Source organism: Varanus komodoensis, unplaced genomic scaffold (genome assembly GCF_004798865.1).
Source record: "Varanus komodoensis strain SLA01 unplaced genomic scaffold, ASM479886v1 scaffold18_1, whole genome shotgun sequence".
Taxonomy (NCBI): domain Eukaryota; kingdom Metazoa; phylum Chordata; class Lepidosauria; order Squamata; family Varanidae; genus Varanus; species Varanus komodoensis.
This window is the reverse complement of record NW_025335548.1, coordinates 3,904,753-4,034,800: the sequence shown is the minus strand read 5'-3', so window position 1 is coordinate 4,034,800 and position 130,048 is coordinate 3,904,753. Positions and strand designations below refer to the sequence as shown.

General features: G+C 44.7%; 2 protein-coding genes across 7 annotated transcripts in view; both read right to left on the bottom strand.

The window, feature by feature from the left end:
- The window catches only part of PPP1R1C (protein phosphatase 1 regulatory inhibitor subunit 1C), a 41,583-nt gene extending 33,544 nt beyond the window's left edge, over window positions 1–8,039 (bottom strand). Inside the window, exons 1-2 of the mRNA XM_044427134.1 lie at window positions 7,959–8,039; window positions 5,139–5,196 (exon numbers count right to left, since the gene is read on the bottom strand). Of these exons, the coding sequence (XP_044283069.1) occupies window positions 5,139–5,196; window positions 7,959–8,039 (139 nt within the window). The remainder of the gene's footprint in view (window positions 1–5,138; window positions 5,197–7,958) is intronic.
- A 10,532-nt stretch (window positions 8,040–18,571) lies between these two features.
- ITPRID2 (ITPR interacting domain containing 2) lies at window positions 18,572–85,822 on the bottom strand. 6 transcript variants are annotated; one of them, XM_044426948.1, is made up of 19 exons: window positions 85,709–85,822; window positions 84,423–84,725; window positions 83,653–83,698; window positions 66,254–66,303; window positions 65,264–65,320; window positions 62,948–62,987; window positions 62,171–62,269; window positions 60,590–60,798; window positions 58,697–59,388; window positions 46,642–46,714; window positions 37,887–37,978; window positions 34,560–35,726; window positions 32,059–32,136; window positions 31,083–31,210; window positions 29,399–29,549; window positions 27,585–27,650; window positions 25,613–26,029; window positions 20,762–20,885; window positions 18,572–19,747 (listed from the first exon to the last, which is right to left on the bottom strand). In XM_044426948.1, the coding sequence occupies exons 2-18, from the start codon at window positions 84,628–84,630 to the stop codon at window positions 20,775–20,777; spliced, it is 3,684 nt and encodes a 1,227-aa protein (XP_044282883.1). In that variant the 5' UTR covers window positions 84,631–84,725; window positions 85,709–85,822; the 3' UTR covers window positions 18,572–19,747; window positions 20,762–20,774. The 6 variants fall into 6 exon arrangements, with proteins under 6 accessions (XP_044282883.1, XP_044282886.1, XP_044282885.1 ...); XM_044426951.1 differs by having other exon boundaries at window positions 85,792–85,810; XM_044426950.1 differs by lacking the exon at window positions 85,709–85,822 and adding an exon at window positions 85,368–85,492.
- Between the last annotated feature and the right edge of the window lie 44,226 nt (window positions 85,823–130,048).

Genomic DNA, 130,048 nt, shown 5'->3' with positions numbered 1-130,048 from the left:
TCCAGCAGTATGTGGACTGAGAACTACCAGAAGTACAGGCAGGATTTTGAAGAGAGAGAGGAACTAGAGATCAAATTGCCAACATACGCTGGATCATGGAGAAAGCTAGGGAGTTCCAGAAAAACATCTCCTTCTGCTTCATTGACTACGCTAAAGCCTTTGATTGTGTGGATCACAACCAATTGCGGCAAGTTCTTAAAGAGATGGGAGTACCAGACCATCTTATTTGCCTCTTGAGAAACCTATATGCGGGTCAAGAAGCAACACTGAGAACTGGACATGGAACCACTGATTGGTTCAAAATTGGGAAAGGAGTTCGGCAAGGCTGTATACTGTCGCCCTGCCTATTTAACTTATATGCCGAGCACATCATAAGAAAGGCGGGGCTGGATGAATCACCAGTTGGAATTAAGATTGCTGGGAGAAATATCAACAACCTCATATATGCAAATGATACCACTCTAATGGCAGAAAGTGAAGAGGAACTAAAGAGCCTCTTGATGCAGGTGAAGGAGGAGAGCACAAAAGTTAGCTTGAAACTTGACAGATGACAGATTTTATTTTCCTGGGCTCCAAGATCACCACAGATGGTGACTACAGCCAAGAAAGGAAGACCATAAGGAAGGCTGAGCGCCGAAGAATTGAGGCCTTTGAATTGTGGTGCTGGAGGAGACTCCTGCAAGTCCCTTGGACTGCAAGGCGATCCAACTGGTCAGTCCTAGAGGAGATCAACCCTGACTGCTCTTTAGAAGACCAAATACGGGAGATGAAACTCAAATACTTTGGCCACATAATGAGAAGGAAGGACTCCCTGGAGAAGAGCCTATTGCTGGGAACAATTGACAGCAAAAGAAGAAGGGGAAGGCAGAGAATGAGGTGGCTAGAGGGAGTCACTGGGGCAGTCGGTGTGAGCTTAAGTGGACTCCGGGGGATGATGGAGGACAGGAAGGCCAGGAGGAATGTTGTCCATGGGGTCGCAATGGGTCAGACACAACTTCGCGACTAACAACAACAACATTTCCCCTGCTCAGCCCTACCTGGAGTTGCCACGGACTGACCTTTTGCATGCTCATGTGAACACAAGTTTATGCACGCGTGTGTGGAAATGGGTATGGATTGCATTTCTGGTGGAATGAGGGCCATTTCTGTGCAAGAGCAGGCAATTTTTATGTCTGGTTGGATTTCGCCTGATATATAAGGCATATAATGAAGAACAATTCAGGAGAGAAAAAGTAGCCTAACTTTGCTTAATGGATATGAAATTCTGTACAGCTTTTATAGAAAGTGGGGAAGGAACATCCGGGATAATGAAGGGACGGGGCTTTTCAAATGGCTTTTAAGTGGACAGTGGTGGAAATGGATTGGGAGCTTGTCGATGGCATTACTTTGAGGGCGCATTAGCCGAACCCAGAACTAACCCTGGCTTGCCCACAAGTTGCTGCACGGCACCGATGGAAAGCTTCATGCAAGGACACATTAAAAGCTGCCCTTCTTGCAGCTTCAAGCAGAGCTATCAAACGTTACACGTTAACGTTAAGTAGGAGTCCCAGAGTCCACAGTATCAGGAGCTTGTTTGCATAGCCTTTGTTTACTGATAATTCGAATGCTATTCCCATGATTAATCTTTCACCATGTGAGGCTTTAGCTCAATGTACACTCTAGCGACATTTTAGGACTTCCTGCGAAGTCTATAGATAGCCATTTTTAAATGAGCCATTGTATCTCACCATTCTCTCGATTGCCGCATGATGCAGCGCCATCCCCTTTGTAGCCATTTGGTTGTGTATAAAAGGAGGGGGGATGGAAGAGCGTATCCTGGGAAAGGGCATGAGCCTCTGGCTCAAACTCCAAACAAGAGCAACACAGTATTGCAGCTCCCACTTGTACAGCAGCAAAACCTCATGTTTGCAAAGCCCCTTTCAGTATTTAAAGCATTTTGCCTGCATGATCTTGTTGCGATCCCTACAACTATCATACAAGGGAAATCAATATTGCTGATAGCAGCGGCCCCAAATAGCATAAAAATGAACATTGCCAGCATACTGCTGCAGAACACATTTTCTCTGCTGTCTCTTCAGACAGCAGGGAGTGCAGGCTTCAAACAGGCGGGCGACATAAATTGCTTGTGGTTATATTAGTTCTAGAAGTATTAGCTCCCCTTGTTCTGACTAAGGGAGTCAATGTAAGTAAGCGAAAGCGAAAGCCCAACCAGTAACTGTTTCCCCCCAGTTATGTCTCCCTCCATGCAATGGCTTTGAACTGGTGGCTGCTGCTTCCTTCCAGCAAGGCATGCAGGCAGCAACGGGGGCCGCGTTGGAAAAGTCACCACTTTTGCCTGAACAATCCACCTTTGCTGGACAGATGCAGGACAGAAAATGCAGTGGTGCCAGCGAAAAGAAAGAGCACAGTAAAATTAACAAGGACAGTCTTCCAAGCCCCAACCCCTCGGGGTCACATTAGCTCAAGGAGAGGCTCCTTCCCTTCCTACAACCCAGGCCCTGGCCCTGGCCCCCTCTGCTGAGGCCCTTCTCTGCCTGTCCCCACTGGAGGAGGAGAGGCAGGGGGCTAGCAGGCCCTTAGGGTGCTAGTGGGCCTTTTCAGGCGCCCCCTTTATAGGACGCCTTCCCCAGAGAGGCCGGACTGGTGCTATATTGTGGTCTTCAGAGTGAGAGGTGGAAACCTTTCCTTTTTCCTTGGTTTTGCAGTCTTTCAGATATATATTAAAAATTGTGTTGGTACTTTTCAGATCCTTGCATTGCTGTTGTCCTCTGCTGTTGGGTTTCATGTTGGTGTTACTGCAGCTGCTATTTTATAACTGTTCTAATCTCTCTCAGATTTTTACCTGGTTTTGTTATATGTATGCATTTCCTGACTTTGGCCTTGAGGTATGTCCACTCTGTGATCGCAGTCGACTCGTGCAAGAAGAGTGCACACATGGTGGCCACAGGGCTTCCCTTAACGACATTCCCAGTGCACAGATGTTGGGGTGGGAAGTGCCTGGAGTTGGGATGGGGCGCATATGCACGGCCCCAGCCGTGGGCTGCATGGCTATCAGAAAGAGCCAAATTCCACGCCAGAGAAGCTCTTGCGAGCTGCCTTCCAGCGGGGGCTGGGGTCAGAGGAGAAAGGGGTGGGTCTGAAGGTGTAAGAGGAGGAGATGAACGTTTGGAAGTGCCAGCCTGTTGTAGCTTACAGGTCTTATTGCCAGTAACCAAGCCTTAGGGGAGACATTTCGATCTTTTAGAGTAGGGAGACCCACAGGAAACCGCCAAATGATTGGATCTCCAATCCCACCTTGGCCTGAGGTTCTGCACCTCTGCTACCGAAGATCCTCCTAACTTTTACCCAGCATGGCCCTCACAGGCACAAAGTCTCCTTGCTACACTTTGCTCATGGAATGGGGCAACCATGCCAGGTTACTGATGGATTTGTCTGCTTGTCATAGGCTAGCATAGAAAGCTGCCTTTCTCCAAAGCTGGGTATTCATTTATTCACTTATGTTGCTATACTGCTCGGAATGTAAGGAGAGCTTTCAGGCTGGAACAGACCAAGGCCCATCCAAACTCGGCATCCTGCCACCTCAGTGGCCACCCAGATACCCATGAGGAGCTCACAGGACTCAAGGGCGACAACCCCATCCCACGATTGCCCCCAGTAACGAGGTGTGGTGCCTCTCATCTTGGAAGGCGTATACAGCCTGGAGGTAGTGTATGCCTCTTCTGCCAGGAGCTCAAAGATCGAAAGAGTAATTTTGGCTAAGGGATGCGGTAGGAATCTAATACATAAATGTAATTTCAAAAGCACAACTATCAATGCCATCAAATTATATAAACTCTTACAAGAAACCAATTGTAAGTCAGCCTTGGATCACGCCAGCCAAATGAACTGGGAGGCCCAAATGAACTGGGAGTTCTCAGATGGTCCCACCCTCCTCTTTCCCCAGACCATCAAACACTGGGTGCTTCCCTGGCTCTTGTGACTTTTTATCCTTCATTCTTTTATCCGAGGGCCTGGGATGGGCTTCCACGGGAGGTGGTTGAGGCCTCATCAGTGAGGATGTTCAAAGATAGGCTGGACATGCACGTGGTAGGCATGTTGTGAGCTGAGCTGGCTGGAGCTGGGGGTCAGACTAGATGGCCCAGGAGACCCCTTCTGACTCGTTCTGTTCCTATGTTATTCTAAAAGTCTGAAATGCCCCTCCTGAGGCTTGGTTCCTGGCAGGAAGAGCTTTCAGCTGGGATTTGTGGGACTTTTGATCCGACTCCCTTTGCCTTTGGCTCCACCCACCACGAAGATGAACTCTCCCCAAACTGAGAGCTTCTCCAAAATTTAAATCAGCCCTCAAACTGAAAGCGTTTCCCCACCCCTAGTCTACATGATCTCCCAATGTCTGGAAAAGAAGCATGCTTCCAGCCTCTTCAGGAATGTGTCTCCATAGTTTCTGAGTCATGAGCAAGAGGGGTAATTCCTAGCCATCACCATCCCAATGTGCTGTACATACAAAAGATGAAATGGACAATGGGAAAATGTGCTGACCAGACTTCAGTGGGGGAGTGGGCCTGGGTGGGGGAGGCAGCTCTGCAGGTAAGGAGGCCTTCGGCCAGGCAAGGTTTTGATGCTTACAGTCCTCACCTTCAGTTGTGCCCAGAACTAAGCAAAAGGCTAAGTGGTGCCAAAACCTGGAGGTTAAATGCTTGCAGGTCTCCCGGTATCTGTTAGGAGCCAAGGGACCTTTGGCCACCTTTGGCACCAACTGAAGAGACCAGCTTCGTCAAAAGGAAAGAGGTGTGCATGGTTGCTCTCCTGATCCTTGGGCATCACACAAGGATCCATGGATGCCCCTGTCCCTAACATTCACTGAGCGAGGCCCATTCTACTACCCCTTGCGAAAAAAATGTCCCTCGAGTCAGAGATTGTTGCCCTCTGATGTCTCCAAGCAATGGGACAGAGAAGCACAGGAAGGGGCTGATTTGCATGCTCCTTCTCCTTTTCCGTGAGCTGATCCTGAATCCAAAGCTAGCCATAAGGCCCCGCTTTTACATCCGTTTCTTGTTTCCTTTGCTGGTAGAACTGTGTGATGCAATCATTCTGCACTCATACACATGGTCTGCCGATTAGAAGCTGCTCAATTGACTTACCAGGAGGAGAATCTGTCATAATTACTAATGAGGCTGGTGTGGGCCTTCGTTTTCTGATCTGTGGAAAATATAGGTGCAGAAGATTGATTAATAGTCACACACCTACATCTGTGGCAAATGGCAACCCGTTAGCCCATCCTGTTTTGCGGAATGCAGGCATCCAAGAAGCACTCTGAGGACCAGGTTGCTTCACTGATAGAAACAGGCTTTCCAGCATCCAGCTATCCTCCAGTCTCTAAAAACAAATATTGCGTGCGATATCAGCATGTACTTGTGCCAGGAAAACAATACTTCTTTGTGCCTTCTTTCTTTGATTCATTGTGCTTGACTTGAGATCTGCGAAGACTACGTTGGAGAAACGGACCAGGACTGTTCTGGCCAAACAGGACTGGTGTATGTCAAGGAACTCTGGAAGTTGAAATACCCATGTGGCTTCTGGAAGAGCTAGCTCTGTGTACAACTGGGGTGGGGGACCTCTCAATCCAGCCTCCTGTGGTTTCCCGGATCACCTTGTCGTCTTCACTTGGCCTCAAGTTACAGGTTATTTGGTGTCTTCCAGCAGGTGTCCCATCTCCCCGCACCCCATTCTAAAAGGCTGAAAGCCTTCTCCTTTGTGACAGGCACAAAGAGATTCAAAATAAAGCACACTGGTCTTTTTGGCCTCATCCCTGTTGCCTTCAGCTCTGGTCAGCCCTGGAAAGCAGCCCCTTTTCTGGCACTGAGTTTGGCCCTCCAGTTCAGTGAGGTTCCCCACTCCTGCTGTCCAATCTAAGAGCCTGCCCCAGAATCTCACAGGGAATTCCAAGGTTCCTGTTGATCTTGCACTGGGACAGTCCTGCCAAAGGCAGCAATGATCCGTGGTCAGTCCTATCCAAATAGCCATGAATCTCAGCCCCGTGTTGCTGGCCCACCAACGCCAGTAGTGGTGTAGAATAGGGGCATTCCTCTTTATTCCTTTTTGTTACACTGGCTGGCTTACAAGCTCTTATATAATGAGGTACTGAGCATGCTCAGAATTCACCCCTGGAATTGGATGACAGGTTCCTGTTGAGGAGCATGTCCTCCCCAAGCCACTTTTGGGGACCCTCACCCAACAGGGAGCCTTCCAGGTGCTTTGGACTACAGCTCCCATCCACCCCAGTCAGCAGGGCCTGAGGGGAAGGATGATAGGAGCTGCAGTCCAAGCAATTGGAGGGCGGCAGTTTAGGGAAAGCTGTCTTGTGACATGGAGGTGGACAGGGAGGGGGACGGGCGGGGAGAGAGCCCTTGTCTAGCACAAGCCCCTTGCTTTTGCTGGGGCGGCACAGGGTGCCATTTGCAATGTCACTGTAACGGGCAAGGGGCACAACCTGACAGAAGTCTGCAGTATCTCTTATCCTTGGCTTTTATTTGCTGGTGAAGACAGACTACTGGCCAGTGATAAAGAGACTGCTTTCTTTCAGCATCCCTTCTGCCATTTGAGACCAATAATGTAGGCGAAGGGAGATGGTGCTCCAGATACCACAGGAGAAGAATGCAATATTAGGCTGTAACAATATCAGTGTCCGGAAACAGTAAGGTACATTTCATGCATGTATTGGAATTAAATGAAGGTCATACGGTAGACATGGTCCACGGTGATTTAAATGAGGACTCTTGCTCAAAGAATCACTGCAGATCCTCCATCTTCTGCAACTCCTTCACGGAAATATAACATCTTTCTTACCACACCTTAGTCAATAAACACTTAATTTTTTATTTAGGAATGCCTCACCTTTGAGAAGATCTTGAACCTATTTTGTCTGATCCTATTCTTTGGTTGTCCTCAAGGGCCCATTTCTTCCTGACAAAAGTGGCATTTTCATGAAAGATGCTTGACAGTGTAATTCTAGGTATTTCTACTCTAAATTAAGCCAGACTCAGTCCAGTAGGACTCAGTTCTGGGTTAGGGTTGGGGTTAGCATGTATAGGATTACAGACTAATTCTTCAGTTCTATGCACACCTGGGAGTGAGCCCAAGTGAACAAAATGTGCTGATTTTTTTCTGAAGTAATCCAACTTGCATTGTCAATCTCCACAAGGAACTATTGTGCCAGTACATCTACTCTCAATGCTGTGGACAGATCATTCTACAAAGCCAAAAAGATAATGACTTCTTCATTCATTCCATTAATTCTTTATTTGCTGTTTCTAACACTTTGCCAGGCTTACAGCAGGTCAGACAGCTCTAAGTGTTTGGCAGCTTGGAGCATGGCTTGCAAAAATTCAACTAATGGTAAATTCTGAAATGCAGGGAAATCCTTGCTCACTTATTGTGCATGCATCTCATATTTCAAATACAATTGCGTATGCATATGAATATATCACTAACATAATTATATTTACAAATATTTAGAAAATAGTGACTGCTCTTGTCAAACTTAAGGAGAACTGAGCACATTTTAAAATCACTCTTTCGACTGAACTTTCTTACATGCTGCATTAGTTGCTGATATCTCCTTTTATAGATCAACATCCACCAAGCTATATTTGTTTCACATGCTATATTTTAACATATAGACCAAAGAACATGGATTAAGTACACACACCCCCCCCTCACTGTTAGAAAGCATCTGCTGTTAGGGAATCCAGACAACAAAGGTTCCTCAGGATGCCGACATTCAGCAAAACAGGATGGTTTAGCATCCAAAGGACAATGATCACTCCTGATCTTGTTTCCGCTTGGTACCCACACACTTTCTGGAATTCTGTAGCATCTCAGATTTTCTCATCTGGAAATGCATCACATTTTAGACTCCTTCCCCCTTTCCCCCAGCAAAGAAGAGAAAACCAGCTGCTTACCTGTTCAGCTGCTTCAGGATCTATTTGACTTTGGAATAAAGGGACAGCAAATTGTATCTTTTTCGGGCTGTTAGGCTCCATGACAATATTCAGAATGCAGAAGAGAAAAGAGCCCAAGACTGCCTGAAAGGAAAGCCGGAGAGTTGTCTATGCAATTCTCCCTGGCACACTCCTTGACGCCACGCCAAAGCGCTCTTTAGTAACAGCTGTAATTCCTGAGCATGCAAGCAGAGCTGCTGGGGCTGAGAAGCTCCCAGCTCCACCATCCACAGCAATGCCTCTGGCTGATGCCACTACTGTTCCTCCTCCGGTCCTTCAAAGACTCTCAGCACAAAGCTGAAAGGAACAATACGCTAATTGTGCACAGACTCCCTTCTGCATATGCCAGGGGTTCACTCAGGAGCTAATTGAAAATGCAATACTAGCCCTGGCTTGGCCTGGTGCCCTGGGATTTGAAATAGAGGATCTCTCCACCGTACATTACTATCTGGCTGCACCAAAGTGCCGGGTAAGCGCCCTTCAGAGTATTGCTGATGGACCTTGAATTATTGATAGATGCAGAGATCAGGATGTTTTCAGAGTGGAGGTGTGGAGGTGGCACTCGGACTAGGTGGGGTATAAATCAGTTGATCCCGGTAAAGGCATATCTGCAGAATTCCCTTGCTTTTGTTATATGTCAGCCATGTCAGCCATCTTCGTGATGATTGATTGATTGATCTCCGTCTAGATCTGTTGCCCTCCAATAAGCTCCACACTTCACAACTCATCACAGGAAATCACCGTTCATCTGCTGGAGAGTTTACTTCCCAAGAAGCTCATTTTCAAGGAAAAAGGGTAAACTTGGCACAAGATTCCAGAGATTTCTTGGGCGGCAATCTGGATGTTTTGGCTTACAGCTTCAGATTGGTTGGCCTGCAATTCACATCTTTTCTCATCATTGGCTATATCACATAGGGTTAATGGGAGCTGTAGGCCAAAACATCAGGAGGGTCACAAGAGGCCCACCCCTCATTTAAAGGCTCTTTCTTAGGGGCAACTTGAGAAGGATTTTGAAGGAAGGACAAAGAGTTTTAATCGGACTCTCATGGCCAGTTTGTACATCACTACATTTTCCCCATGGTTTGCCTTAAGGCAAATATGTGACACTGCTGCTTAGGTGAACTATCAAAATATACTTGTTTGCAAAACATTGAGCATCACTTTGCTTCAGTGGGAGATTAATGCCATGGTTCTGCAGCTGCCACACTCCTTTATACCTCCTTTCATGGGAAGTGGAATATATATTGAACATTTCTAATCTGTGGGTCATTGTTTTGGTTTCCATATTTGTGGACATGTTTTTGTTAGTGTTTGGAGTGATTCAGTCTGCGCAGCTTGGAACAGTACTAGCTACTCCAGGTGGTTTGTTCTTTGCAAGTGCCTTCAGAGCAGCTTCCATGTCACTTTCTAATATTTAGAAATATTAGAAATCCTATATCTCCGTAGGATTCCACTTTGAAGAAGCCCATCCTTTCATCTCTTCTGTATACTTCTTCTGTTTATTTTTTCCACCTTCTCTTTTTTTCTCTCTTCATAAGATTTGGTGTTCCCTTGTTTGGCTTTTAGCATACCTAATCTAGGCTTGAATTTTTCTTTGATTTCTTGGATCTTCTGGAAGAGACATTCTTCCATAATAATGTCTCTGGTTTCAGTCCACAGTTCTTCTGGCTCATGGTCAATTGATGAGTAATGCAAATCTGTTCTTTATGTGGACTTTGAATTCTTCAGGGATGTTACTTAAGTTACATTTTGGTACTATTTTTGATCTTTCTTTAGCTTGACTGATTTTTTTTAAATTAAGAGCTGATGGTCACTACCGCAATCTGCTCCTGATCTGTTTTGGCAGCAAGAATATAGCTTCTCCAACGTATGCTTCCAATTGCATAATCAGTTTGGTTTTTTATTGACCATCTGCTGAAGTCCCTGTAAACAATTGTCTGAAGCATGTGCTTGCAATTAACAGGTTCTCCTGCTTCATTTCTTACCCGTAGGCCTAATTTTCCGACAACATTTGATTCTGCTTTGTTTCCTACTTTTTTATTCCAGTCACCTAGGATGATCAGCATGCATAGTTTTGTGGAATGAAATAAAATAAATAAAACACACTGTGTTTGTCTGATTGGAAAATGTCTCGTTCCAGTCCACTTTAGTTTGCTTACACCAAGTACTGCCATGTTCATCCTTTGCATTTCTTGCTTTATGATTTCCGTGACTGAGTTTGCCTTGATTCATGCTTCTCGCATTCCATGCCCAGTTGTGTGTGTTGTGCAGCACTGAACTTTGCTCTTCCCTCTCTGCATGTCAGCCACTGGTCTTCCTTTCGTGTTTGATCTAGTAGCGTCATTAGCGGCAGTGCTACTTGTACTTGTCTTTTGCCCTTCCCCTGCAGCTCGTAAAGTGCCTTCCATCCTTCAGCACTATCTCTTGCTTCATTCTGGATTGTTTCAGCAGAGCGTTTTTGAGGTAAGAAAATTCAGAAGTGAATTACTACATCTTTCTTCCGTACAGTACCAACCAGCATTAGCTTGAGCATCACTGCTGTTGTCTGCAAAAGATCCTCTGCCCGTGGCACTTTGAACTACTGCTGCTGCATTTCACAAGTTTCTCCGCCCCCATCAGTGTTAATGAGACCCATTCTGTTTTGGTGATGCGATTGTTACTCTCAAAAAGGGAGGCTGCATCTTAGTCTGGTGTCTCAACCTTGACAATTCAATTCTGCTTTGGGTGACCCTGTCAGGAGACCAGCCAGATGAGACTATTTTGGCCTCCTGATGGCATTGCTGTTGGTTTCTTTGACATTCTCAAACACCCTCAGCATATTAAGGTGTGCATCAAAGAGGGAGGAATTTGAAAGAAGATCGAGGCTTGGATGGGCAGCAATGAAGAAACTAGAGAAAATCATCAACTGTAAGGATGTTTTACTGGAGACCAAAGTCAAGATCATCCAAACTATTCTATTTCCAATCACAATCTTTGGGTGTGATAGCTGAAAGAAAGTTGACAGGAAGAAAATTAATGCTTTGAAACATGGTGCTGGAGGAGAGTTTTACAAATACCCTGGACCAACAGAAAGAGAAACTAAGAAATCCTAGATCAAATCAAGCCAGAGCTTTCTCTAGAAGCAAAAATGACAAATTGGAGGCTGTCATACCTCAGACACATCATGACTTACTGGAGAAGACAATTATGTTATGGAAATTTGAAAGCAGAAGATGAAAGGGAAGACCAAATATTAGATGGATTGAATCCATAAAGGAAGCCACAGTCTGGTGCTTGGAAGAGCTGAATGGAGCTGTCATGGAGAGGACATTTTGGAAAGTTTTCATTCATAGGGTCCATAGGCCGAAAACAACCTGAGAGCACATAACAGCAACAGGCAAGATTAGCACAATTTATCAGGGAAGATTGGTGGGGGACCCATCCAGCCCTAGAGTCCACCTAGGAAGCTATTTTATGGGGAAGGGCTTTCCCTTGCACAGCACTTTTGATGTATCTCTATTGTGAAAATTAAGCTGTTCCCAGCACTACACAGAAATTGGAAACCTGCACTAGGTGTGCAACGGAGCACTCGTGAGCATATCTGCTGACACAAGCCTGTGTATTCCATGAGGGATAAGGGTGTGTTCTGTCTCACTTGGCTTGCAATTCCCTACATATTTTTATTGGGCATAATCCCAGTGTCATTTCAGTGGTAAGCAAAGGAATTTTAGCTCCTGAACTGAATGGTTGTATGTGTTTTGCTCTAGTTGTAAAACTCACCACTGACATTCTCCTCCTCCTCTCCTGCATTCCTGTTATGTCAGAGCAAAACAAAACAATAACAACCCTGGTAGAAAAGAGAAAATACTGTGAGAACATACTCTTTGGCATTTAAACACACCTGAATTATAGCCGTGTCATGACCATGGGAATAAAACAGAGTTTCTTTCATTGCCCTGATACTACACAGCAACATTTAGGTGGTAATACATGGCATTTTATGATAGAAAAAAATAAATTTTTGAAACAAAATAAGTGCATGTAACTACATGAATGCCCAGTTCAATTGCCACCCAACTTTAATTTAAAAAGTTCTTTGCCCAAATTTTATTTTTTTTTTAATATTTTTTAAACCTCCCAGAAATATTTGGCTATGGGGCAGTATAGGAATGAAATGAAGAAGGCAGCGGGGGGAGGTAAGTTGCAGCAAGCAGCATCGGCCCTGCTGGGCCTGGGCGTATCCATTGCAGCCCAGATTCGGAAGCAAGGCCTGCTTGTGCATCGCCTGCCCTTCTCTGAAGGGCAGCTTGGGCTGTGGGGGCCTAGACTTCAGCCCAGAGTCAGGACTAGCCAGAACCATTGCCTAATACAGCAGGTCTTTGGAATACACAAGCATAAGAACACGCTTTAGGGGAAAGCGAACAAGGGTGGGTGGTGACCGAATTACATCCGGGCACTTCTGAGCAAAGAAAACAGTGCGAGACAATTGGAAGCAGCACGGAGAATAAATGAAGGGTTTTATTGTCTGGAACTAGTTCAGTTTCATGAGCCAGTTTAAGATCATATTTTTTAAAATTCTATCATTGCGCAACACTGCTGTTTGACTTTTTTCCTAACTTGTTATCCCTTCAGAGTTGTTTACCTGCCTTGGGTGAATCAATTTTCCCTGGGTTTCATAAGTCATCCTTCTGTCAGTGAATTCCACCAGACTTCTGCCAGGAACTGATTTCAAGGTGGAGCGATGAAAAAATAATCAAAGGGTACAGAAAAATATAGTAAGAATTGATTGTAGTAGTAGTTTTCTGTGCAGGATTTAGCCCTGGTGACAACTTCCATAACACTTCCGCCTTGTTTTTAGAATAAACAGATTTAATGTTTTGGTTTATATAATCAAGTTGTGTGCAAAGGACCTATCAAAATGACCTTATTCGTGGGCAGAGAAAGTGGGGGACCATTTCACTGAATTCCTCCAGGGACAAGTGAAAGTTGGCTTCAGCTTCTCGCTGGCAGGACACTGTGTTGGCAAGGGCTGTACTGCAACTTCTTTTCCCCCATGGCAATTAGCAGCAGCGCCGCCAGCACCCATCTTGCATCTTCCACAGTGCTGGAGTAAGGGGGGCAGTCAAGCTCTAAGGAAGAGGTGAAGCGAGAAAATCTGAAGCTCAATTTCACGAAAGTTTTCTTCCCCCATGAAACAAGTCTCCCTCTTTCTGCCTTCTTCACAGGGCAACTCTTGGTGCCAGGAACTAAGCCTTAGGACAGCTATTTCAATGTTTAAGAATTGTGGGGGGGAGTGCACAGAAGCCAGAAAACAACCAAACATCTGATGGTTGGGGGAAAGACCACAGGGCTGGGAAGAAGGTGTGGCCATCTGGGGAACCCCAGGTAGTGGAGTTTAAGATGAGCCGAAGTTTCCCACCAAAGTGCTGTCCAATCACCACCTAGGCCCAAACCGAATTAGTTTCACTATTTCACCCAAAGAAATGGTGGTGATTTTGAGTTCTGGGCCTATTCAGCACTGTGTGAAAGACTTGGAATTATTGCTGTTGATTCGGGCTTTCCTTAAATAGAGCACATCCTGTGTGCTTCAACCAGCAAAGACCATTTGGCTGGCGGGAAGGGAGGTTGAGGAGAGCGACAGGCCAGACACTCTGCTTTCGAGAAGCCAGGGGAGGCTTTTGCTGCTCTGGGCCAGGGCAGAGTGCCAACTGAATTCTCAGGAAGATGTTGGTAGTGTCACCACCAGCTCTCATCCCACAAGGCAGAGGTGGCATCTTATGGACCCCCAGATGTTTTTGGCTGTGAGCCCTGGCCAGCCTAACCGAAGCCTCAGAAGTGCCACAAGGTGTCTAATCCTTCCATGGGCAACCCACACCTGTAGTTCACTATTAAAAGCAGCACTGAAAGATGAACCACTCTTTTGCAAATAACTTACCTTCCCCAGACATTTTACATTTCTAACTGCCTTTTCCCCCCTCTGGCAAGGAACTGTGGGTGACCCACCCCTCCTCTTAATTTATCCTTCCAATAATTCCATGAGCTAAATTGGGTCGAGAGTCCATGACTGGCCCAACATCACCCCATGATCTCTGTTGCTGAGCGTGTTCTAGCATTTGGGTCTCCTAAGTCCCTTGCCAACACCGTAACTACCACTTCATCCTGGCCTTCATGGCCACCGATATTCTGATAACCTCACACTTGGGTTTCCGTTCCTTGTCCACTTGCAAATAGGCTTCCTGGCCAGGACTTGCTAAGAGACAGCCATAGAAATTGCTTTCAGAATCATGGCTGAGGCCTCGAAACTGTAAAGTAACAATAAAGGGTGTTTCAAATGCCTTTCCCTTTCCAGGGAGAAACCTGCATAGCATTTTTAGTTTAAATAGCCAGGACTACAAAGCAGTCATTTCCAGCAGAAGACCTGGTTTCCAGGAAGGCTGAGCATCTAGCTCCATTTATAAGTCGCCTTGCACCCATATCTCCACATTTAAATTACTATTTTGTAAAGACTAACTGGATTCTCTAGATACTTTATCAGGGAGTGGTGGAGGGGGGCAGGCAATAGCAAAACATTTGATTTACGGTTAGAGGCATCTTGCTGCTGTTTGTAGAAACTGCAAGGCCAACTTATAGGAAATGGAAGATTAAAGAGACGTGTAACCTTATTATAAATTGAAAACACCACAGACTTCTGTAGGCAAGAGCATTACAGAGATAAACGTCCCACTAGCTAACACCCAGGGCCTAAACACATTTATGCAGAAGGAAGCTCAGTCAATTCCAATGAACTTAGATTAGGGTTTTACTGTGGTATATTTAATCAAGAAATCACCCAGTATTTAAGGCTGGTGCCAAGATTATTGATTATTGAGTTTCCAGTAATCAGCACGGCGGATATGAAGACTTAACAGCATCGAAAGAGATAATATTGTGGATCTTAACAGTTGTTTAGTCATTTGTGGTGTAAAAAACAATGTTTACTATAATGAGGATAGAAACAGTACCTTCTAACTATGTTATTTTACAGTAATCTTTAAATAGGATGTATGCCTGCAATGAGAAATAAAGGTAGCATCTGAACATGGGTGCCTATTTTACAAAGATAACTTTAAAATAGTGAAAAGAAAATCTCTTTCCAATAAAAAATAAAGAACATAAAATTAATAAATGGATTCTAAATCGCAGCATGATTTAGTTCAAACTCAGAGGTTGTCTTGGACATTACGTTTTCAGTCTCTTTGAAGAAATGATTATGAAATATACAGAAATATAGAATGTGGCCACAGAATACATTCCACAAAAACTGGGGTTTAAAGCTATATAAAATATTAGTAACACTGATCATTATCTAGTGTGGACATCCAAAAGTATCAAAGAAAATTTTTTAGCTAGAATATACTGCTAAAAAAATCAAGTTAAACATATAAAATAAAATTTGTTAGGAAAATGATGGTGGAGAATTATAACATTTGAGTAAAATAGGCTTTGTTAGACCCGCCCCGGCGCTTGGATGTGTCCAGTGGGTGTTCCAGTGTTTTCCTTTGAACAGCGGGCTTCCTTGTCATGGCACAATCTGCTTTCAGGCACCTCCTTTGGTTGCAAAGTGGTTTGGCATGTGACACAGTGGGCCATTGTTGAGGAAACATAGGCTCATAGTCCCCTTGGGCATGCCTTGGATGCGGTGCGTGGCTGGATCCTGGCCAGCAGAGCCAACGCATTGTTTATATTCATTGCCATCGTAGCATCAGCTCAAAGGATTGCTTGCGTAGGTGCGGGCCTACTTCTTGCAAAGAAAGACACTTCTGAGGGTAAAGAAATAGCCTGGCCTGAGTGGGGCGTGCCGGGACCACCCTCCCTTCTTGTCTGTGGGCTTCCCCATCAACTGTTGACCACTGTGTAAGCAGAATGCCGAACTAGATAAACTTCTGGTGCGAGTCAGTTCCTTCATATGAAGAACAAGTGGAATAATGCAATGGCTTGTGTGCCGAGCTGTATGATCCCTTACCCAGATTCAGCATTTGTGCCGCTGCACCAAGGGTAGGCTGGCTCGCAGGCTTGCGAGATGCTCTTACGTACTGAGAAATGGTGAGGTTGTAACTATGGACTCAGTGGGCCGCCATGCGTCTTAAAAGGGTGGCAAGAGAAAAGGAAGAACTTGTTCCAGGACACAGAATATTAAATTGCTTGGACCTTTAAAAATGATAAGTCTCACAAATGTTCTTGCGTTAAGATATATATAGGAAGCTCTACTCCTAGTTACTACTAGGTTGGCAGGAACAGAAAAGGTGAAGAAACTTTTTGGTAGTAGCTCTACTAAATGAATACTCTCATATTTTAAGTGTATGTCTTGCTTGAAAATAAGTAAAGCTTTCCTATTCCTCCTTTCAAATATATTGACGTTTTGTTACAAAGTTGTGCCCAACCTATCATGACCCTATGGACAATATTCCTCCAGGCTCTCCTGCCCTCCACCATCCCCTGGAGTCCACCCAAGCCCACACCCACTGCCCAGTGACTCCATCCAGCCACCTCATCCTCTGCCATCCCCTTCTCCTTTTGCCATCAATTGTTCCCAGCATCAGGGTCTTCTCCAGTGAAAATATATTGATGCTGTTGTTTTATTGTTGGCTTAGGCTTTTCTCTGTACATTTTAGATTCTTCAATAATCAAGCTACTTGGAAAGGAATTGTGATACGCACATCTCCTTATTTGTAAAAGATTCTTTGTAATTCAGATTTCAGCCTGTAAATATGCTGGGAACGCCTTTTCAATTCCAGATGCCAGCCTTATAAAATTATAGGGCAATACAACTGCCAAAAGTATCTATGATAGATGCTAATAGTACCGTGCTGGGTGCTAAGAACTTCTCAAACACAAGCTTTGTAACACAAAAGTCAATATGGATCAATAAATGTAGCTTTAGATCAAGGACTACAGGGGGTGTTTTCATAATTTACAACCATCTTCCTCCACTGTTTCTGGAATATGTCCCTGCTTGCAATATAACATTATGTAGGAGCTGTTTCTGCTTTCTATAATGAACTTCTGATTAGCCAAACTGTATATTGTTGTATGCCATGCAAAGCTGGATTTGTGGTTTAATTATAAGCTAACAATGAACCACCTAGGAAGATAAACCCATTGTTTTTTCTTGCTTTGTTCATGGTTAACAGTTTATACTTAAACCACTGTGCATGGCTCGGATGTAACAACCCATACTGAACCTGTAACCTTACATGTGAACAGGTCTAGTTCAAAAAGCAACCAGGTTTTAATTAACCATGGCTTATTGACTCATGAGTCACTCACTATGTGTCAACCCAGAACTATGAGTTAAGAATAGGTTAATCCTCAACAACTAACAGATTATCCATGGTTTGTTGTTGGGTATGTGAACTGTGGGCTGTGGAGTGAGTGAAGTTGACCACCACTCTTGCCAGGCATCCCAGGGTCCTCATGAGCGGGATTCTGAAGGATGAGGAAACCACAAAGAAGCAGAGATGGGAGTTCTAGCAATCCAGGGAGAGGCACAAGCCTTTGTAGCACCCTCAGGGTGGCTCCCCATGGATTCTCAGGCCGACCAAGAGAGCAGCAATGTTTTAGAAGAGACAAGAGGGGTCAAAGAAGGAGAGAAGGGAGAGCCATTGGCTTGCCCAGTCCTGGACCTCATGATGAGGTGTCAGAAGAGACAAGCTGCCCAGCTGGAGGGCTTGCACAGTTCTTGCCAGCTGGGCTTTTCCTCAGCACGAGTCATCCTGACGGAGCCCACAGACTTAATGAAAGAGAAGGATCTCCTGGAGAAGTTTTGGTTCAACTTTTTTGACATGAGCAAACTCACTATATGGCTTTCAGAGTTGCTTTGTCTTTAGCTGCCAAATGTCCATAAAGATCTGCTGTGCAAAGAGAGTGCCTGGTGATTTGGAGCCTAACGGCAAAAAGGGAAGGGTTGAGCTAATGAGAGGTTGTTGAAATCATGGATTGTTCTTACATGCGGAATTATGGGTTGTTCATGGCTTGCTTAGCCAGGTTACGGAGGCAGCTGACAAAAGCAGTCAAGAATCTAGCCTTCCGTATCACAAAGGTAGTTAGGATCTGAGAAGGGAGCAGTTTGGAGGCGGCAAACAAACAGTTCAGAGACTGGGAAAGCAAACTATGCTTTAAATAAACCATGGGTTAGTGTTAGGGCATATTCTCTGGTTCTGCTCCTCAGTATCCGAACCACTGATGGGTTTGTATGGTAGATCATTATGGAAAGTCTTCACCTGTGCAGGCAATATTAGAAGGAAGTGTTCCGTTCCTTCTACCATGCCAAGATTCTACTCACACAGCAGAAAAACATGGTAGAACCTTGGCAAGGTAGAAGAATCTGAATAGGGAGCATTACAAATAGCACACCCCCCTGAAGCAGCATAAACCAATGTAAACTCAGAATTAGAAGCTATTCCGCAGCATGTGTAAGCAGGCCTTAATCTGTAAGTCAGCTTCCTCTTCTCATAAAAATCCTGCTTTAGACTGTTCACAGGACTCTTTGACCAAAAGGCTGCAATGTCTGAATTCAAAAGAAACCCAGCACAAGCAAAGACTTCAAAACACAATACTAGACTTGTAGGCAAAATAAATATTTTTATTGGCACAATAGCCCCCTTTTTAAAAAGAAATCAACCCTTGTGTATTTTCCAAACTTACAACTCTTTGACCATCTTTCTCATACAATATTGTTACAGTTTTACTAGTCATTGATTATGTTGTCAACATAATATTAAAACTTTAATTAGTTCAAAACAAACAAACAAACAACCCATAAGGTATCCCAGTGGCAGAGATTATGTTCTGAATGTCTTAGCATCCCATAGCTAAACAATACACTGAGAACTCTGCCTACTTCCAATTTTCTCTGTTGTGATAAATGTCATTTCCCTGGGTCATAGCACAACATAAAGATCAGCTGAAGTGGGAGAATATTTCCTTCTACCTTCCCAATAATAATAGCCAAAGTGATCAATCCACTTCAAGTTGTACACCACTTTTTTGTTTTAAGCTAGTGTTTTATAGACCTGTTTTATAAAAGGAGAAAAGAGACACCTCCTTGTATAATTCAGATGTAGTTCATATATAGTTATATATTAAGACTTTTTGAGAAGACAAAGGACATTTCAAAGAAAAAAGGGAGGTTAAAGCATTTTTAAAGGTGTCTACTGCACAAGATCAGGCTTTCAGTGTAAGCATCTTTAGTAGTTCTACGCAAGTTCATGTAATTCTCTAAACACTTGGCAAAAAACAGCCTCTCCAAGAGCTAACCATTTTTACAATAGGTTATTCTCTTCTTTGGAAATGGCATTCCATAACAGCAGTGGAAATGGTTACTTCAAGCTCTCAGAGTGAATCAGTTATTGCACAGTTAAAAAATACCTCATAGAGGTCAGTGGTGTTTCTTGTTGCTGTTGTTGAAAAATAACAATCTGGACTATTTATACACGGGGTGGGTCTAGGAGTTTTCAAGTCTTAGGAGGCACACCTCTACACAGAAATAAAACTATGCACAAAGAAACAGCAGGAACATAACAAATAAATACGAAGACTTGCAAGATAATCTGAGTGTTCCCCGTCTTGCGCTGGCTGCAGGAAGATGGGGCTTGTCCAGTTCGCGACACCGGGAACTGGAGTGTGAATGCAGCACAGCACAAAGGGCTGCGTACAGGAGCTGTCACTTTTGCTCTCTACAGATACTTCCATCCACATGATCCACAAGGAGAATTCCACCATGTCCTTGGACCCTTGAGGAGAAAGAAAAACAATGAGTCAGAAGCAAAACGTACTAGGCACAAATGCAGCATTCGCCAGTGTATTTGCTGGGTAACTCCCAAGACAACTTTTTGGAAACCGGAGAAGATGACTGGAGGGCACATCAAGAGAGCTGCTGGATTCAGTATGGAAAGGTGGGCACAGAACTGGGTCGTGTTTACAAGGAAGGTTTTCATGTTGTTCCTTAGCTGTGCTTGAGCCCTGGATCTTTGGGAATTTTATCCACTTGAGTTGGGCGTCGGTTCTGCAAGGCTCACAGCTCCAGCCCAAATGCAAAACATTCACCTCAGGATTATCATTCCATCAACATGAAAGTATTTACACAAGATGAAGTAAGTGCTTACTTAGTATGGTAGTGCAAAATATTTTCCTGGTTTATTTAAAATGGAAGACAGACCTTAGATGTGTGTTCTTTATTTAGTAATAACTAAGACACAGGAATAACTGCAATTTACACGCCAGGGAAAAACAGACCCTAATTTTACATTGGCAAAAGATATCCTGTATTTTGTAGTGCAGGATTGCAGAAGAGAAGGCGGGGGGACCACTCTGTGGCCTTCCAATTGTTTTAGCCTACAACTCCCATGATCCCTCATCATTGCCTGTGCTGGCTGAGGCTGACAGAAGTTGTAGGGCAAAAGTACAGGAGAGTCTCACGTTGCCCACCGAGTATAATGATTAAATTGTTAAACTAGAACCGCAGAGACACAGGATGAAATCCCCTTCAGCCACAAAACTAAATTGGTGATTGTAGGCCAGGCCACTGCCTACCTCACAAGGTTGTTACAAGGAGAAAATGGGGGAGAGAGAACAGTAGATACTGCAGGGAAAGGCAGGATATCAATGCAATGAATGAATGAACAGCTGAACGTTTTCTGACATACAGAGCACCATGTTTTGTGCATGATGGAGCAATGCCACAACCCTCGCCTTCAGTTACCACTCACAGCTCACGCATAGCTCTACAGTAATGCTGAAGAAGTTACCTGCAGTGCCAATTCACGGCTGCATCTCTTGCTTAGAGTTGGCAGATCTGCTAGGGGAAGAGACAGCTGCTAACAGTCCACTTACGATTTCTCGTCTGATTTCACCGACAATAGATTCTTTGATCTAAAAACAAGACCATGGATTAAGTCAGAGTCTGTCGCAGGTTATTCAGATGAATTCATAGCCCACACGACACCAAAGGTTCAGATTCGGCAGCCGCTCCTCCCAGGCTCCTTCTCAAGCTTGGCGCCAAGAAGGAATCACCACTCACTCAGCTGCTGGAACCCCACCTCCTCTTCAGCACCAAGGCTGGGAAGAGGGCAGGCAGCTCCCCGGCATGCGGGAGAGGTGGCACACGCACCGTGGTGGGCAAAGTGGTCAACACCTAAGGTGGGGCTGCAGCTGATCGCCCGGGTTTTCCCTTCCAAAACTGGTGCAACACAGAGACAAGGTACCACAATGGTGGGTGTTTTGTGAGCCCACTCAAGTGCTTTTAATGCCCCAGAGGAAACCCAGCGTTTCACAAACTATGGGGCAGTAGGGGTAGAGAGGGTGGTGCCCTTTTCTCCACTCGGGCACTGACCAGCTGCTTTGGGCAAATTAATGATTTCCTCCAGAAATGGCATCTATCTCCACCATTCTCGCAGCACTGCTTAGCTGAGTGTCCTTTAGCAAGGGAAATGCTCAGGCCACCCCCCTGGTTTCTATTTTAACTTGTTGGTCTGGGAGGCAGGATGTTGCAGAGAAGTGCTCTTCCCCATTCCCATGCACAGGCCTGAGCTGCCTCTCTCATTAGCCCTCTTCCTTGTTACCTTGCAAGTAATCGCTGAGGGTTTATTACCCAACTGATTCAAATCTCTCCAGTACCACTGCTTCTGTTTATCAGGGAGTTTCAGGGCTGCAGTCATGAGTAACTGAGTATGAGCAGTGAAAACCTTGAATGGCCTCTGATCCAGGGTCTCTGCAGGACTGGCTTCTTCCAGAAGAACCCACACACCAAGCCAGATAAATCAGAGGCCCTTCCCCTAGAGGAAAGAAGGCCTTCTCTGTGAGGGAACCCATGGCACTCCTTCGACATGGCCTAAGTGCATCCTTTTTCACACGCTCAGTGGTATCTAGGCTGTATATACCCAGCTTCTCTGATAGTTTTATCTTGCAGTCCATGTATTGCTGTCTCTTTTGTGGTTCTTACTGCCATTCATTGTATATTACATTTTACATGGATTTGTTTTGTATTCTGCTTTGAGGGCATTTCTAAAAAAAGGTGGAGCATAAAACCTGAATGTAACTAAATGAAAATCAAATGCAAATGATGATGCTTATCTTCCATCCACAATGGAAAGGCAGGCAGAGAAGGCTTGACTTACTGAGCAGGTGTAAGGCTGCATATCTAGCTAGCTTTGTTCCTTCCTCAACACCCTTCAGGACTATAGCAACTGGCAGGCACTGAAAGTGAAGGAGTCCAGTTGCAAGGCCAATGACGTGCCTGGAAGAACCAGCAGTCCTTCGTGGGGACCTGCGCTGCCTGGCGTGGGGGCGTGGCAGGCAGTCCTAGCTCCTCACCTCCTAGAGTCACACTCTGCTGACTGTATGTTGCCCTGCACACACGTGTGGCTGTGCTTCTCCCTCCAGCTGCCAGGGAGGGGGAGACACACGGCGTCTAGAGCCGTCGCAGTGCTGCATGGGGTCAGGACGGAGCTGTAGGCAGCTGCCCCGGAGAACGCGGGAGTTCCAGCCCTGGCAATGGGGGGCAGGTGGGGGTGACGGGAAGTACAAGCTGGGAGAAAACGAGACAGCGGCCAAAGCCAAGGAACAAGCTGGAAATAGACCTGAACCAAAACAACAACACCGACAACAAAAACCTTCTTGTTGCCCCAAAATGCTGCCCAGACTTCTACCATCTGCTTATCAGGCCAACCTGGGTGGGGAGGGCCAGTCCAGACCCTGGAGCACTTCAGCACCCTGGAAGCTGCTCCCAGTGGCAGTCCTCGTGGTGGCCCATGGGGCAGCCATGCAGAGCACCATGGGTCTGGGTTCCAGCCCCAGTGATTCCCAGCGATACCCTGCCTCCGGGATGCTGCTCCTTCCGGGCCAGTTGCTACCCACTCCAGGCAAAAGGCAGAATTACAAAAGCTATGAATAAATGTGATGAAAATAAACACTGCCTTCTGAAATAAACTGATAAAGACTTCTTAAATTAGCACAGTTAATGGATGAGCAAACAAGATTCATCTTTGTGGGAAAGAACAGGACTAGGAACAGGCAACTTGTGTTCTATTCCTGGCTTTGCAACAGCAAGGCTTCCTGTGTGACCTTGGCAGGAAGTTGTAAGTCTTCTTACATCCAAGTTTGCTTTCTACAGTGAGGAATAGCTAGGCACTGTAATAAATAATTTTAGCAAAGGATGCAACTCCTCAGCTGGAAAGTAACATGTAAGAAAGAGCATTGGAGATGCAACTGGTCTGCTATTTGTTTTTAATGCTTTGCAGTGGAATATATTCCCCAAAGGACATTGAAGTGAAACAAAGAAAAACAAACAAACAAACCCAAAAAACAAAAAAACATGCACTGGAATTTACTTCTCCAAAACAGCAGTTTTGCAAAACAGGTAGATTGCATGCGTTGCTCTTTCTGGAGAAGCTTCTTGGTAGTAGAAATGCCTGCATATGCTTATATCCCTTCACCCTACCAAGAAATTGGCATGACTCACACATGTGAGGCCTTGAGAGAAGAAGGCTGTGGGGGGACATGATCTCACTCTATCAGTACCTCAAAGGCAGTCACAAAGAGGTAGGTCAAAATCTCTTCTCATTGATACCAGAGAGTAGGATACAGAATAATCCATTCAAGTTGCAACAACCCAGATTCAGGCTGGACATCAGGAATAGCATCCTTACTGTCAGCAATACAACAGTGGAACCAGCTGCCTAGGTGGGCTCTCCCACACTAGAGACATTTAAAAAGAACCTGGACAGCCATCTGAGTGGGATGGTGTAAAGTGGTGTCCTGCACCAGCAGGGGGTTGGACTCGATGGCCTTCATGGCCCCTTCCAACTCTACTATTCTAGGATTCTAAGTGCACCAGTCTCTTGAAAAAAGCATCAAGAAATGATCCAGAAATATTAAACTATCATTCTCTTAGAACAATTTAAGAAGTATTCCCTGCTAGTCAGTGGATGCATTATTTAAGCAAAGGACTTCAGCACTTGTTCTTTTTGCATGCGTATAGTCTATAAATCAGACTGAATGTTCCTCAAGCCAAGAGGAACAAAATTAAGTATCTTTGCATTGTTGCAGTTCTCTTCTGTGTGGCTGCACTCATTTCTCTGAAGGGACAGTGGGCTCTTTGTCATTCCAGTAAATGGTTGCAGGTCAAAAGCTCAAACACATTACTGTCCACTCAGGCATATCCTGAAAGATCATGTGCTTTTTATGCCTCTTCCTCTCCCCACCCCTCCCCATGAACAAGACAATTCAGCATATGGGAGGAGAATAACCGAGTGAACCATGAGCTTAACATTTGTGAAGAAACAGGATGGATGCATTCCAACCGGTTTCCCTGCAATGGCTTCATTCTGCTTTGAAGCCAACAAGGCAAGGCCGATGTGTTCAGAAGGTATGAGCCACAAAGATGACCTGCTGGATCTCCAGTAGCAGCCATCAATTTAAGCCTAGCAATTAAAAAGAATATTTATATACTGTCCTTAGTCCATACAGGATCTCAGGACAGATTGCACAGAAAGGACAGTTTACATAGAAAGTGTGCTCATCCTTTCCTCAGATATCCAACTCAAAACTGAAAGTTCATTCATGTTCTTTCAAGTGCACAGTATCAGGCCCAGACACAAAACAAGTCAGTTTATGTGCTATGGAAACCCAAACTACAGGGTATATGTTGTCGTTAAATAATGGGTTGTCATTACATGTAGACCTGGACCAATTGTTTAACTATGAATTATTGACTGTGAACAATGATCTTTGTACAAACACTGGATACAGCACCATTAATCTAGTTCCCTAAATTTACAAGGCTCTTGGATACAATGACTGGAGGGTAAAGGAAGTTTATGCAATATTTGTATTATGTGGTTAAGTTTTCAAATTCTAGCCAAGTAAGGCACAGAGAAAAACATGCTTCCTTTAGTTTCCAAGACAGTCTCTTTTATAAAACAATGTTTTAAAAACCTTAGTTTAAAAGCCAATGGATTATATTTATTTATTTAAACTGGAGTGTGCTTTGTTGGATTAGTCCGACAATTGCTAAGTATTCTCTCCGTGCTAAGTTCAGGCGCCTGGATGGCTTTTGCATTGTTGCGCTCAGAATATGTTGAAGTATAAATGCAGCTGCTTTCCTCCAAATGTTTGGCACTGCAGCTCCCATCAGCCTGGACGGTGGTCAGGACTGCTGGGAGTTGTAGAATGAAACATCTGGAGGGCACCAGATATGGGAAGGTGAGCTACACGCCCCCCCCATGCAATCTTTAAATAAAAAGAGGTAAATTCAGCCCTCAGTATTTCCACGAGAACTTTTCTCAGCCCACACTCAGCCTTCCCCTCCTTGCACAGCTCTCCCCAGTGAAGTTTAGGAATGAGTTACTAGGGGAAAAGCTTCCAGTTTTGCATCTGGCCAACTTCTCTCAGAGTCGGGGCAGCAACATAATTGTTTTCTCCAACCATTTATACTGATTCATTTACTTCTGATCCTTTAAATTATGAAATTGCATCTCATTTGATTTAAGCCTTCAGGTGCATTATAGAGTGAGACAGAGAGAGGGAAAGGTAGACAGAGGGAAAGGGAGACAGAGACAGACTCCTTCCAGGAGGAAATTTCTAGTCAGCCCGTCCCTAACCTCTCGGATGACTTGCTGCAGTTCCTCCTCCTCTATGCTCCTGTGCATGTCTTCAGCCGCTGGTGCAGGAGGCATTTTTTCAAGTTTCTCTTCCATCTCCGCTCTGCCTGTGGCGTGTGCCTCGGAGCATTCTGCTGGCTGCCCTGCTCCTGCTCTCGCTGGCGGCGAGGGCATCAATGCCACAGATGCCCGGTAGAGTTTGACACCCTGGGGCTTGGACCTCCTCGCCTTTTCCAATGAACGTGCACCAGCTTTTCTACTAGCTTGACTAGAGCACACGGAAGAGGAATCGGAATTTCCACCCGGATCAAATGTGGATTCGGAGCCTTCTGCTGGAGGTGTCACCATTTCAAGTTCTCCCAGTCCCAAACCCAGCTCTGATTTCAGAAATGATTGCTCTCGAATAAGTTCAGAGACCTGTGGATTTGGAGGTGCAGGACAGAAAAAAGAGACCGTTGCTTTACCCAGCACCATGTGATAATTACAGAAGGATAAACAGTAAAACCCCTGTACCCACTGTTTCAGTTACCCATGGTGGACAGCAGTCTGAAAAAATTAAACAAAAAATTCCAGGGAGAGGGAAGAGGCCCACGAGGGCAGCACTGTGTCTCTCAACACAGGAATGCTCCCCTTTCTGCCCACCACTGGCCTGAAGCAGCACCCACCACAGAAAGAGAGAGAGGGAGAAACAATCGGAGGGGGCAGAGATATCTGCAGTTTTTCCACTTTTCCAGGGGTGCTGTGCCCCGTCCCCTGTGAATGTGAGGGCCAACTGTAGAGTATATAGTGTTCACTACCACCTGTAGTTTCAGGAACCTGGGGAGGGGGGTGCTTGGCACCTTTCCCCCATGTATATGGGGGTCCTACTGTAACAGGAACACAAAATGGGTGTCATACTCCTGAGCCATGCACCATGTTCTGAACTGCACTGGAACACACTCCATCCCCACCTATCTCCAGACGCAACACAAATTCAACAGTGTGCCCCACCTCTTCATAGTAAACATATATAAATGGAGATCGCATTACTTCGGTTGCCTTTCTGATCCTACCAGAAGATGATCTGGGCCTGTCATCAATGATGGCGGCGTGTTGCTAGGGCCTGCCTAGCCATCTGGTGGCCTCAGCTAAGCCATGTAGCCAACGGAAGGAGGGGGGCAGAGCGTGCAATGTCTGTGTGCTTCCAGGATTCTCTCCTATGGGTTTAACAACTATTATGCACTGCCTTGAGTGTCTTCTTCCAGTGCAGAAAAACAAAATAGTTTATACTTCTAAAACCCTGAACAAAAAACCCCAGGACCTTATGGGACCCCTCACCCAATGTCCCCTTGCCCCATGGCTCAGTTTAGCTAGGCAGCTTTGCAAACAGTGCCCCAAAGCTGTTCGCCTTTTGTCTGCTAAAGCCAAAGCCCCAAGCTGAAGAAAGCTGCCTTAAACCCTCAGAGACCTGACTTCCTTACTATTCATTAGTGATGTGCTCAAGTCCTTTACTCCAAGCCTCCAGTCAAGTCTCAGGTCTCGACTTTCAAGTCCAAGTCAAGCCTCAAATCAATTCAAGAAATCTTCAAGTTGAATCTCAAGAGCCAACTTTAACAGAAGAAAGGGAGGTGGTGGTGGGGTGTGTGTGTGGGTGGCTGGTGGGGAGAGTTGTAATCTCCCCAATGTTCCCATCTGCACTTAGCAGGGAATACAGAACACCCCACATTTGGGGGCACTCCCCCACCAGCGATTCATTTAAGCTGTTTTTGTTTGCTCCTTCCTGGAAACAGAGCAGAGGCAGCATGCAGGAGAAGCGCAAAATGCACTAAAAAGAGCCGAAGCCATCCCCCCATACCGCAACCGCTCCCTTGCCCCCAACCCTGAGTGTCACAGTCCCTATGCAAATGGAGGCCTTGCATATTTACACAAGAGTAAGGCAAAATTTACTTGGGCCCTGACATGAGTCCCGGCCATGGCTCTTGGGGGTACTTACCGGTTCCATCACGTGCAGTGGAGAAGGGCACGACAAATTGTCAGCACTTCTGCTTCCATACATGCCCTAGAGGAGGAAAGCAAGAAGAAGTTGAGATCATCTTCATTTCTGGAAGCTTTCTAAACTGTTCAACTGCCCATGCTACCTGTTACCTTTGCAAAAAGTGACTGACAATCGAGATAACCAAAAAAGACCCCCCACACAAAAGGGGCAACACATATTATTCTACGCAGGCAATTTGGATGCTGTCCTATTTCCATTAATGAAGGAAGGAAGCATATTTAAAGCTTTTTTGTCCCCACAATTCCTCATTTTCTCTTTCCATGATTGCATTTGCCTCCTGAAAATTAAAAACCTGGCACTGCAGAAGATGGCACTTGCTTAGCAGGTAGTCAGAGCTATTCCATCCAGAATGCCAGCCTCCTCAAACGATACATAGCCAGAATACTCCAAAGGAATGAAAGTAAGCACCCTGTTGTTTGGTTGGACTTCGATCGCAAAATCTCCTTCTCGGGGTTGCTTAGGTCAAGAAAGGAGGAAGACTCCACTGTTCCTGGATGGCGGATGGATTACAAAGCTTGACCGTTTGTGGCGCTAACATGAGGGGTGGGCAACATGTGGTCCTCCAGATGTTTTGATTTAGAATTCCTATGAGACCTAGCCAGCTCAGTCAACAGTGAGGGAACATGGGAGCTGTGGGCCAAAACATCTGGAGGGCATCATATGGCCCAGCCCTGCACTGTATTTACATTTAAAAGATGTTCCCAGCCCTGATTTAGGGTGAAGGCCACATTCTTTCAGGGGAAATCTAGTAGCTGCATACCAAGGGTAGGCAGGGCCACAGTTGGTGGCAAGCAGAGACAAAGCCAAAAATAGAGATGAGCTTGAACTAATAGCAGGCTATTTGCCTGTCACCCCCTTTCTCTTCCTACCTCTTTATCTCTTGTTTCCTCACTCTTCCTTCCCTCACAAAAATCCCTGGCATGGCAATCTGGCTGAGGAAACAAGGTCCACACAAGGAAAACTAAGTCTAATTGCTGTGCTGGAACAGGACTGAGCGAAAGAAGCTGTGGCTAGTTCCTAGTGCAGGTTGCATTCTGTCCAAAGATCAGCACTTCCCCAACTCGGATGCAGGGCCAAATTGTTCTGGAGCAAGCTGCAGCCAGGCGGCTTCCAGAGAATGGGCAGCACAACAGCAGCCCCTCCTTAGCGTTCCCCTGGAGGAGAGCCAACTCTACCGTCTGGCTGCAGTCATCTCACCACCCACAGACGACCACCCAGGGGACAGGATCAGCACTTCTCCTGAATGGCTGTGATCCCACCACCGCAATGCTGTGGGCGGAATGGCCACCTGTCTCAGCGGCTCGCTCCAAACGGCTCTGATGCCGCAGGCTTGGCAACACACCAGCATGCCTGACAGCGACCCTTAGCCTGTGAAACGCCAATCTACGTGAAATTGGCTCCATTCGAAAACAGACTGTTCAATGCAACTACTGTCTGTGCCAGTGGGAAAACAAAGCCCAGCCCAGGAGGGGAGAGAAACTAACTCGCTCCTGATCTTTCCCGTTGCTCTATTTCCCTTACACAGACGTGTCTACGAAATGGATACTTTTGGATGGACGATGCAGCTGCATCATCATCGCAACCGCTGCCGCAGGGGGCCGTTTTCCATCAGGCAGCAGACATGCACTACTCAGCTCCACTACAGTGGAACTGGGAAGATCAGACCGGGCCATTAAGATTGGCTTCCGTGGCAAGCATCTATTTCCGAGATACACAAACATTTGCGGCAATGAAGGAAACACAATACCCACCATCAGCGTTTGCTGCCTGAAAGGGGAAGATACATGCATACTCCTTAGCTGTTCTTCAAGACCGAGGAGCCGTTCCTCCAGCTGCATTTCTAGTTCCTGAAGCTCCATACGGACAGATTTTCTCAGAGTTTGGAGCTGATCAGCTTCATATCTAAATTGGGAACAAGTTCAATGGAAAAGAGAGCACTGTTTGAGCTCTGCTAAATGCACAAATCAGCAGAAGAAACTGAGGAACTTGCACCATATCAGGACCTAACACATTCGTGTGGAAAAGCAGGGGTGGAATTTGCCTCTCCTACCCAGTTATTTTATTATTGACTTGGGGTTGCAGTGGTTCAGTTTTAACTTGTTAGCATAACAAACCCTTTCCCTTGTCACTTCTGTGATGACAAACAGAGGTGATTTCAATGCAACGATTTCAGCTTAACAGGTTCTAACAAAAATGTGGACGACCTGTGGCCATCTAGTGTTTTGGCCCGCAGCTTCCATGATCCCTCACTATTGGCTGTGATGGCTGCGGCTAATGCTTGCTGCTGCAAGTGAAAACATCTGGAGGGCACCACAGTGGGAAAAGGCGAATTGAAGAGTTGGCTAGCCCTACTGGGACCTGGGTTCAAGGCTTCAATTACCACAAAGTACACTGGGACCTTGGCTTAGTCACGGTGTCGGAACCAAATGGACATTACAGCCTTGAGAAGATAAAAACCAGGTGGCGCAGAGAGCTCCTTGGAAGGGCGAGCATTTATAGTATATTGTGATAAATATATTAAGAAAAACATTGCTCTGCTTTTCCCACTGGCATCATCAACCCCATCCATGCAGGGAGACGCAGACAGGAAGGTGCACTTGATCAGGGTTTGGAGCAGAATATTTGGAGGTGCCAGCGAAGCCAGCATGGAGCGCCCTCCTTTGCTGTCCCAGATCACACGAATGAGATCAGCTGGTGCTCAGAGGAGCGGCTTTTCTGAGAAGTGCTCAGTCTGCTGCCTTTGTCACCACTTGCCATTCTAGTTAGAGCTATGAGTGGCACGCAAATCCAAGCCTTTCCTTGAGCTCCACCTACACCCGGATGTGCTGGTCAGGCAGGGATTTGGCCTGGGAACTGGAGTTTCCCCATCCCTGCTCTATGTGATAAGAGAGCCAAAAACTGAAGGCTGAGCTACAGAGTAAAAATCATCTGAAATCTTAAGGAATTGGAGCTCAGTGTTAAAGAAAAAAAGAGAAGAGAAAGAGAGAGAGAGAAGAGGAAAAACAAAAAATGCAAGAAACTTACCAAGAAGGAAGCGATCATAAGGCAATGGGACAAAAAGTTGGTCTTGACAATATTCTGAACTGAACATACAGGAGAATGCTGGCAAGATGGGTAAAAATCAGCAGGGAGAAAGTTGCACTGGTCTAACGTGAGTGATGATTGGAAACAAAGCATTTTAGTAATACAGGCAGAATGAAGAGACCAGCTCTAGACGTGCAGAAGGGGAAGGAGGAGCAGAACCAGCCAGCTTGCTTGAGCAAGGTGAGAAGAAGCATGTTGTAGGATTAATTCAAGACTGTACACCTAGAAGAAAAAACAGTGCTTTCAAATTGAAAGCAAACTGGTTGGGAAGGGTTTGGTGCAAACACCAGGCACTCACTTGCAGGTATAAAGACAACAGCAAGTTATCCCAGTGAGAACTGCTCTGCTTACCTTTCTTCTTCTGTCATGTGCTGATAAACTGTGGTTTGCTGCCGCAACATGGCCAGTTCCAAATCCATCATTTGTGTCCTAAAGAGGTTTAGATTCCTCCTCACAATCTGAAGATCTTGGAAGGTATTCTAGATAGGTATAGAAAACAATAGTATTTGTACTCTTGAACTCCAGCTAAAAAGAAGCAATTCTGCTAATACACTTCACAGACACAATCTAGGTTCTGTGTATCAGAGGTGGGCAGAAGGTAAGTAGATCTCGTTCAGATGTTTTGAATTCCAATTTCCAGAAGCCCTTGATGTCAAAGGTCAAAGGTCAGGAATCCTGGGAGCTGAAGTTCAAAGCAACTGGAGCCTTTCTGTTCAGCCTTGCTACAGATATATGTCACATCTGTACTCTCGAAGTACAGCTAGAGAGTACTCGTTCTGCCAATGCATTTCTATTATTAACACAATCTAAGTTCTGTATTGGGAAACAGCAGCTTGTGGCCAGTGGGCTGAGTCAGCCTTCCCACCACCTCAACTAGAGCTCTCAGGTTGCTTCCTGATGAGGATTTTATTGCCCTGCCTCATTTATTTGTGGGGTCCCCAGATGCTACCTCCTTCTGCTTGAAAACCTCCCATTGCTTCTTAAAAGAAATCTGTTATGGATGGATGGATGGATGGATGGATGGATGGGAGGAAACACTGTGCAATGCCTTGATACTGCCAATGTGAGGAGTTGTCTGTGTAGAAGCTCCCACAGTTAGCCCTGAAAACAGCTCAAAGTTGAAAAGCATGGAAGGTGGAGGGAGGGCTGGATATGCAGGGGAGAAGCAAATCCCGTACGTCAGTCTACTACTTTCCTCTAGCAAGGGAAGGGGAAAAGAGATGATCCCCAGAAGGGAATCCTATATCTCTCTCGACATCTTAAATCTGCAGAGTGACCATTCTTTTATCATGAATAAAATACGGATGCAGAAGAAAGCACCACTTACTTCATAGAGAGGTAGAATGGATGATCTCTGGGCATTGTAAGGGGGTGTAGTGAAGTCATGACCTCTCAGCATTGCATTCTAGAGTCAGGAAAGAATAGAAAACCACCGCGGAATGAAGTACAACACATTTTAACAACTTGGTCCGTTGGACACACTAAAACGAGTATGCAACCAAAAAGCATCCATTTTGCAGACAACATGACAGGTAGCAAACACCATTATGGAGAACTTTAAAGAACACAGAAAGAACATAGACCATTTCCTCTTGCCTGTTTTACTCTTCTCTAATAAATGAAGCTGTAATCTTAGGCATGTTTAGACAGGAAAAAATGTCCTACGGCTCCCGGCATGCCCCAGCTGGCCTGGAAGCTGGAGAACTTTTTCCTGCCTAGAAATGCCTATGACTGTCCCCTTTATGGGTAGGTTAACTGCCATTTCAAGCAAACAAAGACAAACTGTTAATCCCCTTGCTCTAGCTGTATCCATCATCTCTCTCTCATTCTCTCTCTCTCATTCTCTCTCTCTCTCACACACACAGAGGGAGGGAGGGAGGGTAGGAAAACCTTTGCCCCTTTCAGCATGGAAATATGCAGCAAGTCCAGTAAAGGAGTCTTATGTACTATAGAAACTGGAAAAACCCAGATTCCACAAACAGGATAAGTAAGGTTGTGCCACATTCGTAATTACCCGGATTTCAAAATTTCTGGTCAAGTTTCGGGAAACCCCCATTTGAAAACTAATAACAAATCAATATCTTTTGTATCTTAAGTAGGATTTCTATTTGTGAAAGGCTCTACTAAAATATGAACATTCCCCTACTGCCCAGAAGACAGAGTTGCATCTGGCAAGTATATTGGAATATAACAAAGCTATTAGGTACAGATCATGGCTGTAAGAAGGGAAAAATTTTATGGTCAGTTTTGGAAGGAGCTAGTGAAAGGCAGCCTGTAGATAGAAGGTGTTTAATCAAGATGTGGTAGATAAAGTGCTATAAAAATATCCAAAGCTATCAAAATACCCATTTTCACTACCAAAAGACTTGGTTCAGATTCTACAGTTACCTTGTCTATGTTTATTTCTTTTCTCCATGTCATGATGGAAAGGATTTTTTTTTTTTTTATCAGGAGCATGTGTGGTGTACAGATCTCTTGTACAGAACTCTGTCCTTAAGGGTTTCCTTTCCATTTTATGTTGCATATAATGGCTCATCCTAGGCCTACCATTCTGTGCTGGCCCTCCAGATTGTGGCCTCCCTCAGGTGCGCAACAGCAGGTGCCCGTGAGAACCCCCTGGGCACTCCTTAACAACAAACGGTCCTGTGCCACCTTAAAGGCCATAAGCTTCATGGGAAAAAATGAACAGGGATCCCCCAAACAGAGGCAAACAACGAAACAAAACAGTGGGGTGAATGAGAAATATATGATGCCACACAAGTGCATTTCAGACCCCTTCCAGGAAAAGCCTGTTTATGCCATCAGTCATTTGCTCATATTCAAGGTTTCCACAAAGGTTGCCGCAAGGTTGCCAACAAGGGCTCTTTGCTCTTCTGGTTGCCAAGGATGCCAAATGAAAGAAATCAAATTAAGCCTTTATAAGGTTGAGTTCTCATGTTTCAACTCCAACTTATTTATGTGAAGGACAATGTGACTCAGCTTAGAGGGCATCTAATTTGGGTCTGGGAATTCAAATCCCAGGTTAGCGGTGGACTTGCAAGATCGCGTGTTGGGCACATTTCGGCTCCCTTGGTCATTAAAACAGACGACAAGCAAGAACAGTGTTAAGGGCCTTCAGCCTTAGGGGTCAAAAATCAAAATCAAGGTCCCCACATGACTTTGAGTGCAGCCCCCTGCCAGTCTTGCCCTTTAGCAAATGCAATGCAATGCAAGGGTTGTGATTTTCAAACTAAGTTCACCCCTTTTGAGTCTCCCTTGGGGTTTGCCAGCAATTTTATATTATTATTATTGTTATTGTTATTGTCATCATCATCATCATCATCACCATCACCTCCACCTCCACCTCCACCATTTTGCTGTGTACATAGTGTCATAGCAAGAGTGCACTCTGAGGAGGATCAGGGAATTGGTCCTAGGGCTACTGAACTTGCCAAATCAACTTGGATGCCAGCAGTCTTAAGTCAGCAACACACACGAACTCACCCCTTGACATGCTGATGGACAGGTATGGCAATCCTCCCCAATCTGGTGCCCTTCAGAGAACTGGACTGCAACTCCCACTACCCACAGCCACCATAATGGACCAGGTGGCTGGGTATGATTTATTTTAATTGTTGCCTGTCCCTTTCATCATGGAACTCAGGGGGACCACAAGCCGGTCCCCCGTGGCCTCCCATCTAAGAACTGACAAGAGTCGAGCCTGCTTAGCTTCAGCAGCAGGGCTGCTCCCTGGGCCTTCGGGCTGTTCCCTAGGAATCACCGCCCCCTGCTCCTGGAGGGCACCAGGCTGCAGGAGACCGTAGAGCAGCCCCACGCTTTCTCCCTTACCTGTGAAAGGTTTTGTAAAGAGCTTCGGATATCATGCAGGACCCTCCTGAGTTGCATTTCCACCGTGGAGGGCGAGCTGGTGGAGTGGAGCTGGTGGGGGTGCCCAACATGCCTCAGTGCGTGAGGACAGCCCAGAGAGGAAGGCATGGCGCCGCACGACGACCCAGGGGTGCTCGGGATACTGTGGGCACTGAATGTTCTCATGCGTGCACAGAAAGGGAAGTCCAGGCAATCAGAAGGGATTGAGTGCAGCGAACACGTCGACTGAGACATGTGTGTGGGGAGGTGCAAAGGGCAACCCTGCATTCTGCTGCAACATGGCTCTTCCATCCCTTTGTTTGCCGCAGGCTGGGAAGACTCTTTCCGAACGGATGAAGGACGAATGAAAAGGGTAGAGGTGCACCTGGGGGGACTGTCCTGGACCTCACCGATGGGGGGCTCATCTTCGCTTTCCTCCTTCCCACCTTCCTTAGGTGTGTCAAACTTGTAAGTGAATGAAGGAGGGCTGCACAGTGTTTGCTTCCCTGGGGTTAGCTGGACATTGACGGAGGAGACGACTCTCACTGGGTTTAGCAGTACAGTGGGGAGGGACTGTGAGCGCCTGAGGTCGGCCGTCTGATGTCTCTGCTTGAGAAGGTCTTTGGATCGGAGCAGAGGGCGGCCAGCTCTGGAATCGGATGAACCACTGATCTTCGTTTGGGCTCTCTGCAACGCAATCGCAACCTTTTCTACAGAGGAAGGAGATGAACTGGTGCTTTCCAAAGAGGCCACTGACTTAAGTATATGGTGAGTTTTGTATGGTGGAAATTCACATTCGCTGCTTTTGTCTGCATCACTCTCTCCACTGCCTTCCTCCAGTGCTCCAGACTCAGCCTCTTCATGTTTTCTAACGAACTCTCCTTTGCCAAGTCCTTTACCTTCTTCACTTTGAGTTTGCCCAGCTCCACCTCCTGGAATTCTCTGGCCTCCCCCTGCATTAGTCCCATAAAGCACATCCCTCCCTTGCTGCTCCATTTCTGAGAGAAGGAATTTCTCTTCATCAAGCTCATTAAAATAAGCCTGTTGTTCAGCGACGGGCGTCTTGAGTTCTTCACTGTAAGACGTCACTGTCATCTCGCTGTCACAGCTGTCGGCACTGCTTCCCATGGCCTGCAACGATTCGTGTCCCTGCCAAGAGCATGTGAGAAATGAGCGAAGAGAACCCAGCTGTGAAAAACAGCAGAGTTGCACCTTCACACTCAGGAAAGAAAAAAAAGTAACAGCAGAGGGCACTAATTTATCATATTTTGAAACCATTCATGTTTTTTCTTAAGGCATCTTAAGATCCTGAATTCGGATCCCTTTTCCTTTCACAGAGAAATGATATGCCCATCTCAGCAAGATGCCTACTACAATTGCACAGGAAAGACCTGGACAGACAGTCCTTTAAGAAACTCAATGCACAAGTACAGCTTGTTTTGCTCAAGCTAACATGCCATGTTTTCTGGTTTTCAACACATCCATTCAAATAAGCAGAATTCTACACATGGTATCTGTACAAGGCTGCTTTTTGGCTGGATCAGCACCAACAGCTGGCATTAGCAGTGGGCTCAATGGGTCACTGAGGCCAGGAAAAATTGTTTCTCAATGTGATTTTAAGTGACTAAACAGATGCTGAAACTTAAAACTGACCAGTTTTTCTGCTGGATAGCTCAATGCAGGTGTTAACCCAGCACATGGCTATGTGAAAAAGGCAAGCTCTATGTTATGGTTAGGAAAGGAAAGGAATCAAAACCAGAACAGCAATATCATAATGCATTTAGAGCCAGTGTGGTGTAGTGGTTAAGAGCACGGGACTGGGACTCAGGCGATCTGGGTTCTAGTCACCACTCAGCCATGGAGCCAACTGGGTCAACTGGGTGACTTTGGGCCAGTCACAGACTCTCAGCCCAACCTACCTCACAGGGTTGTTGTTGTGGGGATAAGATGGAGGAGGAGAATGATGTAAGCTGCCTTGAGCCCTTTGTAGGAAAAAGGCAGGATATATATTGAAAAATAAATAAATTATGACTCTGTGGTACAACCACACTTCAAATACTACATATTACCCTTGGCACTTCTAAAAGGGATACTGTAGACTGAGGAAAGGGTAACCAAAATGGTCAAGGGGCTGGAACAACTCTCATGTGAGTAGAAGTTTCCAAATTTGAGACGAATAGGTTAGAAAAAAAAGGTGGACAGGCAGAGAAGGGATGTGATGGAATAATAAACCATGGTACATGGTGTAAAGAAAACAGACAGGGAGAAGTTTTTCCTCTCTCTCATAGCATTAGAATCTGTGCACTGAATGTGGGAGATTCAGAAGAGATACACAAAGCTTTAGAGTTGGACTCTGGCAGGGCCATCTAGCTTTCGTTAAGGCCCCCAGGGTGCCTTTTGGGTGAAGAACATGATGACACTATTTACATAAAAAAGTAAATAAATATAGTGAAAGAAGTGGTCCTGTGACCCCTAAACATTGGTTGGAGGCCACAGAATCAATCTGATTCCTAGCTTTGAGGTTGGAGCTGGGGACTGGAGCTCTGATTCCCCTCTTGGTTGGTGTGGAAAGAACAGGACAGGCAGTCCTCTGAGGTCAGGAGAAGGAACCCCAAAGGGCAGCTGATGTCAGAAAAATGTCCTCAGAGATGAGTCAAAGGGGTGGAGAAGAGACTGGAGTGGCGAGGATATGAGGCATCTTGAGGCTGCTCCAACCCCCTTCCTTCTCTCTGAAGTGCCCCTGCTAAACAGCCAGTAACAGCTGCCTAGCAGAAACAAGAAAAGAAGCAGAATTTGCCTCTGTTGCTCCTGCCACTCTGCCCAGCCAAGCCACAATCCTCTGAGTTTGGGGATTTCTGGGCCTGTTGGTTGACTGGATCCCTCAGTTAGGGAACGTGCTACTACAAGGTGTAGTGATGGCCACTACCTTGCATGGCTTGCAAAGGAGATAAGTCAAATTCACAGAGGAGGCAGCTGGCAATGGCTACGGGTGGCTGTCTATTGCCTTCAGTGTCACACCTGCGCCTCTGCGAACAAGTGCCTGGGGAACACGAGCATGAGGACGCCGTTGCACTCGCGGCCAGCCCCTGCGACTGATACCTGGCTGACTACTGCGCAAACAGAATGTCTGACTGGACAGGCCTCTGGCTTGATCCAACCGGGTTCGTCTTATGTTTTTCTGTACCAGAAGCTTCTCAGACACATAGCAGATTACTAAGTGTGCAAAGAGGTAGGAAGAGAAGCAGGTGTGTACATATGTGCATACAAGGCAGAGACCGCGAACACATGCCAGTCACTGGAGAAATTTACCTGCATCTGACTTAGCAAGAAGCACTCTGTAGAAGAATCCTCTGCAAAGCCGCTGCTGTCAGAATGCTGACTGGCTGATCGCAATAGCTGGTCTACGGAAGAGGAAAAAGGAGAAGTGGAAATAAATGCAAAGCAGTCTTAAAGGGGTCTTTGCCAGGTCTTTTGAAGCACCTCATTGTAAGACTGTGTTTACCTAATAAAAGGGCACATGCATTTATGAACAGGAATGAGGTATCTGACTTGTCCCAGGGATTTGGCATTTGAAACCACTACACTTTTAGTACCATAACTGTGAGAAAGGCAACAATTTTCTTTTTACACCTAATCATGAGGTGTAAATGCCAAAAAGAAAAGGAGACCATCATATATGACCAGAGGTATAATAGTAGCCGTATTTTGTGTATTTTATGGGATGGATGCACAAGATTTATGGGAACCTCAAGATGAGTATAATGAGGTTTAGCAGGAACCACTAATCCTCCAAAGTTTGTGTGTGTGTGTTTTGGTAAAATCAGTCATCTTCTGAATTTTAGTTTGCAAACAGACAATTCTTGAGCCACAAGTTCTGTCTAGAAAAGGCATACACTAATTTCTACCCCTGAAGACAAGTAAAGCTCACTCACCCAATAAAATGATTCATCCTCCCCCCCACCCCACCCCCCACACAAAGAAGTTCAACACCCACAGTCACACACAACAGCTCAGCAAACTTGGTGGTTTTGCAACCAGTCTTGGCTGAAAAAATGGAGTTGTCAAACATCTGGGAAGTGTCAAAGCATAAATAAAGGCTGCTTTTCACCCAGGTAGAATACAAATGGTGGCAGCTTGAGCTAGCAGCAGCTGCTCCATGAATTTCAGGTGATTTATTTTCATTGGCTTCAATGGGTTTTATTTGCTTAAAATATTCCAGTTTAAGTCACTAATAGTTCTACATGTCAAGTTTGTTTGTTTCTTTATTTGATTTCTATACTGGCCATTAGTCAAAATGACTTTCTGGGCAGTTTACAGTATCATAAAAAACAGCACGTAGAATAAAAATTGTAAAAATTATTAAATAAATAAAAATTAAACCAAACATACAAATGAATATAATAAATACCAAGAACATAAAAGATAAAAAGTCCCTTTAAAAGGTTAGTTTAACCATTTAAATACTGGACAAATAAAAAGGTTAAGAAGCTGCAGACACCAGATCTGGTCCATACTAGGAATGCAAACAAATATTGGAGGAAAAATGCTCCCATAGTCCAACTAAAATGATGACCCCAAGCATGAAGAAGCAAGTCTGCTCTTATCCGCACAGAACATCTTGGGCTCCATTTCTTGGTCATGCAGAAGTGTGATGGAACAGTGGGAATTTCTTAAAAAATACAGACAGACTTCATAAAGGTGAGTGCCCCTTGCAGAAGACCAGATCAAATATTCGTTATTTCTAAGACTACTACACTTCAGACTCAGTTCACATGCTCTGCTTAGTGTGGGCTTCTACCAAAAGGCAAGGCAACCCTCCCCGCAACACACACTAGAAAACCGAGCACCCCCTACCTTGAGAGTTCCAACCACAGCGAAATGGACTGAAGAGGCTGGCACCAAAGTCTGCTGAACTTAGTGCTGGTTTCCATCACGGTACAGCAAATGCCCTATTTGCATCTAGTTGCAAGGGAGCACTTCAAGTCAATCTAAACGAAGCTAAGCTAAGCTCAGCATGATGGCAGCGTTCACACGGAGTGACTTCAGCAAGCTTTTGGAGCTAGAAGTCTGTACTCTTGAGGCAACTCACACTCTGTGTGGGGAAAACCTTCAAATATACTATAAATCCCAATACTAATAAAGTAAGCCATAAAGAAGCATTTTACAACACAAGATTCACGTTTATGGGAGCATTTAATGCCTAAGAAAAGTAAATATTTAGGCAGGAACCAAAACCCTCCTTTCCCCACCCAACTAAATTGTTCTAAGAAATTCTATAATTTATACAGAATAGCCAGCAACAAAACTGTGGAATTTTCTGTAGAGCATTTTTGAAGGTTTTTGACTCCACAAAGCTTTGATCTTAAGTACATTTTTACAAGATGATCATGAAAGAAAAATAAATAATTTGGAGTCCAACATACTCGAGAGTCTTCTAGAGCAGATCACATAAACTAAAACAAGTTTTATAACCCAAGAAAGCTTTCTAAATTTGCTGCAGTTGAATTTATTCATTGTGAGCTATGAATAATTTGATAACTTCACACACAGGTTGCTCAGAGATGAGCAGCGGCTTCTCTGAGGGGGAAGCCTTTCAACATAATTCTCTCTTCTATTTTTAAATGCAGTAAAGACAGTTACTGCACTCTTGGTGTCAAAATACCTGTCAAAGTGTTTGTTATCTTGCATTGGGATTAGATTCCACTCCTGTACAAAAGTACAGTCTTTTGCAACCTTTTACGAAGGAGAAATGCAAAACAATTAATTCTCTCTTTGCATATATGGGCAGCCCATCAAAAATGGATGTGAGCACAAGAGGAAGTTTAAATGCGCACATAGTTGTAGGTTATTGTACAGGCAGTCCCCGGGTTACGAACCAGCTCCATTCCTGAGAAAATGGAAATTTGTCTTTAAGTTAGATGTAAGCCAAATCATGTGTAGTTGGTCCTCCACATTTGTGGGGGTTGGGGTATAAGATCCCTGTGAAAGTGAAAAAACCACAGGTCTCTTTCTCCGCTTCCCAAACCCACCAGGGGCTCCTCTTTGCAGCAAGGAAATGCCAGAGAGATTTCCTTCTCCAGATGGGCAGAGAAGGAAGGCCTGCTTTGGAGGCCTCCCTCTCTCCCCTTTTGCTACCTTCTCTCTCTATGGTAATGATGTTTTTCCACAGTAATTTTTTAAAATTAATAGGATTTAGAGCAGTTTCTTTGGAAGTACAGACAGTCATAACTCGGGAACTGCCTGTACCATTACACACACTGATATGGCATTGCAAAGATTTTTCTGAAGGAGGCTGTCTTAGAATAGCTTCAATGAAGTCGTACCGAAATGGCAACTGCTCAACACTAATACAGAGTTTAGGATAGAAGTAGCTGGCAATGACCTGGTTCACACAACGCAACAACTCATCATGGATGATCAGCCAGGGAGGGTTGTCCTCTCCTGTAAAGTTGGTGTAGTTTCACAGTAGGGGGGCCTATTTTCTATGAACAAAAATGCATGGTGGCTGCCTGGGTCTTCCGAATCCAGCAAGGGTACTTTATTGTGGGTTGCCAATAATGGCTGCCGAGCTGCCTGGCTGGGGTAGCCAAAAAGGTCTTTGCCACGCTTGCCAAGCAGCTCAGTAGCCCGTTCTTGGCACACTGGCTTTGGGTAACATGGCAATCCCTTGTGAGTGCAACAACTTCTACTACAACCCATGGGTAGTCAAGGTGGGTTGTCGACCTCAAACAATCCATGCTGTGGGAACTGTTTGCGCTTCTTACAACACAACAAATCCCCGTGCTGGGTTGCCATTTCCTGTGAACCTGGCCGGTGTCTGTTTTGATTGTGTCTTTCCATTCTTTTCTCTAAATTCAGAACAGGCTCAGCATTACAGGCTATACTCTACAAAAGGACTGTGTGACTATTTCAGAATAGGTATCTTACATGCAAAGCGAGTCGGACCACTGGTCCACTTCTAGCATGGCTCTCTCTGACTCTGAGTCTCCACGTAGACCATTCGGAGCCCTGCTAGCTTTTCTTTTTTTAAAGCTAGATGTGCTACTGTTTGCCTGGGACCAGTTACATGCAAAACACACGCTTTAGCATTGAGCTATGGCTCCTTTGCCTTCTTTGGCAAGGAAGACCAAGGAGGTGAAATCGAATTTTACGTAGGCAGGCGTTTGCAAGCCACCAAATCAAAAGCATTAAATAGCAAGTGCAAACATCCACATGGATGCGGATCTCAGCTTGCTCTAGGGCCAAGGGCCCTGGGCAAAGACTGCTTAGGAACAAGTGGGAAAAACACTTAGAAAGCTAGAGGGTGGGTTGCAGTGCTCGCGCTTACTGTGTACTGTAAAGGACATACACATTCGCTAACATACATAGGATTTTTTAAGAGTTCACATCAGCACCTTATCATACATTCTTATCTGCTGAACAAACTGAGTTGAGCCCTACCACCTCAGTTAATTTTACATTCTGCAGACTCAGATCTAGCTCTAAAACCAGAAAAACAGGATGAAATCAACGGTGCAGTCTCTGTCAAATTTTTCCACCCAAGCCTAAAGTTGGTTAGGAAAAGAGGAGGAAAGGGGAGTGCAGGTGTCTATATTCACGATTAATTTTCATCACCTGCTTTTATGACTCGAACGGCTTCAATATGCTTTGAGAGCTTCTGATCCTAGCTCCCCCACCCCACCACCACAGCCCGATGTAATTTTCTTATCTTGCCCACTGACTTCTAGTCCTCCAATTTATAATGCCCAGGAAACACTGTGACAAGTGGCATTTGCCAACTGAAAGGATCAAAGTAATCATCACAATCCAAGTCAGGCTACTGTTCCTGAACCAAAACCATGAGATGCCATACCAACAGATCCATTTTCAAGAGCACCCATTAAATCAACTGTACAAGGCTGGCCATCTTTGGAATCTTGGTAAGATTTCCAGAGATGCGAAGCAGAGAAGGATCTAAGCAAAGTCTTGAAGGGCCCAGCATCAAACTGGGAATCCAGATTCAAATCCCTGCAAAGCTATGAAGTTTACCGAGTGACTTTGGGCCAATCAGGCTCACACGGGATTATATGCAATGTCAGCCCGACTTAGGTCCAATTAAGTTCAGTAAGCCTACTGTAAGCAGCACTAACTTTGGATACAACTCACAGCCATTGCAAGGATAAAATGAGGTGGGATAAGCCTTGTACACTGACCTGAGGTTTTGAAGAGGAAAGTGACATGCAAATAATAACTGAGGCCATGTCTTCTGACTGTGACTCGGAGAAAATGCAGGCTTGAGTCTTAGCTGAACTTGGAATTTTAGGCTATAGCTCCACAGGAGAGCGCATACCCTGCATCCAGGAAGGCCCCAACTTCATTCCACAGAATTTCTAATTTAAATGCCCTATGGAAACAACTCCAGGAACCAAGACCTTGGAGAACTACTGCAGGTCCAAAGTTTGTCATTGTTGTTTCTTACAGCTTAGGGAAAGGCTATGAATGAAAGCCCTCCAAAATATCCTGTCCTTGACAGCCCTGAGCAGCTCTTGTAAACTCAAGGCTGTGGCTTCCCTGATGGGACTGAGCCATCTTAAAACTGGTCTTTCCCCTCTTCTTCTGCCTTTGACCCTCCCTAACATGACTGCCTTCTACCAAATGCCTGATAAGCAAACCATGCAGACTCAGTGTTAGCTAGTTCCACATGGCCCCATTTCATTCCTGAACTTTAAAGAAAGCCAGGCATTGACATCTCTCTTAAATGTGCTGCAGCCTCATTTTTAAATGAAAGTTACAATATCTTCAGCGACAGCCTCGTGGTCTGCTTAAGATTCACCCATCAGGTTATTACTGAACGAAAGGGTGAAAGTAGGTTGCTTTCCTGAAGCAAGTTTCCCTGAGTTAGCACTAGTGCAACACTCCGTTTTCATAGCTTGTAGCAAGTGAATCTTCTTGTTCCAGTCTGACCACTTCAACAAACAGAAACCCAATAAGCAAAACATATCTCCATCTGGGTTACGTAAGAGCAAATGCCAGCACTCAACACACCAGATAAACTTGCTTTCTGGCTATTAAGATGCATTACCCATAAAGTGCATCCCATTATCTGTACTTGACTGTGCCCCCACCCCAAAATACATTTTCAAACAATGGGGATTTATGGCAAATTTTATATTAAGTCCAGAAAAAATATAATAAAGAGGACATGTTAAAAGCTTGCATTAAAGCATGGATCAGTACAATAAAATTCAGTGTACTTAACATAAAAAATGTCAAGAATCTTCTTTACACTTTCTAGTTTTTTTAAGCGAGTGTGAAAACCCATCAGATACGGTACTGCGAACCTATTAAAAATGACTATTGGACTACAGTAAGTTATACAAAGCAACTAGAGTCTCATCTTTGGAAGTACAATAGTGTCCAAAATTGCGAGTTCATGACATTCTGTGCTAAGCAGCATAACTCTGATAGAGGAAGAAAAACATCCTGCATGTAAACAGCATCTCTGAACCAAGCTGTGTCACTAACGACAAAAACAGGCAGTATAATGCAGGTGATGGAAACAAGGGGTCATTCTGCAACATTAGCCTACAGCAGCCTCCCCCAAACTGGGGCTCTTTGGATGTTTTTCACAACTCCCAGCATTCTTGATGATTGCCCATGCTGGCTGGGGATGATGGGTGCTGAAGTCAAAAATATGTTGGCGAAGGCGAGTTGGGGCTTTCATAGGAGACCAAACCGAGGCTGAAGGGCAAGGGCATCCCATTTGCCTCTGCCAGGAGGGTAGCTGAGCCAGGGCTTGCAGGATCAAAGCAGCAGGTCTGTCTGATCAGCAGGGACAGTGATGTCTGGTGACACACCCGCATCCACCCACAGCTGGTTCACACAGTTGCAGGAGGAAGATAATCCACTTGGCTTTCTTCTCCCACCATGCAGGCTGGCTGCGTGCTGGCTGGATTTCCCTAATTACTCACCATGGTGTGGCTTATGGTGTGGCCTGCTGGTAAAGCCTGCCATGCCGTGGAAGAGGCAGCAATTCTCACATAACTAGATAACGTCCCTTCGATCATTTGAGGGCTGCTTCCCTTTCAAACTAGCCATGGCCAAGTAATATGGCAAAGAGTACAAGCAAAGGTGTTTATGCATGTCCAAGCAAGTGGCTTGTTAACCTCGTGAGAACGGGACATCTCTGTGTACTTCTCTGTTCCTTCTGAGCCTAGCTGAAATTTTCACACCTATCCTTGTTGTCAAGCAGAGTAGTCTAAGGTGGATTGGCCTGAATAGGCAGTCAAGGCCTGTTAGTTTTACCAAAGACCTGCTCCTAGTGAAGATGAAAGCAGCTAAAAAGCATTTTTTGACTTTGAGCTAAAATGGTCCTCCCTGGGGCTGGGAAAACAAGCTTTTGGAAGTCTGGTGGTCTTATGCTGTTCGGGGACAAGCTGTAGCTCTCCTTCCCTTTCTCATGCCATCTCAGGTCTCCCAGCCAAAGTCCAAAGTTCCACCCAATCCAAGACATGTTGCCAGCTCACTATTTCATAACTGTCTGCTGATTCCAATAAACTGTATTAGCATGCTATGCGCTGTGGCTGCTTATGCACAGTGCACATGTGCTACACGCGCAGACACGCACCCACGCACAGCTGTGCCATTTTCCATCTCTCCTTGGGGTTCTTGCAATGAGGACGGTCATTATGAGCACTGGCATTTCTAAAGCTACAACCACACCAGTCACAAATGCAAAATATGGGCTCCCACCCTTCTCTTTGCCTAGTCAGCCGGGCCTCGGGAATAGGACTGAGCTTTCTGGGGCAACAGCGATGCTTCTGGGAGTCTTCCATGTCTTTCAGCTCTGGCAGGGAGTCCTGGCACACCCACACTCTCTTTCCTGGAAGAAAGGCACTGGCTATGTATTGCGGAAAGCAAGAGGAAGGGACCCCTTAATTAAAGATACGCAGATTTAATTTAATTCAAACAAACATTTCTATCCCGTCCTTTCCAACGAATGGCTCAGGACGGCCTACAACGATTTAAAATATCACAATCATACAATGATAAAACAGCAGATATTAAATCAATATAAAACAGCACTTCATAAAACTAAGGGAAAGAAGGAAGCTAAGGGAAAGATGAAATGAATGTGATTTATCCCTACTATTAGTTTTGTCAAAAAGAGGGACAATTTGCCCAGTGTATCACAATGTCCCTTTGTTGTAACAATGTACCATTAAGCTGATGCTTTGGATCCCTGAAGCATCGCTGCTCACATTGCTTGTGATGCATGTTTCTGAGTGAATGACTATACAGCCTTTTCAAATATTCTTCTGATTTTTCACCAGTGTGCATTTTTGGTTTTGTACTGTATTATCAGGAGTTGCATAGCCTATGGCTTTGTTCTGTTTGCATATAATGGAAAAGAAAGAGGGCTGGGTGATCAATGCTGCAATGGGCCTCACTGTGCCAAGGAGCAGAGAATGATGGACGTAACTGATGTGGTCCACCCAAAGGAGGATGAAAGTGTAAACCAGTAGCAATACGCTCCTATTTGGAAGTTGGAAGTGCAATCCTACAACAGACTGACTGTGGGGATGGCCCCACTGAACACGGCGAGACTGGAATATAAGCAGAAATGCCATGTAAGGCTATCCATGTGCCCATTCGCACAAAGCTTCTGTACAGTCAGCACTCAGAAGAACAGAAAAATGATGCATGCACCACACATATTTAGGTTTAAAGGAGATGTAATTCTATGGTTAAAATTGTCATATTAAATAACAGGGCTCCACGATTTAAAAAATGTACAACCTCTCAGTTTTTCTGCCAACAGACAGTACAGAGAAGTTGAACCATTAATTGAGGTTTCCAGCCCGAGTCATCCCCTGTCATTTAAGGTGCCACTTCACAGGACTACACAATGATTTGAAACCTAACTGGGAAGCAGAGCTAAGATCTTTGGGGTGGGCCCCTATTTAAAAAGCTTCAAGTACCCAAATCAGCATGTCTGTGGATACTCTCAGAAAGAAAGGGACTCGTGCCAGAGTCCTTTCAGAAGAGGCAGAAAAAGCAAAGCAAAGCAAAGCAACCTACTCACCTTTTTTGGTTTTGGTCAAAGCCAACTGGCCCGTGTTAAAAACATGTGGAATCTCTCCCTCTGTGCTTTGAATCTGCAGTAGAAGAAAATCAGAGTTGTATTTTTTAAAACAGAGTGATGCCTAATCAACAATATACTCACTGGTCAATTTATTTGGAAGTGCCATACACTGCATAACCGCTTGCTTAGCTGATTAACAATTCCAGTACAATCAAGCCTGGCAATTCAAAAGTAATCACTTATTCTGGAAATCCTTTTCAGACTTACTGGCCGGAAAATAAATACTTGAGATGGAACACACCAATAAATGGGTCCAATAAATGCGAAAAGACTATGATGTCATGTCAGTAATTCAGGGGTAATGGAGTGAGAATAAAAGAGTATTTAAAAAAAAAGAGCAATGCTTTTATTATCACAACCATTGCAGGGATCATTTTTAATGTTTAGGTTAAAAAAGGAAAGACAAGAGATGGATGAATTGGTATAGTAACCCCACCAAAAGGGATGGTGAGAGAGACATCAATTTCAGAAGGGGTTCAGCCTGTGGTTACCCTCTACGATGCTCTATGCCAGGAGAGAGGCAGGAGGGCCATGTCCCTGTTGGTACTCCTGGATCTCTTGCTGGCTTTGGGCCCCTGGATCTCTTGGTCAGACTGTCAACCATCCTTCCGGGGTGACAGTCCCCGAGTTTGAAATGGTGCTACACTGCAGTGGCTCCACTCCTGCTTGAATGGCTAGCTCCAGGGGCTGGTACTTGAGGAATCTTGCTGACCCTAACCTTAACCCTAATGCTAACCCTGTATACTCCAGCATGAGGTCCCTTGGGCTCAATTTCGTTTCCTAAGCTGCTCAACATCTACATGAAACCACTGAGTGGAGTCTCTGGACTGTTGCAGGGCGTTGCTATTAATATGCTGATGACATGTTTCTCTAGTTCTCTTTTTCATCTCCAACAGGTGAAGCTGTGGATGTGCTAAACTGGTGCCTGGCTGGGAGAACAGACTGGACAATGGGCAAAAAATGGAAGCTCAGTCCAGACGGGACTGAGATGCTGTTGGTGGGCAGGTCCTCTGGCCAAACAGAGAAAGCGCAACCTGTTCAGGTGAGTGTTGTACTCCCCTTGTGGGAGGATGTGTATAGCTTGATCCGTCTTTATCACTTGAGACTCAAGCGGCCTTGGTGCCATGCAATGCCTTCTATCAGCTTCAGCTGGAGGCCCAGCTACACTCCTATTAGGCCAGGGTTAGCCTGGATTCAGTAATCTAAGCTCTGGTATTCTCGTTTAGATTATTGCAATGCACTCTACGTGGGCTGCCCCTGAAGTATGTTCAGAAGCAGCAGCTTGTGAAAAATGCAGCACCCAGACTAACACCCAGAACCAAATGTTGGAGCACGTAAGATCAATTCTGGCCTGCTTGCAATGGCTGCCTGTAAGCTTCTGAGCCTGGTTCAAGGTGCTGTTTCTAACCTATGAAACCTCACACAGCTTAGAGCTCATACCTGATGGAATACCTCTCCCAAATAGAACATACCTGGACATCGTACTCAACATCTTAGGCCTTCCTCCAAGCAGGGAGGTTACAAGGAAAAGGGCCTTCTTAAGGGTAGCCTCTCAGCTTTGGATGATCTCCCCACTGTGGCATATCTGGTGCCAACTCCATTCTTCTTTCAACACCAGGTTAAGGCCATCCTTTTCTCTAAGGAATTCAACAGCGGCTACCAGCACATGGGGCCCTTTTACGCTGGTCTCACTGCACTGCTCAATTGTTTTTCAGTTGCTCAAAGGGTTAATTCTTTTTCCAGTTTTGTTTATTAAAGTTTATATTATGCTGTTTGCATAATGGATCATGTTTTGCTTAATTGCGTGAGCTCTGGCTGTTGGGCAGTATAGAAATGAAATGGAAAGCACTGCACATATTCCATCTGCAACAGTAACTTAGACTTGACTTAAGCTTGGAATGTGTCTCGTTTCCAGCAGCTCCTGAAAACACCTTTATTTCCTGGGGTAACCAGTCCTGGTTTATACTGATACTCTGATTTAATATAGCATTTTATTATTTTTGTCTTTTTACTCTCTTCATTGCATCTTTTTACTCTCTTCATTGCATTTTAATTTTTTTGTATATCACCTTGGTGGACCTTTAGCAGACACAGTGCTATATAAATGTTACTGATACGGAAGTTACTGTAGACTGAGCTTCTCTCATGCTGCCTACCAGCAAAATCCTTCTTTCTTTCCTGTGCCCTAAAAAATCATTTAAAACACATATACAAACCCTAAGCCTGAAGAAGGGCTCTGTGGCCCTCCATTGTTGTTTTTGAGTTGGTCCCATATAGCATTCCTTGTTCTGACTGTTCTTACATTTTTGAAGTGTTATAAAATAATAACGGGCTTCATCACCCAAGAACTACAAGACACTAGATGGGAACTTTTCATGGCACTTGAAATCTTCTCATAAACAGAGCATTTCAATGGGGAGCACTACAAGGTTTCTAGATTGCACAGACCTCTATAAAGCTCAATTTACTCTGGGAGACTCTGCATAAATGCTGCCTTCTTAGGAGAATGGAGGAGACTGCAGGACAAAGTAGCTCCTTTGTCAAACAACAAGAAGGCTAGTCTAAATTAATTACTACATAATCAGTTTTTGTGCAACTTTTTTATTCAAACAGAGAAGCTAGACAGGAAAGCTTTTGTCCGACAAAAAAAGGGCTGTTGTACATGTTCATCTTCCATGCAATAAATGAACTATTTGATAGATGCCAGTCTAGTCTATTAAAGTAAAATCATCCCATATGTGCAAACACAATTAGGTTCAAAATACAGAAGAAGGGAAATCACATCATTTGCGTAATTGTTCTGTTCAGCTTATGCATTGTCCTATATCCAGGGCACACTGGTCAAAGTAAAACTTCATAAAGCTGCTATAATCCAGTAACTACTACCAAGATTAAATGCAGTGGACATCCCCTTCACATACACCCACAATCCATAAAAATGAAGAATGGCTGTGGCTGTGAAGAACAGTTCTAAGACATAACCTTAAAAACAACTGACAGCAAAACCTACAGAAAGCGAACATGCTCTGGACAATACAAGGGACTTCGCTTGGGGCCAAAAAGATAATAACACAGCCACTGGTGGCCCACTTGGCAGAAGGCATTCTCCATGCAGGGTGGCTGCTGAGAAGGCACAAACAACCAGCCACCAAATTTCAGTACACAGGGGGTCTAGGAACAGAGCTTCCAATGTTAATTCAGGACACAAATGGGAACAAAGAAATAGGTGGTTCTTCAGATTCTAGGCCTCCTATTCGGAAATGCTTTATAGGTTAAACCTGGCTCTTTAAAATAGCCCTGGAAATGAACCTGGAGTCAGAGAAGGTAATCAAGTACTAATGTAATAAGATTATAATACCTAGTCCTGGTCATGCCTGCAGCAGCAGTTTCCAGAGCCTTCAGCCCACCTTCAAAGGCACCCCGTGCACAACGCAGTGCTGTGATCTAAACAGGAGGTACCGAGAGCACGGATTCCTGACACCGAGCTATCAGCGCCCAGGCAGAGCTTTTGATAGCTTATCAGCCTAAGCTGGGTAAACAGCACCAGCGATACCTGGGCTCAGGGAACAAGCGATGAATCCACAGGCATTCCCAAGGCAGAGGGCTCGATCCTTAGGGAAGACTGTGAGCCACCATGGAGCGCTACTACTCCAGAGAGCTGACCTGTCCATTCATAGGACCTCCGTCTTATCTGGGCAGAGTTTCAGTTTATTGAGCCTCAGCCAGTCCGTGGCCAGGGCCAGATGCAGAGTAAGCGCTTGCTTTGCCTCGCCGGATTCAATCAGAAAGAGAGAAAAGCAGGGAGTCAAGTCACCAGCATGCTGATAACACCACACGGGTGACCTCAGAGGTTTCATGGAGAAACAAAATGGCATGGGAGACGAGACGAACACTTGGGGGTCCCCAAAGAGCAAGTGCCAAGGCACTGGGCAGACATCTCTCAGCAGCGTTCCCTGAACACAGTTGCCCCAAGTATGAGTGGAACCAGTGTAAACCATCCCACCCAATGGAAGGGAATTTTAAAAAGGGAAAAGGGTGGGGGAAGCAAAAAAAACGCCACTCACTCACTCCTTCCCTGTGCCCTCTTGGCTCAGCAAAGCTTTGGGTAAGGGGACCCTTCTGCTCTCAGCACTCCCCCCAGCAATGCTAAAGATGCCCAGCCTATCTATACCCCCCTCCTAGATTCTGGTTCTCTCCCTATTGTTTTTGAGGTACATGTTGTTGTGCATCCATATCGTCTCCTTCCGTCTTTCAGGCTACCGGCTGACCACACAATTTTCTCGTTTGCCAGAAAATTTTCTCGTTTGCCAGGATTTTCCTTCCTTGCCTTGCTCTGAAAACTGTGTTCATTCTTGGAAGCTGGACTGTCAGGGATTTTATTTTAGCAATTTGACTGTGTTTTATTTAATCTTTAATTTAGATCCCTTTTTGTGTGTTGACATGCCCTAAACCACCACGAGTCTTTAGGATAAAACCAGAAGAACTGCAAACACAGTTCTAAAATAAAGATAAAAATTATATGGAGCAAATCATATAGTCAATTCTATTGGCTTTTAGGTGCATTTGCCTGTCATTTCTTAAGATTACAAACATACGAAGCATCTTCACTGTGAAAAAGCACTCTGAAAAATCTAATGTCACATGTAGCTATAAATAACTGCTTCTTAATTACAGGGAAAGTTATGCCCAAATTGTATACAAGCTGCAAAGATAAAATTGTCCACTTTTATAAGTCATTGACTTATTCTATTGGCAAGTAGCCATTAAAAAAAAAACCTGAAACACTGGACATCTTTAATTTTGTGTGGACAGAACTGCCCAGTTTTCAGCACATGGTTTAACCAATTTTCATATGAAAAAATTAATACCAGTGATAGTTAATCACAAACAGGAGCCTAAATTCTCCCAGAAGCATTGGCTGCCATCTACTCATCCCGTATCTGAAACAATCATTTCAGCTTACTCACCAGTTATAATCATGATGATTGATTTAATTTACAGCCTGCCTTTCTGCCAAAAATAGTGTTCAGTGCAGCCAAAAGAAATCAAAACCAGTTTAAAAACAGAACCTTAATTAAACCATAACACACAAATTGATCCATCAAAACACAACAATATAATGAACAGAGAGCACCCAGATCAGCAAGCTGATTACTAAGCAATATTATTTTTTCTAAAATTTAGTGGATACTTCACCTTCAAAGGTTCTCAGTGTTTTAAGGAAAAGAAATGTTCTTTTACGTACAGCTGGTTAGGTCACTGGACTCCGGGCACAGATTAATACTAAATGAACACTAAAGACCAGGTTGCATTTGGTGTGCCGAACAACCTAAGCTGTAACCTAAGTTGTGCTTCCCTAAGGACATGGGAGGGTTACAAAGAGGTCCAGTGCAAAGGTACCACTGGGGTCCTTGGCCACCATCTCTGAAGCATCACGACTGAGGAGACCGGGTTTGATGTACTCATGATGGTTCTCGGGATGCTGCGGCACCAGATCCATGCCAGGCGCATGCATGTGTGGGGAGGGGAGGCAGCACTTGTTGCCCCCTAAACTCATTCAGCATCATGTCCAGAACTGTCTGTGTGTATGCAAAAAGTGCATGCACAAGCACATAACAACCACACCTGTGCGGAGACAGTTCTGCCTACCCAAGGGTGCCTGATCTTAAATACATACAAATAATATACATATATGTTGTGTATGTAAACTCCTTGAGACATTATGCAGAGTATGCTAAGGTGGTGGTGAGCATGATCCCGCTTCTTTGCCTCCTCCTCACCACACACACACACACACACACACACACACACACACACACACACACACAATATGCCTCTTTCCTAAGGGGAAGTCCTTTGATATTGGATGTTTCTGTTTTAACAAATTAGTATTAATATGGCATTTGTAGCATGGAAAAAGAGAAAGCAAGCAATTTTATCACCAAAAGACATCTTTGAATCGAGGAAATATTTAGTGAATGGTGCCTGTCCAAAATTTTAAAACACAGTCCACATGAGAGGAGGCCAAGAAATTATTACTAGGGGAAAACTGCTCCTAAAATGAAGTGCTCTTTCCTTTTAGCTTGATGATATATTATAAATGACTGGTATTAGAGTAGCAAATATTTATGCCAATGTGATTAAGTAATTAGCCACCAAAGTACAGGCGGCTCCCTGCCCCTCCCCTAAGCATCTGGCCTCCCTATTTCACAACGACTCCATTTTCAGACATTTCCTCAATTGTAAGATGTTCTTTGGTGATAAAATTGCTTGCTTTCTCTTTTTCTCATGCTTCAAGCTCTGACAATACTTATTTATTAAAATAGAAACATCCAATATCAAAGGACTTCCTCTTAGGAAACAGGCATATTTTCAAAATATCAAACTGAAGCATTGTGCCCCTGTTATCACAGCTTTTAAAAGAATAGATTAAATGCTACTGAAGTAAAACTGCCTGAGCTTTATCCAAGTTAACAAAATCGGAACATTTCTGTACACAGTTTGCCATAAGATCAGTTTTCCTTGGGGGAAGAGGGAGGGCGAGATATTCTGCTGCAGTAGCTCTGTGACATCCCAAACAGTCTGGGCCTGCCCTAGAGCAGGGCTGATCGCATCCCTGGGCAGAACCAGCTCTGCGTGGGACCCCTCCTCACCCATCCACTGGACCCCACACCCTGACACAGGTTCCACCCAGCATGGGTCTCCTCTCTGGTCCTGGGACCGCCACTGTGGCAAAACACAGCAACAAAACATTTTGACGATTCTACCATTTTCTGGCATTGCCACTATATGCCCAGCTATTCTAGGGACTGTTGCTCATCTTGCCACGCCTGTTCAGGCCTCATATGCTATACCTAGTTTAGAGTGAGAAATAAGGTCGATGTTCCAAGACAAATTCAATTCCAAAACACAGCATCATGTCTTGCAGTCTGAAACACTGAGTTTTTCTCAGGGTGGGAAGATTAGAATCAACAAGATTTAAATCAGTGAAAAGGTAAGAAAAACATCAGTTGAAATCACTCATTTAATCAAGATGCCTATATATATTTCCTGAACAATCGGGCCTATCTGTCCACTAAGCCATGTTAATTTACAACTAAATAGAGTATTATCTACACTGCTTCATTCTTACAGGCAGTCTTTGTTATCTTGCTGCCTTACTGTATATATTTTGCATGCTTTCCTTTTTAAACTACAGTGGGAAGATCCTCAAAATATATCCTTATAGGGTCTTTTATATGATCAGTACCCATGACAGTTTGAGGTTGACGGCACAGTTCTATACATGTTACTTCCGATATAAGTTCAATGGAGTTCAGCAGGGCGTACTCTGAGCAAAGCAGGTATTAGACTGCAGCTTTAGAAAGAGGATAGGAGAAGACATGCACACTGGAGAATGTTGTCTTTTGTTTTCCTCTCCAGTGTTGCTCTTTTCTGCTTCACTTTGCCTTGGCAAAACCTCAGGGAAAAAAGTAGAAAACAAAAGTGGAATGCCCATAATGGATAGGGACAATATTTGATTGTCTGTAGGCAGAAAAAACCCATATTTTGAAACCCATTTTGAAAGTAATTGTTTTTATCCCCCACTCGTCACCCCGTATCAACTGGGTTTGCACAGCACAACAACTGATTTGGGTAACTAGCCATTGTGGGTGGACATACTGTCCAAAGCTACTCTGCTTCCCATGGGGGAACAAGCCAGCCTAACAATCCCTGGTTTGTTTCAGGGGCTGTTCAGCTCACAATGGTTGTCCAGACCCTAGAAAGCAATTTCATCATGGGTCGCAGTGATAAGGCAATGGGCCACCCAGCAAGAATGGCAAAAAATTGTGCCACTTTTCACAGTCTCTCCTGTGTGGTCACCAGTGGCAGCCCCTGCACTAATGCCCAAGTGATTCCATCCATCTGGAGTGATGGCCACTGCTGGTTTGTCACCCATTTGCTTTGCCCCGGAAAAATGTACAGCTGTTAGTCTTTCAAAAAAATATTTCTGTTGGTCTTTTGCAAATGCACCCTTACAGCTGTCCAATATCTGTAGACTTGCCTTGCAAGTTTCGGCTGTCAAAGTGGACTGTCTGTGGGCTATCCTGTGCACTGTTGCCAGGTTCAATTGCCTAGCTGCCAACTGAAAAGCACCAGCAAAGGGGGGAAAGCAGAGAAAATACGGTGGCGGTGATATTACCCACGTAGCAACGAATTCCTCTTGATTTACGTAGTTGTTGAATTGACAGCTCTCAATGCTCTCCACCTTCTCAACACTACACTGTATCTCCAGGTACCTCAAAAAGGGGAGATCCCTTTGACAGCTGATGCTTACAAGGTCTCTGAAAAGGCAAGACTGCACCTATTGGGCAGCACTAAGTATGTAGTTGCAAAAGGTCAACAGTAAGCACAATGATAAACGTAGCTGTGCAATTTTCAAGGGGCAAAAATAAAAAGTTTGCCACTGGATTTTTTTGAAACTCTGAAGAAAAACAAAACGAATTGAGGCTAAGAAAAAGGGGGAGCTGCAGGAGACAAAATGGTTTCTGCCAGGAAGAGTAGTGGGCCCTGGCTGTAGGATCAAGGAGAAAGGACAAAGGACAAGCTGTCCAATCATCCCGAAAAGTCCACACCGCATAACTCGGGAGCTCAGCAAGTCATGCAAGCACAGTCACTGTGCTTCTGCCTTAACAGGTGCCTCCACCTTGCTTGGCCCAACTCTCAGTCAGCAGGGAGACTGAAGCATCGCTGGGCGTTGTAAGACTTTCTGTTTAAATAAGTCCAGGACTGCATCTTAAGCAAATCATTCTGATGGGATGGCATTATAACTACGATCTTTTTAAAGTGAGAACGAAAGAGCCCCACAAATTCCAGTATCTCATGGAGTCCTTCCAAAAGATCTGCAGCCATTCAAGCAAGGTAGTCTGTTTGGCCTTACCTGCACCGCAAACACTTTCAGAGCGAGATGAAGACTGAGGCATAGAGATCTATGTCGCGTGATCACAACTGCCAAAGCGAGTGGCATTTTAATACCCATACCGCATACACAGAACAAAAACCACACTGCTCTCCCTGTGAGGCAATGTATACAGCTTAATACAACAAACTAAATACCAAACTAAATACATAGAAAAAGCGAATCTTACAAGCCGTTTCCTAGGTCTGGAATGTCCGAGGACTTGCACCAATTCACTTTGCTTCCCCAAAGTTATACTTGAGTTCTTTCTTGCTCTCTCTCTCTCTCTCTCGCACACATTTTTTTGAGAGGGGGAAGGCGCTAGCCCCTTCCAGCCCCCGCCCTTGCGTGGACGATGGGATCAGAGCCCTGCCTGCATTCGTGCCCTGCTCACCCTTGCCCCCTCCACCCACCCCTCCACGGCTCCTTAGCCAACATCAATATGGATGCCAGTGCAAGAGGATCCGATTGGCCAAGAAATGAGCGGCCAGGGCTCCTGAGGAAACTTTGCCCTGACTCATGCTCCCATGCTGGCTATCTTGACAGCAGCAGACTTCCTAAAGGCGCACAATCCTCAAAGGCTCCAGGACAGCACGGAAAAACGTGCCTGCCATGCTAAGTGTTATGAAAACATTCCAAACCAGCACTGGAGAAGAGAGAGGGCAGACAAGAGGGCCCTGGTCACGCCACCAACTCCCTTTTATTGTTTCAAACATCTCTCCTCAAAAGTCAAATTCAACAAAACAAAAGGGAGTCGCCTCATTCCTGTTGCGAGAAGTTGGATTTCACATGCGCATGGGGAAACTCCTCTGAAACCAGAAGGAATAAATGATTTGGTAAGAGAAATGATCATTTTAGCACATTGGCTGCACTTTGGCCATGGGGGCTTTTTCAGAGCTGACGCTCAGTCAATGGCAGGGCGCGGCCCGTGTCTGATCCGAGGCTGCCTGGAAAAGCAGCGGCTGCTGCTTCGAGTCCCGGGGAAGAAAGGCAGCAGGGTGGCCCTGCCAGAGCCCACAGCAATGCAGCATGACATTTTAATGTAAGGACACTGACTTCATTTCCTGCCTTTTCCTGCCCAGACTTTCTGCCCAGACTGTTCTGCCTGAGTTTTCATTTTTCGTCTTCCAAGTAACAATAGATCCTTCCCCGGTGTGATGCAAAGTATTTGAGGGCAGCGTGGTCTTGACTGGGAAAATAAGACCCATTCAGTTTCCAAAAGATCTGCTCACTCCTGCTGGAACTACTACATTGGTATGGATCCACACAGCTGCCTGTGTTTTTGTAAAGCTCCGGGAAACAAGATTTAGGGTGGATGCCAGGAAGCACTTCCTGATGGTTAGGGCCCCGAGGGTATGGGATGGACTTCCGCACCACAGGAGGGGGCTGAAGTCCCATCAGTGAGGGTGTTCAAGGATAGGCTGGACATGCACATGGAAGGCATGTTGTGAGCGGAGCCAGCTGGAGCCAGGGGTCAGACTAGATGGCCAGGAGACCCCTTCTGACTCACTGTTTCTATTTTTGGACTCTCCTTTGGGGTGTAACTCTGGGGACTGTCATGATGAGCACCAAGGAAAGTGAGAAGGTAAGGCCATATGGAGGTTTATTACCCACCCTGGTTTACTTGGATGCCAACCCCTCCCCATTCTGTTTTCAGAAAGGCTGTGGCAAAAGAAAAAAAAAAGAAAGGACACATAGCTGTCTGCATAAAAATAATTCAGATTGAGCAAACTATATGTTTAACCTGTGTTCCCAAATACAAGCTTCATCTTGCTCACCAAAAAAACCAAACCAAACCAAACCAAAACCAAAACACCAGTGAGGAATAATGAGAAAGGTTTTGCTATCCCAGAAGGCTTCAGTTCGGGAAGCGGCTCCACAGCTTTACTGATGAAAAGACCCCCCGCCCCCCGCCGCCATCAGCGTTACAAATGCAGCAGCTTGGGACCTGGACAGAACACCGAAGATCCATCATGCCAAGCCACCAAGGTGAAAGCCGTCTTCAGAGTCATGGGTCCATGCACTGGGGGGCTTGATGGGTCAAAACCAGCACCCTGAGGTGCCTTTGCAGAAATGATAAAGAGCAGCTATTTGCCACTTTCACCTGCAGGTGCAAGACACTGAAGCTGGGACTTCCTACATGCAGGGCACGCTTTTTACTAATTTCTTTATTCATTCGATTATTTACAGGCCGCCTGTAACTGCCAAAAGGCCTTCCTAGGCAGCTTACACCATACAGAGGCTTACATTTTGCCACTGAGCTACACCTCCACCTATTCTATAGGCTACAACACCAGCACTACCTCTGCACAAGAAAGCAAGGAGGCCATGAAGCCAGTCCATTCACATTAGGTGACTGGCTTTCCGCCAGCACCAGTCATGAGACAGCAGGCAGAGCTATAGTCACCACGCACACGGATTTCTCATGGACCTGTTAGTTCTCCTCTGTGCAAAGAGCTTCACTTAGAAGGCCACTTGCTTCTGTTCACCAATTAAAAATGCTGCAACACTACTTTGTGGGCTAAAAGACATCCACAGACCACATGCTCACATGCCTTACAGCTCTCTTATGACAAGCCATGGAAATGATGCAGCAGGCACAAGATCCGAGTAGCTCTCCTGCACACTGACCCCACCCCATATATGTGGCCATGAACAGCGATTGGCCTTAACACCAGGCTGATCTCTTCACCACACTCAAGGATCCTGGGAGTAGATAGTGAGATTACCAAGCTTCCTTTCACCAGACCCTTCCATTTTCTCTTGATTGCAAGTCTCATGCTGTGACTTAAAACCACAGTTTTGCCAGCTCTGCAGTTAGCAGAAGTTTACAAGAGTTCACCAGTAGATTAAACCAATATGAATCGGGTTTAAAATCCTAGCTAAGCCCTGCTCATCTGCACTGCCTCACTCTGCCACAAAGCCAAGAAGCTGGGCATCACAGAACGACTTCAGCAGCTTTGCTGGTCTGTTCGCTTAACTCACTGTTTCCATCATTGCCGGAGGACACTCACAGAGAATCTGCACATTGCAAGAATTAAGTCCCTGGCCACTTACCTCCTCCATCTCGAAGGAGTCCTTCTGCTGCAGCATGAGGTTGACAATGGATGGGTTTGCCAGCCGAGTGCAAGGCTCTGGATCTGACGCTGAAGTAGGAGTCTGCAGGTTGGTGTTTCCTTCGAGCCCACAGATGGTCAATTCTGCCATATCGCCCTCGAGATCGGAAGTGTTCGTAACAGCAGCCTTTTCATGGAGTCTCTCTGAACAGGCAAGAGAGTCACTATTTTGCTCATCTCCGTGAGGCACAGCGTCACTCTGCTCAGCATTCGTGCCAGCTGAAAGTTCAGAGGAATGAAGAACCTCCGCATTACTGGGATGATTGCTAGGTACCTCCTCTTTTACTGTAGCCAGAAGAGATGCTTTAAAGTGTTTGGGAGTTTTGGGTTCATTTTTCACCTCAGCTTGATCATTCCCATGTTCAGATTTCCCCTTCTCAGCTGGCAAGGTTGTTGTGCAGCTGCCGCCTTCCCCTGTCTGCGGGTTCCCACAAAGATTGAGTTTAGATAAGGTCTTCATTAAACGATTTGCAGTGTTGCTTCGCACTAGAGGAGGAGGGCTGGAGGCCTCCTTACTGGAAGCGGTCGAATTCATGCTCCCGATTTTCTGCAATGGAGTGCCAGAAACTTGGGAGTATAAGGAAGAGAATGCATTGGCCACCGTAGTGAGCACTTCAATTTGACGAAAGCGGCCTGGCAAAAGGACAACACAGAAATGACAAAGAGAACAAAGAGCAGCATTGTCAAGCTCAACACTGAAGTGACAAATAACTTGGAATTGGCAAAAGGTAAAAACAAAGTGAATACAACAGGACGTAAGGGCCAAGGTCATGCCAGATTTCTGATCCTTGCATATCCTGGTTAAATCCATTACCCAAGTTTCTGAAAAGTGATGGCTTAAAAGAATTCTTGACTGTCAAAGCACTGTTTTTTACATTCTCTAGCTGAGGCATCAGACAATCTACCATACAGTTGCTCTTTTTATGGTATTATTTTCACAGCACTATAGGAAGTAGAATGAAAGTCAACACAGGACTAGTCTTGACAACACTTTGGCATTTCAAGCTGTTTGAAGGAAAGCATTTTTTTGGATGTGACTGGCAATGTTTTTGCATGTGACTTAATATGGTATTTATACACCACCCAGAGAGCCCTATGGGCTATGGGGCAGTATACACATGCAAGCAAGCAAGCAAGCAATACATAGAATGTGCTTATGAACACTTTCAGGGAAAGGAGGAGGAAGGAAGTGGAGCATAACAAAGCCCCGCCATTCCTTTCAAGCCAGCTCCACACCCTCTTGCCAGACCTTCTCCCCATTCTGGATTCTACATCCCATGTGTCAGTAGCATTGCACTGGCATTCTTCTTCTGCCATCTCTTGTCTTCAGCATGGCATCAAACGTTCAGCCCAGTCTTGCCCAACCTGAGTCCTTCCAGATGTTTTGTCCTACAACCTCCCATCAGCTATAACCAGCATGGCCAACAATCAGGAATGACAGGAGTTGGGACAGTCGGGCCCCAGGTTAGGGGATGCTGGTTTAAAAACTCACAGTAATTTAGAAAAACTGACCTCTTCAGTTGCAGGGTGAGGGGAAGGTGGTAGAAGGTGGGGCAGGAAGCTGAGCAGCTGAATGTGTGGATGGCTCCCTCTCCCCATGTGACCAAGCTCAGAAAGTTCAAAACTAGAGGAGCTTTATAATAAATAGTTAATTTCAGTATTTTTATAATTCCTACTTTAATAGCTTTCAAAGCAAGAGATCCATCTTGCAACATCACACCCTTTCAAACTTTCTGTAGAGCCCAATAAATGAAGCTGTTTGGACTATTCACAAAACAAGTCAGATTCTTAATTGAGTGCTTTATAATCATGCTGTTAAATTTAACTTACGTACTTGTCAAAGCAAAATTGGGATTTTCTACTTCCATGCGTTGCAATTGGGCATTCAGAAACACCTTGATATCTATCCCCCTGGCAAAGGATGATGAATTAAAAAACCTTGATGGGATTTTGGAAGCAATGTCTGGTTCATCACGGCCAAATCCAAGATTGTACAGGACCTCTTCAGGATCTTCTTCATATAGTTCTAGTAGTTCAGACACACTAGAAACAAAAATGCAAGCATTGCCTTCTGCCCTCTGTCTTTAGTAAAGAATAAACAAAATCTACAACCTGGTTAAGAACTTATTTTTAGTCTATGATTCAAACACTTTAAGGGAGATGAAAGGATCTGTTAGACTATGTGAGGTTTACTACCAAGTATATGTTTACTTTCAGAATGATGAGTTGGTCTACTTTTGGCCAAGACGCTGTGACACTCAGTTTATTTCAGTCCAAACAAGACGCAAGCCCTTCATGCGCTGTCCCCACGCCCCTGTAATCATACAAAGGGGAGAGCAAGAGTGCGGTTGTCCATCCTTCCACAATCACCAGTTCTGTCACTGGGAAGCAGGGCACCTTTGCTATTCATGAGGGCAGCCTCAGAACTGTGCTCAGGAGGGACCCAGCACAGTAGTTTGGAGGGAGACAGGGCTGTGGCAAGGCGGGCGCGTTTTGCAAGCACAGTCCAGCTCTCCCACCCCTGTCCCTTTCTACCACGCAACTGCAATTGTACGAAGAGGGACACACAAACAGGGCTCAGCCTCTTAGCACATGTGCCTAAGAGCGCCTCACATATGATTTCAGACTTAAGTCCTGCAGATCGAGGCAAGTCTGTAGCTCATTTGCATAGTGACTCAGGTCAGTCTTAATGAGATCAATAGGACTAACTCCTCAAGAAGTGTCACAAGAACTGTGGTCCCAGATTCAGATAATTCCACTCAACTGGTTTGTGGATGGGGACACTGAATCCGTTTGCAAGGCAGATTCTATGGGATTTCGGTTCCACGCTGAAATGGAGCCAGGCTATGTGGGGTTGGGGGGGGGGTCAAGTCATCGACACTGTTCAGGCAAGGCAGAGGGTGTGATTTGTCATATTGGGTGGGAGGGCACGAGTGAAAGGAGCAAAACCCTTCTCCTGCCTCAAGCCCTCCTCTCGGAGTCTGCCTCTGATGATGGAGAGAGAGAGGCAACTTGAGGAAAAGGCGCTGCAGAGAGCTAGCTCAGCAGGGCTGGGGTGCGGGATTCAATTCCATGAGTGGCAGAACCCTCCAGATGTAAAAAGAAAATAGAGAAGAATGGGGCAGGCATGCGGACAGCAAATATGGCTGCTCCCATCGCATTTAGCATGGAACTGCAAGAGCTGCCGGTCTGCGAACTGACCTCAAAGAGGGAGTTTATCAAGCTGTGCAAAATGCAGACCCTCAGACCACCCTCAGAATCTTGTAAAGGAAACAAATGGTGGGGGGGGACTTCCACAGACCTATTCCAAGCCCCAGGATATCAAGTGTTTCCTTGCACTGCTGTACTCATGTCTGTGTGCTGGACTAGAACGGACGCTTGGGCTGATCCAAGAGGGCTGCTTTTTACTGCCTACCTTGAGACGGTTGTGCTGCTTTTTGCCGAGCCAGTAGAATTCATACTCCTCCCCTTCTGATGAAACTGGAGTCTCTTGTCCTTTGCCAGCATACCATTGCTGACAACACAAACGAAACGAGAGTTAAAAGGACGGCAAGTTTTCATCCTCTTTTAATCTCATCCCGACTATACAAGATTTTACCATTTCTCTTAAGTGCACGTTGCTTTTGATCATTTGAGGGTGCGGGAGAGAGAACAACACTCCCTTTCACTTAGGAAGACAGCTGCAGCATTGCAGCCAAAATTTCCATGACCCCTCCGAAACCCACCCTTTTCCCTGCCTGCACTTTTACTTTATTCTCTGATGAAAAGCCACTGAAGGATAAAATACCATATTCAGGGGCCTGCATCAAACTCCCTTTTTAACATGCAACTGTTGACAAAACCATGGAGAACCATTCTCCAGAAAAATCACAGCACCCCCCCCCCCCCCCCCCGCAATCAGATCTGCACATCAGGTATCAGAAACCCCTTTTTAGATGTGGGGAACTCGCACATTTGGCAGTGACCTCAGATCCCTGCCAGCACAATTTTAATTATGACCACTGTATTTATTTTTACAACCCACACATTTTCAATGTCTGATATTTGCTTAAAATGCTAATCACAGCTCTGTCCTATGATATGTATCTGAGATGACAATCTGTTCAATAAATCCAGGTTTTATACAGATGCAGTTGTACAAGCCTTGCAGTTGTACCCCCATGACAAGCATTACTCCTAAATGAATATTTACCAAATTTCCATTGGTTCGCTGCTTTGATGCAGTTGATTAGCTGAAGGAGAAAGTAGAGGGAGAAATAGTTATAAATCGAAGGCACTAACAAAACAAGAGGCACTTGACACAACAAACAACAGGACTTTGAATGTGGTGCTATCACTGCAGAATAGCAGAGATCAAAGTGGGACCAGGATGGAGCTGAGCATCCGTCCCCATGTATGCTAGGCCCTGCCCCTTTGTTCCATAACAACAGTCCATTTCTGCATGGCTACCATCTCTCCCCCTTATCCCAACCATCTAAAAACATGTCCTCAGGTGCAAAGCAAGATCTCGCAAAGCCACTGGAACCCTGGTACAAGGGCTAACCTTTGAAAGAGTTTGGGTTAAAGGCATTCTTAAAAAAAACCTTTCTTGCGATGATATTTAATCAGAGGTTTCTGTAATGCTTCCACACACACAAATCTGCAAAACGTATATATATGCAAATAATAGTACAGGAACATAAATAATGTAATGTCAATAAAGTTATGGGGAGAAAAGAGTCTTTGAGGCACAACCAGTTCTCTCATCATCAGTACCTGAAAAGCTAATCTGGTTACAGCAGGCCTGCTTAGAACACATCTCCTTCTCCAGACTTACTGAATATTCCAGAAGGAATGTGCTTACAGCCGAATACAGGAAGCAGCCCAGAGATGACGCTCTGGCAGAGCACGCTCCCCTCACCTTTTAAAAGTTTACTGAGTGCCACTCCAGCATCTATTTGTTTTATAAATAAATGACTGTAATCAGAAATCAAATCATACCAGCACACAGTGGAAATAACGTAAATGTCTTCTTTAGCAACCTCAGGAGCCTTAAGCTAAATGTCTGTAATAGGGAAATCTTTTAATCCAGTGTGCTCTGTTTCAAAAACATCTCATTAAAGGAGGAGCACTGAGGGCTTTTTCAGGCCTTTTTCTCTACTATCCCAAAGTCTTTCAACAAAAACAACACTGTCAATATCCTCCTTGCCAAGAACTTGATCCTACTGCCTTGAGGGCATAAGCGAAAATTGATGTCAACAAAACAGGCTGGACAGACACAGATAAGTGGATATGACGGTTCAACGGTTTAAGGGAGCATGAAAGTTTGAGAAGAGAAACTTCATTTTCTACAGTAGGGATTACCAAGCACCATATAAATGACGCATGCATCAAAACACAAGTTAAGCACAACTAATCTATTAAATTATTATGATAAAAGTAAATGCATCAATTTCACACACCATACGCCTACATTGTTTCTTCCAGAAGCTCAAGGAAGCATGCATTGGGGTCCTCAGGGGTGTTGCACAGGCTATGCCCATCATCATCACGTGCATTTCATTTCTATCCTGCCTTTTTTCCTCTTGCAAGAAACACAATGCTCTCCCCTCCATGTCATCCTCACGACAACCCTGCGATGAAGGATGGGCTGAGAGTCCCTGACTGCCTCAAAGTCACCCGGTGAGCTTTGCGGCCAGGTGGGGACCAGAACCTGCATCTGTCAAGTCTCACACCCACACCTGAACCACTGTTCTACGCTGACTACCCCCATATCTGTAAAGCTCAGCTACTGCACCATGCGCCTTCTACAACCATGCCTTGGGCTCTTCAGCAATTACTTCTACTGACAAAATCCCGTCAACCAGATCGCTCTCTACGAGTCTTTCGTGGGAGAGTGGAAGCAGGGGGAACAGAGGCAGCAACCTGGGGTCAGCCGCCTAATGCACCACACCTTACTTCTCATTCCCACGGCTGCAAGCGACTGCAGCTGATTGTCTGCAGCGAGTCTTGCAGCACTCCTCCTCTGCTGGAACATAATTCATCCCCAGAAGAGCTACTGCGGCTCAGTGGTCCAGGGCACTTGTTTCAGATGCAGCAGGCCCCAATTTCTGGTCTCTCCAATTGAAAAAAAAAAAAAAGATGAGACTTTTGTTGGTTTTTGTTTAAAGAAAAAAGATGAGAAGTTTTGTTGGTTTTTGTTTAAGGAAAAGGGAAGAAAGAGAGGGGAATGTTGCAATAATGAAGTTTCAATGTCTTAATGCTTCACTGAAACAGTATGCTCTACTGAAATACACATCCTGCGCTCCAGAACTGGCCCGCGAGTATGCCAAGTTTGCCCATTTCATTGAAAGATATTATCCTTTCTCTTTCTTGCATGTTTTTCCACAGGTTTCTCTTTTCCCTCCTCTTCCTCCCAGCTGACAGACAACATAACCCAGACGGTTCCACTAAAGTAAAAGGTTTAACATATTTGAGGATTCTGACTTGGGGACAAAAGCAATAATCATGCGTTTAATGTTACACCCACCTTCAGCTCCCAGAGATAAGTCATCTTCAAAACTTCCTCCATTTCTCACCAGCATGCCTAGAAAGATGTCAGTTTGGCAAAATGAGCTTCCAGTGTCATGCTTTCCTTCCGAAATTCTGGATTATCAATTTACCACACAGAGCACCAAGTACAATTTTAAAAACTTTAGTATATTAAAAAAAAAAACTTTTTAAAAAGCCCATAATGAGCTTTGGAGACTTGTCTCTACTCTGCAATTCCCCACAGAACACTCAAACTAACAGATATTACTAGTTTGAACATAGACAGCAAGTACTACACAGAAAGGAAAGCAAAAGAACACTTGCAAAGAGTCCTGTTGTCAGGCTAAAGAAAAATGGCCATTTCAAATCAGCCAGTGCTTACATGCCTTTGGTCCCTCCACATCACATTTTCTTCAGTAATGGAAATACTGCATCTTAAGCTAGTCTTCAAGTATCTTACCAGGGAGTTTCAGGCCTAACAAACCGTCTGGAACAAACATCCTTTCTTTCCTCTACACTGAAAGAAAGTTGCTCCGGCTACTACACGGGCTTCTTCTCTGTGCTGTCACTACCTGTAGGTTCTTGTTGTACTTTGAACTTTTGCATTCTGGTTTGCGCAGGTGGTAACTTTTCAGGTGTGGCAAGTTCAGTCAGAGCAAGCAAAGAAAGATTGTACCACAAGGTTGACCTACTTCTCAGTATAGCACTTATCAACTAACTCCCTCTCCCACCCCCTGCCAAGCACCCTGCCCTTATCACTAGGGCAAAACTACTAAGAATTCCTTAACTGTTCGAGTCCCGCATCACTCCCCTCAAGCCTTTCCTATCAGAAATACCGCAAAGGAACAGGTCTATCTCAGCAACTTCCTAACACAATCAACTCAAAGTTATGTTTTGAGTTGTCATTTCTGTAGTTTTGACACAAATCACCCCCCCCCCCAAAAAAACAAAATGAAACAGAAAAGCACTCAAAACATCAGATCCTTACCTTTTAAAGTTGGGTTGCTCTGCTCCTCTAAAGAGGCTCCCAGTGGTGTTCTGCAACCACAAAAAATCAATTAAAAAGCATGCATGACTCTCTTCAAAAAGTTGCTTCTTCACATCCTTCCTTAAAGCAGCAATTTGCTCATATTGGCCACCTCCCCTTCCTGAAAGCACACTCGCATGCGCACGCACACACACAACAGCCTGTGAAGCAAGCTCCTGGAAGGTCAATCACACCAGCTGCAAAAGTCCCAGGACTGCAAACTCAGCAGCCTAACCCTAAGGAAGGAAGGTCTGTGAAATGGAGTTCCCAAGTTAGCATGCACAGGTTTGCCCAGGCAGCCTTTCATAGGCGACAGCTTGAATGTCGTGATGAACAAGCCTTTCAGAAGAAAAACAAGCAATGCTTTAATAGCATCATTACGAAAAACTGGCAGGTAGACTACCCCACAGCAAGGTATTTAATTGACAGTCATTTTACACTTTAAAATATTTGTTCTTCATTTGTCTGTACCTAATTCTGCAAGAATGGGAGCACATGTTAAATTTCAAAAGGAATTAAACACACACATTTTATGTGTGTGCACATATGCTTGTATGTTGCACTTCAAACAAAACTAGAATAAATTCTCTTACCATTTTAGACACTTTGACTTGAATTAAGTATTTTCTTTGTATTCCTACATGACCCAATTTAGAGCACAATTCTAAATTAATTTATTAGCCTCTAAGCCCCGTTGATTTTAGTGAGGCTTGCTTCTGAGTAGGTATGTATATGGTCAGACAGCCAATACCCAAATATTACACCTGGAATTTTTTAAGGAATCCTAAAACAGTAAGACGTTACATAACCAGCAACTTGTAGTTCTCCAGATTTGCTCTACAACTGGCAGGATCCCTCACTATTGACTATGCTGGTCAACAATAATGGGAGGTATAGACCAAAACATCTGGAAGGCAACAAGTCATCCACACCTGCACTCTTCTGTTCCACCGGCCCTCTCTCTGAAAGAATGCAACTCTATGCACATTTAGGCAGAAAGAAGTCCTACAAAGCCAGCATAGCTGGTTAGAAGATGCTGCTTGTCATAGGACTTTTGCCGTCTCAACATGCACATAGCTGCATCCCACGTCTCTCACCTCTTTCAAGCACATGCACCTGCACACACCATCACACGCAGACTTCACTTCTGTGCCATGGCACAGCTGCGGAGGGAAGCAGTTGCAACAGCTGTATCTCAGCTCATGGTCTGGGAACTTTTAAAGCGTCAGATACAACCTCGTAGTGGACAACTGACAACTCTGGTCCTTGAACAGTGTTTCCAGCTGTCCAAGAAGGGAAAGATACACATTGACCAGCCTGCTCTTGCCCCTTGGTGTGCTCTGAAAGGCAATACGCAGAATTCAGAATGCAAGACTTTTCATAACACAAAGGTAAACAGGGTCATCTGGCAAGGCAGAGTAGAATGGAAGAACAGGAGCATTGGAAGGGACCTATAAGACCTTTGCATCCACGCCCCTGCTCCATTTCCACACAGGGTCACCCATCCAGCTGCAGGTCTGTACCTTTCCAGCTTAGCAAAGGTGACCGGACATGCTAGCTCATGTATAGCTATGCAGGCAGGCTAATATCTGTGTACCAACCTGCTGTTAAAGGCACACTAGAGTGGCCAGTGGAAAAGTTGGGAACTCTGCCTTTCGAGGACAAAGACCTGCCTTGTGCATGAATTTACACACAACACATGCCGAAGCCCTGGGGGCAGATCAGGCTAGAAATAAAAATACTTCGGTCTCAACCATTTACCATTGTAAGGACTTTTCCTGAGCTGTTTCTTAGGGCTTCACAACCTTGCAGCTCCATCTGGAAGCAATTCAGTAATTCTGAATTAGTTTAACTCTGAGCATACCTGAATGCTGGTCGCACTGGCTAAGGCAAATGGGAGTTGTAGGCCAAAATATCTGGAGGGCAAGAAGGTGCCCACCACAGACTGAGGGGCAACTGACCACACAGCTTCAGCAGCAGGTCCTTGAAACCTCCCTTCTGGATGTGGACAACCAGTACAAAGTGCCCTACCTGTTCAACTAGGGCACCCTTCCCCAACACGATGCCTGCCAGGTGTTTCAGCCCCCATCAGCCCCAGCCAGCGTGGCCAATGGGCAGGAAAAATGTTAAGAACCAGAGCACAAAACATCTGGACTTCCCCCAACACCAGGCTGGGGAAGGGACATCAAATGGCCTGAACGCCTCTCTGATGGCATCTGGAAACACCTTTGCGTTGACAGGGTGATGGCTCAGAGGAGGAGACTTGCTTTTGTGTTAAACATTTTCAAGCAGCGGCCTTTCTAAAGCTTGGTTTTAAGCAAGCACACTATTTGTTTATACCACAGCCTGTTAACGGCTCTTTGAACATTCTTCTCTGCTTCTTTAGTGGCTGCTTCAGGATGCCTGGCTGTGTTTCCAGAGCCTTCCTATATTCTGGCATTGATGATACCCGTGTTGGCTGGTAGGAAGATGGTAAGTGAACAGCACCGTTAGCCTTTCACCTCTAGAGCCCATTAACAACTACCAGTAAAACAGCCCTGTCAAACAGACTCTCTGCTTGCATTCTCCACATACAGGCAGCCCCGTAAATTATCTCACTACGATGAAAGCCTGAGCCACAGGGGCGGGGGAACTGTCTTTTGCCGTGAGTTATGTGAGTGTAATAGCAGGCGGTGGAATAAAGGCTCCTGTAAAACTGTGGCATAGCTGTGACTGAACTGCTGAGACGGGCAGCCAGGAATACTTGCGCGCCACAATCCACGACATCTCCTGTGCCTCACTTCCGAGCTGCAGCACTGGCGTCTTGCTTGGCAGGTCTCGGGCCCGGCCAGCCACGCTTGCACTTACCACCGCAGGCACTTACTAGCTGGCACAGTCATCCTGTGAGGACGGCCATGAATGTTCTCGCTGATACCGATCGATGCATTGATTTCCCCACCCTGTTCCTAGGGTGCCCGACAAAACAAGCAGCTCACACATCCACAGGGCTTGGGCAAGCCAACATCCCCAGGGACCAGTTGCTCAACTACAAAATGGAGATAGCAGCACTACCCTGTTTGGAATGCCTTTGAGGATTCCGGGGCTTTTTAACTTTTTTAAGGAGTAAAGTCTCTTGCTCATTAGAATATCTTTAGCAATGGTTGCCTTGTTTAAAATGGCTTGTGGGGAAAAAAAGGGCAAACCAACCAACGTCGTGACCCAAGAAAAGCCCAGCCTGGCTCCTTTGTTATCCAACTCCCAGCCAGGATAGCAGCTCTTTATTTATTTATTTAAAACATTTGTATGCCACCCAATTGTGCGACAGCACCTCTGGCCGGTTCACAATTACAAGATAAAAATACAATAAAACCAGTAACAGCATATTAAAAACTGAATAATGATAAAATGCAAGCAAAAATAGGAAACAAAGGTCAAATGGCATTAATTATTAAAATACAGTTTCCTATCTGTCTCTGCCATCACTAACAGCCATGCAAGCAAGCCCAGAGTTAATGCATGCAAGTCATTTATGGCAGACCAACAGCCTGAAAACGGAAGAGATGGAGAGCAGATCCATACTCATTCACTTCAGAAAAAAGTCCTTCCTTATTTGCCAAGAGGCAATCTGTAGTTGTCACAGGTGAGAGTGCAGCGAGCTACTTAAATTAAGTAAAGCTACAAGGCAAGCATAGATAAACAGGCCCTTCTTTGATCACCACTTTACTTCCATGCCAGGAAGAGCTGAACATTTCTGGCTTTCGTGCAACCGTACAAGCATAAAGAAGCACTAGTTCCTTAAAGAGGACTAGGCCAAAAGCCACTACCAGGCGCTCCAGGCTCCAGGGGGAAGTCCACTTAGCAACTCACAAGGCTGCCCAAGGTGGAGTAAGCAGAGTTGCTCTCAGCCCCATTTCTCAAGCAAGATGTTCTCCCACTGAGCTACAGCCCTGCTCCTACATCAGCCTTTTCCAGCAGGCTCACTTCCAGAGGTTCAGGACTTGAACTCCATCAGTCCCTGCCAGCGTGAGGAATGGGCAGGAATCATGCGAGAAGCAGCCCAAAACATCTGGAGGGCATCCAGTTGTGGCAGGCTGACACCCTGAACACCGGTCAGTGGAGGGTGCCTGTGTGAGGCTGCTTAAGCCACAAGGCAACATGTGGCATAACTGCCAAACGGGGAGCCCTTCTCCCCACCTGTCAACAGAGGCTTGAAAGGCACCAGGGCTGAACAATCCAAGAATCCTAACTTGGCTACCAGACTACAATTAAGAAATCACCTGTGTTCTTGTGCCGGCATTTTACAAACCCCCCATTTCCTCCAAGACCCACTTCTGGGCCTAAAAATACATGGGCATACCCCATGCTTTCCCCCTTGCCGCACCACTGAATGTCTTTCCTAAAAAGCTCTCTGCTTTCAAACAATTAAAGACCGCCTTGGCTAAGGGATTTCCTCAGTTTTGCTTCTGTGTGAAGTAGATACAGGAGCAGGGGTGGTAAAACCAAAGCCTGGCATCCACCTTTGGATGCCACTTTCAGCGACATCTTTTCTTTGACTAGTGGATTTCTTATTTAGCTATGAATAGGGCTTGCACAGTAAGTTGAGCGAGCATCTGAATGTTCTTTTTATATTGACCTAGCAGTCTCCACTGCGTTCAACAGAATCATTGCTCCCCTTCTGCCTGTCTGCTGTATTTCAGTTATTGCTTTTGTTCAACTTCTCAGAAAAGAAGATCCTACTAAACTAACCAGCCTTTTCCATATTATCTTCAGGAAAGGTAACCATTCGGTTCAAGTGGAAATGCTTGTTTTCTGAAATTACTATAATACATTTTTAGAAAACCAGAACAGAAGAGGAACTTCTGCAAAGTCCTGATATCACTAGAAGGAAATGCACTATGCATTCAGATTAAGAGGCAGCATGGGGCCCAAAATTCTTATAATTCTGCAAAGAAAAGCAGCAGTTCCTCTTTCCAGATGAAGTGCTGTCGACAGTGCATTTGGAATAACTCAAATGCACAAGGAGATGTTTTAATTACAGAGTCACTGGCCCCCATCCAGTTCACAGATACCTGTTTGAACAAGAATCCTTGACTTAGTGTGCCTGGGCAGAGAAGAGCACGGGGCTCCTTCATTTTTAATGGCTACGTAGAAGACGGATTTGAGCGGGAATAGCCTGCACAGCAAACTAGACCCACTGAAATTCACTTTTTTTAACAGAACTATTTAAGGTGTAGGAACGCCGTCTTCTACAGGCATGTGGCCTCCATAACCATACTTGATACAAACCAAACTTACATTTTGGAAAATAAAGGACTATGTAAACTGAAAAGCAGAGGCACTGATGATTAATTTTTGTTCTATTCCAGCAGTCACTCTGCTTCTTTAGCAAGCAGACATTCCCTACAAGTACTTCTGCACATTTTCTTTACTGCAATACATAAGAACAAGTGTATTGTGCCAATCAAGTTATCCTACCATCTTTTAGCATGGTTGTAACTTAACACTAAGGGTTCATCTAGATTATGTACAGCACAATCGCTCAGAAACAAAACAGACACCATGCTAAATCTGCATCTAGATAAGCAGATGCAGACTGGCCTCCTCACACTTGCTCTGGAGTAAAAATAAGGGGACGAGACATTGCTGCTGGTGCAGATTTCAGGTAACAGTTGTCTGACCACTCCCAAACAAGTCCTGCTATATACACTGGGACTCACTCTTAAGTTAACATGCCCATGATTACCTTCAAGACACTTTAATTTCCAGGACAATCAACAGGATTTAAGCAGGGTAAATTTCAGAGGACTGCACTCCGGGCTTGCAATCACAAGTTTATGTAGATTTAGCTGTACTAAATACAACTCCATCCTGTGCAGTTACATGTGCCTAAGCCAGCTGGTGTCAGTGGGCAGAAGCAGGTCTAACTCTAAAGACCTTGCTGCAACGTTTTATTTTTATTTTTATTTATTTATTTATTAAAACATTTTTATGCCGCCCCATTCGCCGAAGCCTTGGGGCGGCTTACAACAAAAAATTAAAATAACATTTTAAAATATATACAATAAAATACATATATATATAATATAAAACAAACACTATAAAACAAGCCGCCCTGGCCAAATAAAATTCAATAATATTAACATTTAAAATACTGCTTAAATAAAAAGGACTTCGCCTGGCGCCGAAAAACAAATAATGACGGCGCCAGGCGGACCTCTCTGGGGAGCGCATTCCATAACTTAGGCGCCACCGCTGAGAAAGCCCTCCTCCGAGTAACCACCCTCCTAACTTCTTCCACGGAGGGCTCCCGGAGAAGGGCCTCTCCCGCCGATCTCAGGGGGCGGCTGGGCATATAAGGATGTAAGCGCTCCTTCACTGGACATTAGTCATAATGACACTATACAAAAGTGTTGTTACAAAACACAATCCACTACTACCAGCACAAGCTTCTTAGATGGCCATTAAAATAAATTAGCACTGGCACAGTTCTTCTGTGTCTTCTGTAAATAGTTTCCGATTATATTGTCCATCATCACTATTATTATACTTATATTTTTCTCTTGCAAGGAACCCAAGGTAGCTTGCAAGGCTCTCCTCCTCTACATTTTATCCTCACAACAACCTTGTAGGGTAGGTGAGTCGGTGAGTCAGTGGCTGGCCCAAAGTCACCTAGTCAGCTTCACGGCTTAGCAGGGACCAGAATGCAGACCTCCCAAATCCCACACTGGGCAGATGCATGGCAGACGAGGCTATCAGCATTGCGGGCCGTGCACTACCTCCTTTACCAGATGCCTCCCCACACCAGCTGCTAAGGAGCTTGGGCAGGAAGCGGGTCTTTCTCTAACCACTACACCATACTGGCACTCACTGATAGGTTATCCAATGTGTTCCTGGAAGAGTCTATCTGAAAAAATACTAACCTGAGTTTAAAATGAGAATATGGCTACACCTAGCAAATATTTATATTTTCTGTTGTTTGAGCATGAAAATTACATTATCTTGTATAATTCCTTATTTGCCCATAAATTTAGGGCTGAATTTGTTTCTCATCGCCGGATGTCCCTTCTGGGTTTTTTCCATGCTTAAAGCTAAATAAAATTACTACGAGGAAACAACTTTAGTTTTGTTTGTGTGCCTGAGTAATGGTTTTTAGGACAAAGTGCTACAAGATAGATGTTTGAAGCCAATTTCCAAGCCCTATCAGTAACATGAATAGATCCATTTTTGTGGTTTTTCAGAGTAGTTCACAGCAAAACTCAACATAAATGTTCAAAAACTGCTTGCGGGGGGACGGAAGGCTTTCCCTCTGTCAGCAGCATTCCTGCTTCCTTAACAGTTGTACGATAGGCAAAATTTCAACAGGCAGCAATGTTTTCCAGCTGGGCTTCTATATGGAATGACAGGCACACGTGCTGAATTTTTTCAAGTCACACAGCAGTTAAAAGGAAAACTCTCCCACAACCTGTGACCCATAAAGCCAGGGCAGATGGTGCTAACCACTAGATGTGGGTTGTGCAGCCCTAACAGGTCTTTGACAGACACCCTGCAATCACCACCGTTTCTCTTTTTTTGCAGTTAGGCAAATGACAAAAGCAGTCATTTCAAGAGCCTGGGGAGCCAACAGACATGGCTCCGTGATTCATTTGGCTCCGAAGGACACAAGGTGGAGTCCTCCTCATGGAACAAAAACAAGAAGCAAATCCAGTATTATGTGAACCTGGCAAAGGAATCCTGCACATGCCTACACAGAAGAGCGCACCTGAGTTATATGGGACACACTTCCTAGGAAGCGTGTGCAAGATGAGGAATGCAGGAGCAGCCGCCCTTGGTCAGACCCAAGGCTGTACCAGCCCGGCATTTCATTCGCACAGTGACCGACCAGGAGCCCGTATAAAGACCACAGTGGGACACGAGCCCAAAAACGCCCCTTGCTTGTGCTTCCCTGCATGCTGCCTGCGGGCATGACCATCATGACTTGCACACGGACAGTCTTATCCTCCAGCATTGAACAGCTCATGGGCACAATCCTATGCTTGTTTAGAAGAATGAACGTCCTACAATTCCCAGCATGTCCAGCCAATGGTGCAGGCTGTAGGACTTCCTTCCTCGTCTTAACACACAGGATTGCACCCTAAGAGGCTTGGCTGCAAACCAGGAAGTCCCCAGTGCACATCTTGGTCTGCCATTTACTCACCAGACACACTTAGGTAAGCCAATTGTAATCTGCCTTATGGGGTTGTTGCAACGATTACAGCAAGATAATGCAGAGCACTTTGACCGCTTGAAAGAACCATATAGATGCTTGATCTTATTACCATTAAAGCAAACAGAATTGGTAAAAAGGAAAAAAATAAGAACTTGCTTTAGGACCAAAAGCAAAGACAGAAAAAACATTTCTGTCCTAATTTGCAAACAGAGCAATCTGCTGGGGCTTTAGCCTGCAGGGGAGATATGCCACTTTCTGTGCGGTCTGCTTCTTAAGTTGAAGAGGAGAATGCAAAGGAGAGAGGGGAAAGGGGCTGCTGCTACTTAACAGTGATGACAAAGCAGTCTATATATGCTCAGAGGCACTGCAATATTAACTGTTATTTCTGCTTAAGTATTGGTTGTCTCTACTTGGGCTAGTTACTTCTTCAGCTGTAACATGCAGAAAATGCAACCGAAGCAGTAAAATGTAATCAATACGCAGCACTTTAGAAATGGCATGAACACAGTCTGGTGCATCTATGTGTCATAAAGGGTGTGATTCTTCCCCCTCCTGGCTGGCACGCGCACTGGGTGTCAGCTCCTTCCTCCAGTCAGACCACTGACTGTAGCCATTAGCTGAGCCACTGTAATGTCATGAAGTCTTGACTGCTACCGGATATGCTCAAGCAGAAACCATCTGTAACTAGAATGAGCCACAACTAAGTTACTGAAGAAACTGAAAGGTCAGTGTGGCTTGGAAAAATCTCACACAAGGCCTAAGGAAGAAGAGGCGCTTGATGGGTCTTAGATACGGAAAACAAACAAGCTGAGCCACACAGCCTGGACTTCCAGCTTTCCACAGAATACCATCATTGGCCATTGTCTTCCAGGGACATGTCCTGTTACCATTTTATCTCTGCATTTCTACAGAGGGTTGCCTGGGAACACAGAGCACGAAACCAACTTTCTCTCAGAGGTGTTAATGGCAACTACACTGAGATCACCCTCTTGACGTGGGCATGGGAGGAGGGCTGTGGTCGCTAAGTGAAAGATGCCCTTCCTGAGTGGAAGAGAGGGAGGGAGAAATGCAAAGTTGAGGCAGGAGGAAGGCCCAGGAAATATAGGAGCTACAGAAAAGTGCCTGTAGCTCCTATATTGGCATGTGCTGCTAAAGCAGAACAGGTTAGCATGTGCTGCTAAAGCAGAAGTGGATGGAGCTGCTGAAAGCTAAGAAGCCTAGAACATGGTGGCTGGAAGGAAGAGAGCTGGAGCTCAGCCTAGGGTGCCTCCTGGGCTTGCCAAAGGTCAATCCCTGCCATCTCCAGGTAAGGCTAGAGAGGAATTCTGCCTGAAAGCCTGGAGAGCCACTGCCAGGCAGGGAAGGCAAAACTGAGCTGGTGGCCGGGCCAGAGATATGACTCCGGATGAAGGTCTGGAAAAGGCTCCAGCGTTCCTCTAGGAAAAAGGCAGGGAGGCGAAGAACAGAAATCCAAGGGAATGACAGAAACCAAAGCAAGAGAAGGAAGGCAGCTACGGTTAAAGAAAACCTGGCTTGTGGAGAGAAATGACTGCTTGATGCAAAAAGGGAGGAGGCGGGGGAAAGACAAGCAAGGAGGGCTTGCTGTGTTTAGCAAACTGAAAGGTCGAGAAAGCCAAAGAATGGGAGGAAAGACGACAAACTCACATGACAGACCACACAGTGCACTTTAACATGTAATAAAATGAGACAAGCCTCTTCCACATACCACTTTCAGCTCTTCAGAGGAAGGGTGGAACACAACCACAATAAATAGAGAAATATGACTAACCAGTCCAATTTTTGGCTACAGGCTTCAGTAACGTTGGCCTTTAACTGCACCTACATGTGTTGCCATCTCTGCACAACCAGTACATGCTCATATAAGTTGTGCCTTACATACTCTTTCTTCTTCAAGAATACATCCTTACCAGGGACTAACCGCATTATCCAGGCAAGCTTGTAAGAAGACATTTTGTGGCAGGCAGCTGAAGGTTAGACATATCCTATACATGCCTGCGGAGAAGGAAAGCCCTACTGAGTTTAAAAGCACTTTTCCCCATGAAAGTGTGTGTTCAGGATTTCAACTTGAGAGCATCAGTAAATCTCAATGAGAACATATGTAAAGTCCTAAGCTAAAAACAAGGAAGGATCTCGAAGAACCTTAAAGACTAACAGACTGACTGGCACATGACCTTTTGTGGAAGAGAACCCACTTCATCAGATTCAAAATGTTTATGCTGCTACACAGCCATAGTCCTAAACACACTTACTAGGAATAAATCTGATTGGATCATGTGGAGTTTAGTTCTTAGCAAATACACATGAGACCATACTGGTGCCATAAGAATGTTTGGGTGTTCTTTGCTAAAAGAGACTAACACTGAGTACCATTTTTTAGTAGAAAGACTGGATACACATCACAATACATCGATAAAAATAAAAACTTGGCTATCCCTCTGAAAAGACCACTAATAAAACTCAATGTTTAAGGCATGCATATTAAAACATTTTTAATTGTAGTTACATTTTATTTCACCAGCAAATATGCCCAGGCACATGTATTGATTACAAAGGTCGTCTCTGAATGGCCACAAGGACTGTCAATTACAATACAAGAGGCACAACTTCTTGGCGGTGGCCCTGTGTCTGCAGAACTTCTTTCCTTTAGGACCATAAAGACAACCTTCAGTGCAGGCCTCCAAGTATGTCTTGAAGATGCATTTGCTCAAATCTTTCTTTAACCATGTTTTTATGTCCCTAATTCCTGAGACCTGGTACTCCTTTATACTACTGGATTTCTACGTTTTAGACCAGCGAATGATTTCTACATTTTAGACCAGCCAAATGATTTCTCTTGAATGTGATTTTCTTATACACTTTTTTGTGAAGTTTATACCCTGAAAGATCCCATGCAAATTCTTTACTTCTTTAATTAAATAAAATATTCTGTACACAATTATCTGCCTTTGCACTCTTTGATCAACATGGTGAAAGGAAAAGGAGATTTATTTTTTACTGAGCAATTGTGTGTGTGTGGGGGGGGGGGGCGGGGGGAGAGAACACAAATCTAACAACCTGAGAGAGGACTTCTGTTCACACAACAGGATTTCTGCCCTCTCTTCCTCCTTGCAGCCCCTCTCTCCAAATCCTTTCCAGGGAGACCCCCCAACTTTCCAGAGGAGATTCTGGGGGCATATTGGGGTAGTTTGCTGGAGGAATAGCCTCCCTCCCCCACACACAATTCATTGAAAGAAGCTATTTCATCTGGAGAAGGAAAACTGGACACTACCTTCTGTAAATAAAGAAGTGAAGCTTACTTTAAAGAAAGGAATGCAAAAAGTCTGCGAATGGGTCTAGAATTTCCCCTGGAGCAAGCAGGTCCCCAAAGGCCCCTCTCCCCAGTGGCCCTGTATCCAAAGGGGAGAACACAGATGCAGCTGCCTTGAAACTTTATCCTCAAACAGTACCATAGAATGAACATGGTTACTTAAGCCATGCTGGCTAGAAGATGCTAGGAATTTGGGGACTGTTTTCTGTGTAAACATGCATAGGATTGAGCTCTTACTTTTGAAAAGTAAGCAGCTAGAAGGCATTCTAAAACTAACCCATTCCCAAGTTCGTCTATTGACCTTTACATAGCTTTCAAGTTGGACACGTGCACAGACACCACACTACAACCTGTGTATTCTGGCTTGAGACTACAGCCCACTGAACTCAGTAATGCTGCCTTCTGCTTTAGTAGTTTGGCTTACATAATTTCCATTTCCATCTCAGAAAGATGAAAAGAGATCAGGACTTGAGCTTTATAATAACTTCAGAAGTAAAATATCAGCACAGCTTTCATCCTCCCTTAGCCCCAGGGCAAAACTACAGTGATTTCAAGGTTATGGTCTATGCCTCCCCCGCCTCCTGAGTACAACAAAGCTTTATACAAGCATCTACACAGGATTTATAGCTAGGACAAATTATTTGCATTTAGCGCAAATGATGAAATTAACACTTCCATAAATATGAACGAAACGAACTCTTGCTATCTACCTTCCTTCACTGAAGAGTGCATTTTGAAGGCATTCACCTGATCATCACAACCACTTTTTACAGCAGTGTAAAAAGAGACCATTTCCTCCCTTGATAATTGCTCATACAAAGGAGTGGGAGAAGGGGAGGGGGAGGGAGAAAAGCTTCACCCTGAGCTGAATATGAGTAAAATATCGGAGGTGGAGCAGTCACTGACACCAAAATCGCTGCTGTTGTGGATTTTTGTGTAACTTTGTTCACACCATCTCTTTAAAGATGCATAAGGAAGCCCCTAAATGTTAGGCCAGAGAAGGCTGTGCACAGCAGCTGGGGACACCATTTAATTATTATGGGATGTCTCCCCAATGTGGTCTGCCTGGCACCCATCTTCAGCACCAGTTTAAGACTTTCCTTTCCTCCCAGGCCATGTGATAATATATGATGGGCCTTTTTAATGCCACTTGCTTTACTGGGTCCTGAAGTTTTACAGCTTGTTTCTTTCTTTCTTAAAGCTGTTTTATCAATTTTACATTTCCAAAGATTTTATGTCTTTTTAGCATGTCCTATTTTGGAGGTTTAATATTTGTGAGCTGCTGAGAAAGCTTTCACTACTGGGAAGTATAGAAATGAAATAAAATGACACAAGTGAGTCATGAGAGAGTCAACCTGACTTGTCATTCTGTATGGAAACTGTATGGAAAACTGTATGGAAAATATAAGCCTACAAGCGACTAAGCCCTCACCCCAGAATCTATGGAAACATTAATTACCTCTTCAAGATGCCAGCAAGTAATCAGAACATTCAAGTAGCATTTCTTTCTCCCTCCCTCATTTTCGACATTCTAGATGGAGGAGTTGTTTACAATAAGTCAACACAATATGCCAGATCTAAATTACAAGCTTTTCCTGCACAGCAAGCATTAATTCCTTTCAATTAATTCCAGACCCCACTATGGCCCTGCCTACAAAGAAATGGTGATTCATGTATCATTGTTTGGGACCAGCCTGCTAACAGAATCCTGAAAAGAAAGTAGAAAAGCTGCATAAAAGCAATTCTCCCTAAGTACTATGGGAGAAGAATATATTCAAGGTATTCCATTCTTACATGTGGCTCCCAACTACCTTGCACCAAGGAAATATTCTTATTGTTTCTTTCATTCCTATACTGTCCATATCAGAAGCTCTCTGGGTTGTATATACAGTCCATAAAATGAGATGATAACAAACAATAAAATATAAAGTCGGAAAAAATTAGAACAGGTTTTTAAATTAAAGTTTAGAACAGCTAAAGACTGATGATAAAACAGACAATAACAAGGAATAGTAGATCACATCCACTGGTACTTGGTATCAGCAAAGCTGGGGAACCAAATACAATTCAGTGCAACCATTAAAGTAGGGGTTGGGAAGTTTACTGGAAGAACCAACCATTTTGCATGAGATTCCAGCAAGGGCTTCTAGTTCTAGGTACTTCCAGACATGGCTTCTACTTCCTAGAGCAATTCTGGCTTTTCTTTAATGAATTTTCTGTGGTGAAAGGTGAAGTCGTGGGAAAACATGGAATGGCTGGAAGCTGATGACACTATTATCTGGATTCCTTGCAAAATTCCATAAATGAGGCAGAGGGATGGCCCCACAAAAGCCTCACCGGGAAGTGGCAGCACCTCACTTACCTAACACAACAATTAAGAGTTCCTCCCATATTAAGTTGCTAAAAGGTTCTCTTGGAGGGGATTAGATGGATAGCACCTAGAAGACACCAAGAATTAAACAAGCCCCAAGCTTGTTTAACCCATGATGATAATGCAAACCAGTTCCTGGGGTATGCCCACCTGCATGAGCCAGTATTTTGCACCTCTGGTTGGTGGACCTCAAGGGTCTAGAAAACGGGGAAAAAATAGGATGCATTCCTATGCACGTTTAGACAGGAATAAAACCTGCAACTCCCAGCATGCCCTATCTGGGGCATGCTGGGAGTTGCCACCTTAATTAAATCCAGCAAGTCTGCTCACATCTACACTATGGAAACTGCTAACATTGCAGACAATTTTTCTTCTCTAGCAGCTGCAGAAACTTAATCAGAAGTCTGAATCCTTAAACAAATTTGAATGCATCAGACCATGATTTCTACATGCAAATGTTGAATTTTGAAGTTCATATTCAGGAGCATTTATTTATTCTGTATGAATTCCTGATTTTGATGAAGTTTTATGTACAGCAAGAAAGGAAGACACTGAGCATAATTGCTAGAGATAACTCACCAATATATGACATGCAAAGAATAAAGCCCACAGCTCACATATAATATTTAATGTATCCAATTAAGTAAACTAAAGCCCATGAAATGTTATGCCATAATAAATGTATTAAGTCATTAAGTGCCATGAGTGTCTCTATTGTTTTAACTCATACATAAAAGTAATACTTGAGAATAACCCTCCGTATCTCTTTGCAGTAGCATATTTCCAGCATGCAGATATCGTACAAGAACAGAATTATCTAATTTTGAAGTTTTGCAAGGCATCTAGGTTGAAGAATTATCCCAGAAGTAACTGGAATTCTTGCTCTTGGCTCCTCAAAGCTTTTAAAATCCCCTTTTCAAAGCTGGGGGTGCAGCACAGTTTCCTCTGCTCATCTGTTTTAATTTAAGAGAAATTAAATTTATTCCAATGAGAGGGGAAAATGCTAATTAGGCTTTTCTGATAGCTATAGCTCAAAACCAGCCCTAGCCAAAATGATAAGGCCGGGTTGCAGGTTTGGGAACTCTCTCTCTCCTTCTCTCATTCTAATTGGTTCCCACACTAGCTTTTTTCTGATAAAGCAAATCACAATGTCTATTTTATCATAATACAATCAAAGAACCGTAGTGACAGACCCACCTAATGTTCTGTGTAAACTAACCTCCCAGAATACTTTTCAAGATCAGAAAGAACAACAGTGATCACGACCAGCATCCACAGAACTATGTCAAGCTCAACCAAACTTTGGACGATTTAGAATTATTTGTTCTGAGCAGTCAGTTCCCAGCTCCTAACATAACTTCTGTTTGAAAGTTCTTTCTGTTTCAATATGTGTTCTTCCAAATTCCAAATTCTGCCTGAAAAACACTCTTACTAGCTGCACTGTTCTTTGAGTCCTGGCTAATAAGAAAAATAGCTTCAATTAACTTATTATGAGTTCAAAAAGTTTGGAAAAATGAAGGGAACATGCAACGGGTCTTGAAGGGGCCAGTGAGACTTGCCAACAAAAAACAACAAATCCCAAACATTGTTTTTATGTGCTACATTCATTTTATTGTTGTAGTTACATATATATCCCACCTTTCCACCAAAGATGATGATTAAGGACGTTAATCATAATAAAAGTGAAAACCAAATGCAATGGAAGCGTAACATTAAAAACACAACAATAATAGAACCAAATAGTGCCCAGCCCAATGACACCCCCCTCCCAGTTTCTAGATCATGTATATAGAATTGATCACTTTGCACTCGTTGCACTGTAAGTGAGGGGAAGCTGCTCTTGTGCACCAGGTCTGCTTTTGAATCCCTTTGCAGCAAGGCATGCAGAATGCAAACAGAGGTAACCAGAAATAAAGAGGTACTAAGCCTGTTTCCAATTGGTAAATTAAACCTACCCCCTGCAACAAAGACATGATTTCCTCCTCCTCAAATAACCGGTTTGTTTCTTGGGTCTCTTCCTGTGCTGTTAAGGCTTGTTTTAAAAATCATCCCCTTAATTTAAAAAGAAAGCATTGACAAGGGCTTCCAAAGTTGTATGAAATCTCCACAGTAGACAGAGATATTGAACAGCTATAAATTAGCTAGGTGTTGTTATATTTTCATCCTAGTCTTTCTCCAAAGAGCTTTGGGAGCAGAAATGGTTCTTCTCTATTATCTTCCCGACAACCCTATCTGCTGGGTTCTACAAAGAAAGAGTGCCTGGCCTGAGGCCACTCAGATGTGTAAAGATATAAACCTGAATCATTCCAGTCTAATCCAACAGCTGTCCCCAACCTGGGCCCCTTCAGAGGTTCTGAACTTAAGCCCCAGCCAGCACAGCCAAATGTCAGGAATCTGGGAGTTGCAGTCTAAAACATCTGGAGGGCACCAGGTCAGAGACGCCTGCTCTAATCACTACAGCACAATGGTTCGTGGGAGCATTGTGGCATTCCTGAAGAGAAAGCCTGCTCCTTGGCCAGTGCAAGTGTACCCAGTACTAAGTGATTTCAGACTCATCACTCTAATCAAGTTCATTCCTCAGGAAATCGAATGAAGCCTTTTTAATAACACTGGGCAGCGCATCGTCTTATCTAAAGAATGTGCGCCTGGAAATGTAATCGATGTGCAATGAATTCTTTTCCGTATAACAGCCCTGAGTCTAAAGTGGATTTCTTCCCAGTCTAGAAGCTAGATTTCACACATGCTTTACAAGCATGGAAGGAAATCCAACTGGTTGTAGTGGGATTTACTTCCTGGTACAAGTTCTTAGCACTGCAGCCTAAATGCACATAAGATCACAGGTGAAAGCATGAAAGAGAGCGATGCTATGGACGATGGCCTTTGTTTCTGTAAATGTTCTGTTCTCAGACAACCCTTCTGTGTATGCACTGTGTAGCGTGTCTTTATGACACAGACCCTGCAATCCCAAAAGAGCAGCTGCTGTTTCCTGAACAAAATAAACTGTAATCCAAACAACACTGACCAAGCATTTTCCTTTTACTCCCCCTCTCTCTTTCTGTTGAAAGCACAGTCATGTCTGTTGAAATGTAAGCACAATCCAGTACAAAATACTTGAACTTACTGAAACAGTTGGCTTGAGCGTGCCTCTATAAACCTGATCCTAGACTTGTTTACTCAGAAGTACACCCCACTGGCATCCTCCCGGTCCTGGCATGCACAGGATTGTGTTCTATGGTCTTAAACCTAATTACTTCTTAGAGGAGATGGGGGGCGAATTGCCATAGCAGTCCACAGAATTTATTTCAATGCAGCACTGTTTGGGACTGGCTCTTAAGAGGACTACTGAAGAGATTGAAAATGACCTCATGCCAAAGTTTTAAGTACTCTAGAGGAACCAGGATGGGACTGGCACAGATCAGACCTAAAATGAAAGAATGTATTTAATTACTGTACCATGCATTACAAGAAGTACTCACCTACAGTCTTTAAGCCATATTGCAATCTTTTCATTTGGGATACTGCCTGCAGAATAAGGAGAAAGGGGTCAGAAAGGAACAGGAGATAAGGAACTTAACTGATGAACAATGCATTTAAAATAGTCAAAAATCTGCCAAACATATTTCTTATTCATGGCCAAGAGTTCATTTAATTAAATGTCCTGTAAAAATGTCAAGGCACAGCTTCAATAGTTATTAGGGTATGGGGCCAAATCCCGTAACATTTCCTTAATTTTTCTAGAAAACCAGAAATGATAAAATTGGAACTGTTTCAGCCTGTCCCTCAACTGAGGCTGAATCCCTCAATCTTCCTAATGAACACACCTTCTCAATTTCAATTAGTAAAGGAACTTCGGATATAGAAGACTGTCAGTGTGGCAGGATTCACCCTCTAGTAAGTGTTCGATATTGGGAGCCAGTCCTAACCACACAAGTGCGGCCTTCGAAACCACCCCCTCCCTTTCCTCAATTGTTCAGCCGCTGTTACGGCAGACACAAAAGGAGGAGGTCGGGACACTTGAAAGGCTGGCGAGCCCGTGCTCTGCGGCACAGGCTTCGGGGACGTCATCAGACGCGGTAAGCCTCGGGTCCGGCGTGCGGCGGGTTGCGCCAACCTGCAAAGGCTTGTGCCACCAGTCAGCCCGTTTGCCTTTCAGGTGACACAAGCCCCCGGGTCGTTAGCTTTCGGGTGGTTCCCAACTGTGGGGAGGCGAGCGGAGTGAAGCGAGAAGAGGACCGACAGGACAGACCTCCTTCGGCAGCCAAAGACAACTTTCCACCGGCGATCTCCTGCTCCGGGGTCAGATCTGGCGAGAGTCGCTCCGCTTCCGACGCTTGCCAAGAGTCTCTGCTTTTCGCCCAGGCCTTTCTCTTCTGAGCAACCCCTTGCCACTCGCTGTCGACTGCAGCTGACGCTGCCACCTCCGCTGCCACCTCCACTACTTCCTCCTCCTCCATCAGGAGCCCCAGATTTCTGCTGCCGCTGCTCTCGCAGGCTCACCCCCTGGTCTTCACACGGCCGCTGAGCCCAGCCGCCGTCGAACGCCACCAACCTGAGGGAAAAAAAAATGTGTGTGTGTATGAGTGTGCAAATCCGGAGGCGGGTCGGTTTCCCGGGCTGCGGGAAGCGGCTCGGCTGAACTTCGGCGGCGCGCCCGCGCGCGCGTAGACAGCAGCCAACTCGGTGGCGAGTTCTACAAAAGTTGCACCGGAGACGCCGCAAGCAGGCGGAGGAGCGCGCGCGCGCGCGCTTGTGGGTGGGTGTGTGTGTGGGGGGAGCGACCTAGCTCATTAGCCCCGCTGGGACCAGCCGCTGTGAAGAACATCCAACATCTGTACAGCACAGTTGGCGGAAAGCATCCAGCAATAGTAGCAGTCCCTTCCCTAGGGCATGCCCAATTCCCACAATCACTTTTCCGCCTCGTAGGGCTCTAAAACAAGGACCGAATCGATAGCAAAGGCGCTGGGAGAAAAAGCGGGGGGAGAGGTAGGAAAATAAATAAGCTAATTTTCCGTTTGCTAGCTCCCGGCCGCGACGAAATTATCAAAAAGACCCTTGCCCACAACTTCCTGGTTGTCTTGTTTCCCTCCCTCTCTCTCAGTCATACCGGAACACTCCGCCGCCACAACTCGCGCGCAGTCAAAATGAGGAGCAGCAGCAGCAGCAAAACGCACGAAAGCATGCAGAGCTTTACCGAGAAAGCCCGATTCGGCCCGCCCGAGCTGAAGCAGGGACAGCACGCGCGGAAACCCGAGAGTTAATCATCAATCAGGGTGTTCCTCTTCCTTTGGGAAAGGGATAGGGGGCAGGATCCGGATTTGGGAGGAGGATCCTAGCGACTCCAGAGCCGAAGCGGTAGTGTCATAATTGCTGTGGGGAGGGGACGGCTCCGGTGCAAAGCAAGACTCCCGCCGGGCTCCCTCTCTCGGCCGTCTGCAGCGGCGGAGAGAAGTCGCTGTGCCGCCCCCATCTCCGCAAGGTCGCCGGGAGGGAGCCCGAGCCGCGTCCCGCAGGGACAGCGCTGCACTCACGTACTGGGTTGCTTCTCCGCCCTTGCCGCGCTGCCGGGCTCCGAGGAACCGTGGCGACGAGGGCGCCTCGCCCCGACTTCCTCATACCTCGGCCACTGGGAGACAAGTCGGCGGCTGCTCCGACGACTGCCGCTCCTGCACCCACGTGATGGAACCCGAGACCAGCGGGGCCCGGGACTGCCCTCGTCTCCTCTCGCTCTTGGTGCCGCTTCGAAGCATCCCTGGCCGGGAGGCGGCGGGACCACCCGTCTCGGCTCCTGCCCTCCTCGGGGACTACCCCCTCCCGCTTCAGTAACGGGGCAGCACTTCGCAAAAAGAGTGGAGGGCAGAGAAGGAAGTTTAGGGCGCAATCCTATGCGTGCTTAGACGGGACACACTCGGAACTCCCTTCACCGGCTGGGGAATGCTGGGAGTTGTAGGACTTTTCTCTTTTGTTCAGGCACGCAGGGAACTGTACCCCACAGCTCTTTCTCTGCCCTCCCCTTTTTCACCCTACGAAGTTATCGCCTTAAAACGGAACTTCATTCATTCATTGTAAGTGAAGCGAGCAGAATCCAGTGCGCCTGCGCCCCTTTCTGTGCGGTTCCAGGCCAGCGTCGTTCTCAAAGGTTGAAATACCTGTGCTCTTAGTTCATCGCTCGAAGGGCTTGAAGCTCCCATATGCTGATAGTTTTGGCCCAGTCTTTTTTTTTTTGCCTCCTACCCCACCCAGAATGGGGCTCACAAGTGCCTCTCCAAAAGGGAGTGCGGCCCCCAGGCGGAAAGAGGTTAAGACCCCTCTTCTGAATACTTCGATCCCGCTGGTCCTCTGGGAGCGCACTGGCAGCAGCCAGCAATGAGAAAACAGTGCAATCGTTAAAGAAACACACACACAGTTTTACAGGGAGTACAACAAGACCACCAAAGCTAAACTAGCAGCAACTAACCATCTATTTCCTCTCTGCCTGCAACCTTGCCATCTTTGGCTAAGGTCCCAACTAGACATGACACTATTTGGTTGTGGATTAAAAAAAAAAAAAATAGAAAGCAGGAAAGCTGATCCAGGCAGGGAAGGCAGCAGTTTGGGTCCATTCGGAACAGCCTTGCACCACCAGGGTGGTCCTCCCTTGAGATGAGATGGTGGACCAGCGAATGGCATGCTTTCCAGACAGCAGGAGGGCTTACCGCTGTCACGTCATTGCAGCAAGCCAGTGGCAGTAGTGGGCGTGCTGGAGAAACCCTGCTCTGTGGCAAACACTGCCGGACGGCAGCTTGTGGGGCTCTCCAGAACAGCCCACCTGCTCAGGTTCTTGGAGTGAAACAGAGGATGGGCCATTGCTTGGTTTGCTCCAAGAACCTTCTTTGGATAAGGCAGTGGGCAGACTTTCTGGAGAGCCATACAGATGCCTGGCTCTGAGGGAGATTTTCCTGGAACTCAGGCATCACTGGCTGGAGAGGTGCCCCGGGGGATCACCTGCACTGCGGAGGAACCCCAGGACCTCTTACCTTCACAGCAGCCATCCCATCCTGCACCTACCTGGTCTGCCCTCTCCAGTCAATGCCTAGCTGTAAGGAGAATCCCCTTCACTTCAGCCAAAGCAACTCCCTGATGGCTGCCGATGCCGGTCTCCTTGCTGTACTCAAGGTGGGTGCGCATCACTGCAGTAATGGCTGCAGCAGCAGCTTTTCTCCCAGCTCAGGTGGTGGGGTAGCCTATGCCCTTGCCACCCCACTTCCCACACGGTACCTGCAATTCCCTGTAAGCAAAAGCAACACTCAGGTCTTTCTGAAAGGAATGCTGTCACAGAATAGTAGAGCTGGAAGGGGCCATGAAGGCCATCAGGTCATGTTTATGTAGTCCCTAAAATGCAACCATGGACGGAATATAACATTAGAAAAGGAAGTCAGCGGAAGATTCAGGATAGAATAGTAGGGCTGGAAGAGGCTAAGGAGACCATCAGGTCCAACCCACTGCCAAGTCACAGCATCCCACTCATGTCCCGCTTTGACTTGTGTCTCTAGTGTGGGAGAGCCCAGTACCTCTCTTGGCAGCTGGTTTCACTGTCCTATCATTCTGACAGGAAGTTTTTCCGGGTATTTATCCTAAATCTGGTGTGCTACAGTTTAAGTTCGTTGTTCCATGTCCTACACTCCAGGATGAGTGAGGTCTTTTCCTTCCTCTTTGTGACAGCCTTGGAGGTACTTCTGGAGTACTGTCATATCTCTTTGTAGTCTTCTCTTCTCGGGGCTGAACATGCCCAGCTCTCTCAGCCTCTCATCACAGGGCTTAGTTTCTTCTTCGTTGCCCTCCTCTGAACCCTTTCTAGTTTTTCTGCATCTTTTAAAAACTTGGGTGCCCAGAACTGAACCCAGTATTCCAAGTGAGGGGAACTAGTACTTCTCTTGTCCTGGAAGTGATGCTTCTATTTATGCATCTGAAAATAGTGTTTGTCAATTTTGTGGGTGCATCACATTGCTGGCTCCTATTATTGTTGTCCACAATAACTCCAAAGTCTTTTTCTTTTTCAGTGCTGTTGGGCCAAGTATTCCCCTTTTAGTATTGATGCATTTGGTTTTTTTCCCCTAGGTGGAAAACTAGGCATTGTTCCCTGTTGAATTAGGAACAAAGCAGATGAGGAGTATGTTGGGATCAGGCTGCACAGATGATATCCCTTTGTTATATGGATTTATATTTTCATTATAACATTGCATTATATCATTTAGAACAAGTTCGATCAAGCCAACAATACCAATGGGTGGTGCAGTTAGGTAATCTTAGACCCTGGACTTACCGATCTTACAGCTCTTCCAATGATAATGCATTTTACTACGCATACTTCAAATTGTGGCAAGCTAGGCCTGCCGCATTTAAGGCCCTCTTGTATACCCTGCTGGGTGGGGGCCTAACGTTCTGCCCCCAAATCCTTTTCTGGTGGCAGCCATTACATTCTGTATCCACTGCACACATGATCCTTTATGAAATACTGTACCTGATCAATCCTGCCCAGCCCAGACAAGGAGATCTGAATGTTGGCTTCACACAATCTATGTATTTTCTGCAGAAATAATAATGAAAAGTGGGGGGAAAGCCCCTACTGTTCTCTGCTAATGTGTCATGGACCCTGCAGCTTTAGCCCCGTCTTCCTTTGCTTCAGTTGCATCTACACTGGAGCCGTTCTATGTGATGCTGAAAAATCATTTCTCCACATTTAGCTGGAAACAAAATTAAGATGGAGGTTCTGCCCAAGCACATCAAAGACTACCACGCTGTCCAGCAGCGCCCTTCCCTACGGTCAAGATCCTTCATTAATGATGCTCTCAAGTAAGGCCATCTTCACTGTGGAGTGGAAAGCTTTAATTATCTAGTTATCTTTAATTATTTAGTTATTAGAGCCAATGTGATAGCTAAGAGTGTTCAACTGGACACCAGAGAGCTCTGGGTTCTAGTTCCTGCTTGCCCGTGAAGCTCATTGGGTTACTCTAGGTCAGTCACAACTGGGCAACTGTGGGGTCAGCCCAAGCTTCCTCACAGGGTTGTTGTGAGCATAAAATGGACCCATGTGAGCCATCTTGGGTTCCTCACAGGAGGAAAAAAGGTGGGATATAAATGTAATGTCATCACCACCACCATCTCTCATTTTCCCTCCTCAAGTGTATCATTGTAGAAGAGGGCTACTGTAAAAAGTGCGGCAAAAAGTGGAAACAAAAATAATAGTGAAATAATTGCCTGTCCCAGAAGAGAAACTGACATGAGGCATTCAAGGAACAGTTAATAGACTTTTCCTTATGATCCGTGTGCATGAGGAATGGAACTGGATAAATCTACAAACAAGATGTGTTTAATTAAAGGGGGGAAAGTCCTTAAAAGCCAGAGTGTGCTGCTTTCCACAGCCACACTATTCAAGCTACAGCTTCAGCTGTGTTGCATTACAAAAGAAATGCCCTTGTTTTGGGGGTTTCATAGCTTTTTGAAAAATCAAAACAACAGCAGAACTCAGGAAACACTGGAAAGGAAAGGCTGGCGATATCAACCAGATCCTCTGTAAAAAGTAGGGCGCCTCCCTTGTTCATACACCCCCTTTTTATGGATAAAAAACTGCAAACATTAGAGGGTATTAACAGGGACAAAATGGTAGCAACTTTTTTCTCCTCCTTGTTTTAAAAGGTAGTTTTGCCACCGTGGGCGTTGAATTTCACAGTGCTTGCTTGCTTGCTTGCTTGCTTGCTTGCTTGCTTGCTTGCTTGCTTGCTTGCTTGCTTGCTTGAATAAAAGGATGACTATTTCAGGAAAAGTTGTTAGCGTGGAACCTATTTCTTAAAAAGTAAAGTGGGGCAACCAAGCCATGAAGCCCTGTGCTCCTGGGGCCAGCCCTGTCAAGTGGAAAGGCGAAGCAGGTAGCTTCAGCAGGTAGAATTTAAGAGAGGAACGGATGTCTGAATGGTGCAGGAAGGCCCTTTCACGGAATGGCTCTAGGAACGACACCCAGCCCTGTAAAATATACAGCCCAGTGTTTCCACAGAAAAGAACTAAAATTTTTTAAAGGTTGAACAAATGTAACAATTTTGCTTAAGCCAGTCTGGCTTCTGCTGTGTGCTCATTGCTAGAGGCTAAAGTCTGATAATCCTCTTCTGATTTTGTCAGCACTCAATAAACTGCTGGCAATTCGCACCTTTTAAAGTCTTATTTGAATTCATTTGAACCTTTTAATATCCCTAAAACTTGCAGTTAAGCAGATTACAGTAGCAAGTGCTTTCTGGAAATCTAAATCTGGGCAGAAATGAGGCTTAAGGCCTGAAAGCAAATGTTAGTAACAAAAATCCCAGTTCAGTGGTGTCCAATAGAAGCTTTCCTGGGCCCCAAGACAGATTTCCTGTCCTGCTGCCTTCTTCAAGAAAATGTTTGCGGTCTCTGCTGAAGTTGCCACCAGTCCAAGAGGAATACTGGAGAAGAGGAGGGAGGCCAGGAGAAGACTGGGCCCTGGGCCTATGTTTCTTTACCCCTGATCTAGATAAAGATGATGGAGGACAGCAACAACAGTATAGCTACTTCGTAACCAGCAGCTCCTAACCAGAGGGGTGCTCATCTCCATCAAGTAAGGGAAATATTTGATTGTGTTGCTCCCTCCCCATTAGAGGGCATCAGGCTGAGTATGGATTGCAGCTACACAAAAGCAGATGCAGGATCAAGAGAATCTGAATTCCAAGCCCGCTTCTTATCCAAAACCTCCCTGGTACCTATTTATGTTCCTCATCTTGCAGACGGTCAGTGCACAAAATAGCAGGCACTGTGTGTTTGGCTGGGTCTTTCTATAACAACGCAGGGTGCAATGGTGCATGAAGGATTCTGCTTGGACCAGAAACAGTGGGCTGCAATTCCTGCTCAGCCACGTAGCTTTGCTGGTGGCCAGAAGCCAGTTAAACTTTCAGCCTGTGTCAAGCCAAAGGGAAGAGCTCCATGCATGTGGCCCTGAGCATCTCAGAAGTGTAACAAATCCAAGCGTAATAAGGAGTGGGACACACACTCTGCACATACAGACTTTTGTGATGATTAGTCATGCTCCAGCCAGAGTGCGGAAGGGTGCTCATGACCAAAGAGTCAGCTCTGACTCAGCCGGGTTCTTTTGCTGGAGACTGGCCATGTTATTTTTCAGTTGGATTGTGTCACACCCATGGCAGACTGGCCCCTGAACCTTCATCTTGAGTACAACTGCATCTCAGAACAATCTCATCCTGTTCAATCTGATCCTAGAAAGGTGAAATATGAAGCATGCACTAATATCACAATTTTGCAAATATACACAGAACAGTTCCCAGTGTGCAGAAACTCCTATTAGCATACCAAGGAAGTGGATTGTGTTTTTGGCTTTGCTTGGTGGCATTGCTATAGGAACGGTCAAGCTGAACAGCTGCACGCAGCATTTGCCACCAATAGTGGAGACATATCTGTGGCCAGGTATGCTGGGATGACAGTGGCTCGCTCCTCTTCTTTCTGTCCCCGGAATCTGCACTGACACCAGCTCCGAGGTGGCTTTGTGACCTTGGAGTAGCAGCTGGCATGGAAAGAACCATGGTTGCTACAAGGGCAAACTGAGGGTGCCCAGAATCCAGAGCAGAAGAGAAACCTCCAAGCATTGCCCCAAGGTCATTGCTGGTACTCTGAAATATCCTACAGCTATCCAGATAGTCCTAGGATGGTGTCCTAAGAGTAGTAAACCTCCTTATTCTCAGTGGCTGCCCAATGACAGCAACAATACCATTGGATACTACCAGTCTCTGTGACAGTGCAAGCTGGAACTGTAACCATCATAACCCTAAAGGCCAACTAGACATGGTGGGGCCATCAAGTTTAGGTCCCGGCAATATTTTCCCTCTTCCTGCTCCGATGTGGGAGTGAGCTGCAGTCATTTGATGAAATCCTTCAGAGGACCATGGGGCCTGCTCCACATGCCACACAGTGGAGATGAATGGACTGGCCATTGATGGGGGGCCTGGGACAGTTCTCTAGGGTGATTGGGACAAGCTGTGTGGCACCCAGCAGAGGGGACTGCCTAAGAGGAACAGCCCACGGAGCTGCAGCCACGGTCCCCCTTCCCCACCATTTCCACCTTGGCCTGCCCCATGACACTGCTCTTGGATGGGAATAAAGAAAAGTGCCTGGAGCAACCTTTTGAGTGGAGATACGGTGAGGAAGGGAGGAGGTTCAGTCCCTCTCCACCAGAAGCTCTTCTGACTATTAAAGTAAGACCCACAGCCGCCCCTGCTTTAAATATAAGTAGTGCTGGTCGAACGTATTAAAAGAAACCTATGCCTGGAGCCTTTGGAAAGCTTCAAGTGGGAGGACTGAGATCTAATTGGTCTTACCTCATCCATGAAAGTACAATTATGAGCATTGTTTCTGTATGTTAACTGTTCCTTCATTTTCAGAAGCTTACAGCAGCCCTGTATATGAAGGAAATATGAAAAATATTTAGCTGGCAAAGGAGTAGCATCTCACTTCTGTCATGAAGACAATAGCTTTCACTGAGACGTGTTGCAAGTGCTTCAGGACAACGGGCTTCCCAAGACGACGACTTTGAAAAGTGTGCTGGAAGAACTTCCAATCCTCAGCTAATTAATTGGCTGCACGGCCCGCAGTGACTGTATCTTAGCACAGCACATGCTTGGGCACCTTGCCATTTCGGCCTGCACATGATTTGCAAAGGAGAAACAAGCTCCCAGAGGTTGCCTCTGTCTGATGCCACTCCTGAACCTGCGCCTTGTTGTGTTCATCTGCGCTTGATATGGACCCCCGTCTAGCAGCCTTTTCCCAACTCTCACTCCCCAGATTGTGTTGGCCCAGAACTCCCATCATCTCTGTCAGGCTGGTTGGGGATGATGGGAGCTGGAGTGGTCCAGCACCATCCAGGGACCCAAAGTTGGGAGAGTGCTACTGTATGGAATAAATGATTCCATACATGATTCCAATGATTCCTATACATATAGGATCAGATTGAACAGGATGAGATTGTTCTGAGATGCAGTTGTACTCAAGATGAAGGAATAAATGATTCCATACAGTGAATCTCTGAACGATACTCTGAATCTTGGGACTTTATACGATGACAGCATAATGAACCTGACTTTTTAAGATACATGTTTGTCCAGTTCTCAAGTTAAATATTTGATAGGTTTCAAGGCCGGTAGGTAAAGTGGCACCTTGTAGATGATTTGGACTAAAACCATGCCTTTGATGTTTGATCTGCTATAAGCTTCTGATTTTTTAAAAAATAAATTGATACAATTAGATAAAACCCGTATCTTCCAGGCTAGGATTTTATTGTGTCATCACTGTGTCTCATTCACAGAATTATACTGGGCTTCAGATGATGTTGTCTTCCATCCCGAACACTCTCGTGTTCCTCCACTGCTTCTTCTGCATTTTCTCTAACTACAGGACATTCATTAAGGGGAAGGAGATCGGGGAGCCTTCTAACGGGCAATGCCAGGATTCCTCTGCCCAGAAGCACCCCTGGAACCATGAGAACCAGCAACAATGACAAAACAAACTCCAGTAGTTGTGCTGGCCATGCTAGCAAGTATCTTGAAGGGCTGGCCCTGGCTTTGGGCTACCCAATTTGTTAAAATTGCCGACTTTGCCATTTGATACTTGCTTTAGATACCTTAGCATAGAAATGCTGGGGACTGGAATGAGAAATGTAACTGATACATAGATTGCCTTCACAGAATTTATAGTCAGTTGATGTGTTTTCTCATCCATGAAAACCACTTTCTCTTTCACTCACTCGCACACACAATCTCTGTTAGCCTTTAAGGTGTCACAAGCCTCTTTGTTGTTTTTGCTTGGAAGGGGATTATTTGCTCCAAAGAAGCATTCAGAAATGTGATCTCTCACCCACGGTTTGAAGTTACTTTGGAAAACAGCCAAAATTTAAGCAAAAGTCAGATACATTTTAGTCGCAGAAAGTCTAATTATACAAACTAAGCCACAGATATCAGTCATAGGGTGAGCTAGGTGCTGAGTCAGGAACAAGGGACAAGAAACACAGTAGAGTCAAAAAGATTTTGTGGTTCAGGCAAGTCCGCATAGTCCAAGAGAATCCAGTGGCCAGCCTGGATGGGTGGGACAAGTCCAGAGCACTGAGCATTTGAGTGCCTAGGAAAATTCTAAGCTTCATTTCTGATGGGTCACCACAAATGGACCATTGGACCCAACCTGAAGGTTCTTGGTTTTTGTAGCCCTGACATGTATTGACATACTGTATTTTGACTTAATGCATTGGGTCTGACAGAATTGAGGTTCGAGATGGTGTGTAATATGTAGAAACTGGGGGGTCTGCTCAGTCTGAAAGAAGAACAGCCATAGTTGAACATTAAGAGCTGAGGTATGTGCTTATTTGGTAGGGTGCTTGATGAATTCAGTGTATTTTATTATTTGGAGTACAAATCATTCCTTTTCAGTAAATGAACAATGCATTTTCTCAGGACAAGCAATGGCTTTGAAACAACTATTTGCATAATCCAAATAAAAAGGTTTTACAAAAACTGTTCAATATTTCATGTATATAAATAGTAACCCATCTGACAAGTGTAATCCCAAGAGGATATTGTCTAGTCAAGCAGGTTGCTAAAGCAGCACATATGCTCAGATAGTTTGAGCCAGTAGTGGAAAGGTTGAAACACCAAAGAATGTGAATCGGTGGAGTGCCAAGTGGCTTACTCCCTCTATTTTGTAAATCAGTCAAGCACTGCTTAGTGCTGGACTCCTCCACTGACCTCTGGGCTAGGGTGTTTTCAGTGCTCATCAAGGGCAAGGCACAAAATGTATAAAAAGTGCATAAAGCATTCCTTTCCCCCTACTGGATATTTCCCTGCAATGATTCTCAAGATGCGATTTCCATCTGTTTGGCAAAGACAGGCTGTGGGCAGCTTCAGAGGGAGAAGAACAGGCCAAAGCTGCTGGGCCTCCAGAGGTCTCCTGTCCCACCAGCACCAGGAAAGCCCAAGACAGCATAATCAGTTCCTCAGTTTTCACACTTCGTGTCTTCCATGTTAACAGAAGGCTACCTGGACCAAAATCTAGAGCTTCCATCCCTTGCCACAGTCTTCTTGCTGTGCCATGTCAGCAGCAAATTTCTTTGGGATTGTCACTGTAGGAATGAATGGTTGCTTGACTCATCCTGGGGTATGGAAAACACAGATGGCCAAATTAGGTTTTCCAGATGGCCATATCTTCTCCTGGCCCCACTTCTTTCCACCCAATGTCAAATCAGTTGATGTTTTCCTGGCTTTGGGGTAATTTCTTCTCCCAGTTCTAACAGGCTGAAATGCCTCTTCTAAGGCTGGCGATTGGCAGTAAGAACTTTAAGCTATAATATGTTCATATTTTGGCCTTGCCCCTTGCATCCTGCTCCCCATTAGAAAGTGGCCCCTGAAAATTTATCCAAAGCTGAAGACATCCTTCGGGCAGGAGCAGCTTCAGAATCCCTGTTCCTCAAAAGCAAGAGCCTGCATTCCCGGCACAGCTGGCATCCACCTCCTCTGCTTGTACCGCACCCAAGGCTCACTTGCACGAGAAGACTATAGCCAAAGAGCTGGCTGGTTCATTTGAGTCAACGTGTGAAATTTAGCTCTGGTTCCTGCTGTGTGCCTGCTGCTGCTATTACATTTATATGCCCCCTTTCGCCCCTCAAGGAACCCAAAGCAGCTCACACAATTCTCTTTCTCTCCGTTTGATTCTCACAAAACCCCTGTGAGTGGCCTGGTCAACCAATGAGCTTCATGGCCAAATGGGAACTAGAACCTGGATCTCCAAGTTCCAACACAAGACTCCAACCACTGCAACATGCTGGATCTCTTATTTCCCTTTTATTCATTTGTTTTATTTGAAAACATTCATACCCTGCTTATTCTTTGGATAGAGAACAACATAAATAAAACAACAAATAAATATTAACTGTTAAGTGATCAGAGTGTCAAGTTGTCATCATGATCATCTCCATCATGTTAACTTGTATATTTCTGCTCCAAATGAAACTCAAACAAGCTCACAAGTGTAAATGAACCAATAAATAAGTAGAGGAAAAATCTGGACCTGGATTATGACAACAGCTATAGGACAGTGTAAACCAATCAATATATAGGTCAACAAAAATCTGGGCAAGGTGCTTGAACAAGTGGTTGCCAGCCAAGTCTAAATTCTCTTGAATGAAATGGATTATCTTGCTTTATCCAGGCTTTTAGCCTGCCTTAATCATCCTGTGGGATGACCTCTGCTGAGAAAAGAACTGTTGTGTCTTCCTTGGGGATGAAGACCTCTCAGCAGATTTTCGTGCCACCAGCCATGGGATCCTTCTGGATAGACTGTCTGGTTTGGGAGTTGGAGGCAATGAGCTGCAGTGGTTCTGCTCCTACTTGGGCAGTCAATTTCAGTGGTGGGACTGGGGATTTAGTGCTGTGTGACTTGGCAGCTACACTGTGAAGCACTGTGAAGGGCTCGGTTTCATGCTTCAACATCTACACGGAACTGCTGGGAGAGGTGTGGCCTGAGGTGTGGGAGAGGTGTGGCCTCATATGAAAATATTAATATGCAGAAAACTCCCAGCTCTATCTCAGTTTTCCATCAAATTCAGTGAGGCAGTGGCTATTCGGAATCATTGCCTGGGCATGGAAATAGACTGGATGAATGCCAGTTAACTGTGCCTCAATCCAGACAAGATGCAGATACCATTAGCGGGTGGTTCACCTGCCCAGGTAAGTGGCATTCATCCTGTTCTGGAGGGCGCTGCACTCCCTGTAAAGGAACAGGTTCATGGTTTGGAGAGGTGCTCTTGGATCCATCACTGTGACTCTAGGCACAGGTGGACCCAGTGGGATGCAGCAGTTTCCCCCCACTTGGGCTAATATGCCAACTACATCCTTTTCTGCACAGGGACAGCCTAGCTACAGTTATCCATGCCTGGTAACCTCTCCACTGGATAGCTGCAATGCATCACACATGGGCTGCCTTTGAAATCGGGGCAGAAACTTCAGCTGAGCCAAAACGGGGCAATGAGATCGCTAACAGGGACTGGCCAATATGATCATATTAGGCCAGTACTTTCCCATTTGTGCTTGCTGCCGGTACATGTCCAACCCCAAATCAAAGTACTTTCAACGCTCTAAACAGTTTGTGGCCAAGGTACCTGAAGAGTCATCTCCTCCCATATATACATGTCTAGGCCTTAAGATTGTCTTTCACAATTCTTCTGTGAAAGCATCTTCCAAAGGAAGTAAGATGGATAGCTACTAAGAAGAGGCCCTTTTCTGGCAGCCCAGTTGTAGAATAAACTTCCAGAGAGGCCAGCGTGGCACCTATATTGCACTCTTTCCAAAACCAGCTAAAGGCCCTCTTATGTTCGCAGGAATTTTATTATTTTATTTTTACATTTATATCTCACTGTTTTTTCCTCTGGCAAGGTCCCCGGAGGAACCTTCACTCCATGTTATCCTCACAACAACCCTATGAAGTAGGTTTGGCTGAGAGTCAGTGACTTGCCCACAGTCACCCAGTGAGCTTCATGGCCAAGTGGGGATTTGAACCCGTGCCTCCTGGGTCCCAGTCTAACACTATGCTGGACTGGCTGTTTCAGTCAGTCTCTGTCGTTTCAAATTCTTTCCTGCATTTCAAATCATTGTGCTACTGCTAGATTTTACGTTGGTTTTTACTTCTCTTTCATAATGAAGGCTGAAGCTTTCAAACATTTATAGTACATTTTATGTTGTATCCTATGGCTTTAATTGCTGTGAACTGCCAAGGGAGCTTTGGCTATTGGGTGCTATAAAATGCAGCAAATAAAATCATAAATAAATTACTAAATATAAATAAAGATGTGATTTGCTTCTGCAAAGTTAGGGGTGAATCTACAGGACTAAGTTTTCCAGGAAAGTGAACAACTAAATATCATCAAGATATTTATTTAGCAAGAATGTTATTTAGCAAGTAAAACATGTCACCAGTAGGATTGTATACAAGGAGTTTTTGTTCGGTTAAGGTTCTAAATGTTCTGCAAGTTTCACCATGAGAGAGAATGGGTGGAAGATTGTATCACAATAGGTCTTGGCTTACAAGTTGGCAACAGCATATGATTTATGGTAAGAATGATCAAACACAGATATTGAAACCATGCAGCAATGAAAGGAGATTTCAGACATCTGTGATGGTATGTCATCAAAGTAGTATGTTTTAGCACATAAGCATTGAAACAATTGCAGCAATGCTAGACGTTTCTTTATGAAAGGATCCTGCAGTTAGTTACAGGCTGCATACTTCAGAAGCGGGTGTGTGTGGCCCCTGGAGGTGTTTTAAGTTAAAATGCAAATCATCCCTCATCATTGGCTATGCTGGCTACAGCTGATGGAGCTTGGTGCTCCAAACAACTGGAGAGCTGTAAGACACCCTGTACTTCAGAAACAAAGAAAATATTGTAACAACAGCCCAGACAGTATACAGAAAGTATATAGAAAACAAGCAAAAATAGTTCTGTAAAGAGTCTTAGAAATTATTAAAAATGCATATAAACCTAAAATAAAAAGATAGTAGATGCTGAGACAATATACAAGGTGCATCTGTCCCTTTCATATACAGTGGCACCTCGGCTCACAAATGCCTCAGTTCACAACCAAATCGGATCATGAACAGAAATTTCACAAAGATTTTGCTGCAGGTTGCAAACTCCGCATTGGGTGATGATTGCGATTGTGCCCGTCTTTCCTGCACGGGCGCGATTGTGGTCATGGGGGGGGGGGGGCGGGGATGGCCACAGTCATGCTAGCGGGGGAAGATGGCCACAATCTTTTTGTTCTTTGTGACTTTGCTTCAAATTTTTGTGATTAATAAATGGCTACAGAACAAATTAACCTTATTTACATTGAACCTTATGGGGAAATTTGACTTGGCTCACGGCCAATCTGGGTTGCGGCCAGAGTCGTGGAACAGATTAAGTTCATGAGCCAAGGTACCACTGTATTGGGGAAGTATGAGAACTGCAAAATTACATTTGTTGGCTGTATTTTAATATAAATTACGATGCTGTTTTTGCTGTACTTAAGATAACCTTAAGATAAGTGATTTGATCTGCTTTGAGCATGAATGCACGGTTAAGAGTTATCCAGATACTCAACAATAGATATATTACATTCTGTTTCATATACAAATGTTTGATATACTCACGTAGTGGAGGTTAGAACTCTATACCTTAGATAATGTTGTTCCCCTACATTCTTAACTGAAGAAGAAAGTCTGAGCAAATTATTTTAAAGACAAAACCAAACTGCCTACAAGTGTCTGTTTTTCCCCAGTCCCCTTTCTAGGCTAAAAAGTTTGTGAATTTTTGCATTTATTAAAAATGCATTCCATCTCTGCTTTTCCTCAAAAGTGTTTTATTGCCATATATACACACAAAGTTGACATTCTTTGAATGGGAAAACACTCTCCCTACATTTAGCTCACTTTCCCATATACTCCCTCAGGATGGAAAGCTGGGTTCTCTTTCATGAGATAGGCTTCTGTTCCTGTGGGAACTGTCTTTATTTTACAAGAATAAAGTTATAATCTGGCGTTAGAGCAGAACCAGCCTAATTTGGGATATCTCATCTCCAAGGACAAACCGGATTTGTTAAACCAAATTCTGTACCTGAAGGTGGAGTGATGGCACTTCTTCCAAAGGTGATGTCATGAACATTTTTGAATTCTCAGAAAAGAAAAAAAACAAAACAAAACAAGAGTTGCATTCCTAGAAAAGCATCACTGTTGACTTTCTACTCCTGAATTGCAGCTTCATATTCTTGTGGTACAAGTAGGGATGTCCCAATGTTGTTAAATTCATTCCATCTGTGTTTCACAGTTTGTCAACAAATATTTTGTGCTATTGTCCACATTCTAATGGTATCTTTTAAAGGTATTTGCTGTACAGCAATGGCATTCCACTTGCACTAATGCACAGTCCACATTTGTGTAAATGCCCTCCCAGTCTACAAATATGTGGAATCTACAAGACACAAAAATGGACAGTTTGCTAAGGAGTCTGCAAGTCATATTTAAAGAAATCCAAACTAATCTGAATCCATTGTAAATTTGTCTAACATGCCTGGTGACAAGAAGTTTCCCCCATAAAAAGGATGCCTTACTTTTTGTATTAATATGGTGCAGAAAAGTCCACCTGTGTGGGTGTGTGTGGGCGGAGATAATCCTATTTCCCATGGGAGCAGAAAGGAAAAATGCACTGTTTTCTTCCTCTGCCTGCCCCTTAAAGGGAAGAGAAAAAAAAGATGGTGGACACAAACCATGCCTTCCTGCAGGAAGTGCCAATCTTGTTCTTCTCCCCTGTACCTGTTCCAACAGAGAAGATAGGATAAATACAGGGGAAGAGGGATGCTGAGAAAGGTGGATCTGTTCTCCACACAGCCCAAATACTTTCAAGTGGCAAATCCAATCTGATCGGCTTTTTCAAAGAGCATACAAAGGTGTGGATTTTATAGTTCATGTGAGTTAGAGAGGGGAGAGGAATCTCCCACCTGTAAGCGGAAGCAATATGAAGCAACAGCAGGTACCTCGTGCAAAGCTGATGATGGTACATTTTCAACTCTAATTCTCCAACCCTGAACTCTAACCACTGGTACCTCTTATGTCTGTGAGGGCTCCCCAATCATTGCAGCCTTTCTTTTGAGCTACAGAGGAGCTAACCTCTGTGCTGAGCTCCAACCCCAAAATAGATGCACCACCATGGAGCATGAGGATTCCAGTAAAGTTCAAAAGGAAAGCTGAAATGGATGAGGAACCCCACTGACTTAGGAGCCACCTGCTTCCCCTGGTAGTAGTGCTATTGTGCCTTCCTTTTCAAATGGGATGCCAGCTGAGGCAGAGAGACCCTTTTGAGCCAGCTCTTGATTGAAATGTTAGACTTTTGGCTGCAGGCCTATTGTACATCCTTGTCACGGAATTTCTAAATCCTTTTCCTTCTTTTGTAGCATCTTCAGAGGGGGTATCACTGATCCTACATGGTCCTCCTCAATGAATCAAAGGATCACTGATATTCCATGGTTCAGAGACGTTCTTGCTCTAGAACAGACTGAAGTTCTGTTCTTGGTAAAACAAAAGCAAGCCCACCGCAGCCAGAGTGAATGTCTGCTGCAAAGCAATTCCCACTGAAGATGTTGGGCTGCTTATTAGTGTGCTGAGAACTGACTTAGTCCGTCACTCATGACCTCTTCTGTCGCTAGAATGTCTCATTGGTCCTAGTCCATCATCTGGCCTAATCTGCCATCAGTTTGCTAGGAACTGGCCTAGTCTGTCCTCTTTCTGCAATAATAAATGAACAGCAGGTGCCAATACCATGCAAACATGTAGACAATCATCAGCTTGTTATTATTAAGACAAACCACTGCAGTCCTGCAGTCTTTTTCTTCCCCCACTGGCCAGGTATTGTTTGTAGAATGAGTCTCAAAGACAAATGACGCACGTTTTTGTTGTTTGCTTGAGCTGCAGTTGGATCTCTTCCATCTGTACCTTTTCCCAGCCTCTTGGCTAACTCAGACTGTGTCCATCAGCTGCTGAAAGAGCCAGCTGAGATTTCTCTAAGAAGGACATGCTGATATCTGTGTCAATTCCTTCTTTAGAAGGTGGCATTATTCAAATGCAGGATTTGTTTAAACAGTTAAGAAGCAGAAGTTTCTCCTAGCCATGGGAATATGGAACACCAGAGTTCAGACATTCTTGCTAACTCTCTATTTATTTAGAACCTCAATAGCACTCTTTGTAATCTGACCATATCCCAGGGCAGCTCATAGTGCAGATCAAGAATAATAAAATACAACACACACCAAGGTGACTTTTTTAAAACCCTAACAACATTTTACATGCCTGAGTGAGTTATACAATAAAACACCAGTTTTTTAAAAAGGCGATGAGGTATCTAGAAGCCTAGGAGAGGAGAAAGGCTTTTGTTAATGCCTAAAACATTGCATAGAGGGGGCCAGGTGTGCTTCTTTGGGGAAGGAGTTGTGTAACTGAGGCGGCACCACTGCAGGTCATCACCATTTCTAATGGTGGAGGGAACCCAGGCGAGGGTCTCAGTCATTCTTAACAGTCCGGCAGTTTGATGTAGGACTAGGCATTCCTTAATGTTTGCGAGTCTTGAGACATCCCCTGAGCCTTTGTTGTACTTAAGGGAACTTTGAATGCAACTTGTCAGAAGAAACACATAGTTTAAATAAGGGGTAGGATAACTCAATGCTCTCCAGATGCTTTGGACTACAACTCCCGTTATCCCTGACCACTGATTGTGCTGGCTGGGCCTGATGGGAGATGTTATCTTCCCAAACATCTGGAGGGCGTAGGGTTGCCCACACTTGGTTCATATATTTATCCTGTGTTGCAGGATGAAAAAGAGGTGAGTCCTGAACTAGCCACAGCCCCTTTATTCTCTTTCTGCATTCTTCAAGCTCTGATTTGCCTCTTGAGCGGCTAAACGAGACCAGGAAGTTCTGAGCGCAGAAGCCGTCATCCCATGCCAAACGGTTATCAGAACTGGCCCTCCCCTGAGGAGAGACGGAGGTGGTTCGTTTTGGGGTGCCATGGGGGGGGGGGGAATGAAAGCAGGATGCTCCTTGCCTTGGGCCAGGCTCAGCCATGCCTGCAGGAGACAAGACTTCTTTCCTCCTGGAATCATTTCTTCTAACAATAAAAGAAGGACAAAGTCAGAGTGAATGTGGCAAACATGGGAACAATTTAGTCTCGTGCTGAAGGTGGGCTAGCTAAAGTAAACACACCCCTTTGCAAATACTGCATGGGAAAGATCCTAGAGGGAAAAGGAAAGTACGAAAATGCAATTTAGCCATTTTATTAGGGAACTCCGCTATACAGCAACTAGCAGAAGGTGTTGGACATTCCGTTTCAGGGAGGTGCCGGTGAGCACAGAGTCGCCTGCTTTCTGAGTCTAACAGTATCCCTGCCTCAAAAGGGTAGAGGACTGTAACTATGCAATGGGCTTCCTTGGATCCCTAGATGAAGCCTACACCTTCCCACTGTTTGCAAATGACACGCCTCTATACACAGGAATCGCATGCAATGTTTACCGAAATGACCACAGGCCAGGCACAGCGCCTGCTGATAGCGAATTCTCACCCCGGTGCATTTTCTAACAGGCCACACTATTTGCTATGGCTCCCACTGACGCCTCTCACATTCTGCCTTCCACAAAGCTATCTTTGTGTGCAATGCAATGGGCTTCCTTGGATCCCTAGATGAAGCCTACACCTTCCCACTGTTTGCAAATGACACGCCTCTATACACAGGAATCGCATGCAATGTTTACCGAAATGACCACAGGCCAGGCACAGCGCCTGCTGATAGCGAATTCTCACCCCGGTGCATTTTCTAACAGGCCACACTATTTGCTATGGCTCCCACTGACGCCTCTCACATTCTGCCTTCCACAAAGCTATCTTTGTGTGCAGAGTTTTAAAGAAACTGTTCTGACTCATTGTCTGCCTTAGGAGTCAGCTGTTTTAATTGCCTGCTCTGGCTTCAAGCATGGTGCACCCCAGGAAAGGCACGGCTGTGGGTGTAATGCCTTGCCTTAGAAGATCTATAAAAGATAGTTAGTTCGGTGGCTTCAACCACCACAGACCTGCCTTCAGAATCATACAGCATCCTTCCAGTGCCCATCCAGGAGCCTTCCCCAGCCTGGTGCCTTGCAGTTACGTTGGACTGCAATTCCTCTCATTCCTAGCCAGCATGACTACAAGCTTCCTTAGCCATTTGGTATGTGAGTAGACTCTTGCAGCAACGAGGGCTTTCCCTGCAGTTCACGGTGGAAGCATTGACCAACAGTGCCGCATGAGATTTTTGATATCTGCTTAGTTCCACCATCTCTTCAACCCACCCTGTTTTCCATGCCAAGTGCTTAATGAAGAAGTAAGTCAACTCACAGGCCTAGAAACAAGTAAGGAGCAAAAGATTAAGATGGTTGGCTTTGAGAACGTCTACCCATTTTGCAGTAGTTCTCAACAGCCTGAGGTCCATATTGGTGCAGTATATTAAAATGGAGAATTCCATCATGATACAATGCTAGTACAAGCAGCTCACTTGCAGGGTGCTTTTCCTTTGTTCTCATCAGTTCGCCTTCCAGGAAATGGGCATTTTGTGACTGACCATGTCCTGCACAGCAGTCATTTTGTGCGAGTGCCTGCAATACTCTTTCAAAATTCCAAAGGTACTCACTGAGTACTCCAAAAAGGTTGGAAACTCCTGTCAGAGGCCCACAGTTTTATTTATGCTACCCTGCTGTCAGATTTATAGCAGCCAAAGCCAACGAAAGTATGCTGAAGACATCCACCTTTATTTTCCATGAAATTAAGGATATGTCAGAAAAAATGCAGCTTGTCAAATGAATGATAGGAATACCGCAGGACTCCACATTTGCACAACGCTTTTCCTAAGGCTCTATATATTTCCACTGCATTCTGTCAATGTTGACATTTTTTAAGCACCTAAAATGTGTTCCCCAAAGGGACACCAAAGGGAAGGGAACAATTATTCCATATGTGCACATTGTGCTGCAAAGGACAAAGAGGGCACTGAACTTAGTGCAGCTCTAGGGATGTTATCCTATACCTGCTTACTCATGAGTAAGCCCCACTGAAATCAATGGGATATACTTCTCAGCAGATGTGTATGGGACTGCATTGTTCATGGGGAAGAGATAACTATTTTTGCATGACTTAAGCCTGAATGAATCTGCTAAAAATGTAAGAAATAGATCTGGCTGGATTAAAGTTCATAATCTATAAACCTTTGCAAAAACTCCCACAATCACCAGGTGCTTGGTGCTCAACTGGAAAACAGGCAGGTAGTCCTCCTTCTGCTTCTTCATGGCACAGATCTTTTGGGTTGTGGTTGTATTTTGTTCTTCATGTCAACATTTGTGCTGAAAAAGAGGGTCGCTATTTCAGGTACGAATGCCCACACTTTAAAGTGAACTTTAAGTAGTCATTGTTTTGAAATACCGTCTCCTTCCTGTCCATTGCAAACACTGGCAGCTTCAGTGAAATCCTGCAGGGGTTGTTCAGAAGCAAGTCTCGCGAAACTCAGTGCGACTTGTGCCCAGGGTGTGTGGGGGTGCAGCCTCAAAGCCGCTGACACGTGTGGTGTCCAGAATGTGCTGTAATCATTCTTCATTACTAAAGAATGAACATGAACAGAGACCTGATTTAATGCAGACCTCCCTGCGGATTTTTTTTTTAATCCCATATTTAAATCTGAGCAGATTGGTTTGGGCTGATTAAATTCCCCTCCCCTATTTTTTCCAGTAAAACCAGCGTGTGGAACACAAAGAGGTCCAAAATGTTAACTTGTTAAGCCTTTCAACGCAAGCACATTTATTTGAGATTTGGGAGAGGATCCAAAACACATTTGCTAGGAAGTAAACAGCAGGACTCGCAACTGAGTAAACATGTACAAGATTAGATACTATAGAGGCAACTGAATGCAGTGGGATTTAGTGCTGAGTACCACGCACAGGTTTGGGATGCAATGTGGTGAACCGTGGCATGTAAGGAATTCTTGTGAACTCCAGTACAAGTCCTTTCCCAATAAATCGCCCATGTCTCATTTATGACAGGCCAGTATTTCCCAGCTGCTTCTTCTGGGGTTGCATCCAGGGCCTGCCTTCTGCAAGAGTGATTCACAAGAGAAAGGAAAGCTGTTTCACTTGATTTTTGGGATCCCCCTGACACATGCAGTTCACCCCACTGGGCACGGTCTCCTAATTCTCCATGTGGCATTTTTCAGGGGGCTGGAGGGGTTGTTCTGGGAAAGAAGGGTGGGTAGATCATTTCTACCAGCACAGTTGATCCAGCTTAAACTTGGATCCAACATCCCAGTCTTATTTCTTATGACAGAAAATTAATTAAGGACTAAATAGCATATTTGGACTACTGGGACTGGGTAGTCTCAAAATTTAGGAGAGAAAACACACACACACTTCTATTTTAATTGCGTGTTCCTGGATGTTTTGTCAGCTACCTGAAGGCACAATCCTGTGGCCCCGTCTCAGGTGGTGATCTCTGTAGCTGCTTGGACCTTCTGCCATGCATTTTACCTAGAGGGACATTTCTGGTCATTTCTCTAGTGTCTTATAGTGTCTAGCAAATGAGAAAGTGAAAATTAACTTGTTATTTCTTAAAGAAGAAGGGCTCTTCTACAGAAATTCAGAGAGCGTGTGCTTTTCTACTTCAAAAGCATCCAACCCACTTTGAAAGAAAAATTGCAGTAACAGACTATGTGTCACAGCAATTTTCCCATGCCTGATCCTGTTACCATTGAAGACACATCACCTAATTACTGCCTGTAAAGTCATTATGGCATCACTTCTTCTGACATAACCTTGCAAAATATGGTATGTTTTATTATGTATGCAATACTGTGGAAGCACAAAGCTCTAGAAGTAGACATCTTGTAAAATCCTGGAAACTTGTCTGCCAAGATATTGGAACCATACAGCCATACCCTAGTGGGATTATGGTACATTTTAATAAATCCCATTTTCTTGGTTTATTGTACACAAATAAATAAAGTAGCACCCTTGACCACTGCCTCTGAGTCCCAGTTTCTAGAAATGTATCTCTGGTTGTAAACAACCCATTAGCCACCCCCTGCAATAAAAAGAATGAACTCTACAGCTTGCATGCAATGCAATTTTATGCAGATTTACTCAGAATTCCCACAGTGTTCAGTGGCGTATACTCCCAAGAAAATGTGCATGGGATGCAGACTAAAGTAACAATAACAGACCAGGTGCAGACAACATGATAACCTACAGCCAAGGGGTGACTGTCGCTTGAATTTGGGTTGTTATTGAACCACTGGTTTCGTGTAATCTGAACCCACATGGGCTAACCAGCCATGATTTGCTAACCATGTACAAATCATGAAGAGAACCCATAGTTTGTTGTTGAATTGTGAACTGTGGATTGTTCAGTAAGACTTCTTACCTTGGCTGGGTTCAGACAACTTTCTAACAACAACCCATGGTTCAGAAACAACCTACACTCCACCCATACTCAACCTTTGAATGTGGATTATTGTGTTGTTGGAACCCTGTCATTCTGTTTACCTAACATAGTTAAAGCTAGCACTTCATATGAATACACACAAAAGGGAAAGGGAGAGGCTTAATTCTACACCAAACAAAACATTTGACTGTATGAGAAACTAAAGATAGTATGCAAATAGAAACTCATTTTCATAAAACAGAAAAAGGTACTCCATAAGTACAATCTTGTTATGTGTTTTTCCCCCGAAGTGATGCAAATTCACTTTAATAATTAACTAGCTGTCATTGACACAGTAGCTGAGAAATGGCTGACTGGAAAAACATTCTGAGATGCGTTCCTGCTATTAATGGCCTGTAGCCTTCTGAGAAATAAATTATTATACCCAAACTGATATCTGGGAGGCCTTGGTCTGGCTTCCCCTGGCGCTAGAAAATGGCATTGATTATACATAAGGCCATTACGAAACAGTGAGATACATGCAGAAAAGGTCAGAGCACAAATCCTGTGGCATCCACTCAGAACAAAGCAGAGGTCCACGAGAGCAGAAGATGCAGAGAGCCAATTTCATAAAGCACACTGAATTTTATTTTTCTTGAATTTAGGTGTATCTACTAGGCATTTCTACTGCACCTCCCATTTAGCTGATTGATAATTATACTTAGCATTTATGTCATCTTTAGAACACTCAATGTGCTCCAAATATATTCAAAATATAATGTTGTACTTTGTTACAATTTGTAAATTAGATCTTATTTCTGTATTGCTAAAGGGCATACACTCTGCTCCAAGCAGTGAACAGTTTCAGGAGTTCCCTAAATGGAGGAGTTATTTGCATTTTTGTTCCATGCTGAACACGAATGTTCTGAGGCTTCAACATAATGTTCATAGAGACCTCTCTTGATTTCCTGGCCCTCTTAAGCTTTCTTTGATTTGGGATTTTTTGTAATAAAAAAGGAACTGGAAGGCTAGCTTGCTACAAGGAGAAGTGCTGCCTTCCACCACTATTTTTATTTCATTTAAAAGAGTGGTTTTGTGTTTTGAAGCTCAAATCTGGCCTCTGCTTTGTATTTTGGCACCTGGGCAAGTTACTTTCCTGTTAGTCTTACTGGTTTAACTTCCGGAAAGTGAATGTTTTTGTGACCAGCCATTCCTTTCCCTGAAGAGCCCACGCCATGGCAGCCATTTTGTGCAACACTCTCTCAAAGCTTCAAATGTGCCAGCCAACCCAAAAAGGCCAGGGATCTCTACTTAACAGACTTATTTTATACCAAACCTTTGTTTAATCTCTCGCTCTCCAAACAGATACACACAGAGAGAGTTTTATAGTTTCATAGCTCAGGAATAGAGTGAAAGGTATTTTTGAAGTGTGCATTTTATGACCAGCCTTGTTGACCATGGCAGTCCTTTTGTAACTCTATCCATGCAGGAGGCCACTCAAAACAATTTCATAAGGACAAATAACATAATGAAATGATACCATTTTTAAAACAGGAAGTTTTAGCAACTAGGAGCAGGGCATCTCCTGGCCGCTGTAACTGCAGCAGCAGCAGCGCGTTTAAAGAGCTTCAGAGAGAGCTGATAGCGAAGGCCTCAGTGTGGGATCAGCAGCTGCCAGCGAAGTGGAGAAAGCAGCACCAGAAGAAGGGGCAGAAAGTGGGGAAAGTTTAGCTTGCAAAAAGAGAAAATATACTTTCAACTGAAGCATGTCAGACCCCTGAGTGGTTATTGGCTCGCTTAGTACACAAATCATTGGTTTAGTGTCCACCTCCTCCCGTCGTGGGATTCAACATGGAGCTCTGCCAGGCAGTCTCCTGTCCTGGCACAGACCGCCTGAGCCCTGCTCTACTTCAGCGAGGCTGCATCAAGTCAGCCCCTCAGACCAGCCTCCCCAGCCTGGGACTCTGCAGGTATGTTGGGCTGCAATTCCCATCAGCCCCGGCCAGTTCCAGCTCTGTATTCCCTTTCCTATCATCACCACCCCTTGCTTGCTGGACAGGCAGGGAGCCTGGGGGCAAAGTTGGCAGGAGAGGCGTCTCCTGCTCCTCCATCTCACAACCAGCACCCTCGTCTGGGCCAGAATGGGGGGCAGGAGAGCAAGCAGGCTGCAGTGGCAAAGAGGGGGAGCAAATCCACAGGACTTGGGCCAGTGGACCTCTGTGGTTATGTTGGCAAGTGCCCATCTACAGCGACCCAGCCAGAATGGCTATCAATTGTGGGCCAATGTATCTGAGAGAGGGCCAGGTCAACAAAGACCATGCTGTGACTTTCAAGTGCACACAATGCTAGCCTCACTCTGTTTTCTCTTTCCCTGTGGAAAGAAAGCTTGGGGCACGCTGGATTAACGGTTAAGAGCTCTAATGGGGAGGGGCAGAAGAAGTCTCAAGGTTTATATAAAGCATTTCAGAACAGGAATCTTTGTGAGAAACATCGCAATCCTTCTTTCTCTCTGAGCAATTTCTAAATGAAGGAAATAGCTTGCAGATCTCATTTATCTGATAAAACTTCCTCTAGGTCACAAGGAACAAATTGCATGACACTCGGCCGGCCTTGCACAACCTGGTACCCTCCAGATGCATCCCAGTGGGGGAGTCCAGCACATCCAGAGGACACCTGGTTAACCGTGGAAGGCTAACAAACCAAGTCTTCAGTCATCCACAAAGTATTAACAAAGCAAGACAAAGCCCGACATTAACGTCCAGCCACCTGAACAATAAGATGTCCCAGTCCCTGCTCTTGTTCTCTCCAGGCTTAGGAGACCTGTGGAGAGTGTGGATGCCTTCACCCAGCAGGTGATGCACGCCGGGCAAGAACTTTTGTCCCAGAGTCTGCAAAAGAGCTCTTCAGGAAACTTAGTGCTGCAGGGACCTGGAAAAAAGTCACCACCCTCTAATGGCAAAATTTGACAATGCAAATTGGCCACAAATGGCTTACAGCAGCTGCAATCCTTCTTTGCTGTCTTCCAGTTTAGTAGCGTACCTATGTGCGGTCATGCACTGAGCACATGGGGCAGAAAGCGTGGCGAGTGCTTCGTATCACAGGCAAATTCTCAGGATCAGCATTGCCAGATAGACAGGAGGCCTGGCAAACTTATCAGAATCAAAGAGCTCCATGGGAACCACAAGATCTTTTGCATTCTTGTACCCAGTTATATCTTTCTTGTACCCAAATACATCTTCATTCAGGGAGGTGCATTGCAGTATGAATTTCGGTATTCTGGAAAGGTGGCATGGGAGCATTCCCTAGAGTGGCCAGCAAATTGTGAGCAAACATGGGAGTCAGAAAGTATGCTGGAGGAGGTTTGGTGCATTTCCTCTGTGGCCCATTCCCACAACCATGGATGGCTTGTTGAGTAAGCTAAAGAGCAACCCAGAGGTTCTTTGCAAGGAAATGAAAAGAGGGGAGAACCTTTCCCTTTTTTAAACTATTCTTATAGAGAGCTTAATCTTGCCCCCCCCCCCCCCCCATGGCATGTTTCTACTGAGAGGAATGAAATTCAGGAACTTTTCAGTATCTATTCTCTGGCTCTGGAATGCCCTGCCCAGGAAGGCAAGATAAGCTCAATTCATATTGCCTTCCTGATGACAGACAAAGGTATTTTGTGTATTTGGACAGCCTTTGGGCTGTGAAGTTATTTTGATTACCACATGCTGGGCATTCAAGGAGAACATATAGACTGTGTTCACCTGATACAACAAACGGTCTTGATTATTATTGTTGATTGTTTGTTACTTTCTCTGAATCCAGTCATGGTTATCAACAATTGTTAACTTTGTCTGCAACAACCATGTAAGAACCACGGGTTTCTGGTAGGGTTTGTTCAACCCACAATTGTTTATTGTGCCACCCACACCAGGGAGAATTGTTTCCTCGTTGCTGGTTCAAGACTCCTACAAAATCCCATTGCAAGAGTGGAAAACAAGAAGCCACACCGGTCATCCGATCTCTGTCCCCAGTTTCTGCCTAGCAACACACATGCCATTATTTGCTTTGCTTTGACAGGCTTTGTCCTCTTACAAGGAGTAGTTCTTGAGTAGTTATAAGGAGAGTAACTTATAAGGAGTTGCACTTGAGCAGTTATCAAACAGGAAAAACAAGAATGACGCTGAATTCCCCTGTAGGAACGTTCCCTTACAAAAACAAGGGAGCATGCAGATGAGGAGCACAATTCTGAGGCCACAGAATAGTCACAGCAGCCTTTCTGTTAGACAATAAGGAAAAACATTAAATGTGGTGTGCTTTTTTCTTTTGCAATCTGAATTGCAAAAACTGCCTGTGTTTCTCTTTCAAAGTAAATCATACTTTTGATAGGAGAACAACTGATTACAACTGGAGAACTTTACCAGTATATTGTGGTAGGAAAGGGTAGGAAAGGTTTTTGGTTAGTAGTCAGATGACTGGAAAAATGATATCCAGGCTAACCTGTGATTCCAGGGGTGAGAAAAACTTTGGGAGGGAGAAGGTGTGGAAAAGATCTAGTTCAGACTTGTGACTAAAGTGGAAGGAAAAATAGATAGGACAACTGCTAGAAATGTGGGGACACAGGATGTGGGAGAAGAGATAGAAGTGCATTGCCAAGGGGACGCAAGCATGAAGATGGGGAGAGGTGTATGCAACCTTCACTTGTCCCCTAGCCAAGCTGGGAGCAAAGGTAGGGGGAAAAGGGAGAACAAAAGCAGCTCCAGTACCAGGCAGTGTGGAAAACGAGGTGCTGGGGTGGTGCTTGGAGTCCTAGCGACTGACATGAATAGAAGGAAGTTCTGATGCTGCACAAACATACATTTGGAGCATGGAATGTAGAAAGATATGGGTCAAGGCAAACTGAAAGCCATAAAGCAAGGAATGGAATGGCGAAACACTCAAATGCTTGGTGCAAGTGAACGGAAAAGCTCGTTCTATGTTTGTCTGTGCTTTATAGACTACCACAAAGCCTTTGTGTGGAACACAAAAAGCTATGGATGGTCCTGAAAGAAATGGGTGTGTCTCAATGCTTGATTGAACTGATGTGTAATCTGTATCACAGACACGAGTTAATACAGGCTATGGAGAATATTGGTACATGGAATACAGTGTGTAAAGTACAGACTGATTTTCTTTTGAAATTCTTTGGTGTGTTCCAGTGGCCAAGGTATATTTGAGATATGATCACAAGTGCCTTTTCCCATTTGAAATCCAGCTTGCTCGTCAGGCACTTCTTGCTTCATATATGGTAAAAAAAAATTGTTGCAATACCTTGAGCATCCCTTTGCTTGCATGGGAAAGTAGTCCTATAGTTGCTGCGCTCCTCAGCATCTCCTTGCTTGGTGTTTGGAATGTATATTGAAAATTCCTAGTGCGTGGACTATTGCTTTGTTTTCCACATTGGTTGGCATATTTTTGTTAGAAGTTCAACGGTTTCAGTCTCTGCAATGTGGAATAGTTCTATTGGTACTTTATCTACCCTGGGTACTTTTTTCCTTCCATGTTTTTTCAAAGAAGCTTTTACTTTGCCTTCTAATAGTGGGGCATTTCCTCATAGGATTCCTATTCAAAGGAGTCTGTCATCTTTGTATCCCTTCTATATAGTGCTTCCATTTATTGGTCTACCTCCTCTTTATTTTCTTCTGGTAAGATAATATGATTCCCTCTTGATCTTTCAGCATTCCTACTCCAGGTCTGAATTTTCCTTTGACTCCTTGGATCTTCTGGAAGCGGCATCTTGTTCTCCTCTTTTGTCCTCCTCCTCCTGCTCCTCTTGGTTGTTGTAATGATTCTTTTTGTCTCTATATGATAATCACTGAAAACGGCATTCAGGATTCTGACCATATTTCTGCCTCATTTTCCTTTCTGCTTCTCACCTGTCCTTAGCTATTGTGTTTCTTCTGTCATCTATAGGCCTTTTCTTTCTTCCTGCTACATGAATTGGCTTTTTGTATTCTTCCTTATTGCTGACTCTAGTTTCGCACCACAGTTTTTCTGGTTCACAGTCAACTGAGTTCAATAATGCAAATTTGTTCTTTATGTGAAATTTAAATTCCTGAAGAATGTTATCTAAGTTGTGCTTTGGCACTATGCTTCCATCAGTGATGTTTTTCTGAATTATTCTGAATGTTGATGTTAATATTTCATAGCTACTGCATCCATCTATGCATACCCAGTCTTTAAGATCAATGCTTGGGGCCCTCTTACATGAGTTATCCCTTAAGGAAGCAGTAGGGGTGGCTGCTAGGAGGAGCACCTTTTCTGCAGCTGCTTCCTACGTTTGGAATGCGCTCCCCAAGGAGATTCACCTGACGCCTTCTTTATACTCTTTTTGGCTCCAGGCAAAGACCTACCTCTTTAAAAGACATTTTAATATCTATGAGTTGCTATCTAACCCTCCACTTGTATTAATTTAATGTAATTTTATTAGGCTTTATATTTATATTAACTTATGCCATTGTTTTATCATCTGTTTTAATTGTTTGATGTTAGCCGCCTAGAGAAGCCATGGGTGAAATAGGTGGCATATAAATATTTTTAAATAAATAAATAATCTGTTCCTAGTCTTTTTTCGGCAGCAAGAATACAATTTCTCAATCTGCTACTTCCACTTATATAGTTTATTTGATTACCATATCGGCCTAGTGATGTCCATGTGTGCAGTCAGCTGATTGGTTGCTTGAGGTATGTATTTCTAATAAACAGATTTTAGCCTCACATAATTTTCTGAGTCATGTTCCTACTTGGTTTCTGAGCCCTAAGCCAACATTTCCCACAACACTAGATTATGCCTTGTTTCTTATTTTTGTGTGTCTTACTTTGGTGTGTTACCAATTTCCTCTTGAATAACTGTATATGTTTTCAGTTTCTTCTTCTTCAGCATCAGTTGTTGGCACATAGACTTGAATGAGGGTTATATCAATAGTTTCCCAAGAATTCTGATTTATGTGATTCAGTCAGACTTTGCTTTATACATAGTCTCTTACTGCCTGTGCTACATCTTCACTCAGTATTAAAGCCACTCCATTCCCTCAGTATTACAGCCAAATGTTTGCCTCATTTCTGTGGTAAAACACTGTGTTTGCCTGAAAATGTCCCATTCCAGTCCACTTGAGTTCACTCACACCAAATACTGTATGTTCAACCATTCCATTTCTTGCTTTCCAGTTTCCAGTTTGCCTTGATTCCTACTTCTCAGGTTCCTTGTTCCAATTGTATGTTTCCTGAAGCAATGAACTTTCCTTTCCCCTCTGTACGTGTCAGCCACTAAACTTCCTTTCAGCTTTGAGCTAGTTGCATCATTGGCAACAGTACTGTTTGTACCTGTCCCTTGATCTTTCCCAGTAACAAGTTGAGTGCTATCTAACCTCGGTTTTTATCTTCTGGCACTAATGCTTGTTTAATTTTGGCTTGCTTCATCATAGGATTTTCAAAGTAAGAAAGTTCAGAAGTGGTTTGTTTGTTTGTTTATTCATTTATGGTTTTTGTATGACATCCCAATTACTAAAAAAGTCACTGGGAGGCTTACAGAGAGTGAACCAAAAAAACCAGAACTCATAACAATGACAACGACGACGACGACGACAACAACAACAACAACAACAACAGTACACGCCATCTACCATAGGAATAAAAACAAGAATAAAAACAGATTATTAAAATACTGGGAAAACAAAAAGGTCTTTTCCTGGCACCCAAAGGAATAGAGCGACGGTGCCAGGTGAACCTCCCTGGGGAGCGAATTCCATAGTCAGGGTGCCACCATTTACATTGCTGCCTTCTACACAGTACTAACCAGAGTTCACTTGAGTGACTCTGCTGTTGTCTGTGAAAGTTCCTTCCCCAGCATTGCCTACAGCTACTGCTCCTGTCCAATAGCTGCCCTTCAAGAGCTTCTCTGTTCCATCACGATTAGGAACAGCCATTCTTCACACCCATGGATTGAGGCATCCATCCTGTAGAGGGTAGATGCCTCTTAATCTGGTGCCTCCACTTTGAACGTTCTGCTTTGGGTGACCTGCTAGAAGACTAGCCCAGAGAGAGAATCTGGCTTCCTGGCAGTATTACTCTTGGCTTCTCTGACACTTTTAAATCTCACTATGTTAAGGTGTAAATCTAAGAGGCGTGTCAGGAGGTGCTGCATATTAAATATGAGTTGGATGTTTTTCCACAGCAGGTAAAAATTGTGCAAGCTTGGTTTAGACAGAGTTATTGGGAGGAGAATGAATGGTCCTGTAAGATATTGGCAAATCGCTTTTGGTAACTAAAACATCAAATACTGTTTTGGCAATTAAAGACAAAAGTGGCAAGATACTCCCTCATCTTGAAGACATGTCAATTTTAATTTTTTTATTCAAAATTGTATAGCAGTGGCTGTAAAAAAATTGGAGCAGGACATCAATCCCCCCCCCCCCCGCCATTGCTCAGATTAACTTTCCTGTGTAAATGTTACAAAAGCAATTGCCCTTGCGGACTGAGAAAATTACAAACGCGATCATTAGCTTGAAAACATGGAAAGCACCTGGTCAAGATGATGTTGTAGCTTTCTAGTTCTCAAGCTTTATCATTTGCATCATTGTATATCTGAAATAGGGTCTGCAGGTGGCGCAGTGGTTTAAACCTCTGTGCTGCTGGGCTGGTTGATTGAAAGGTTGCCGGTTCGAATCTGCACAACGAGGTGAGTGCCCGTTGCTCCGTCCCAGCTCCTGCCAACCTTGCAGTTCGAAAGCATGCAAATGCAAGTAGATAAAAAGGTACCACTTTGGTGGGCAGGTAACAGCGTTCCGTGCACTTCGGTGTTTAGTCATGCCAGCCACATGACCACGGAGACTGTCTGCGGACAAACGCTGGCTCCCTTGGCCAGGAAACGGAGATGAGCACCGCCCCCTAGAGTCAGGCATGACTGGACTTAATGTCAAGGGGAAACCTTTACCTTTACCTTTACCTTTTATATCTGAAATGGGATCTCTTTTGTCAGCTCTCAATGATGCCTATATCACATTAATTCCTAAACCAGCTAGATAGCTAATCATCACCCTATTAAATGGATTAACATTGATATTAAAATATTAACTGCAGTTTTGACTGGTTACAAAGAGTTGTTAGGATGTTACTACAACTGGATCAGACTGGACTCATTAAAATGAAGCAGGGGGCTGGTAAGATTCACTGTGGATCTGAAACAAGGTGGAACAGACACAGCTCCCATTATCTGTTTGGGTGCAGAGAAGGCCTTCAATAACAGGCCTTCCTTTGTTAGAAATTTATCTTTGTCACATTGGAAAAAATTGTTTTCTTCCACAAATTCAGAAATGGGTTAAAACTGTATATGAAACTCCTGAAGCCAGAGTTAGGACTAATGGATTCTTGTCTGCATTTTCTTTTGATTTGTGAGAACTTCTAGACAGAGATGTGCTTTTTCTCCATTGATATTTGATTTATGTTTGAAGCACTTTGATAAAATCCTATTTTGAAGCTATTTGATAAAATCCTAGTATTTATGAAATTGTGTATGATGTATTAGAATATAAATGTATTCTTGATGCTAATGAGCTTCTATTATTTATTTCAGAACTCCAGTCGCTTGTTCTAGCTTTGATGCAGATAATTACTGATTCGGACATTTATCTGGTTATTCTATTAACTGATAAAAGTCAGAACTTACATCTGCTGGGGATAATACAATCCCTAGAGTGATAACTAATTGGCGATACAAACTTTGTGCTGAGTTTATTATTTACTTGGGAGTCCTTGTCCCAAAGAATGTATTACAAAAGATTAAGTTAAGTTTGAATAAGTTGATTAAGGAGATCTCAAGGGTTATTGACAGATGCGCTTATATAAAGTTAACATAATTTATAATAAATATACTTAAAATGAATGTAATACCTTCAATTGTTTTTGGTTTAGATGGTATTTCTTTATTTATACCTAGCAAGTATTTCCAGAAACTTAATGTTTTGTTTTATACAATTTTATAGGGGTACACTCCACTGTGAATATCTTTGAAAATAATTCAACTTTTGATTAAAGAGGGTGGATTTGGTCTTCCCAATGTGAAGTTATATCATTGGGTCTATTTGTTGACTTGCATTCAATTTCCACTTAGATTAGATTGTTCTCTCTGGCCAATTTTGGAACCTTCATTTCTGGATCCTCTTTCGAAGTGGACTACACTGGACTTTCATCATACCATAACAGAAAATGTGCCTCCTCCAGCTGTGGCAATGAATGAGCATACTTTTACATCGTTTGTCCTTTGACAAAATGGCAAGAAAATGTGTGTTTGGCAGACTTGGATGGACAGGCTGATATTTACTGTGCATCATTTTGTTGGTCCTAATGGTGTGCAGCCACTACCCCTCCTCCTCCTCCCTTTTTTTCCTTTTTGGCTTTAAGTGCTAAATGTAAATTGCCAACTACAGCTGCATGGCAACATAAGCAATTGAAACAGTTGTTAGAATCCAGGTTTGGTCCTGCAGCTTTTACAGTTTCAGGGGCACCTGTGCTACTGGAAGTACTAATTGAAGACAAACAGCTACATGGGCATCCAATTCATGTGCCGAAATACCTATTACAAGTGAATAAATATGATTTACAGGGTCTCAGCCTAGAATGGAATTATGTGGAGTTAGTGAAAGAAAGTTGTATTCTGTGAACATCTGAGAAGTGCAGAAGAGTCTAGCTTGCTTCAGGAGAACCTGGTCAGCTTCAGGTTGGATATGAGCAATCTCCTCATGTTTGCTTCAGGCTAAAAATAGAGTCAGGCCTTTAGCAGGTGTTTCCTTTCAGAAGTGTGTGTGTGTGTGTGTGTTTGCTTGAGGAGTGCAAAGTTATTTTGTATCAGTTATTAATCCAGATGCAATCAGGTTCTTCTAACTTCAGCATCTTGATAAAGAAAAAAACAAAGAGAAGGGGTTCTGTGTACTTCACCTTTCCTGTTCATATTATTCACATATCCGTTCTTGGAGCAGAAATGATCTCGCAGACCAGTGTGAGCAAGTACTAAAACAGACCTGGGCAGCTGCTGGTCCTACAGGTGTGGCTGAACTGCAGCTCACCTCTCACCTCATCATTGGCTGGGCTGGCAAGGCTGATGGGAATTGCAGTCTCACAACAACCGGAAAGCCACAAGTTGCCCAGCTCTGTATTACTTCCCTAACTGTCCATTAGTGCTTGCAGACAGCCTAAGACCGATCAGTCCCCAGAACAGAAAATCCAAGTGGCATTCCAGTAATGTGAAGATATGAATACACACACACAAAGAGAAAATAGGGATAATACCCACCTAATTTATAATGTATTGCCCTTTTATTGCCTCCACTAAATCTATTACCACTAAAGCATTAATCCTTTGAGAGTGAGGTCAGAACCCTTGCTCATTCCTTCTCACTGCTTGACTTGCACATGTGCTGGGTTTTGTGTTTTAGGAGCTTTTGTGGCTGCATTGGCTTTACAAAACCGCTTCTTTCATTGTTGTAAGCCAGAGGCAGGCCCCCCCACCCCACGCCTGCCATAAGTCTCAGACAGGAGAACCTACAGTGAGGGATTATGAGAGTTTTACTTCAAAACATTTTGAGAGCATGGGATTGCTTGTCACTGTTATAGTTTTCTGCAGGGCCCATCATACAGAAAGGTAGAACAGGGTGGGGAAGGTGTTGGGCTGCATTTCACCACAGGAAAGTTAAATTACCACCATTGGCTGTATCCTATAAAACTTTAAGAAAGAAGGAAACACACATTATTGCAGGTTCTGATATGTGAATCTTAGACACCCATCCCCTGCCCCTGAATAATAAATTCTGGAGGGAATTTGCTTCATCTAGTGCGCTCAAGCTTGGGAGATTTTGTGGCTTTCCTGCACTGGTAACATTCTTCCTATCTGTATATCAAAGGGCAAAATTAGATACGGCATGAACTGCACCTTGTATGATTTAATGTTCAACCACTGCAGGGATGGGGCAGGTTGACAGTTCTCTGGAGATAGGTGGGAGGAGGCTTTTAACCCTTTCCTACCTCCTGTAGTCCTGCAAAACATTCCTGCTTTATTCCCCCTTCCCTTGATTTTTGCCTGTGGAGTAGTTACGGTATCTTGCATCACACAGAATTGGCACTAAGGGAATAAATTATATATTTGTTCTATGTTTAGGCTAGATCCTGACAGGAGGGCTTGTAGCCGGTTTAGTACCGACCTTGTACAATGGAAGTATTGCCATATGTTTTCCTGCTAGTGATTGCTCCTGGACGTAGTGTCGTATTTACTTCAAGGCATACCTTATTTCAGGTCTGCACATATCCTGCAATAAATCAGCCCACCAAATAATTTTAATTAACTGTGCTGGGTGAAGGGGTATAGACATCAGTGCAATTGCTATAATCCCACAACAGCAAGGGGAGACAACGCTTCCCAGAGAGAGCATGGCAACAGAAAGAGTATGGCGGCTGACCATTTGCTTCTTTCCTGGCCAATGAGGAAGAGAAACGAATGACAGGGTGCAAATGCAAGAATGCTGTTTTTTCCCCTGTATTTGCCAGGAGAAGACTTATGCCGACAATCAGTCAGGAAGGTGCTGCCAACTGCTCCAACACTAGAGTAGGCCCCATAGGTTACAGCTGGAATCTGATCGGAAGTGGTCAGGAAGGGTTTGGGCCAGCTCAGTCTGTGAAAAGTCAGAATCAGCCCTTTCCTCTGGCAGGGCTCTCAGAGGAAAGCTAGTAGAAGCAAGGTGCTCGATTCAACCTTGGGGGGAAGGAAGCTGGCAGCTTCTCTCTGAGAACCTAAAAGGAGAGATGGCGAGGGGATTTCAGAGGTGGCACACGTAGACCAGGTGGAAGCCACGGTCATCAAATCTCTGCGTGTGCAGGATTACCCTGGACTGACTTTTGAACCTGTCATGACTGTTGGATTTGATGGCCCTTAACTCTTGTGGCGCTGAGGTTCCAATGAATATTTAAAGCCTGGATTAAACCACTGCATGTGTAGATTTGTCTAGACCTGGAGATGTGTTTCTTTTTCTAGAACGCTTGTCCTGGATTGCCTGGAAGGATTACCAGGCACCTTGCAAGCCCCTTACCCTGTATTCTGAGCCACACAGACTGCAATCAAGAAATCGGGTTGGATGGATTTCTAGCATGGCTAGAGTTAGAAGCCTTGGACTGATCTAGGATTACAGGACATGAAGCCTAGGGCTAACCGCTATCAGCTATATGATTTAAGAGTGCACCATTCAGTTTTTACAGTGGGATTTGGTACAGTAAAACAAAATTCACTGATTTGTGGTGTCCTATGTCAGAATGCCAGAATATGTGCTTCGAGGAGCAGACCCGTGACACCTAGGTAGTGAAGTGGCGGCGGAAGCAAGGGCCCCCAAGGGTAAGGATGGGTGTGGATTGCATTTTTTATAACGGGGTTGGGGTTAATCTGGCCCACAGAAGTTTTCTACCTGCAGAGCTTCCTTTGGATCCCCTTGGCTTTTTTCCAATAGGTGATTGGAAATAATGAGGATTCCCCCTGCATACCACGCCCTCTCCCAACTGGGAGAAGCAGCACACCAGGGAATCCCCACCGCCATTTGCTACCTTGCAGATCAGAGATAACAGCAGGAATGCAGGCCTCAGGCCGGGACTAAGTCAGTACAGGGAGTCACTCCCTGCTCAGATCATCTACATGCATGAGTTTTCCTCCATTCCTGACACAAGTTCTCTCCACTCTCTCTTAGGCAAGTAGAGACGACTCTATCGGACGGGGAAGGTGAAAGGCACACTGAGGAAACACCTGACCTCGCACCTGGCCTCCTCCCAGCACGAGCCAGCCAGGTGTTCCTCACTGCTGCTCTTCCCAGGGCGGGCTGGGTCATTCTTCATAAACCTTTCTGTGCCCGACAGCTACAGCAAGAGAGGTGCAAAGGAGCTGCTCGACCCAGTGGCGCCTCTCTGTAGTTGCTGAATCGGCTTGTGCCTCTCTTACTGTTCTCACCTGGATGGTTGTCTATTCTTAATGAAGAGAGTGGAGGGGGTGGCATTAGGAAGGGAGGGACTCCACTACAAGTGGCAGAAGTTTGGAAGTTCTGGCTTGCTTTCCTCACTCAGGGGTGGATCACCCCCACCAGCCATCTCTCCCCTTCTTTCCAAGGAGCAGTGCTATAGTGGCACCAAGGCTCAGAGGATTGCAGCACCGGGATGTTTGGATCAGCAGGGCTGATGATGTCATCTGCTGCCCCTCCCAGGTTTCCTTGTTGCCTTTGAGTTGTGGGGCAATCCGCAGCATAAAAGGGTGGCAGATGGATTCTGGATAGGAAATTAGGACCCCAGAGCTTTGCAAAAGGACTGTTCCTGGCGGAGACGAAAGCTGCTATGGGCCAATGTGGATCAACACAGCTGCTTCGAGTCTGGGACTCTTCAGGGACATGGCTCTGGGAAGCGTTGCTAAAGAGAGGACATGCAATTCATCTTTGATTGTTCTAGTTCTTCTCATCATCTGCTGACAGGGGCAACTTTCCCATAGAGAAAACACAACACAGAAGATACCCTGGGCCCCATCCTTTCAAAAGAGCGTAGTGGCCCTCTGCTTTGTTTCTTTCTTTCCATTTCTGTAGGCAGCACATCTGGGGCACGAACAAATAAACTGTTTGTGGTTCTTAGGCAACCAGAGCACACAATCTCACCCATCTCCAGGTCAACACAAGCCTGTGTTTGGGTAAGATACTGGAACACAGTTCCCCTCTTTTCATGACAATTACTCTGGGCTGCAACTGTTTGGTCTGGAATGGGGATGAATATCTTAGATCAAATATGGTACTCCTGTGCCACACTGCAGAGGTATTTGCTCAATATTTATCTGGAGGAAAGTGCAAATACTTTCTTCTTTCTAATTCATTGATTTGTTTGTTAAATGTTGAAGTGCTTAAGGTCTCTCAGGCAAGTGTTCTTATCAGTTTAAGCACTCCCAGCACAACCCTTTTAAACGTTACATAGGATCACAGTACTATGCTATACACCAAAGTCTGGTGGTGTAGTGGATCCAGGGCTCACAGAGACACAACATGGACACTGTTTGACTAGCAGGCAAGCTGAGGTCATCTCCCCGCCCCCCCCCGCCCCCCACCAAGGATTCCCTGTTCCCTCCAAGCTTAGCAGCAACTCTCACAATAGTTGGGGGAGAAAGCAATGTTCCCAGCAGCATTTCCCAGGAGTTCCCTCTTGGACTGGAAAGTGTTTCAGGGTGGCTGGTCTTGAATAGGGAATTAAGACCCTTTGGTTCTACAGCTCCAGCTCTGCTGGAGATGAAAACTGCTAGAATTGCTGATCAGCATGGCAGTCCGCATATCTGGCCCCTCCTTTTGAGTGCAGCTAGAGCATCTGTCACCATAAGCTCACGCAAGGCAAAATTTGCCACTACATCACAGTACAGATTGTACGATGACAATGCTTGCTTGTTGAATCACAGTCCCGCAGCCCTCTGTGGATTGCTAGAAGGCCATGCTCTGGCCTTACCTCATTCCTCCCTGCCGCCCTTGGCAGTTTCCTGGCTTTTACAAAAGGCCTGTTCTGCCACCCATTCTAAAAGGCTAGAATGCCTTTCCGGAAGCTCACTCTCTGAATTAAAGAGCTTTAAGCCCAAACATGCAGGTATCTTAGAAATTTGGGGCCAAACCCTTTAGCCTTTAGCCTTGCATACACAGGAATGTGCCCCCTGCAAGTGCTTTGCCAAAACTGCATTTGGGGCCCTTTGGTTGGAAGAGGTTCAGCTGTAGCGTACTACTATAGAAATACACACTATGCCTCAAATTGCACCAGTAAATCACATGGAGAGAAAGGCTGTGGCTTGTTCCAAAGCAGCCATTAAGAAAGAGAGAAACAGCCACCTGGTTCCATCTATTAGACTGTTTTCTCCACTTTATTTAAATATTACAAACAAACTATTCCCTTAGTCTATTGACTCTCTGGATGGTTTACAACATCTTTACAAAAAGATGCTTGGGAAATTCACACAGTCTTTTAGAAATGGATGCCAACGAAAAGGAGTATATTTTCTCTGTATCCTCCACATAAGCAGGCAAAAGGCCTATGTGGAACCCAGGGAGAGCACCCCTGTGCAGTTCAGAAAGGCAAGTGTAGTATTTGCTGCAGACTGAGCCCATCCAATGGGCAAATGGTGCCATGTTTTGATACCCACACATGCCCCGTCACTCCTTGATTTTGGTCTAGGCAGTTCTGCTAAACTGGGGTTGCAGCAGTGACGGGAATCAATTGGTTGATGACATCAAGGAATGAGGAAAGGGAAGACAAGTCAAGCAGGCACGGACTGAGGTAGCAGGTGGCACAGCCAAGTGGGCTGAGAAGGCCATGAGAGAAGGACTGGAAGGATACTGTGATGGACAAGCATAACCTTCCCACACTGGGTGTCCTCACTACCACTCCCATCAGCCTGGATAACTTTACCTTTGTTCTGAGTACTGCATTTGCTTTGTATAAGCCAGGGAGGGGGGGCAGGGGCGGGAAGGGAAGGGAAGGGAAGGGAAGGGAAGGGAAGGGAAGGGAAGGGAAGGGATTGATTGTTCGTAAGGTGAAGAACACTACTGCACAAGCAGAGTTAGCACTGCTCCTCCTGTATGCTAACCTTGTGCGGAGAACAACATCTGGATGGTGGAGCTGCTCTGTGGGAGGTGCAAAGGTCCCTGGGATGTAGCTAGCTGGCATACACAAACCATGGCAAAGGCAAATGCCATGGAAAAGGCATTGAATCACATCAGGTTTAGGCAGCAATCCAATATACACTTCTGGGGGGTGCAGGTAGTTCCACTGAACTCACAGGGCTTGTTTCTGAGTAGGCATGTTTTGCATTGTGCCATTTTTTTCTTCATAATTCAGACAGATGCTCGTGCTAAGACTGCGTAGCTCCAATACACTGCTTATGCGTTTCAAGGCTTCCTTTCCCCACTCCCTTCCTTCTTGATTGGTTTCATGGGCCTGAATTCCATTAATGACAAACAAGAGCATTAAAGAAATGAAACACTGAAACCAGCAGGATCTGTAGGAACAATATTTGTTTAAACGCCTGCCAAACTCTGGAAGTTATGACAGCATGTGTGAAGTAAGAAAATGCTGTAACCCAAACAGATAAGATTCTGGATAATATCACTAGAAGGTATAGCTTGCCTAAAACAGCTGTAATAAGGAAACCCATTTCAGTATGGTATTTTAAAAGCCAGATCTTTTAATGTTTTGCATTCTTTTCTTTTTGTACTCATCAAAATGAAGGAAGGAAGGAAGGGAGGAAGGAAGGAAGCTTGACTGCCTCTTTCCCAGATTTTTCAGTGAGGACATATTACTGCCACCCTTCCTGGATGCCAAATGTCTTAGTGTTATTAAGAATTCTAATTTAATTTTTTTTAATGATAGACTACCCCACAAAAAAGATTTTTGCAGGATCATCTTGGATGCATACTTGCAACCCTACAGGAAAGATGGTGGATGCGCGTTTCACTTGTACACCCCCCCCACCCACACTTTTATGCAATTGATGCAGAGGTGTGGGTTATGCGTGCAGGGTTCAAAGTACAAATGAAGGGGACCTGGGTAGAGATACAATTCCTAAATACCACATCAAGGGTCTCCAACTTTCTTTGGAGGCCCCTGGTAAGCATATATTTGAAAAAGAAGAATCTTGCAAACCACAGGTTAACAGGGCCACCAGGAAGTACCCTGGGCTAACACCAGTTGGTGGGGCTTTAGCATTTCCAACTTAACTTTCATCTCGATCCTATGCATTTTCCAACAGAAAAATGTTCTACAACACCCAGCATTCCCCCAGGCAGCCATGCTGGATGGGGAACGCTGGGAGTAACAGGATTTTTTTTTCTGCTTGAAGTAGCTTTCTTTTTATGGACTGAGTCTAAATGACAAAAGTACATGTTTTCTGCTACATAAGACTGTTTATTGCCTGAATCCCATTGCAATGAACCCCATTCCTGTGGTACTAAGACTGCACGTGGCCCTCTGCCTAATCTCAAAAACTATTTACTTGTGGTTATTTCTGACCTAGCAAGAGAGATCTGTCCCTCCTCTGGCAGAGCACTGGGTGTTGAAGAAGGAGTGAGGGAGAGAAAGTGGGCCTGCCTGTTTGGACATCTAGTTCTGCCCACTGCTCACTTCGGCTCCCAGTTATGTGGCCACTAATAGCTTACCCCTTAGGAAATGCTGCCCTCAGCAGAAAAAGTCTTCCAGACTAGTAGAAATGAATAAACTGAAGTCAGATATAACTATAGTTGCAAATCAAGATTTTCTCTCATTTTTTGCAAGCATAAAATGGTTTATATGAGGCAATTCTGCTTCCCCTAAAAGTAAATATCCTTTCCTCTTTTGGCACACACCAGGCTCCAGCCACTCCTTTGGTTGTTGTTTATTTCTTAAGATTTTTTTTAAAAAATAAGAACTTTTTTTTTTAAAGGAGGTTGTCTTGCTGCCAAGAGAAGTGCTGTCCTCCACTGCTGTATTTGGGGTTAAGAGGTGATTTTGTCTTCTGGAGCTCAAATCCCACATCTCCTTTATACTTTGGTAGTTCAGCAAGTTACTTTGCTTTGAGTCTCACTCATTAGCCTTCTGGGGAATCAGGTTTGTTGATTGGCCATGCCCACCATGGTAGGTATTTTATGAATGGCCAAGCCATGAATGACAACCATGTGGGAGAATGCCCATGACACTCCCTCAAAATTCCAAATGTGTCCACCAACCGAAAAGGCCCCGAGATCCACACTTACATGATATATTTCTAAGCCACACCTTTGCCTCATCTTCAAGTATATATTTACTTTCACCCACACTTTGGTATCATAGCATATCGCAAACTTGTTATACAGGAGCAGAGTAAAATACATTTCCTGTGAATGTTCTGAATACCCCAAGATTTAATCTAACCAAAAAGTTGCTTTAAATTGAAAAGTGCTCACACATTTTAATAGATGCCGATTAATACTTTTACTGTGAATCCTAGTTGCCAGATTCAAGGAAAGTTTGTTTTAATATTGTTGCATTATGTGAAGAGTGATTGGTTATTCTTCAGCTTGAATATTAAAAACAACAGCAGCAACCCATGACCATGATCCTCTGCACTGGAGTTGCTCAGAAGAGCATGTTGGAAGCCAGATGTTAGAAGAGCAATTACAAAAAGAGCTCCAAAACCATGGCTCTTCCAGAAACACTTCTCCCCCGCTTCATGTGCTCACCATGATTTCAACATCAGCTCAGCCTTTTCCCCCTCTTCCACCCTCTCCATATCCTGCTTCTTCAAACAACTTGGCTGACAAAGATATCTGAAGATCTTAAAAGTGGTCATGTATTTTTGTTGTCCTTTCGGGCGGCCTAATGAAAGAATAACAAAACATGCTGCTGACTTGCCTCACTCGGACCACATGTTCGTAGTTGCCCTGGAACGGGACCTGCCAGTTAGCAGGTCTTCCATCTCTCGGCATCTGCCGGGCGGATGCTTATGCGTGGAGTGTGACTTCTGGAGGAGTTAAGATTCTGCCTAGTTTTCTGCTGCAGTCTTTTCTGCTGATGATTTGAGTGGTGCTATTTTTATTAGGATATGTAGTATTATTACTGTTGTGGTATTGCGTTTTACTTTTTTCTTGCAGAGCACTCTGGGTCATTTTAACTCTGAAGGGCAAAGTATGCACATTTTTCGTTTAAATGAATAAAGCTACAAAATGAAATCTGCTTCTAAATGTGAAAATATTAATGATGGAATGCAAGAGTGATAAGAAAACAGCATGATACAAAGACCAACTGTGCTGTGCTTTGTTTTACTTGCAAATTTAGAGCGCGGGTGCAGAAATGACAGATGAAGAGAGAGTGGTTGAGGATGGAACACTTCCTAGAGCTATTTTTAGTTTTAGATAGCACAATTAACAGTCTGTGCTTCTCCAGATGGGGGAAATGGTAGTTAATGTTGGTTCAAGATTATGATCCATAAATACATCAAACCTCCAAGAACTAACGGTGCAGTGCAATCCTGCACAGAGGGATGAGTGAGAAATGCCTTGGATTTGCATTCTCATGCAGGATCACCCAACTTACTCCCCCTGGCACCAACCATGGACTTGAATGCAGTTTGCAATTACAGATTCATAGCTGCAAAGCAAAACAATGTGCTCGCCAAACAAGAGAAAAGTCACACATTTCTCAAAAGTATGTTTATGTATGCTTTGGTCAATGGGTTGTTGTTGTTGTTAGTTGCGAAGTCGTGTCCGACCCATCGCGACCCCATGAACAACATTCCTCCAGGCCTTCCTCTCCTCCACCATCTCCCGGAGTCCACTTAAGCTCACATCAACTGCCTCAGTGACTCCATCTAGCCACCTCATCCTCTGCCATCCCCTTCTTCTTTTGCCATCTATTGTTCCCAGCATTAGGCTCTTCTCCAGAGAGTCCTTCCTTCTCATTAGGTGGCCAAAGTATTTGAGTTTCATCTTCAGTATGTGGCCTTCTAAAGAGCAGTCAGGGATGATCTCCTCTAGGACTGACCGGTTTGATCGCCTTGCGGTCCAAGGTACTCACAGGAGTCTCCTCCAGCACCACAATTCAAAGGCCTCAATCCTTTGGTGCTCAGCCTTCCTTATGGTCCAGATTTCACAGCCATACATTGCAGCTGGGAAAACCATACCCTTGACTATACGCATTTTTTGTTGGCAGGGTGATGTCTCTGCTTTTTAGTATGCTGTCTAGATTTGCCATAGCTTTCCTGCCCACTAGCAAGCATCTTTTAATTTCTTGGCTGCAGGCCTGTCTGCGGTGATCTTGGAGCCCAGGAAAATAAAATCTGTCACTACCTCCATTTCTTCCCCATCTATTTGCCAGGAAGTGAGAGGACCGGATGCCATGATCTTAGTTTTCTTAATGTTGAGTTTCAAGCCAACTTTTGCACTCTCCTCCTTCACCCACATCAAGAGGCTCTTTAGTTCATCTTCACTTTCTGCCATGAGAGTGGTATCATATGCATATCTGATGTTGTTGATATTTCTCCCGGCAATCTTAATTTCAACTGGTAATTCATCCAGCCCTGCCTTTCTCATGATGTGCTCTGCATATAAGTTAAATAGGCAGGGCGACAGTATACAGCCTTGCCGAACTCCTTTCCCAATTTTGAATCAATCAGTGGTTCCATGTCCAGCTCTCACTGTTGCTTCTTGGCCTGCATATAGGTTTCTCAAGAGACAAATAAGATGGTCTGGTATTCCCATCTCTTTAAGAACTTGCCACAATTGGTTGTGATCCACACAACCAAAGGCTTTAGCATAGACAATGAAGCAGAAGTGGATATTTTTCTGGAACTCCCTAGCTTTCTCCATGATCCAGCATATGTTGGAAATTTGATCTCTAGTTCCTCTCCCTCTTTGAAATCCTGCCTGTACTTCTGGTAGTTCTCAGTCCACATACTGCTGGAGCCTAGCTTGTAGGATTTTGAGCATAACTTTGCTAGCATGTGAAATGAGTGCAATTGTGCGGTAGTTTGAACATTCTTTGGCATTGCCCTTCTTTGGAACTGGAATGTAAACTGACCTTTTCCAATCCTGTGGCCACTGTTGAATTTTCCATATTTGCTGGCATATTGAGTGTAGCATTTTTACTGCATCGTCTTTTAAGATTTTGAATAGCTCAGCTGGAATGCTGTCACCTCCACTAGCTTTGTTGTTGCTCAGATTTCCTAAGGCCCATTTGACTTCACATTCCAGGATGTCTGGCTTGAGGTCAGTGACCACCCCATCGTGGTTATCAGGGACGTTAAGCTCTTTCTTGTATAGTTCTTCTGTGTAATCTTGCCACCTCTTCTTAATCTCTTCCACCTCTGTTAGGTCCCTGCCTTTTTGGTCCTTTATCATGCCCATCTTTGCATGAAATGTTCCCTTCATATCCTCAATTTTCTTGAAGAGATCTCTGGTCCTCCCTATTCTATTGTTTTCTTCTATTTCTTTGCACTGTTCATTTAAGAAGACATTCTTATCTCTGCTAGCTATTCTCTAGAATTCTGCATTCAGTTGGGTGTATCTTTCTCTTTCTCACTTGCCTTTCACTTCCCTTCTTTCCTCATCTGTTTGCAAAGCTTCCTCAGACAGTCATTTTGCTTTCTTGCATTTCTTTTTCTTTGGGATGGCTTTAGTTGCTACCTCTTGTATAATGTTGCGAACCTCCGTCCATAGTTCTTCAGTTATTCTGTCTATCAGATCTAATTCTTTAAAACTATTTGTCACCTCTACTGAAAATTCATCAGGGATATGATTTAGGTCATACCTGAGTGGCCTAGTGCTTTTCCCTACTTTCTTCAATTTAAGCCTAAATTTTGCAACAAGAAGCTCATGGTCTGAGCCACAGTCAGTTCCTGGTCCAGTTTTTACTGACTGTATAGAGCTTCTCCATCTTTGGCTGCAGAGCACATAGTCAATCTGATTTCTGTGTTGTCCGTCTGGTGACGTCCATGTGTACAGTCGTCTCTTGGGTTGTTGGAAAAGAGTGTTTGCTATGACCATTGTATTCTCTTGACAAAATTCTACCAGCCTGTGCCCTACTTCATTTTGTACTCCAAGGCCAAACTTGCCTGTTATTCTGGTTATCTTTTGGCTTCCTACTTTAGCATTCCAGTCCCCCATGATGATAAGGACATCATTTTTTGGAGTTAATTCTTGAAGGTGTTGTAGACCTTCACAGAACCTTCATAGAACTGAGATCATGCTGTCATTTTAGAGATTGTATCCCAGTACTGCATTTCCTACTCCTTTATTGACTATGAAGGCTACTCCATTTCTTCTGAGGGATTCTTGCC

What these genes read in the sequence shown, in the direction of transcription:
- ITPRID2 (XM_044426948.1), bottom strand. Translation starts at nt 84,630, where the DNA reads ATGGAGGAGGAGGAAGTAGTGGAGGTGGCAGCGGAGGTGGCAGCGTCA. An exon ending in ACTCCTTCGAGATGGAGGAG is followed by an intron (nt 46,715 to 58,696) that starts GTAAGTGGCCAG and finishes CTTCTACTGCAG; the next exon opens with ATTCAAAGCACAGAGGGAGA. An exon ending in CACTGCACGTGATGGAACCG is followed by an intron (nt 26,030 to 27,584) that starts GTAAGTACCCCC and finishes CCAAATCCACAG; the next exon opens with GTCTCTGAACTTATTCGAGA.